Source organism: Cryptomeria japonica, chromosome 3 (assembly GCF_030272615.1).
Source record: "Cryptomeria japonica chromosome 3, Sugi_1.0, whole genome shotgun sequence".
Classification (NCBI taxonomy): Eukaryota; Viridiplantae; Streptophyta; class Pinopsida; order Cupressales; family Cupressaceae; genus Cryptomeria; species Cryptomeria japonica.
The window spans coordinates 865029269-865173447 of NC_081407.1; the positions used below are offsets into that span (position 1 = coordinate 865029269).

At 37.6% G+C, this 144179-nt stretch overlaps 1 protein-coding gene across 12 annotated transcripts; it reads right to left on the reverse strand.

Moving 5' to 3' along the window:
• Positions 1 to 36946: 36946 nt before the first annotated feature.
• Positions 36947 to 115111, reverse strand: LOC131029200 (uncharacterized). Of its 12 annotated transcripts, none has more exons than XR_009102725.2 (8): positions 114977 to 115111; positions 101688 to 102719; positions 93681 to 93732; positions 92718 to 92819; positions 38224 to 38297; positions 37997 to 38045; positions 37499 to 37625; positions 36947 to 37259 (listed from the first exon to the last, which is right to left on the reverse strand). XR_009102725.2 is itself a non-coding variant. In XM_057959650.2 (8 exons), the coding sequence occupies exons 2-7, from the start codon at positions 102666 to 102668 to the stop codon at positions 37558 to 37560; spliced, it is 1326 nt and encodes a 441-aa protein (XP_057815633.2). In that variant the 5' UTR covers positions 102669 to 102719; positions 114977 to 115111; the 3' UTR covers positions 36947 to 37259; positions 37520 to 37557. The 12 variants fall into 12 exon arrangements, 9 of the variants coding, with proteins under 9 accessions (XP_057815633.2, XP_057815614.2, XP_059072957.1 ...); XR_009102711.2 differs by having other exon boundaries at positions 37862 to 38045; XR_009371777.1 differs by having other exon boundaries at positions 36947 to 37412; positions 37862 to 38045.
• Between the last annotated feature and the right edge of the window lie 29068 nt (positions 115112 to 144179).

The following is a 144179-nucleotide window of genomic DNA, read 5'->3' on the forward strand; positions in this document are numbered from 1 at the left end:
ATCCCTCTTATCTCGGATCCTTGCCTCAAGAAGTGTTGCTCTAAATTCTGAAATAGATAACTTGATTTGAGCTGGATCCAATAAGGGGAAATACCAAACTAAGGATGGTTATAAACAATTGCTGAATAAAGATAATAACCCTTGTTCCAACCTTCCCCTAACCCTCTGCTGGGACAAAAGGTGTCTCCCGAAAGCAGGCCTGTTTGCATGGATGGCTATTCAAAACCGACTCCTCACTAATCAAACCTTTAGGAAACTAGGATATGAAGGTCCTAGCAGGTGTCCATTATGTGAAAAGGAAGAAGAAAATTCTAATCATCTCCTGGTAACCTGTGATTATGCTCACAATTGCTGGGGATGGTTAAAAAATCAGTTGATTTGGTATACCCCTAATCCTAATAATATCTCTGATCTATTCCATGCCTAGCCAATACGGAACATTGGATGCATGTTTGAAAATTTATGGATCATTGCCCCCTCCATTATGATCTGGGAAATCTGGAAGGAAAGAACCAGGAGGATTTTCAAAGATAGTAAAATGCAATGGTATCAATTGACCAATAAAATTGAAACCATCATAGTGGAATTGATAAATAACCAGACCTCCAATCACCAGAGAGATGTTAATATGAACTATTGGGATGAAAAAATGAATCTAAGATGGAAAGGTCTAAAGATACCCCCCTTCATTGGTAAAGGCCCACAATCCAACTTTACATTACGTAAGGAGTGTAAGTGGCTTCCCCCTATTGTTGGATGGTTTGAACTTAACTTTGATGGCGCTTCTAGGGGCAACTAGGGGAGTGCTGGTCTTGGATGCAACCTTCATAATTCAAATGGGGATGAGGTGGCCTATATGGCCCTCCCCTCTGGTAAATGCACAAACAATGTTGCAAAAATGTAAGCACTTGCTGCAGGAATAAACCTATGCATTATACTCAATATCAAGAGGATCGTCATTGAAGGGGATTCGACCATTATCATTAATGCCCTTAGGAAAGGGGCAATGCTTGATTGGAAGCTAAATGCCTCCCTGGCTAAGATAATGATAAACATCAAAACATTTGACGGGGTCATCTTCAATCATATCTATAGGGAAGGCAACAAAAGAGCTGATTCCCCCGCTAACATGGGGGCTGATGGCAAGACAATAATCCACGTAGCTCCTAACATTTATTCTTAAAACAACACCTCATATCTACACACAATAAATCTTTAATAGTCACATAAATAACAGTCACATAAATGGATCACAACCTGGTCCCTATCATATACATAAAATCAGACGGAACCCAGACCTATAGGTGAATCTGAGATAGCCTATCATCCAAATCCTCTGATTGATATCATTTGAGGCCTCACATTAATTTACCAACATACTTGGCAATTTGTTAAAACTCTCTTATACACAGAAATATACAAATATCTAACCCATAATCAGAGTAATACACACACACACACACACACACACACACACACACACACACACCCACACACACACACATATTTATATATAGATATATACAATTATATATATATATATATATATATTCATATATATATATATATATATATATATATATATATATATATATATATATATACATACATGCACATATACTAAAATATAACCCATAATTATATATATATATATTCACAAATATAGAAATTTATTTATATTTATAATCTGAAACTAATAATTAAAATATTCATTTAATGAACATATTATATATATGTATATATATATATCTATATATATATGTATATATATATATATATATACATAAATATATATACAGATATATATATACATATATATGTATATATACAGATATGTATTTATATGTATATATACAGATATATATACAGATATATATATATATATATATATATATATTCAAACATATATAAGATAATTCATATTTATAATCCGAAACTAATAATTATATATATATATATAACGAACTTAACATTTAATATACATTCTCATATTTATATTTACACAAACAAAATGAAAATATAGGTACAGATCATTTCATACGGATAAATCTGCAACTTCGATTTAGAAATATTCAATTTTTTTTTAGATTTTATGAATATATGCAAAGCAGAGGTCAATTATTAACTTAGTAGGTGGGTGCACTTATACCTATATATAATAATTATAAAATAATAAACCCCCAATTAAGAGTGTTGGCTCATGATAGCAAGTATGATCTCCAAGTAATCTTGGAATTAATGACAGGTCAGGGTTGTGGTGTAAGGCGTACTTGTTGGCCTTTTGCATGAACAACTCGTTTTGATCATTCGCCGAAATTAAATGTGGCTTCTCAAAACGGTTTTCCCACAAGCGGCTCATCTTTTACGGATATGGCATTATTACTCAACCAATAAGAAACAACCAATGTGGGCTTAAGGCTCGCATGATTTTAGAATGAATGAGAAATACTCAGACTTCATATAGTTACCCTACACGGCTATTAAACCAAACCTTCAGGTTAAAATTTAGAGGCTCTTTTATCCAACAAATCCCAGGCTTGAAGAATAGCAGATGATGGACACTCCGATCAAATTATGCAGTTCTAAGAGACAAATGGCATTTGAGGGCGCTATTACCAGGGACTACCTTAAGCGTATCATTCGCCTCCCCCACACCTTAGTTATTGATGCGGTTGAGACTATCCTTGGTCCGGACTTTCTCTCAAATTCAAATAGAACTAGAGCTAACACGGATGTGGCCGCCATGTTTCTTGTTGTGACGGTTTCCTCCACCAAAAATCGCGAGGACACAGGTGCTCTGTGTAGGGAGGTCTTCATTGCCTCAATCTTAGGTGATCTGGAGCGGGTGTTAGTCAACATTGACAACGAGTGGACAATCCCTAGGCTAAGAGACTATGACATCCTCATTCGGAACAATAGGCCGGTTCCCAGACTCCCTATTATCTCTACGAATGGTGTGACCTTCACCAAGGAGAGGAGTGATGTAATTAACAGGAATGTCAACTTTTTGCTGTATTTATTTCATGTGAAACATCCTCCAAAACCTACTTGGTTTGAGGACTTCCTCAAGGCAGAGGGCCTGGTTCTGGACGAGGAGCAAGCGTCAGCCACGTCTTCTAGGTCGGAGCAAGGGGACTTTGGCTCTTGATGAGTGCATGGGGCAATTTTGATAGTATAACTGAATTAATTTTGTATGGGATAATCTGATACTAACCGCTTGACCTATACTGGCGATTTAGCATAATAGTAGTTCTAGTAAAATAGTGTTAATTCTGTAGCTAACAGAGACCTTGGAGGAGATATTAACCTTGCCGAATTCTAAGAACAAAACTTAAGTGACCTACAAGACACTAATATAGTATGCTTTAACTATTAATTTTAAAGGTACTAAAGATAAAATAGGTATGATGGAATGAATGTTTATATAGACATACAAATGGGAAAATAGGACCATTATATTAGCATTCTGTTATGGACACTCGGCAATATGAATATATATTCTAGATATTTATAAACATCTGGATGCACTCATTCATTGGTATTTATTCACATTGGTGGAAATCCTATCAGGGTGGGGAATAATGGATTCAATTTTTTCATGTGTTTGTCCTATTTTGGAACATTAAACACTAGCTGTAGCACTCATGTGCCATATGTTGATGAATTCTCTATTTTAGGGCGACCTTCTAACAAAATCTTAGACTATGGCTTAGATGTGGCACACATGCAAAATATTCATGGTATGGATAGAGGTTACATCTTGCCTTGAACACATTATATATTCTGTTACCTTCTTTGTTATTAATTTACAGGGGAGGATGGGTATGCCGATTCCTGGCATGACAGATTCTCATTTACCTACTCTTATTTTTGTAGCCTGGATTTTATCCATTACTAGGGATAGCATCCAGGAGCACAAATAAGAGCTAGTAAATTGGAGACTCATAAAATGGAAGGGTCAAATCTTGTTTAAGAAAGATACATTTTATTTAAAACTCGGCTCATGAATGAAACATCGTCTTCAAATTGGGATAATGAGGATTATCCATCTACGTTTAAGGTTATGTTTATATCTCTTTGCATAAGATCTGGAAGGATAGGCCTTAAAGGATATTTGGTTATGGAAATTTTATAGCTCGATTGATATAATTTCATCTATAATAGTTGACTAAATGGTACTAACAATTTTGTCAAGTGTTTGAGAAACTAACCATGTAGGACAAACAGGAATATCTCTTGGCAATTATCGGATACTATTTGCTATCAGAGGTCAACTTCAAGGCCATGCCCCATGAAGTCTGGGATTATTGATAATTGAAATTTGTAATCAAGGGTTTGTAAGGGAGGGGAAAAAATATATAAATATACCCTCCCACTTGCCCACCCTAGCCCGAGGTGCTGTTGTGTTATTAAGATTAGAAACCACTGTATATTGATGTAATATTATTTGGACTACGGTCCCGGGCAAGGCCGGAGGTTTTCTCGCCTCCACTCTTTCCTACCGGCGCTTGCATGAGTGGAGTAATGTAAAATTTCAAAATGATTAATAAAATTCTTGGCTTCGGCCTCTTATCGATCAAATATATATATATATATATATATATATATATATATATATATAATTTACAATATTGTAAATAAAATTATTTTTTCTATATAAACATATACATTTTAATAATTATTTTTTATCTCAAAATATAGATAATAAAACCAATTATAAGAATTTCATTTAGTTTAAATGAAATTAAATGAAAAAAATACAAATATTTCTATTAAAAAAAAAAACCTAACTATTCTATTATTCTTTATAGTTATATTTTATATATATTTTGAAATCATTCTTTTTTTTAATACTTTTTGAAAATTATAAATTTTTAAATTATTTTGATATACACAATAATTTAATAACTTTTAATCATTAATTTAAATATTTTTCTTTAAGTTATTTAAAAAATGTATTTTCACTTTTATGGTTATTAATAGTTATTTTATTAAAACTAATTATAATTAATATTACACAAAAAATAATATAATATTATACTACAAATTAGTAATTATATTTGAGATTAATTTAATTATTATAATTATAATTATATATATTTTTTCAATTAAATTAAGATTATGCTCTTAAGAAAAATATATATTTTCACTATAAAATTTGTATTATATTATAATTATTATGTTGAAGCAGTCCTTGAAGCGAATCACCTACTTATAGAAATCAATGGTTTAAAATTGGGGAGAAGAATGAAGACTATAGATTTAATCGCTTAAATTTTATTAATTTTAAAAAAGAGAACTTTTATAATAAAAAATAAAATATAAAAACTTAAATATCATTTATTAGGAGTTAATTTTTCATTAAGTTAAAAATTCATTTTAATTATCTATGTCTTAATTAAAAATTCTTATAATTTTTTTTGATCGGTAATATTTGTAATTTTATTAAATAAAGCTAAAACATTACATCTGCATCAAGATTTTTAACTATCACACCACTTCCCCAAAAAACCACCCACAAAAAACATCCAAACCACCCATCAACAAAAATAAATTCACAAACCAGTAACCTGCTCAAACACCCCACACCCCACTACTACGAGTACGAAAAATTCCAATATACATCGTGCCATTAAAAAAATTGGCATATTATGTTCAAACAGTTTCTAACGAAAACAAAACATTTAAGTTTTTCAAATAAAATTTAACTAAATAAAGGAAATTGGCACCTAGAGGTACCTTGGCCCGTAGTATCTTCATCTCTCTTTCTTCACAAATCCTATAGCCGAGGCACTCAATTCTCCACCCATCCTATCCCCTCTTTCACTCGGTTTAATTGCCAGCGACATATTTTGCTTGGCCATTTTCACAGAAAGGCGTCTGGTTATCGACCTCTTCCTTTGTTCCTCATCCACCTCCCCTGATTCCTCTCGCGCTTGCCTGATAATCTCCTCCAATTCCATGATTTGAACATACATTTTCAAGCCCTCCCACCCCCTCCTCGCATCCTCACAAATTCTAGCTTTTACTTCTTCTCGGCGTCTCAGGAATGGAATCCGCATATGTCTGCCTCTAAGTTCTGCATTCTCCTCCAGAATGCCTTTCGAAACATCAAAGCCCCATCGCGGGACCACCCACTCCAACAAAGATTCCATGTTAAGCAGGTATTCTTTCGGCACTATTGCCATCATCACTCTTCTTACCTCCACACATGAATAACCAAATTCAAGCCCCCACAAAAGGAGTAGATATCTACCCCTGTTCTATACCTATGACCAATGACCGCCACCTCCTCGCCTAAAACCAGTTGAACAACCCTCAAGAACAGAGGATCCTTCGCAACAAACATATTTTGCAGTCGTTTTTCACGAACCGGACCCCAAAAAGCAGGCACGAGTTTAGTGGTTTTAAGTGTGAAATTGTCTTCCATTTCAAACTCCACACAAAACAGTTTATCTTTGCTAAGAAACTGCTTTCACCAACACCAAATTTACTCATTTGTCACAATGAATGTGCATACATCCTCATTCTAACTAATAATGCAGCTCTCCCAACTCCCGTCGCCGTTGCAAAGGAATTCAACATTAATTACTTGTATTAATCGAGCCAACCTAGGCACACGGTTTGAGGATAAAACACATTTCAAGCTTGTCATTGGTACTGTACTTTGTAGGTCGTCTTAACTATTCCATTGAATGGTTCCATCATTACCATCCCACCACCTCATCTCTCCCTTAGCTAAATTGCATGCCACATTGGATAACCCGTCAACAATGACATTTCCACTTCTTCTTACATGAGATATAGAAAAATCTTGAAAGGTATTTAATTTTGAGCAGATTAAGGTGATAAACTTGTTTAATCTCCAGCTCGGGGTTACTCCTTTCATGATTGCGTTAACCATAACTTGAGAATCTCCTTCCAAATGGACTTTCAAAACCTTCATATTAACTGCCAATTCAGTTCCTAATAGAGCAACTTGCACGTCTGTGTCATTATTAGTTCCATCTTGCAACCTCTTTGCACCTTTATAGAGAAACTTCCATCCTTCATCGCGAGCCACACATACTGCCCCAGAAATACTCGGGTTGCCCCTAGAGGCCTCGTCAAAGTTGATCTTAACCCATCCCTACTCCGGTTTTGATCAAATTTCCTCCTTTTGTCCACGATCCTTACAAAAAGGATTAACCCTTGGAAACCCATGAACGGGCTAAAAATTCTTATAATTTAATCTATAATTATTTGTCTTATTAAAATTTTAATAAGGATAGAATTATTATATTTTGAATTAAAATATTTATTTTCTTACTATTTCTTTTAATATTATCTTCTTTTATTAGATATTCTATTATTTATTTATTTCTTCTAGTTTTTCCACTTCTTCTTTTAAGGGTTGATTTTTTATTAAATTAAAATTTTATTCTAATTATTTGTGTTTTTTAATGGAATTACAAATAATAATTAAAAGATATTAGAATTTATACATTTTGTCTTATTTAAATTTATTTATTATAGAATAATTATATTTGAATTTTATTATAATTTATATAATAAAATAAATTTCAACTTAACACCTAAATTAAATGTTTAGAGCGAGAGAGAAAGAAAGAGTAATCAACTTTTGATTACTCATTTCATGCCAATAATTTAAGGATATCATATGTCCTTGGGGAGTTATGCTGATGATAGCATGTAACTTGATTATTATCTCCATCTCCATCTCTCTCCTTTATCTATATCTCCTTATCTCTTCCTATATCTCTCTCTATTCCCCTTTGTTAGGGGTAAATAACGTATGTTAGTAAGAATAATATTTATAAGTGTGTTATGTTTATGTTTGTCGCCGAGAGGTTCCTGTCGAGTAGTTGGGAGTTGGAGACGGTTGGCAACTTGACCAACCGTCAGGTCTTTATATTGTTTGGTTGGAACCTCGGCAGGGGGGATTATGTATGGACAATTCTGGACATTGGAATAAATATATAACTTTCTGGTCTAATTATTATCATTTGTCATTTATGTTATGATGTACAATTGTTCTGTTCCATGAATACTTGGTACGTGCAGGAGATAATGTGTTATCTGATTATTCACCAACTATACATTTAGGACTAAACATTTTGGCGACGTCGCCTGAACGAACCTGGAGTTAACTATGGCGCAAGGCAGAAGCAATTAATGGGCCAACCATTTAACCAACAATTAATTGTCGTGGACAACGACACACATGAAGAGAGTACTGCGGAAGAGGAATGAGAGGATCAGTTGACAACAGACTTGGTGGAGTTATGGGATGTGTCGGTCACGCAGTACGTGTAGCGAGAGGCTCAGGAGAGAGCCATCTCGGAAGGCACGGTATGTGGTGAACTCACTGTCAACACCCTCGTCTTTGACCTACTCGGGAGTATTCCAAGGTTACTCGCCAGAAATTCGGTTGCACTGCAAGACTAAAGGAAGGAAACGACAAAGGAACTTCGGTGGCAACAAGTTCTTCGACGGTACGAGGAATGGAGTCGTAGGGAGGAAGAGGAGAGGGAGGCAAGTCGGTGCCGTGCCTCTGGCACTTGATGCTCCTACGGCCGAATAAAGACAGACTTACCACTGCTACCGAAGGAGTAGAGGAGGGAATTGTACAAAGATCTCTCCGCATAAAAGAAGGGGTCAACAAGAAATGACAACTAAGGGAGGTTGCTGACTCGAGGAGTCCGGAGAAACACATCAGAAGTCGGACTGTGAGTCAGAGTTGTAGCCGGGAGAGGCAAAAATCATGTATGTGGAAGGAGTTGGCCGAAGTCGCCATAAACCTGCCACTTCCAGACGTAGCGGAAGAAGATCTTGCTGACCAGGCCCCACACTCGACATCAAGTGAAGAAGACTCCAGAGCCGAATCACAAAGCACCCAATCAGAATTTTCTGAACAAGGAGAGGAGGCGGTACGAGACCTGCACGAGGAAATCACCACTATTTTTGAAGCAACGTTGTCTAGCATTAAAAATTTGTCTTGTCAGAGGGCATCAAAATAGGAAGATCAGATCCAGAAACCCTGGGAAGGAGGGACTATAGAAGCAAAGGTGACCAAATCTTGGTTGGTAGGGGCCCGACCACACTAGGACGTATGGTACCTCCCGGGCACATAGTACCTTTCCGGCATATAGCCACTTCTAGGCACTGCATAAAATCGTATGGAATAGAACGATGGCACACACCCTGGAGAAGCAGAAAATCCCAAAATTCATGGGTGATGGGTTAGAGGACCCGGTACGGCATTGCAAGACATGCGTCACCATCTGGGAAGCAAATGGCCAGGACGACTGGGACTACTAGGTGAAGGCATTTCCGGCCACTCTGCAAGGAATAGCTATCGAATGGTACATAGACCTCGATGCCTAGCATAAAACATCCTGGAGCAATCTGAGGAAGGCCTTCGAGGAAGAATTCAAACTACTACGAGATGACAACGAAATTGAAGCAGAAATTTATAACACCAAACAAGGAAAAAAACGAAAGTGTGCACACATATAACAAAAGACTGAGGGAACTACTTAACAAAATGGAGAACCAGCTGACAGATGGCCTCAAGAAGTGGTGGTTCATGGAAGGATTGGTACCATCCCTGAGAAGGATGATGAAAGTGGTCCCTCCACCACCGTACGATGAAGCATACAACCGCGCCATGGATATTGAAAGTGAAAACAAGACATCCCAAGGGAAGCAACGGGCCAGTGATGGTGACAACACGAACGACAACAGCGACGGGGGATCCAAAACCGTGCAAGCACTCCAGAAGGATATGATGAGGATGATGAAGGAGTTAAAAGGTGACAAAGAAAGTGGTAGGGAAGGAAAAGAACTATGGTGTACTGACTGCAAGACTGAAGGACACACTAAAGAAATTTGTCCCCATAAAGTTTTCTGTGACATCTGCCAAGTAACTGAACATTCCACTAAGGAATGCTAGTACAACTTGAAAGAACAAAGCACACAAGTGCTCTACACGCCCAACCTGACCAAACCACATCGTTGGCGACACCGCCAAAGCCAACAACAAATTCGAATGCCTCACTTGGAGGGTACAAGAATAATCAGAGGGGTAGCAACAGATCCAATAATAACACACCAAGGAGCAGAATTCAATATGACGGGAAGGGGCGACCCATGATTTAGTGTAGGAAGTGCAAAGAATGGGGTCACTTTGCCCGAGAATGTTAAAACGGAGGTGATACATGAAGTTTGCTGTGCAGATGGTGTCGTCCAAGAAATCACGAGGACATAGATTGTCCAAAACAAAAAGGGGTGAACATGCTTGATGTGGAGGGATCAAGAGAAGACATACTGGCAATCACAAGGTTGCAGAACAAGAAAGCCATGTACCCGGACCCTTGCACAAAAAAAGAAAGGCTCCAGGAGGCAAGGGTGGATATCGAGCGGGTGATGGATGGAGAACGAAGGGCCTCACACTTGGCTATCGATACACTAGTCCGGTTGGAACCAGAGAAAACCATCATCAAGCAGATGTTACAAACCACAATACCCGTACGGGTGTCAAACCTTCTACAGACCATGCCACAGTTAAGGATGGCTCTGACAAATGTAACCGGGGACACTACCCTCGGTCAGGAACACCAAACGATGGCAAAATCTGGTACGGACCCAATGAAGGAATCTGGTATGGATGCCATGAACCCTATGCTACTCACATTGGGCATCGGACGGAAACCAGCAGTGGTAGAGATGGATATATTGGGGCAAAAGCTTACAAACACCATTGTTGATGGTGGGTCCAGAGTCAACGTACTGCTGGAGGGAACTTGGCGAAGCCTTGGTAAGCCGACACTCTAGCCACCAACCTTCCACCTGGTTGGTGCGGATCAACATGACATCAAACCCCTTGGTACCCTCATGGCACTAAAGGTGGTAATTGGGATGCAACAATTCCTTCTGGATTTTGTAGTTATTCCACTGGAAAGGAAAGCGTACAACACTCTTCTAGGAAGGGGGTGGCTGATCATGGCCAAAGCTAACCACAACTAGAAAAGGAATACACTCTCAATCGAGAATGACGACCATAAGTACGCAATTGATCTAAGGAACCAGTCCGTTAGCGAAGAGCTTGCGTCATCAGATTCCGACTCAGAAGATTCAAATTGATGGGAGTGGGGTTCTGACAGAGACAGAGGAGGGAAAGAGCCCGACGAGGAAGAAGTGTTGGAATTAGACGGGTGTTCTGAGGATGGAACCAGTTCACTGGTGGGACTTTTTCATTGGCAAATGGAGGACTATGAGGTCTTCCACCCAGAATGTCACATGCTGCAAATATCTGAGATACGAGAATCAAGCGGCGAGACGAAAGAATGATCCTTTCCCCCGAAGTACGGTAGATACCAAGAGGGAATGGCAAGAATGGACGACACGCCGACCCACCTGTTTGAATGAGATAAACCCATCAAGTACGAGGAACAAGGTGTGGAGAAGGTTAATCTGGGCAATGAGGCAGAACCATGGGTGATACTGGTAGGAGATGAGTGGAACCCCGTGCTAAAGGCAACAACCTTCAAGATATTTCTGGAATATAAAGACGTCTTTGCCTGGACCTACAAAGACTTGAAGGGGGTATCGCCAGAGCTATGTGTACATCACATAACCCTCGTACCAGGAGCCCAATCGCTACGAAGGAGGCTGTATAGGATGAACAAAAACTACACAGCCGAAGTAAATGAGGAGATCAATAAAATTTTAGAAGCGGGGATTATATTCAAAGTGGAAACAAGTGACTGGGTTTCTCCAATAGTCATCTCCCTTAAAAAAGAGGCTAATCAGATAAGGATATGTGTGGATTTCAGGTACCTAAATGTAGTAAACATCAAGGATCCATTTCCGATCCCATTCACTGACAGTATTCTGGAAGAAGTCTTCGGGCACGAAATATACACATTTTTGGATGGATTCTTCGGGTACAATCAGATAAGCATTGCGGAAGAAGATAAACTGAAGACCACATTCGTGGTGGAGGAAGGAGTGTATGCCTATAATCGCATGCCCTTCGGGCTATGCAATGCACCCGCGACCTTCTAGCGAATAATTTTGCCCATTTTTGACAAGATGTCAGTAGGGAATTTCAGAACATTTCTGGATGACTGGTCGATTTTTAACGATCAGGACACCCATTTGAAGGCTTTGGGGGAATGCATGGAAATATGTCAGAAGGCTAGGTTAGCCCTGAATCCAAAGAAGTTCAGGTTTATGGTACCACAAGGGAAACTCCTAGGCCACATCGTCTGTAAGGAAGGATTGAAGACAAACCTAGAGAAGATAGGAGTAATTGTCAACATGGAAATCCTAATGAACGTAACAGGGGTGAAATCATTCCTCGGCCATGTCGGCTACTACCGAAGATTCATCAAAGGCTTTGCGCAGGTGTCTTGGCCATTAGATAAGTTGACAAGGAAGGGAGAGCCGTTTGTGTGGGGTACGGAGCAAGAAGAAGCCTTCAAGGAATTGAAAGATCGGCTGGTGAGTGCACTGATATTGGTATACCCAGACTGAAACAAATAATTTCACGTGCACGTCGACGCCTCCAACTTTGCAATTGGTTCTACCCTCGCCCAGATAGGGGCGCAAGGACTAGACCATTTCGTCTTCTTTACAAGTCAACTTCTGTCAAAAGCCGAACGAAACTATAGCACAATGGAGCGAGAGGCACTAGGGATGGTGTACGCAATATAGAAGTTCCGACACTACTTGTTGGCTACACCGTTCACATTTTATGTGGACCACCAGGCACTAATGTACCTAGTGAATAAACCAATCATTCAAGGGAGGGTAAGCCGGTGGCTACTTCTCTTATAGGAATCCACCTTCACCATCGTCGTACGGCCAAGGAAGTCTCATGTAATAGTCGACCAACTATCAAGGATCAGATCAGGGGAACTAGCCGAGGGAGTAAACAAAGACTTTCCAGACGCACACTTGTTCCAAATTGTAATACTACCAACCTGGTATGAAAAGATAGGCCAGTACCTATCTACCTCCACATTTCCAGGCGAGTTGCCTTCAAGAGAATGGAGAAAGTTGGCACTAAAGAGAAAAACCTTCCAACTAATTAATGGGGCTTTTATATAAGATGGGTCCTGACCAAATTTGAGGTGTGTCATGGAGGAGGAAATTCACGGTGTACTAAAGGAGGCACACGACAGATTGGAAGGCGGACATATGGGACCAGATGCAACTGCCAGGAAAGTGCTTCTGGCATGTCTATGGTGGCCAAACCTACACACCGACACTTGTGAATGGGTGATCGGATGTGACACTTGCCAACAAGCGAGAAAATCTCTCAAAAGAGACTTCATGCCTGTCTTCCCTTCACAGCCACATGAACTATTCAAATGATGGGGTTTGGACTTTGTGGGACCTCTCAAGCCAAGTAACCTACACCCATGCAAATATATTGTAGTTGCCACAGAATATCTCACCAAGTGGGGAGAAGCTAGGGCCTTGCCGGATAACACGGCTCTGCGTACGACATGGTTCCTGTACGAACAGATTGTCACCAGGTACGTGATACCACTCCAGATCACTAGTGATAGAGGAGTGCACTTTGTCAATCAAGTAATCCGTACCATGACCATGGAATTAAAAATATTCCATAACCTATCCAGTCCGTACTATCCCTGCGCTAATGGTCAAGCATAATAAACCAACAAGGTGTTGGTATCAGTAATCTACAAATCGTGTGGGGTGGAACACAAAGACTGGGAGGAAAGACTACCAGTCATGCTATGGGCCTACCATACAACATACAAAGTCAATACCGGGCATACACCATTTCATCTCATGTACGGGCAGGAGGCAGTTGTACCAGCGGAGTACACTGTGCCGAGCCTTCGGGTGGCAGTGGAAAATCGACTTGGGGACACAGAAAGCATGAATGCAAGGTTTGATGGTTTGATAAAGCTGGATGAACGAAGGCTGATGACACAATGGGTAACTAAGGTGGCACAACGCCGACGGAAGCATTGGCACGACCAGCATTTGCTGAAGGCCAACTTCCGACTGAGACAGTTAGTTTTGAAGTATAATGGTTGGAACGAACTTCAACTAGGGAAGTTCAAGGTCCGTTGGATCGGACCCTATAAAATCAGAGAGGTCGATAGGAACAGAGCAATAAAGCTCGCGACTTTGGATAACAATCTGATCAAAGACCCGGTGAACGGTTCCAAGTTAAAAATATACAAGGAAAGAAATAAACCTGTGATTGGGATCAACATGCTAGGATACACCACGAAAGGGCATTGGATCATTGGCCAAAGCAAGGAGGTCAAAGAAGACTCAGTGGTAAAAGGAGAACCTTATCGGAGGGATGACGATTGGGCGAAGCCCTTGGCGGCCATGGAAGAACGATTTGTACCAAAAAGGGTGGAAGGTGTGGCGGTTCCCAAGATTCACAAACATCTCACGAATGCGTATTTTGGAGACCCAGCTCTGTGGGTACAAGTTTAAGGATATTGGAAAAAATGGGCCCCATACGAAGGAGCTCGGGAGGGATACATTGCACATGACATTGATGAAGAAGCGGAAGCCCGAAGGATATCTGAGAACATAATTAAAGAGGTGGAGCCAGTGGACCTGGAGGAAGAGCTCAACTTGGAAGAATATGGGGCAACCCTAGGCCCATGTTTAAAAATGGTACTGAAGATAGAAGACCTATTCGTCATCGCTTTCGAAGCAGGCAAGATAGAGGCCGAACCTAACTCATTGTACCGAGTGATCCCCAACCTGGCTGGGCCACTGGAGATCGACAGAGAGAGAGTAAAATGGTACCACCAATACGGGGATCGGTACATTGACAACTGCTAGAAGGGTGTGGGACCCGCCCCACTGGTGGACAAGATATGGGACCTGGAATACGTAGGGACGTGTTGTGCACAAGAATGCTACAGAAGGCTACCACATGTGTGTACGTGATTGTACGACTTAGAAATAAGAATGAGGACGCCTAACAATACCTCAGGGGGAAAAAGGAGGAACAGTGGGGATGGAGACCCCAAACAGGAATCAAGCAAGAAATGGAGGGAAGATAAGGCACGGAGCAAAGCACCATGGAAGAAATGGAGAAAAAAGCAAAGTGGGGGGCTAGCAAGAAGGAAACAAAGGAGACATGAAAGCTCTTTGGCCACAAAAACAAATACAATAAACTGGCCAGTGGTTTACAAAAGGCCAACTAGAGGGCACAATCAGGCCAAAAGGTACTAGGGCAAATTAAAGGCAAGGAAGCTAATATTGAAAAAGTCGTGCCAGACAAAAGAAGTAAGACGACTGGAAAAACAAGGGGTCTTAAAAGGCGAGGAGGAGAAATATTGGAAAAAAGCAAGTAAGTCCAAATCGACAGGTATTAAAAAATTAAAATATCAGGCAAGTACGAGTAAAAACAATAGAGAAAAAGTAAGACTGCTAAGGAAACAATTATTTTATGTTAAGTTAATAAAGCATTTTTACCTAACCCTAACCTTGGCAAAAGAAAAGGCTTATAAAAACCCCCACGAGACCCCATTAGACACAACACACAAGGATGAACCTAGCACCCAGACAAAACTGAGCGAAGGAAAGGAAGTCACATACCGTACAGATCAGTTGCATACTGTACGTACACAATATACAGTCTGGAACAATCGTATGGACACACAGAAGTGGATAATTCCGTACAGTGTGTGGATTGAACAAAGGAGAGAATATGATGGAGTTTTTCCGTATGACGTACGGATCGTAGGAAGGCATCAAAGGATCTCGTACGACATACGGATTGGCGACAAACCCCACCGTACGACATACGAATTGCTTGGCAATCACATCGTACAACATACATATTAGAGAAGACAAATTCCGTAAGGGTCACGTGCGAATTCCAGAAAGAGTTTCCGTATGGAACAAGGTGGAAGGAATTCGCCGTACGGTGTATGACATTACCGTACATAACAATGTAGGGGGAAGATAGCGTACAACATACGAAATAACTGTACGAGCACGTGCAGAGAAGTCCACACAAGGCAAAATTCATATGACGTACGGGATCAGACAGGCAGATAGAGATATCCGTACATGGTTCCAGGAAGGCAGTCAGAGATATCCGTACGATGGGTACAGGCGGCACACAAGTATAAAAGGAAAAGGGCTTGTCTGGCAGTACACGAGGAAGAAGCCATACAACAGGGAAACTGAGAGTAATACAATGGGACGTACAAACTAGCGAGATAATTTGTCAGATAGTTATAATAACGACCCAGGAAGGGGTATGGGCAAAAGAACAGAAAAAGGCAGTTGCAGTGCAGCCATGACTGCCATGGAGGCCACCAACAACAAGAAAACCAAGAGCAAATCGAAGGCAACAAAGGACTCAGAGGGACTCACGACATCAAATGTAGGATTCGAGAGTGTGACTGGCAGTGAATGTCGTACCTAGTGGGAGGCAAACCCGCTAGACCATGTGATGAAGGAATCTCTTAGGAGGGCACAGGTCGACCAGGCCGTGGAAATGCCCAAATTCAACATTAAAGAATTCTAGCCAGTCCTGCGAACCATGGTATCGGGCTATAATTCGCAAGAACGAGCTTCAGTTATCCAGTTCCAAGGGCGCACAAAGTGGGTTTCGTTCAAACCTGAGGATTTCAGGCGAGTATTTGGCATACTGGAAAAAGGAGCATCTGCTGCTAAGCCAACCAAAAAACCCACCAGAGAAAAAAAGAAATGGTTGATGGATTTGGTGTGCAGAGACAACCTCACAAAGGAGTAGTGGAAACCCGCCTGGGCGGACAGCAGAAGACTGAAGCGTACCTTTATCACACCGCGAATGGAGGATGTTAATGGACCTGGTCAAAAATCACCTTACGGGAGCCAGTTGCGCCTCTGACATAGCTATATGGATGATAGGATTAATGAATGGGATCAGATGCGGGAAGGTGTACAATTGGGGACAACTCCTGGCAGAATGCATCCATGACTTCCTGAGACTGGAATGATAGTTCTGATACTTATTGTTAAGTACAGATGCCAAGCTAACAAGATGAGAGGGGGGAGTGAATCATATAAACTTAATCTTCCATAAGATCAACAGATTCAACCTCGGTAACATATACTTCAACAATATAACCAAAACTGCTAAACATGCAAACTCATAAGCATATAAACATCATAACACGCATAACACCATATTTAACGTGGAAACCCAAATAGGGAAAAACCACTGCTAGATGTGACCCGGTTAAGGGATTTCCCTCAGATTTGTTAGGATCTTCACCTTGTTAGAAGTGACCTTGTTAAAGGATTTCAAACACTCAATCAAAATGTCACCTTGCTAGAGGATTTTACAAATAAGACTGTTAAGTCCACTCAGTTAAGAGATTTTCTGTCACTTCACAAAATAACAATAACAAAATAACACTTCACTTGGTAGACCTTCCGCCTTCATTAACCGATAGCGATAACCTTAGGGTTTACCGACTAGGTTCTTTGCTCGGTAACATAGTATAGTATTAACCTTACAATCAACAACATATGTAGGATATCAAAACAATCTAAACATCATGATCTCATCATTGTCTAACTCGGTAATAGTTGCCCATTGAATAACTTATTTCTCCCCTTATTCATCACAATCTTTCTATGTCTTTTACCGACATCTTTATGCTTATCAAATCATACTTCTTAAGATATGGCAACATCATATTGAATTAAAAAAATTAATTTCTTGACATCAATGACAAAATAATAATATTAAGATAGTAAACATCCTTAATCAGTTATATCCATAATCATCAACAACCTTCTCAATATCCTTATTGAAATGCCAACAATCTCCCCCTTTGGCATTGATGGCAAAACCAATTGATCTGACCTAATTGATTCGGATTGTTGTGAGATTCTGAAATGCTCTCCCCATGTCATCAGCCTTCTCCCCCATACAATAGTTTTCTCCCCCTTTGACAACAATGCCAAAAAGTAAAAGAGCTAAAACATGATTTCTTCTGCTGAGAAGTGAATTCCTTTCTGTTATGTGTCAACTCAGTCTCGGTCAGAGCATTATGTCTTCAATTCCTGTTCCCTATATTTGTTTTCTGCACACCTTTAGAGAATCTCCTAAAGTGTGTAAATAAGCATCAATCCACACATAATATTCTGTAGATCCATTGAATTGATGCTTTCACCGAACTCGGTCAGTGAGTAGAAGATAGGGGTAGGATCCCTAACTTGCTTCTGAGATACTCAAAAGTGTCCCTTGGTAGTGGCTTGGTGAAGATATCTGTTATTTGTTCCTTTGTGCTAACATACTCCAACACCACTTTTTTCTCTTGAACTTCTCTAAGATAATGATATTTGATAGAGATGTGCTTTGTCTTAGAGTGCATAACAGGATTCTTTGAAATGTTAATGGCACTAGTATTGTCATAGAATATAGTTAGTGGCTCAGTAACTTTCTCATTTATACCTTCCAACAGTTGTTTGATCCATGCTATATTAGTACACTTCAATGCTGCAGCAACATATTCGGCTTCTGTTGTTGACTGTGAAACACATCCTTGTTTCTTGCTAAGCCAACTTACTAGTCTTTCTCCTAAAAAGAAAGCTCCTCCACTTGTGTTTTTTCTGTCATCGATGTTGCCTACCCAATCAGCATCAGTATAAACTTTTAAATCAAAGTCATTCCCTTTTTGATATACTAAGCCATAATCCTCAGTACCTTTCAAGTATCTGAAAATTCTCTTGATTGTTGTCATGTGTGTTTCCTTGGGATCTGTAGAAAATCTTGCAACTATACCTACTGCATGTGCTATGTCTAGCTTGTGATGAACAACATATTGTAGCTTTCCAATCATGGATCGGTAAAGTGTCTCATCAACAGATGCAGATTCATCATTCTTTGATAGATTACAGTTGGTAGTCATAGGAGTACTTACTGGTTTAGAATCCTCCATTCCAAATTTCTTCAAGATTTCCTTTATGTACTTGGATTGAGTAATGAAAATCTCATCTTTCATTTGCAATATATGTAAACCTATAAAATACTTTATCTCACCGATCAATGACATCTCAAATTTTTTGCTCATTTCATCTCCAAAGTTCTTGCATAAAGGGTCATTTCCACAAAAGATAATATCATCAACAAATATGGTTGAGATTGGTATTCCATTTTCATCATTCTTCATGTATATATTGTTGTTTTCACTTGTCCTTATAAAACCAATCTTGATTAAATAAGAGTGCAATCTTTCATACCATGCTCTAGGTGCTTGTTTCAGACCATATAAAGCTTTGTTCAATTTACATACCTGATATTTATTCTTGTCTTCAACAAATCCTTCAGGTTGTTCAATATAAGCTTCTTCTTCTAATATACCATTCAGAAATGCAGATTTGACATCCATTTGATATACCTTGAAATTTTTGAAAGCAGCGTATGCCAACAATGTTCTTACTCCTTCAAGTCTTGCCACAGGTGCAAAAGTCTTGCCATAATCAATTCCCTCTTCTTGAGCATAACCTTTGCAAACTAGTCTTGCTTTATTTTGAATGACCTCACCTTTTTCATTCAGCTTGTTTATGAAAATCCACTTTGTTCCGATTACATTTTTGTCCTTCGGTCTTGGGACCAGTGTCCATGTGTCATTCTTCTTGATTTGATCAATCTCTTCTGTCATAGCATTTATCCAATCTTCACTATTAAATGCCTCTTTCACTATTCTCGGTTCAAATTCAGATATCAGACATGTGTTATGTCTCAGTTTGTTCCTTGTCATCACTGGATCATCCTTATCTCCTATAATTTGACTTTCTGCATGATGTCTTCTGACATATTTGGCTAATATAGGCTCGGTAGGTTCTGTATGATCTTCTTCATCACTCGGTAACTGGACATTCTCTTCATTCCCTTTAGCAATTTTCCCGGTAGGACTTCTCGGTTGAACATATACAAATCCTTCATAATCTTCTGGTTCTTTGGAGTTTCCTTCATCATTTCTTTTTGCAAATTCATCAATTTTCACATTTGCACTTTCTACTATTTCGTTAGATGATTTGATCAGACATTTAAATGCTCTACTTCTAGAAGAATAACCAAAAAAAGTTTCTTCTTCACTTTTCTGATGAAACTTTCCATTTCTATCATCTTTGTGTACATAGCATCTACTTCCAAAGATTTGAAGTAACTTACATTAGGTTTCTTGTCATACTAGATTTCATATGGTGTCTTCAAAGTTCCTTTTTGCAGTTGTACTTGGTTCAGGGTGTAAACTGCTGTGCTTATTGCTTCTCTCCAAAATATTTGTGGCACTTTCTTTTCAATCATCAGGGTTCTGGCGCAATCCACAACAGATCTGTTTCTTCTCTCAGCTATCCCATTTTGTCGTGGAGTTCTCAGTGCATAGACTTGTCTTTTTATACGATGATCATTGCAAAATAAGTTGAACTCATCAAAAGTGAACTCACCTCCTCTATCAGATCTAAGACATTTCAGTTGTCTTCCTGTTTCATTTTCAACTTTTGCCTTGTACCATTTAAACATTTGAAAAGATTCTGATTTTTCCTTTAAAAACATAACTGACATCATCCTTGAATAATCATCCACAAATAATATGAAGTACTTATCACCATAATAACTTTGAAATTTCATAGGACCACAAAGATCAGTGTGCACAAGATCTAAAATTCCCTTAGAAGTGTAGGACTTACTTGTAAAGCTTGATCTTGTCATCTTACCCATCTGGCATCCTCAGCACATAGCATTCTCAGGCTTTTCAAAACTCAGTAGACCTCTTACTCGGTTCTTCTTACTTATTTTGATCAAATTATCAAAATTTACATGACAAAACCTTTTATGCCATAACCAAGTATCATCTATCTTTGCATAAAGACAATTATTCCGAGTTGAGTCAAGGTGAAATGTGTTACCTTTTGTTTGAGTCCCGGTAGCAGCTAACTTTCCATGCTTGTCATGAACTTTGACAATTCCTTTCTGAAATTCTATTTGGTATCCTGTATTGTTTAGTTGTGCTACACTCAACAAATTATATTTCAAACCTTCAACCCAATAAACATCATTACATTTAGCATTGTCAAAAAGTGTTATGGATCCTTTACCTTTTACCGAACATGGTGCATCATTACCAAATCTTACATAACCTCCATCATAATCTTCTAACATAACAAACTTGAGTTTATCACCTGTCATGTGATGTGAGCATCCACTATCTATAATCCAAGAATCATTAGTATTTATGTGAGATATTAGGGCTTTTTATTCATACCTTTCTTCATCTGATCCATCTTTGATAGCCACATAAACTACTTCCTCTGTATCAGTTTCATCTGATTTATCATCATTTGATTCCTCATCGGCTATTAGGCATGACTTTCTATCTCTTCTTCTGAAGTCTCGGTATCCTCTGTAATGATTATTTTTCTGTCTGTCATCTCGGTAATCTCTCTTTTCAATAGAATCTTTGTCAGGATAGTTAGAAGCCATATGTCCTATCTTATCACAATTGAAACATTTCAAAGGTAGTTTTCCATTATACTTACCTTTGTCTTTCGGTAACCTTCTGGCTAATAGTGCTTCAAACTCTTCTTGCTTTCTGATTTCCTCATACAGTTTGTGTACTTGTTCCATGTTCTTACGAAATCTTTCACTTGCTCCACTGTGATTCCCTTCAGAATACTTGCTCATTCTATCATTGTAATCATTAGATTCATCAAGATGAAAAGAACTAAATGCAGACTCAATTTTATTTACCGAAGACCCACTGTTATCAAAGTTACTTAACTCAAATGCATGTAGCTTACCAATAGTAGCATCCAAAGAAAGTGACATATTGGGTACAGACCTCAGTTCATTGATTGCAGAGACTCGGATTGCATAAGTAGGTAGAAGGGTTCTCAATAACATACTTGTGACATCCTTTTCTTCAATGGTTCCTCCTGCTCCTTTGATTTGATTGACAATCTCCTTTAGTCTTATATTGTACTGGGTTATGTTCTCACCTTCATTCATCCTCATAGATTCAAGTTGTCCTCTTAGACTATCCACTTTTGCTCTTTGAACATGTTCATCACCGCCATACACAGATAAGAGCTTGTCCCACATTGCCTTGGCATCATTGCAACCTTCTAGATCATTAAACTCTGAGTCGGTCAATGCAGATGTTATTTCAATCATTGCTTGAATATGTTCTTGCTTTGCCTTTATCTCTTCCATTGTCAATGGATAGGTGCTAGGTGTAATGAAATCATTCTCCAGATAATATACAACATATTCTCCAACTCCTGATAGGTGCAGCTTCATCCCTTTTTGCCATGTAGAGAAAATAGACTTGTTCAGCTTCGATGCATCCCTCTTATACATCTTTGGATCTTTTCCTCAAGTACCTTTAAACTTTTTCTTCCAGAGTCCAAAGCTCTGATACCAATTGATAGTTTTGATACTTATTGTTAAGTACAGATGCCAAGCTAACAAGATGAGAGGGGGGGGGTGAATCATATAAACTTAATCTTCCATAAGATCAACAGATTCAACCTCGGTAACATATACTTCAGCAATATAACCAAAACTACTAAACATGCAAACTCATAAGCATATAAACATCATAACACTCATAACACCAGATTTAACGTGGAAACCCAAATAGGGAAAAACCACTATGGGATTTTGGACCCACTAAGAAATATACTCTTCTAGAGTATGCTCGGTTAAAAGCAAATCCTGTTAAATATTACAAACACATTGCTAGGTGTGACCCGGTTAAGGGATTTCCCTCAGATCTGTTATGATCTTCACCTTGTTAGAAGTGACCTTGTTAAAGGATTTCAAACACTCAATCAGAATGTCACCTTGGTAGAGGGTTTTACAAATAAGACTGTTAAGTCCACTCGGTTAAGAGATTTTCTGTCACTTCACAAAATAACAGTAATAAAATATATCTGCAACTTCACATCAAAAACGCTAAAGCAGATTCTTATTTGCTCAATACAATCTAGTCATAGGACTTATCTTGTCCCTCCGCTGGGCTCTATACTCTATTAATCAAACAGGTCTTCAAGCTTTTGTGCTTGGTAATCACTATGTAGCATCCCTATGCTTACACTTGCCCGCATGCATTGTTTATCAATAGTTCCTTATTTATAAACAATTTGCTAACCGTTGAATCTCCTTGATCACATATCCCATGATCAATCATAGCCATCAGATCTTCAAACTTGACCAAGTTCAATGTATCCTTCAATCTGAAAATGTTTTACCTCGCCTTGGAACTTGCATACATTTCTTGGAACTTGTGTTAAGGTATTGCGGTTCAATCTAAGCTGTAGATCTTTCTGTCGATCTTCCTTTACCATAGATCCTTAACAAACTTCATGCACGACATACCAATCATTTAATCTATTCCAGCTCATCAACTTCCTTCATTAAATAATGCTTTTAATCATTTAATGCATTATGTTACAGCTCAGTTGCAACTCGGTAAATACTACACTTCACTCGGTAGACCTTCCGCCTTCATTAACCGATAGCGATAACCTTAGGGTTTACCGACTAAGTTCTTTGCTCAGTAACATAGTATAGTATTAACCTTACAATCAACAACATATGTAGGATATCAAAACAATCTAAACATCATGATCTCATCATTGTCTAACTCGGTAATAGTTGCCCATTGAATAACTTATTTCTGCCCTTATTCATCACAATCTTTCTGTGTCTTTTACCGACATCTGTATATTCATCAAATCATACTTCTTAAGATATGGCAACATCATACTGAATTAGAAAATCAATTTCTTGACATCAATGACAAAATAATAATATTAAGATAGTAAACATCCTTAATCAATTATATCCATAATCATCAACAACCTTCTCAATATCCTTATTGAAATGCCAACAATCTCTTATTGTTTGTTATAATGCCAACATGGAACACAAAACGTTCTACATGTGCCATCATGCTATCAGTTTGTTCCTAGATGTCGTACGCTTGCAGGTACCACCAGAAGTGTGGGGGACGTTTGAACCTCGCGTAAGGGTAGAACCAAATAAACCCACCATGTACTACTATATCCACCTGGACACCCTTGGCGACACAACGCAACCCACACGAAAGAGGAGGAAACTGGACACATCCGTGGAGATTGAAGAGGTTAGCAGCACAGAGGACTCAGAGGAGGTGGAATAAACAAAAGAATAGGAAAGCGGTGATGAGGGGTTCCATCTGAAAGGACACACAGCTGTAGAGGAGGAAGAGGAAACAGAGTCATGGCAGCAGGAAGAAGAGGAAGAGGAGGAGCAACAGGGAGGATTGTGGGCTCAATGAAAAAGTACGAGGGTGATATTTACACCCTCAAAACTATCCTCGGCACACTTGGTACCTCAGGAGGCGCTTGCAATAGCTAGCTCAGTGGGAGATGTACGACCAGTGGGGGTACTATTCCAGAAGATTGGAGAGGGGGAACCACCGGCACAGCGACGGGTATCATTGCTACAGATCAACTTGGCCGTACTTGCAGCAGAAATAAGGACTGATATGGTGCCAGCAAAAACCGGTACGGTGCCATCAAAAACTGGTACGGTACCAATAGAAACTAGTACGGTGTCAGCAGGAACCGGTACGGTACCAACCAACTTAGAGGCAGCCTTGGATACTCTGACAGATGAGGATATAAACACCTCACTGGATGGATGGCTAGGACAGTTCACACTCGCCCCAAACCTTCCCCCCTCCCCTGCACCACATAACATGGTTGTTGGGCCATACATGACCACAGATAGAGAGATCAATGCCCCAGACCTGGACAGAGAGAGATCCACTGATCAATAACAAAAGCAAAGGGATAAGAAGAGCAGTGGACTGGAAGGAGCTCTCACAAGACTCTATATCACACCACCCGACCTGAATGATCTAGCGGGCTCACTCAGACGATTTTTAGAGGAGCTACAAGGGCTCTCTGATGTTGCATGCAGCATGGCTCAGCTTACTAGACAGATGGAGGCAGACAATTCAGCCAAAGCTACACAGTTGTGTCACTTCATGATCGAGGGGTGCAAGGATGAGTTCACACAACACTTTGAGTAGCAGGGGTGGCCGGACCATAGTACACTTGAGATGATTCAGAACTGGACCCACAGGCATCTGATAGGAGGCACAGGCACCTTGGGCACCACCTTCCGCAACATGGAGGGGGTTTTCCGAGAGGTGTACTTATAGATGCGGCAACACCAGGTGGAAAAAGAGGCTCAACGGATGTACATAACAACATTGGAAAAAGAAGGTGAGAAGCAGGCACAATTGGCCATAGTGGAGAGGAGCTTGAGGAAGGAGATGGAAATGAAGATGACTACCTATGAGGCTTGTTGCAGCTTGCAGGAGAAGGAGGCACAGGCATTGGCAACCCAAGTGGCAGAGCTCACTTTACAGCTGAAACAAAAAGATAAAAAGCTACTGGAAGTTGCTCACATGGTAAAGAAAGTACGGGAACGACAGTTGATGGCAGAAAAGAACCTGAAACTTCAGGCCGGATAGTAGCCTCTTACTGCGACCACTATAGGGACGCCTCCTCCCCCTTCTCGGTCTTAGCTATGTTTTTATAATTCAGTTTCTCTTGTCTAAGTCATCTGGAAGACGACTACGTTTTTGGGGGGGCTAATGTTAGGGGTAAATAACGTATGTTAGTAAGAATAATATTTATAAGTGTGTTATGTTTATATTTATGTTTGTCGCCGAGAGGTTCTCGTTGGGTAGTTGGGAGTTGGTGACGGTTGGCAACTTGACCAACCGTCAGGTCTTTATATTGTTTGGTTGGAACCTCGGTAGGGGGGATTATGTTATGATGTACAATTGTTTTGTTCCATGAATACTTGGTACATGCAGGAGATACTGTGTTATCTGATTATTCACCAACTATACATTTAGGACTAAACACCCTTTTATCTTTTCCACTCTCTCTCTCTCTCTCTCTCTCTCTCTCTCTCTCTCTCTCTCTCTCTCTCTCTCTCTCTCTCTCTCTCTCTCTCCCTCTTTTTATATCTCTCTACTTCTATATCATCTCTCTCTCTCTCCCCCCGTCTCTATTTTTTTTGTATATCTTTCTTCCTCTTTATATCTATCTCTATATATCTTTTACTCACACACATTTTGTCTTACTCCCTCCTTATCTTTATATCTATATCTCTCTCACTCACACAAACACACACTCCAACCTATTTCTCACTCCCTATCTCTATTATATCTCACTATCTCTAGATATTACACACTCCACTTCTTTCATCTCTCTCACTCTCTCCATATCCCTCTCTACCTCTCCATATATCACTTCCTATATCTTTATCTTTCTATCTCTCTATCTCCCCCTCTCTAATTCTCACCATTTTTCTATCTCTTTTCTTCCTCTCCCCCTTTTTCTCTCCTTCCATCTCTCCCTCTTGCTCATCCCCTCTATATATTACAAGTTATATTTACTCTCTAGATCCTTTCTATCCCTATATCTATCTCTTTATATCCTTATATATCGCTTCTCTCCCTCTTTATATCTTATCTCTCCCTATCTCCCCATCGCTCCCTCTTTTTACATTTCTCTACTTCTGCTCTCTAATGTATATACACACACTCCATGTTTCTCCCTCTCTTTTTGTATATCTCTATATCTCCATCTTTCCCCCTCTTTCTCTCTCCCTCTCTCTAAATTCTAAACCTTTCTCTCTCTATTACTTGTCTTTTCAACTCCTTTCTCTCACTCTTGCCCACCCTCTCTCACATTTTCTCCATATCTCTTGCACTAATATATCTTTTTCTATATTTCTCTCCATCTCTTTTCGACTTGTCCATCTATCTCTTTCTATACATATATATCTCTCTCTATGCCTCTTTATCTATCTATATTTTCCTCTATCTATATCAATTTCTCCCACTCTCTCTCATTGGGCCATCCTTCTCTTTATCTTTCCCTCCTCTCTATTTCTCCCCATCTCCCCCTCCCTCATTCCTTCCTTATCCCCCTATTTATCTCTTTAGATCTCTACCTGTCTCCCTTTTTCTTCTTGTATATCTCTATATCTCTCTCTTTCTCATCCAATATATATCTATGTCATGTATTTCTCTCACCCTCTCTCCAGTTGTATTTGTGCATTTATTTATCTCTCCCTCTTCTCCTCTCTATATATCTCTAACTCTCTAGTTCTATCTCACCATATATATATATATATATATATATATATATATATATATATATATATATATATATATATATATATATATATATATATATATATATATATTATCTCTCCCCTCCTCTCAAGGTTAGTGTAGGAAATTGTTCCGCTACTTCACTTCCTTACAAGATGGACTTTTGATGATTTAAGAAGTTTGTAATTTGATTTGCCTCTACCATACTTCTTGTACCAACAATAAAATAACGCTATTTTAGACCTACGATAATATAACCAATCTTTTTAGTCTAATATATATCCTTTCTCAATGTTTTTGGTTGGTTTTGGAGTGTATCTTGGTGTGTTTTAAGTCATATATAGTTTTTTTATTGTTTGCATCCATGTGTGTTTGTTATCTCAACCTATAAAAGTGGTTTCAAGGATTTGGCGGTGAGTTTTTGTTCAATTCTAGGTAGTGTTATCAACAATTCAATGAGCCATTAGACTTGCATCGACCTTAGATATCATCTCTTGAGGTATACTTTAGTTGGGAATATGAATAAGTGAATTACCTTGGCTTATTGAATTAATCCAATGTCTTGCAATAATCTAATTTGGAGATCAAAATTAATATATCATTGAGTTGCAATAGTTTGTGTCATTAATTTAATATAATGCGTTTCATATATATTTTGTAATTTCGGATGGTATTATCACTAAAGTATTGTCATTGTATGCATTTCTTATTGTAATATTGGATAATTTACTACCCAATACTGTAGAATATCATTTAGTTCGTTTGGTATTGAAAAGGCTAGCATTATCAACCAATTTGACAAGAGCTATGAAACAACTAAAAGATAATATCAACTAGCATGGAGTGTTCACGGGATGAAACTATAAAGCTTACAACCAAATCCTTACTTGAAGTTGTGGAGAGTAAAGAAAACAACATAGAGAATTGTTGTGATGACACAAGACAAGGGTTTGTGACACCTTGAGGAATCAGAAGTTGAGGCAATTCTGTTTGACAAAGCCGACTTTATTCAATGAAGGAATATCAACTTTATAAGCATCAAGGAAAGAAATGATTAAAGAAAAGAAACAAACAACAATTATAATCTACATTTGAATTCCTATTATATGAAGAAACAATCCCTTGTGAATGATTGAAAAGCCATTGAAGTTGCAATATTCAGAGTTGTTCGCACATGATCGGTATTGGTGGGATTTTGTTGCATATGAAGAGTCTTGTGAAGTTGACATGTCAGTTAGCAGCGACTCAAGTATGCAATCACAAGTATAAGCAACAATCAGATGTGGGGAAGACCAATTATGGATTACTGCGAAAAGCATGAGAAAGCAGTTAATGAAAACTTAGTTCCTCTGAATACAACCAAAGTACAAGTAGAAAGATTTATGTTTGTGATGAAGATTAGAAACACTGATTAATATTTGTCAAAGAAAATTATTAATACAGCATGCAACACTAGTCTGAAGGAAAACTAATAACAAAAGGAAATAAACAAATCAAGTCGAGTACAACAAAGTAAATAATCGATTAAGGATTATATGATGCAATGATTTCCTTTATGAGGCAATTCGATAATATGACTGCAATGAAGGAAAGGTAATATTTGTTTCGATGAAAAGACAACGTTTCTTCAGAACAACGATTAAGGTTAAGAAGACATCAATTACATAGAGCAAACAACTTATATATTAAAAGATTAATAAATATTATCCTTTGTGAGGAGGTGTGATTTGCAGTGATAATTAATTCTCAAAAGATATGACTTGTTTGAAGTATTGTGACTATTTGAAAAGAGATATCTCTAAGGGGATGAGAATATATATATAAAAGGGAAGCGAATTACATGAGGGATGTGTGTGGGGAGTGAAAGTAAAAGAAACATAGATCAAGGGCATACACTAAGAGTTAATGTTATATAAAGAAGATTATTTCAAAGGTATGTAAGGAGCTATGTAAGGAGCTCATAAGCAGATTGTGTAGCGGAGACTGATTTCTTTGTAGCAGAATTTTGACTAGACTTATAACAGTTCTAAAAGTGGTATAAAGAACTCTATTGTCAAGAGAATCTTGTGGTCATTTCACAACAGATTTGAAGAAGCAAATTGTGAGGAATAGGATCATCCATCATCTATTAAAAATTAGAAATGTGAATGAGGAGTTGGTGCTTCTAATAAAATGAGGGGTTGGTGCCTCTAGTGAGTTGGTGCTCACTAGAGTCTTGGGAGCCTAAACATCAATGCAAGAAAAAAGAAATGGAATTGTTAAGAGGAGGCTGAAAGAAAGTTGATGGAACAAGAGAAACAAAAGTACTTGAGTTGCACTGAAGAGGATTATTAAAGGTAGATGAAGGCATGAACTCATCCAATGATAAGGACAATGTTTTTGATTAAGAAAGTAGCAAAGCAAGGGTGTTGACCCTTAATACAACAGCCCATAGGCAGCAAAAAGAGAGATGTAACAAAACAGGGGTGCGAACCTTGAAGAAAAACAAGGTTGCATAGGCCAAAATAAACACCTGTTAAACCTGCAACGACCCAAAACCCAACTCAAGGAAGGGGAGAAATGCCCAAGCCTTGACAAAGAGGGGTTTGGGGGAGGGGAGAAGACTTCCCCTTCCACCTGCGACAAACCATAGTCTAGGAAATGTTGTCATTAGGACCATCAAAAGAAGGATCAAGCGACGGGGACCCCACAGAGCCTCTATTAGCAATGACATCAGGCAGCTGCAACAGAACCGCATCGGGGGCAGATTCAGTAGGAGTAGATCGGAGTCGTAGAATAGGAGCAAAAAGAATGGGAGCCTTAGGGACGAAGGAGGCCTCAACAATAGTAATGAAAGGATCAATTGAAGCTTCAGCCGAAGTAAGAGGCACAACAACAATCCGGGAGGAGTCATCATCCTCATGAGAGGAGCCAATAGAATCAGAATAAGAAGCTTTGACAATTAAGTGATCAACAATAGCATCCTTCTACCAAGTAGCAGCACCTTTGTGATGTGGAAGAGAACAATCCGAAGCTAAGTGACCTGTTGAGAAGCATTTCCGGTAGTGAAAGGGAGGTCCTCATAATCCAACGATTGAGTGCATGGCCTATCCTCAACCATAAGAACCACATCTCCAGGGAGAGGCGAAGAGATGTCAATATCGATTAAAATGCGGACAAAAGTAGAGCGACCCATAGAAGACGTGGCATCATCAACTTTCAAAAAATGACCAGTAGAGTTACCAATGGCCTTGTAACCAAAATGCTCCCAGAAATGAAGGGGAAGATTAGGAAGGCAAATACAAACCAAATGAACGTTAAACCATTCAATAAGAGGGTTAAAAGTAGTCCAAGGCTTGACAAAGAGAGAGTGAACTCCCCAAGCCCACAAATTTCCCAACACCAAGTCACGGTCAAAATAAGGAGCAAAGGAAGCAATGAAAAACCCTCTAGCACAAGGGAAAAGTTCAATGCTATGAGCAACCAAAGACTTCCAGGAATCACTCACCCAATGATGGAGGTTCGGGGATGAAGGTCAGAACCCCACAAATCAACACACTAGTGCATAACGTTAGTAGAAACCAATACTGTCCACAAACCACCATAGGGGATGACTTGGCACGAGGAAGAGGACGAATCCCCTTGGGGGGATGAGCAACAGATCTGGTCGCGCGAGCAAAGCTACATCGACCAACAAAGGGAGGAGGTTTGTGTTGGGTGAATATTTTGTCACAAGCGTACCAATGACAAAATATATAATTCACACAAAGCTATGCTGAGAAATTAATCTCTCCTCACATCAAGGGGAGGTTCCCTATGAAATTTCTCCTCTAATTAATAAGAAATTAAATTTGTGGGTTGGTGTTGGGCATATAACTCTCCTTTTTCAGAGTTTATGTATTCTCCCTTCACCTAGTTACAACTTCTCTATCTCTTCAGATACTTAAAGAAAAGAACTATTAATCTAACAAACTACACCAAGAGTTACTATTAAACAGCACAAAGTCTCCTTTAAGGTAACACTAATTCAAACTGAATGTTACAAATTAAACAATTAGAAACTTAGCTTATAGCTCAAAGTCTTCAAGTATAGATTTTAATCCATTAAACTACAAATAACCGCATCAATACAAAGCTTACCACAAGTTACTTAATTTATCAGCAGATTTCTCAAATATGCTAAGAGCACAAAGTCTACTTGCAAGATTTGGGAACTTCTTAACCACATAACATTATCTTAAAGCTCAAAGAAGTGAAGATAATATATATTCAATAGACATAGGAACATTAAATTATATAAACGATTTTCTTGATACAACACAAAGTTTGTGATCAACAAAATTGTTTTCTTTATTTGTTTGATAGAATTTTCACAACAAAAGCCCAAAGTCTTAGTTGAGATAAAAAAATTGCAGAGTTTTTTGCTAAGCATGAAAAAGATAAATATTTACAAATGAGGTCCTCCTTATATAGGAAAAGAAGTTGAGAAAAATGTGGGCACAATTGACTAATTCAACTGCACAGTCCCACTTGACTACAACTACTGCAAAAAATAAAAATGCAACTGCAAGAAAATTTGCACTAACTAAGAATGCAACTACATGGAAAGATAGTGTCAATGAGGGCACTTTATTCTTCATTTTCTTTCCTCTAGATTTACTTGGAGAAAGGTCGGTTATTTGCCAAAATATGCAACATTTTCATCATGAAAATCTACATTCACCATCAAATCGCCAGCTTCAAAGATCTAGAAAGATGCCTGAAAGATCAAAACTACCCTTAGACAAAAAGACAGAAAAATCGACAGATCAAGTTTTAAAACCCGATTTGCACTTGGGTAGGTCAAGGCTATAGGACAGGTTTTAAAACCCGATCTACAGTTGGGCAAAACCCAGGTTGCAGGTTGGGAAAAATTTCCCGACATGCACATAGGCAAACTTGCAGGTCGAGAAAAATTCCCCGACCTGCACTTAGACCAGCAGGTCGGGAAAAATTCCCTGACTTGCATATAGATCAGCAGGTCGAGAAAAATTTCCCGACCTGCACATAAAGGCAAACTTGCAGGTCGGGAAAAATTCCCCGACCTGCACTTGAACCGGTGGGTCGGGAAAATTTTCCCGACCTGCACATAAAGGCAGACCTGCAGGTCGGGAAAAATTCTTCGACCTGCACTTAAACCGGCAGGTCGGGAAAATTTTCCCGACCTGCACATAAAGGCAGACCTGCAAGTCGGGAAAAATTCCCCGACCTGCATTACTTGGCAGACCAAAATTGCACTTCGGGTTTTAAAACCCGACGTGCAGGAAAACACAAGAAACACTGCATTTCGGGTTTTAAAACCCGAAGTGTAGACAAAAGATAAAATAAAAGATGAAAGCAAAAACATGAAAATGACAAAAATGAAGATGCAAACCGACACAACTTACGAGGGAAGTAGACCGACCTTGGAGGATGTAGGCTACGAAATGGACACGTTTCGTAGGGGTTGTACCACGATTTTAGCCGCGCTGAAATCGAGGACAACAGTCTAGCAGGGACCTTAACACCTGCAACAAGGTCACCAACAACAGCAATGGAGGCAAGAGTAGCATGACCAACTAGAGTATCCACAAAATCACCCACGGGTGGGGCATCCATGGGGAGAGAACCCAACCCATCAACTACAGCGACAACAACCCCGAAGGTGACACCACCCACAACAACACCCACAAGAGGGAGAGGAGGGCCCAAACCAACAGACACAGAAGGAAGCATGGCATCAAGAGCGAGCTCCCTGTCATTCAAATTTTTTCGAGCGAGAAAGCCATTAGCGGGAGCCATTTGGGAAGATTATTATATGAGGAGAATGTTTCTAAACAAGAAAATTGGCAAATTTCCCTTTTAAAGAATTTTGTAGAAGAGTATGATGAATCTGAGAATGACAAATTCTCATAACATAAATTAGTGTGGAACAAGAAATTGAGTTTCTTGATAATATTATTGTCCTACCACCTATTCAAGAAGATTGCAAGGTAAATTTTAGACAGAGAGGTGATTTTGAAAATCATACTACAACTAAAACTAAAGACAAATAAAACAATTTGCTAAGTGGAGAGTGAAGTTTCTTTGTTGATTTAAAACAAAGGCTTGGAGAATTACAAGTAATGAAGAATCAATTACTAGGCTTAGAGGAGAAAGTGGTGCAAGCTTTAACAAGAACTAATAGGACACAGTTTCATTGAAGACCTCTTTTGGAAGGCTCAATTTGCAAATTATCAAAGATGCTTTATGAGTATACCTACTCTTGCAAAATTTGTAAATTGTCAAAGATGAATTAGAGAATGAAATCATTACTTGCATTTGCTTTCAAACTAGGATCATGCCATCAATTTTGTAGAAGTGACCTTTGATGCTAAAACAATAAGGAGAAAGAGGTTGATGAGCTTAATCTCGAATTAAGCCTAATTCACTTTTCACTCTAGCAAGCTGAAAGTCAATATCTATTTCAACTATACCTAGGGAACAAGAAGTTGATGTGAGAATTAGGGAGTTCAACCAAATAATTGAAAGAATTCGTACAAGAATTTAGCAACAAAGTTTGTTTAAGATTTGTTGTGACAAAAGGAATATACCATGGAGGATCAAGAGTTACAATTTTAGATTTGGTGTAGCTCTCATCACTTCAATCTGTCATCACCCAGTTTCAATTGCATACATTCAAGTGGGTTGGCGAGTAACATCAATCAATGGATGAAGCATTTTTTCAATTGGTGATTGTTTGAGAAGATTTTTCAACAACCTTTGTAGAAGGGATTTTAGTTAACAAATCGCACCCATTTCCTATTTTAGTAAGGAAGCTCCAAATTTGTAGTAATTGTTCTATTTCCAAGTTGTTGATTTTGATGAAACCAAATTACCAATTGTTATTTCCAAACTTGAACAATAGCAACATTGATCATATTGAGGTCACTAAATCATTGGAAGAAGTTGGAAAATGGTTTCAACTAAAAGAAGTGAATATTTCAGCCAACATAACTTCATTTTGGAGGAAAAACCAAGTGATTCATGGTTGTCTAGATTTATTTTTTGCTAGCACAAAAGCTGATTAGTGTCCTATCTTGGAAGGAAAGGTCTACATCATTAATGAAGATTATCTTGCAATGGTATTTGTTGTAGATTTTTAAAAATTATCTTTGAAAATAACATGGGACAATGAAATTACGCACAATTGAGATTATCATGCAAGAGTTATGATAGTGAAAACGAAGAATAATTGCATAAACTTCTCAAATTTTATCTAAGTCATGTAATGGGGCATGATAGATCAAAAGTGTTTTTTGGAGAGTACTAAATTCTTGAAAATATTTTTGTACTTATAGCAAGAAGAGTAAAGGAGGCTAATTTTGAAGGTGAAATGTAGCATAGACATCAAATAAAAGGACTCACAATTCTCCTAAATTGATTTGGGTTCCTAAAGTCACATTGATTATTCAGGGATAGAAAAGTAGATTGAGATTGAATCACTTGAGGAAAAGTGATTTTGGGGAGGGAGAACTTGTAATGTCCCTTTTATGATCCATTCTAATATTTTTGAAAAAGTTCCAAGATTCTTGGAGAATGCCAATTTGATCAAAACAATTTTTTGACATTAACAAAGTGTTGCCAGAGTGAAGATGAATACAATGTTTTTTCTTCCGGGTGTAGATTCAACTTTCAAGTAGAATCCCACACTTCTTGGGGAGTACCAACTTTCCTAAGACCTTTGGATGTGTGCATAAAAATAATTTAAAAGAAATTAAATTTTCTTAAGGTTGTCCTTATATTAGAAAGACAACTTATGTTTATTTATTTATTTATAAAGAAAGGTGGCCTACAACATGAAATGTTTAAAAGAGGGCCAAAAAGTGTCAACATTGAGCATGGGAGACAACTGTTCTCAAAAGTTATTATTTAAAAGTGACATTAGTTTTCAAAGAGTTAGGTTATTTTATTATTTCTAATTGCCCTCAGAGCTATGTATTTAAGGAGTTGTGTAGAGAAAGGTTAGACTATTATTTGCATTTGCTTTTTGCTCTAAGCAAGAACTTGGGTTCTCATATTTCTTGAAACCCCTCTTGGAATATCAATTTTGATGACAAAAACCCATCTAGTTGGATAGAGTGATTTCACTTGTGTGCTTAAGTTATTAAGTTTGGGATTGAAAACCCTCAACATTCAATGGAGAAATTTCATACAAAGATTATTATTATTCTACAAAGTAAGAATTTATTAAAGATGGATATTTTCTTGTATACTTTGACATGCTTAATATTTTGGTGTTTTTTCTAATAGATTTTGAAGTGATTGAAGGAGATTCTAGAGTACATCATACAAGTGTAGACAGGTAGTACCTTTTTGGCAAGTCATACCTCTTTAGATTGATATTAATTTGAGGGTTCTACATATCATCTTTGTTGTTCCTTGTCTTAGTTGTGTAGACCACCCAAGCTTTGAGAGGATTTTATGGCTCTTATGTGAGTCGTACCTTATGCTTTGAGAGATTGTTATCTTAGCTTATAGAAGTGGTTTCAAGGATTTGATAGTGAGTTTTTTATTAGTTTTGGAAAGTGTTGTCAACAATTCAATGATTTATTAGACCTACATCAACCTTGGATATCATTTCTTGAGGTATACTTCAATTGGGAACATGAATATGTGAGAATTATCTTTGCTTATTGAATTAATCCTGTGTGTTGCAACAATTTAATTTTGAGATCAAAATGAATATAAAACTGAGTTGCAACAATTTATACATCCTTAATTTACTATAATACATTTATTAACTATTTTGTAACTTTGGATGACATTACTGCCAAAGTAATATTATTGCATGCATTTCACATTGAAGATTGGACAGTTTACCACCAATCACTATAACATATCATTTAGCTTGTTTGGCATTGAAGAGCTAGCATTATCAACCATTTTGGTTTGAATCAAACTTGAAATTTTATCATGACTTGCATTGCATTGCATTCATGCACTTTGGCAATGAGGCGTTGATAAGATTGGCTCTACCACTTGTGTGTCATCTTATGGAGTCTATCAAGTAGGTGTTGATTAAGCTGGCTCTACCACTTAAGTCAGTTTGCCACCATATCATTTTGTAATTGCATTCATTTAGAATAGCTGTGTGATTAGAAGCACTGTAGCTCTCACCTTGCCCTCTTTGAGATCTAGGTGATCAAAAAGTGTTGAAGGCATTGCATATACATCTTTTACGTTGCAAAAATAAACAAAGAAAGAAAAAAAGATGGTTAGTTACAAAGTAAAATATCTTGTTTAGTTCTAATCCAAAATCGTCTTTTCTACCTTGTAATATCAAGTTTAGCTCTTGTAAACCAAAAACCTCATTTGTAACTTGGATATATCACATTTAGCTCTTCAAAATCCTAAATCGTCATTTCTAACCTAAAATGTTCATCTCTGTGTTGGTTACTTTGTTAAATATACTTTAGTCCAATATTGATCCAATAGTTATTTAGTTAAGTCAAGTCTTATCCTATTTCTTTCAAGTGTTGTTACTTGGTGGTTTTCGCAACTCTGGAGTCTGTAATACATAGATCTAGTTACAAGGACCATATAAATACGATCATGTACTGCCGTGTAATCAAAACTAGTAAAGAATGGAACTAAAAAAGCCCAATTGGGGACCCCAGATTTCTAACTTTACAACAATTCCACCCAGCAAACATACATGATCATGTACTTCCATGCAATAAAAGTTGACGAGGAAAACAAAATCAAATTGGGAACCTAAAATTTCTTTTAGTGATAGCCACCCTGTATACTGTTGTAGTTTACAGTGAAAGATCAGCTTGAGATCTTTATAAGCCAGACGCTACAGGCTTTAAACAACTTTTTAATGACAACCTCAAAGGCCATTGTTAGAAACATTAAAAGATCAGGCTTCAGATCTCTAAAAATCAAGCATTGCATATTTTAAGCATGCTTTCAAACATTAATTGTAATCCACACAATATTATGGATTTGAACTATAATTACACGCCCGGTGCTTTGTAAAGCTTGTCCCTTGTAATATGCTATCCAAATCTATCAGTCAATGGTCAAACATTCAAATATCAAAACCTGCATAAGCAAGCAAAATAATTGCGTAGTGGAAGCTCACAGACTAAGGAAGAATAGACTGGGACCAGCATTAGCAGAGTTTCAGCGAATGAAACAGCCATGCCAATCACTCCAAACCTTCATTGAAATTACCAAAAATATAATTACTTCCAAAACAGTTCAAACAAAAAAAAAATGTTTTGAGATGATAAAACACTTAGTACCAAGTGGTCGAAAGTCGAAACCTTTGTTTATTAAAACATCTTTCTTTTAAATCTTTGTATTATTTTCTTTTTGCTCCCTCAGCTTGCGTGCACGTTCCCTCCATGATCCCTGCTGCATTGAGTACACCTATAACAGAGAAAAGATGTTCTCATCAAGTTTTCATTTAAATCAATGCGTAAGTAAATTCCGATAATACCCAAAGCTTCAAAAGAAGCACCCTGGTATGGTCTATTTGCCCAAGGCTGGAGCAAGGAGGGAAGCAAAATTGTTCAATATTTCAATGCAAGTACCTTCTTAGTTCTTACCTGTTCACTAACAATTGCTCACCTGCTCACTTATGAGACTGTTTCCAAGGACATTACCTTTGGAACCTTTATCCTCCACAATATCACTCTCTATAATGCATGTTATCTTGACTTGATTTTGATCTTCTTGCAAAGTATTCTCAACAGTAGGATAAAGATTGGAAATGTCAGCTGAAGAATGGATATGAGTACCAAATATTGCTGCTTCATGTGCAGCTTGAACTTCTGACTCTCTTTTGGCCTAAAATACAAAGAGGACATAATGTTAAGTAAATATGACAATAACTTCAACAGACTTCTGAAAGATTAAATTCATCAATGAGTATGGATCTGGTAGATTTATTCCCACAATCTATGTAACTATTTAAAATGATGAAGAAACTACACAAGATATATAGGCAAAATTTGCAAAAACTTACCTGCCCTGCAGAAGAAAGAAAAGTTGTTCCAGTGTTCCGTAGAAATTCAGTATCATCCTTGGCTCCTGTATCATCTGAAAAAAAATTAAAAAAATTAATTGAAAATATCGTAAGAAAATCAGCAAATGTTATGTGCAATTTTGAGAAACAAAGAATTTGAACTTTCGTAGGTCAGAAGAAGGTAAGACATTAATCTCAAAATGTCTAATCCAATATTTGGCTTCCGTAATCTTTTTAGATAAGGTCAGCTCTACGATTTGCACCAAGTTATTTAAGATTGGAAAAAAATGTGAGTTTACAGCTGTATTTTTCAGAATTAGATTTTGTTACAGTTACGGAATTTTCCTTCACTGGAAAATTTGCAAATTTTAGGGGTTTCGACTTAAAAGCAGTTGATGGCATTGCTGTTGCTGTCAAAACAATCTCATCATATAAAATATGCTCCCTTAATTGAAAAGAGTTCAAATTTGAATATTGAATAGTCAAAATGGATTCCTTCACTGGAAAATTTGCAAATTTTAGGGGTTTCGACTTAAAAGCAGTTGATGGCATTGCTGTTGCTGTCAAAACAATCTCATCATATAAAATCTGCTCCCTTAATTGAAAAGAGTTCAAATTTGAATATTGAATAGTCAAAACAATCCATTTTGCTGTAAATCTATATAAAAGTGTGAAAACACCAGCTCTGAATTTCTCAGCATAAATTTTTCTTCTTTATTTTAGTGCTTTTTTTCTTGTTCTTAATGCATTTTCAAAACCGAGGACTGTGTGCATGCACCATAATGGAGCCTTAATTCAGAGTTTATGGCCTGCATGCACCTGTTTTCTGTGGTACATCCTGTATGCGCCAGATAGGCCTGGGTGTTTGCTAGAAGAAGAGTCTACATAGCAGAAATAGTGCTTTTCCGATTTCGGCCAATTTTAGCCAGGTGCAGATAGAGCCACTATATTTACTAAGTGAATATATGACTCAATAATAAAATTATCCCAACACAAGTTATAATATTATTAAATATTTTGAAAATTGAACTTAAGTAGAGATTATTAGCTAACAAATTGAGAATCAAAATATGTAACAAGAATTAGAAACGAGTCTGAACTACATCAAATACAATGTTACTGGCACATTATCATATCCTAACCATAATATGTCCTTAGGAAGAAGCTATCTAGGTACTCATAGCTCTTAGACTATAGCTTAACGACAAGAGATTTATCAAAAGATAACTCCTCGTTAAATTCCCCCATCCACAATGATGGCATCATCCATGAATGTCAAATTATTTAGGACCGTGTTTGTACCCCTAGTTTCTGAAAAACATAAATTACATGGTGCTCTGAACCAACAAAATTTAATTACTTGATTTCCAGTAGTTTCTCTTGGTTACATTAATATAACCATGTCTATACAATTTCTATGAGCTAAGCAATTAACATGTTGTGAGAAGTGAGAACTATCCAACGATATATCCCAGCATCTCAGTTCCATGTCTTGCAAACAAATCCCATCAACATACCGAATCTTTCCATTATGCCAAATATTCTTCTTTTCCATTTGGTAATTAGAAAAATCTTTACTCGTATAGTTCACACATGGGCTCCCATGAAATGTGCCACAAAATTTGCATAAAGCTAAAAATAAACCTCAATAACTCTGCACCTATTCCTAATTCCAAACTGTGATGAAGTTCATCTCCATGATGCCAACAAAGTCCCTTACACCTTCAATAGCTGTTCGGAAGATTGAAATAGGAGACAAAATGATACAAAAATTTAGCTCTGCTTTATGAAAAAGCAATAAGTGGCCTGCCCATGGTGGTGTCGGTTGCATGCCAGCATCCAAACTTTTCTTCCATTCTCTATCATGTCAGCAATCTAATTGAATTATTCCAATGTCTTCCAGTTCATTATTTAGTACATAAACTATATGGAATCTGAGAGGAAAACTCATCATTAGATGAAGTTGCTTTAGCAGGTTCCTCACACCAAAATCATCTCCAGAACTCAGTAGTATAAAACCACTACTTTTGATCAGTCAGGACATTCATAATCGACATGGCAAAAATGAAACCACAACAGCTTCTGAAAAGGGGTTGCTTTGTCCCAATGCAAGAAATAAAATGTGAAATCCCCAGTTGACCCTACCTTATCGAATCCCATACAAGAGGACTCTCTAACACACATTTGGAGTCTTCCAGCACTAAATGAGAAGACATTAGCAGCCCAAAACGAAAGGGAGGAGGAAAGCTGAAGTTGAAGTAGCGATAAGAAGGAATAGAATAAACTTGAAGTGGAGAATAGACTTGGCAAAACTGACATTTTGTATTTTAACTTTTTAACTTGCGCAATACTCTGCTAGCAAAGCACTTCCACTACATTGTAAGTTTTTCCCCTTCTTGGGTTTTCCCAGAATAAATATTGTGCTTGAGTAGCATCTTTTCTTTGTTTCTATTTACAACAGCACTTTAATTCCTCCACTCACAATGTCATTCGGTAACACCAAGTAGCATGGTGATTTTAATTGTTTGATTTATGATTTCTACTTGAAAATAGAGGAAATCACAAACCAATTGGTATCAGAGCCACAAGTTCTCTGAGGCTTGAACATAGTTTTTAGGTAACACAAAAAGGATTTTGTGTATAACCATTTTCCCAAATTCTTTCAAGGTGTTGCGAATGATGATTGCAAATTACAGCCATGACAAATCTTTAAGAAGCAGAATCAAAATCTCCAAGAAAGCCACATGCAAGGATTGGCAGAGAACAATGCTCTTACAGAGTAATACACAATTTGAGGGAAAAATTTGAAGAGTTGCAAACTGAACAGTACCAAAAATACAAGACGTAATACTTAAGGACAAATTACTGTCAAAACTATATCATGTAGAGAATGTGGAGTCCACGAGAAAGAGTGGACGAGCCCATACTCAAGAAGAGCAAACAGAAAATACGGTTTGGAAGAAAAGCACCCACGCACATGTTTCCTTCAACGGCTGTAAATCTGACAATTCCACTTGCAAGTTTGGAAGCCATACCAAGAGTATAGGCTTCACGTTGCTAGCAAAGATGCTTAAGGCATACTTCAACCAATCATTATCAAGGAAATACCACTAAATGTGGGCCTTGGTTATGCAAGCATGAAAATTGGAGATAGCTCAAAGAAGGGTTCACACCATGCAAAAAGCAAGGACCGTCTAAGGAGGTTAAATATTCCTCTATTATTATTATTTGTAAAGCCTCAAAATGCTTGTGGTTTTTCTCCGAAGCATGAGCAACAATCCGAGGTAATACAAGACAGAAAGGCTCCATCCCAACAGGACAAAAAGAGACTTAAAAGATGAGGACACCTTCAAAGAAGGGAGAAGTAAAGAACAAAACTCCAAAATATGAAAAGAGATGGTGAGATTTTACTCCACCTACTTCACCACCAACCAAACCTAAGGAGATAAAAGAGCATGTGGATATACGTAATGTCCCCTTCCTAAGCAATTCAACATAGTGACCGTTGGCCTATTTAGTGGGTATTTATAGACTAATGAGCTAGCATTAGGGGACTAGTGGTAATAGTTTTGATGTGATGTCCCCTTCTTGTTGACATCAGATATTCAGTGAGATTTGCCTATCATGCTGACCCTCGTAGGCTAATAGGATGGTTAGAGGGTCCCCTGAGGATTGTATCATCTCCAGTGTTCAGAATGCTTCAGTTTGGTCTTCGTTTGGCATCATTCGGACATCATGATTTTGTGTATAACCATTTTCCCAAATTCTTTTCAAGGTGTTGCGAATGATGATTGCAAGGTACAGCCATGACAAATCTTTAAGAAGCAGCTTCAAAATCTCCAAGAAAGCCACATGCAAGGATTGGCAGAGAACAATGCTCTTACGGAGTAAATACACAATTTGAGGGAAAAATTTGAAGAGTTGCAAACTGAACAGTACCAAAAATACAAGAGGTGATACTAAAGGACAAATTACTGTCAAAACTATATCATGTAAAGAATGTGGAGTCCACGAGAAAGAGTGGACGAGCCCATACTCAAGAAGAGCAAACAGAATACGGTTTGGAAGAAAAGCACCCACGCACATGTTTCCTTCAACGGCTGTAAATCTGACAATTCCACTTGCAAGTTTGGAAGCCATACCAAGAGTATAGGCTTCACGTTGCTAGCAAAGATGCTTAAGGCATACTTCAACCCATCATAATCAAGCAAATACCACTAAATGTGGGCCTTGGTTATGCAAGCATGAAAATTGGAGATAGCTCAAAGAAGGGTTCACACCATTCCAAAAGCAAGGACCGTCTGAGGAGGTTAAATATTCCTCTATTATTATTATTTATAAAGCCTCAAAATGCTTGTGTTTTTTCTCCGAAGCATGAGCAACAATCCGAGGTAATACAAGACAGAAAGGCTCCATCCCAACAGGACAAAAAGAGACTTAAAAGATGAGGACGCCTTCAAAGAAGGGAGAAGTAAAGAACAAAACTCCAAAATATGAAAAGAGATGGTGAGATTTTACTCCACCTACTTCACCACCAACCAAACCTAAGGAGATAAAAGAGCATGTGGATAAACGTAATGTCCCATTCCTAAGCAATTCAACATAGTGACCATTGGCCTATTTAGTGGGTTCTTATAGACTAATGAGCTAGCATTAGGGGACTAGTGGTAATAGTTTTGATGTGATGTCCCTTTCTTGTTGACATCAGATATTCAGTGAGATTAGCCTATCATGCTGACCCTCGTAGGCTAATAAGGATGGTTAGAGGGTCTCCTGAGGATTGTATCATCTCCAGTGTTCAGAATGCTTCAGTTTGGTCTTCGTTTGGCATTATTTGGACATCGTTTTCTCTACTTACTATTTTTAGTAAGTCTTGAGATGTTAGAGATGGGCCCCTGCTATTTTTAGTAAAGGGGGTATGGTCATATGCAGTCTCCTCATGTCAGCTGCCTGCTCAAACGGCGTGCAAAAATGTTGAGTAATTAAGGAGACATTAATGTTTATTTGGTTATGAGTTATAAAGTTATAATATAATTTTATATTATAACTTAAGTGACTTAAGTTGAGGGTCTAGGCATCATAAAAGGGGGCCACATTATTAATTAAATTGTGTACACATTATTAAAATTTTGATTCATTAATGATGCCAACTTAATATTATAACATTTAACATTATTAAAGTGCTTTATGGGAGAAAATTGAACTTCTTGAGGATTATATATGTTCAACAAGAAGAACTTTGATTCATTATTGTTTGGCATTTATTTTCATGACTTGGTGGAGAGCAGAGACCAAGGGTTTCAGTCTTCATCAGCCATTGGAGAACGGAAAAATCTTTAGTGTTGCAGCCATCTGAATTGGTGAAATATCCAGTGATTTTGGCTTTCAGTGGGGACTCCAAACAGGGGTTCCATTTGTGCTAAATCGGTGAAATTTGAGGGTTGAATCTAGCCAGCTTGAGGGATTAATAGTTGCAGATTGGAGACCTGAGATAGGTGGTTTTTTATCAGCAGACACCTGTCATTTTGAGCTGCAAATCACTTCCAAATACCTCATCAATACAGCTGCAAGTAGGGCGAATTAGCAGAGGCGATTTTGCAAAGGGAAGCTGTTGACGGGAATAATCATTATGTTATGTTGGTATATTATGTTTATGTTGTCGTCGGTAATAATGAGTTACAGCGGTCAGTTAGTTAGCCAACGGGTAGGTAGTTGGAGTCGCGACGGTTGTGTCGCACCCCTTCGGCTGTCATATATTGTACCACCTCCGGGTGTTGGAGGACATGGAATGTGGACGACAGATTATAATATGAACATCTTTTGACATTAATGGAAAGCTTATTCTGGTACTTCCTTTGTAATTGCATTGTGCATTGCTGTTCAGTTTCTGTATTCTTCCTGTTTACCCAGTAAGGTAAACATTTGGCGCCGTTGCTGAAATTATTTCGGGAGGGATGGGAATATACTACATGGCACAGGGATAATGGGACAACCATTGCCCGAGGGGACGAGCAGTAAACCTGACGAGGATCACCAAGAACTGTTCGAAGGAGAACGAGCACTCACAAAAGATTTCTCTTGCATCCTTCAAGCGGCCATCGAAACACACGTGCGGTGGGAGCCACCGAAGGCCGCAAAAAATATAAAGCGCCGCATGAAGACACCGCCGCGCAAGGTTAAAACGCCGCACACCGCACAACACCGAACACCGCCGCACAGCAAGGGATAGAGGAGGAGGAAGACGCACCGCACGGCCCGACCACGCACCGCACGGCCCGATCAACACGCACAGCAAGGGTTACGCACACCAACGCGCAACAGCCGCAAAAGGGAAAAGAAAAAAAAAAGAGACCAAGCCCGCACAATCCACACAGCCACGTAAGGGCAAAACGACCGCCACAGGTAGACCAAGCAGCCGCACGATTGGAGGTGCCAGTGCTGTTGACCGTACAGGGAGGTTGTAGTGCCATCAGGGACATTACAGTGCCTATAAATTTTTAAAAAAAAAAAAAACAACGACGGATTGAAAAATGATTCGATGACATCTGGAGCCTGGACACTGAAAATATTGGAGTGTAGAAGAAGGGTTTTGACATCATAAAATATCACAGAAATGATGCGCTGCCCCAGACCCCGCGGGGGCGCTGCCCCTCGACCCCGCTGGGGGCGTTGCCCCTAGACCCCCAGTTTATTTTGAGCTACAAAAGACCACGGGAAGTGTTGTGGTTGTTCGTATTGTGCGAAAGAAGCCCACAGCTAAGCATTGGCAGGGAAGCCATAAGCCGTAGAGGGAGACGGATTTGGAGGTTGCGAACAAATAGAGTTTGAGGGAAGGCATTGCAAGTCTGCGCAGTTGTATGACACCAGGGAGTTATTCAGTTTAGTTTTTAGCCTTTGGGGAGTGTGATGGAGGATTTGAGGTGGCTCCTAGCATTTGTGCCAACGGATTGTGGCCACCTCCGGGCATGACTGGTACACTTTGAGGTACTCGGAGTATGTCTCGGCTGGACGTGAGGTTGCCTTGGTGGATGCACAGAGGGCTCGGGAGGAGCTGACCACCAGGTTGGAGGCAATAGTCGCGTGAGACTTAGTTCAGCGTACCCAGGAGTTGGATGCCGAGAGAGCAGCACAGGTGGCTATCGAGGACAAATTGGCTAGGGAGACAGAATCATTTGAGTAGCAGTTGGTGGAAGCTGAGACTGAAAAACGTGTTTTGCACACAAGTTTGGGTTAGGCCCAGGAGGACTGTGATGGCAAAGGAAGCAATATTGGTGAAATCCGCACTTGAGCATCGGATGGTAGCAGAAAAGGGTTTTCAGGCGAGGACGCAGGAAGTGTATAAGATCCGGGCCCGACAGGCGTCAGTAGTTCCTGCCGTTCATCTCTATTTTGTATTAAGTCGTCGAAGTCGACTTCTTTTCTTGGGGGGGATGATGTTGACGGGAATAATCATTATGTTATGTTGGTATATTATGTTTATGTTGTCGTCGGTAATAATGAGTTATGGCGGTCAGTTAGTTAGCCGACGGGTAGGTAGTTGGAGTCGCGACGGTTGTGTCGCACCCCTTCGGCTGTCATATATTGTACCACCTCCGGGTGTTGGAGGACATGGAATGTGGACGACAGATTATAATATGAACATCTTTTGACATTAATGGAAAGCTTATTCTGGTACTTCCTTTGTAATTGCATTGTGCATTGCTGTTCAGTTTCTGTATTCTTCCTGTTTACCCAGTAAGGTAAACAGAAGCTTTAAAAATTCTTCAAAAATATTAAAAGGTGGCAGCTTAACATTAGGAACCCAGTGCAACAATTCTGGAGAAAAATGATAGATGATTTCAGCAGCCAGATCATTCATATCAGGTTCATTAATGCTGTAGTAGTTGCTTTTTTGTAAGGAATTCCAAATAAGTCTTCAAACTTTGCATTTCAAGGAAATAGTTTGCGATCATAGCATGATAGTTGAAACTTGAATGATTTTTCAGTTTTGAAAGCATTAGTTTCGTTTAAGTTTTGATGCAAATTCTTCATTTGTCAAACCCTATCAAAAAGCACAAAAAAAAATCAGAAAACCCAAACACAAAAAACTGCATTTGAAATTCAGTATTTGGGAATCTCCGGCATTGAGGACAAAGAGGTTCTCTACATTTGATCTAGCTTATTTGGCAGTGACAGGTTTTGTATTCGACACAGGCAGTTGAGATTTGCATAACATCCTTTTCTGGAGTGATTTTGTATAGTTTTCCCATACTTACTACAAGTGTTAGGTTGGAAACTGACTTGGTCCGTTGACAAAGTTTCTATTTTGGGAATGTTAGAGGATGCATTGGGTGTTGTTATTTCGAGTTTTAATGTGGTCTAATGTATTTAATTTAAATAATGTTAAATTATAATTTAACTTTATCGTTATTTAAATTAAAAGTGCATAGTGACAAATATTAAATAAACTACCTTTATTGGGGTAGGCTCCAACATTGCAGAGATGTAAGGTGTTTTTTTATTATATTAAAAAGTGAACCTCTTGGATGGGCATGGGGGCTTGTTGGTGTCTGTTTTATCATCTACCAAACATTAGAATAGGATACCCGAAGGTATTCTATCGTCTCCTGAAAAATCACTACTGATTCCAAGGTCTATATGTGCAAACAAGCGACTTAAGTGGAATAGCTTCTTGGGTAGCGTATGCTGAAATTTCAAGGGGGACTTACGTTTGACAAGTATCTTGAACTGTTGGACTTAGATGGATTTAGCAATTTTAGGCTCTTCCTTTTTTGGGGGGATTTTCTGGGATTTAGACTTTCAAAAGAAAGGAGAAAAGAGATAGGGTTTAGGAAGGCTAATCTAATCCTACGAATTCTGGAGACAGTATCAAGTGGGTGTTCTCGAAAAACCAAACCTTGCTTCGCCACACTAGGGACAACTACACAAAGCCGGTGCAATCTTCAATGGGTTGCGCTTATGATCGAGATGTTGGGATGCACAGGGGATGGGCTCAGACTAACTTTGCACGGTAGAATGGAAATCATCCATTTACCAAAAGTGTGAGCGGAGATACACCATCAATTGACACTTATCAAATCCTTCATTCAAATTAACAACAATGAAAGCAAATCTAAATTAATTCTAACTAAGTGTTGAGGCAATTGAAACCATGCAAATCATTCAAATAATAGAGATTACAAAGCAACGCACATGCAATATATTATCTGGAAATGACCTTAAGCAACAATACATCAAAAACCTCACACCCTCCAAATGAGAGGAGGTAGGCTTATATACTTTTCAAGAATAAATGAATGGCCGAGATCAAACAACGATCAAAGGCCAAGATTGAAAGTTATAAACCCTAATTAGGGTTTCCCAAAACTAACTACCCTTGACCAATTACATTTGGGACACTTGTCCTTCTTGCTAAATATGAACCATCAATGAAAATAGAAGGTTGTTGCATTGTGAAGTGTGCCCTTCTAGAAGCTTCTGGATAAATCAGGTTCATCGAACCTGGACATGCTAACTTGGAGCGATCTGATTGGTTGGAAGGTGACGAGGTGCCACCTCAACATGTTGAATGTCTTCCTTGAATTTTCCAATTTGGGTCAAGAAATCTCTTCACGAAGTATTTCTCATACTTAGCCAAATTTTGTCCCTCTCTATGCTCGGACGAACCTTGCTCATGGTCCTTGTCTTCAATTCTGAATTTGGCTTGAAACTCCATTTGTGTTTTCTGTGACGATCTTGCCTTCAGCTGCCAATTTATGTTGCGTGGGAGGAGGGTTAAAAAGCTCTGGGTAACCCCTTGCAAGTATGAAATGACGGGATCAAGTTGTTCAGGCATTCGTTGTGATCATGTCCTTCTCGATACCCTGACATGCCTTCATCATGATTGAGGAAATTGGAATTTTCTTTGTGAAACATTTCCCATACTTAGCCAAATTTTGGCTATCTTCACGCCTGGATGAACCTTGCCTGTGAACTTGTCCTCAATCTTTCGTTTGGCTTGAAACTCCAACTGCGATCTCTATGATGATCCCGCTTCTATTTCCTCCCGCGACCTGTAAAACCAAAGGAAAATAAGTTAGAAATCTATCTTGGATTAAAGAAAATCAAGGTTGAGAACGGCTAAGTGTTTGGAAAATTTCACTTCATTTTCATACTTAGCCACGAGAATGGGATTTTCACATGTAAATTCTCCAACCTTCAAGATAACTTCAAAAATACTCAAAAATTCAGGAGAGATTCAATAATTTGTCCTTATACTGGTTGTCTTTCTCCAAAAATCTGTGAAACTTTTGTCAAAAAAGTTTATCCAACTTCTAGCAATATCCAAAACTTTCTCCAGATGAACTCCAAACTGAAAGTATTTTACTATGCTCTCCTTAATATTTTCGAACTTGGTGTAGAAATGAAGTTTACAACGAAGTATTTGTAAATAAAGTTAAATCCTCAATCAGAAACCCTTAAAATCTTCCAAATCATGTTTCCAATTTTAACTTCATTCTTTTGGAAAGTGTTGTCATGTTTCCAAATTCGAAGAAAATATCTTCCAAAAGTTTCCAATTTGGCTATAAGTTCGAAATATTTATTAATCTTCCAATATTCTCTTTAAAAAAAACTTTCCATTTTGGATTTAAGTTCGAAATCCTTATCAATCTTCCAATATTCTCCTTTTGAAAACTTTCTATTTTGGATTTATTTCGAGGATTTTTAATAATCCTTAGATATTTTCTTCATTTTGGATTTAATTTTGAAATCTCAGTGGATTTTGTGACATCACTGGCATCTTGTTGATTTTGTTTGACTTTTCAATGCGTAGGTGGACTTTTGAAATTTATCTCCATCTTCTCCAAGGTATGGCGGACTTTGGAGACCTTTCCTCATGGCTCTCTTCAAGGCGAAATTTTTGGCTAAGGCATGGGGTGGACTTTAGCCTTTGCTCCTACATGGTGAAATTTTGGCTAAGGTATGGGGCGGACTTTGAAGGTCTCTCCTCATGGCTCTCCATCAAGGCGAAATTTTGGCTAAGGCATGGGGCGGACTTTGAAGGTCCCTCCTCATAGCTCTCTTTACCCTTGGTGGACTTTAAACTTGGCACCTCCTCCCTTGCTCTCTTACTTTGGCGGACTTGGGAGAGGGCTCCTACATGACCTCCATCTTGGGCGGACTTTGGTGGTGTCCCCAACTTGGGCGGACTTCTATCACTCCTCCTCCTTAGCCTCCCAACCTTGGGCGGACTTTGGAGGGCTCTCCACCTTGGGCGGACTTTGGTGTTAGCTCCCCCATGACCTCTCTAGCCTTGGCAGACTTTGGTGAGTGCTCCCACATGACCTCTCTAGCCTTGGGCGGACTTTAGAAGGCTCTCCACCTTGGGCGGACTTTAAGCATAGCTCCTACATAACCCTTCTAGCCTATGGCGGACTTTAGAATGTTGGCCACCTTGGCCTCTTTAGGCTAGGCGGACTTTGGATACCTCTCCAAGGTATGGCGGACTTTGGGGAGTGCTCCCACCTTGAGCGGACTTTAAGGCGCTCTCCACATGCTTGGGCGGACTTTGAAGAGTGCTCCCACCTTGGGCGGACTTTGAGGCGCTCTCCACCTTGGGCAGACTTTGAGGTGCTCTCCACATGCTTGGGCGGACTTTGAAGAGTGCTCTCCACATGCTTGGGCGGAATTTGAGGCGCTCTCCACCTTGGGCGAACTTTGAGGCGCTCTCCACATGCTTGGGCGGACTTTGAAGAGTGCTCCCACATGACCTCCCAACCCATGGCGGACTTTGGAGGTCTCTCAAGAGGGCGGACTATATATGAAATATAACATTTAAGTATAACTTTAAGTTATATTTCATATATATTGTTAGGATGTTTGAGAGTGGTTTCGGGCCTCTAGGACTAGTAATGCAAAATCTAGTTTTTGGAGGATTCTCCAATTTTCCAGACTTAGTCAAATTTCAGGATCAGGATGACATTCCAGACTTAGCCAAATTTCAGGACATTTGAGGATCAGGATGATTTTTCAAGCTAATTATCCTTTGAAGGTGCCATGACCCCCTAAAATATAGGAACTTAGCTTTTTGGGTCAAAATTTGAAAATTTTGGATCGCGGTCAAAGCAGGTCAGTGGTACAAGTGTAAACCCTAGGTTTGCATCCCGAAAAAGCAAAAAAGCCTAAAATCTAGGGATTTAGCTTTTTTAGGTCAAAACTTGGAATTTTCGAGTTTCGGTCGAAGCTGGTCAGTGGTGCAAGTGTAAACCCTAGGTTTGCATCCCGAAAAAGCAAAAAGCCTAAAATCTAGGGATTTAGCTTTTTTAGATCAAAACTTGGAATTTTCGAGTTTCAGTCGAAGCAGGTCAGTGGTGCAAGTGTAAACCCTAGGTTTGCATCCCAAAAAAGCAAAAAGCCTAAAATCTAGGGATTTAGCTTTTTTAGATCAAAACTTGGAATTTTCGAGTTCCGGTCGAAGTAGGTCAGTGGTGCAAGTGTAAACCCCAGGTTTGCATCCCGAAAAAGCAAAAAGCCTAAAATCTAGGGATTTAGCTTTTTTTGATCAAAACTTGGAATTTTCGAGTTTCGGTTGAAGCAGGTCAGTGGTGCAAGTGTAAACTCTAGGTTTGCATCTCGAAAAAGCAAAAAGCAGACATCCCTAGGAAAAACTTTCTAAAAATAGCCATACCGGGGATCAGGCTGAAAATGCCAAAAACAAAACTTCCTAAAAAATAGGAAAAAGCAAAAAAGCAAACTTTCTAAAAATAGAAAGTTGTCCAAATTCGTCCAAATCGATTGCAATCTTCATCCTTTGGCCTTTCTAGGCACTCTGGTGGTGTTCACACTTCGGAATCAAATAACTTGCAAAAACTTTCAATCGTCAGGGCCTGTAATGCTCTGAACCGGACAAGGCTTGGTGAAACTGCAGCAAAAGGTCACAAGACACTAACAAAACCCTAGAAAGCAGGAAAAGAGAGGGTCCCCATTTGCAATGGGGCGATGTGTGAAAAAGGTCACAACAGGGCTTTGGGAATGTATAAAAGATAGTTTTTGAGCTCATTTGCATATGGTTGGATTTGATATTTTGCAAACAGATTTTACAGGTTGAACTTATTCATCCTATGGCTTTGTGAGGAGGAAAACCCTTGCAAGGAACATCCTCTATATAAGTGAAAGACCTAATCTAAATGATTCATTGGTGATTTCACTCAGAGATCACAGCTGAGCTTATTTGTTGAAGATTTCAAACTTATTTCTCCATTTGCATAGCATAGAAGGATAGAGATTTGTTGTGAAGACATTACCAGAGAATACCATTGGTTTTATTTTCTGTTTATTCATCTATCTGGCCAAACATGTTCATTTGTTGGCCGTACAGCTAGGAACAAGGGCGTAATAATTATGGAAGCGACAGCTAGGGTTTTGAAGGAGTTTAGTTGCTGATTTGACACACCCAGGTCTGCATTCTTCAAAAACAAAATCAAACTTGGCTATTGGAGGCACTTCTAGAGCGTGGCATCCAAATCTGGGGCTCCTAGTTTGCAATTCATTTGTGCAAAATCGGTGTTTTCTGACTCAGATTTTCTGGGTATGTTTTATATCTCATTTTAATGTGATTTCATCATCTGGGTATTTGAATAATTGAGGAAATATTGTACTTTCAGTTCTGAAATAAATCTGGAAATCATTTTTGGTTGTGGGTATTTCTGCAATATCGTATTTGAAAATATATTTCTGTTATTCATTGCTGCAAATGAGTTTACTGTGAGAACAACTTCTGCATCTCCGTCTATCTCTCTTAAACACACTCAAACAGTAGAAAAACAAACAAACAAAAAAACAGGGTACATATCACAATAAACAAGGTAAAAAGTCCATCTTTTGTTTCAATTGTAAGAGGAAAGAGCATTTTGCAAAAGAATGCAGGTGTCTTGGGCACAAGTTCCATAGCAAGGATTGAAAAAGAGGAAGCCACTTTCCAAGACAAAGGGAGGAGAAAGGTCAAGACACTCAAAAAAGGTAATAAGTAAGTTGATTTGAGTATGTGCAAAGCTAATAACTGTTGCTCACAGTGCAAGATTGAAGGGCGTTGAGATGGTAAGTGTTAGAGACTACGACTGGATCGTCACCAAAAGCATTGCAAAAGAAAGAGCAAGCAGCATGTAGGGGAAGATAAGCAAACCAAACAGCAAGTTCAAAAAGAGAACTACTTGTTAGCATTTTTATTTGTGTTTATCAAGACAACACAAAATGGAACAGTGTGAGGAAACACCATTCTTCAAGTTTGGAGGGGAAACTCCTTGATCTCTAGCTAAACCCGAACCTAAGTTAAACTTACCCTAGGCTGATAACTATATATAAGATATACAAATATGCACAGTATATAAGATTCACTAAGGGGAATAAGGAAACGAATATCTTCTATGTATTTTGCTTCGAATAAAAGCACAAGACTGTTAGTAATCTTGTGTAATATCCCAGTTATTTTGTTTTTGTTTTTAGGCCAATAACAATCATCCACAACAAATAACCCGTTAAGGTTAGAAAGCATAAACTGAAAACTTGCTGAAGATTGCAACCCTTCCACTTTCTGATCACCAAGTGCCCAATGTGGGAAGGTGAAAGCATACGGTGAATAGGGGATCGTTAGATCTCAAACTGCTGAAAGATGAAATGAAATACAATACTGGGCGGCAAGCCAGCCCCTTCCGCTTATCCAACAGGAATGCAAGAAACTTGGCGGTGAACCAGCCAAGAGAAACACACAAGGCACAAATCACTCGATCGCAATATTTCAGCGAGAGGGCTAAAATTACAAAACAAACTCAACTCAACCGCTTATGAAGCGGGAGGACCATTACAATCAGACATCACTCGACCACTTATGCAGTGGGAGGACTGAATTACAATTTACTTGAAAATAGGCGGCAAGCCAGCCTCTTCCACTTTTCAGTGGGGTGAGATTTACAAGGCAGAATTGGTTAGTAGTACTACTACTTAACCTTACAATAATCAAGATAATGTGAGAAGAGAGTAATGCTGAACATCCAATTAAGAACATGAAATTTCTGCTAACCTCAAAAATCTGCAGGCTGGAATTGCAAAACCAGCAGCCTGTGGATTCACTAAAATGCTCATAACTCTCTCATTACTCACCCAATTCACCCAAAATCTGTTCTAAACAATTGCTATACTCGCCACAATGAGAACAAACCCAAGGAAAGCCATCGAAACACCCATATTTATTTTGCACGCTTCCCAATGCATTAACTAAACCCCACGCCCAACCTACGAAGTTTGATTTTCAATATAAAAATCCACACTCAAAATAAGATGCTAAAAACTTGCAATATGCATCACCAGTGGTAGGAAGGATGAGCCGATACCCAGAATGATGGAATCACCTGGCCAAGAGGTGCGAGCAAAATACACTTTCAGCAGTCCCGTGACTAGCAACCAAAAAACACTCCCATCTCAATCAAAACACTCCACAATCTACAACTCACTCACCAATAGCACTGGGAATACATGAACACAGCTAGGTACTATCTTGCAAGTACGAAACTGAGACTTAGCTAGGAAGCCACACTTCGAAGCTTAGATTTTTCAATCGCCAATTCGGCAGCATAACGATGCAAATTCATTTCATACCAAATGAGAAGCCCAACACTCTCATTTATAGATTTTGAGGGCTCAAATTCAAATTCACAATCCCTCCAAATGAACGCCAAATCCAAATGCACATTCACTTCACATTATTTTGAAATTACATTTCATTTCTCCTTTCTCCAAATCGACCTTCTCATAGGAGAAAATATTCTTTATAAAAATGACAATAAAATCATAATGTGGCATCCAATGTAGATAAGTGAAATATATTATAAAATTAACTTATTTCTCCCTAAGGCGTCCATCTTGCCGTATTAATATTTCACTTTATAAAGTATTTTTCCTCAACAATAAATCACCCAATATATAATTAAGGAAATGACTTATATATCAATATAACTTAAGCAACCCCTTTTAAATAAATCGTCCAACCTTTGCCTTAAGTTATAATTTAATTTAAAACACCATTTTTCATCAAATACTGAACCTGCCAAAACAACCTCCAAGGATATGGGGAAACAAGCTGAGAGAATTGCCCTACCAGAAATAGTCACTGAATTGAGCTGAGGAACCCTTGCCAAGAATAGCACCAAAAAATGAGGGAAGACCAACTGCTCAAACTAACCTATCGGAAATAGCCATCTGAACAAGCCTGATGACATCCTGCAAAAATAGAACTGCTAAAAATAGTACTTACTAAAAATAGCATACTGCTAAAAATAGTAAGTGTTTCCAAAGTGATTTTAACAACATTCTGAGCGTACTTACTAAAAATAGTAAGTCTGGAAAAAGTCACCTGATGCAGATGCATGTCGAACTATCCTGAAGCTCTTTGAAAACCCAGAAGGAATCCAGAATCCAAACTATCAAACTCCCACATATAGCCCCTGAAATCATCAAAGAATCCTCCTAGAAAATAGGAAACCCTAATTTTTGCCCCCGACTAGCCTACGGGCCTCCGAACTAGGCTAACGGCCAACAGAACTAATCACTGTGGAGAAGGAGACATTACAACTTGTTAGGCATATGTTTTGACTGTCTAAGACCTTTTCTGATCTGGGCAGAACTTTCATGTATCTTCACCAACCTAGTAGTTTGGTGGAAATTTTATATAGTGTTGCTATTTTGGCTACTTGGCAAAAAAGTTGAGTGGCTTCCCATGATAGAAGTACCTCTTTGCCAGATTGGATATCAAGCAGAAAACTTGTGCAACCAAGCCACTTGGCAGAAATTTTTCTTGTTTGTGCCATCATGTTCACTTTCCCAAGTGCACCTTCTAATGATCTTTGTTGTTTGCAGACACCAAATGAAAATCTATCTTGTGTGAGCCATCAACGTGTACCGAGGCTCCATAAGTGGAACTTTCAATGTATCATACCGATCATCAAAATGTTGGGTGGAACATTTCAGTGACCGAAGCATGTCTAATGAGCCCATGTTAACTTAGGGGGAATTTTGAGATAAGTTCGCCACTTTTTTAAACCTTAGGAAAGAATTTATGATGGTTGAACCACTTACGATGCATTGGGTGGAGTTATGATTCACTTGAACCACTTTTACAAGCCCAGACAAAAAAGTTGGATGGTCAAACCATTATAAATCCAGGTAGAGCTTTCATGTGCTTGAGCCAAGGCTGAATAATTAATCACTCAGGCCAGAGCAAAGAAACCATGTGGCAAATCCACTCCAAATGTGTGCCTAGATATTAAGGTGGAACTATTTAGTGTCTAAGCCATGTGCAGCACATGCCTTGGGCACTTTTGCTGGGTAAACAATAGCAAAAAATGCACCTTCTAGGACGGTCATTTTTCTACTTCTCCATTGATCTCATCAACAAACTTTGAATTTTGTCATTATTTTATATTGAATCTTGCAAAAGTTGTTGGTCAAAGAACAAAATCTTCATGACAACCTTGCCAAATGATGGGTAAGACCACAAATTGAATTGGGTTAACACACAATGACAATTAATCTTGACAACAATCAAGAAAAAGGCATGTATGAACATTGAGTTTCATAGGGGTGCAACAAGTTGCTCATTTTGGAGATTGTGCAACATACTTGGGTCATGTGAGAACTTCAAAATCTCTAGTAAAACATTTTGATCTGTATCTTATCTATTGTGGTCCAAACCCTTGAGATTCGAAACTTCATCACCTATTGGTTATCTTCAAAGTGAACATGTTGAAAAAAATCAAATCTTGGGCAACAAGCACTGGGTCATCCCCAAAGTGAACATGTTGGATCAAAATGTCAATCTCAGGCAACAAGCTCTGCAGATCCTCCTCAGACAATGGTTGTGGGCCTTGGGTAAATTGAATTTCTTTAGCCTCCTTGTAACAATCCTCTTCAAAGAAATCGTCTAACAAAAGAAGAAAATAGTTCAATCTATCATCTCTTCAACTGTAGTTGTTGTCTTCTAACTGACAAGTCAAAGTATGAACATAAGCTTGTTATATCATTTCAACTTTTTTCATGAGCAACTTTTTCGATATCCACTTTTGTCACACTCGGTAACCACCAAAAAGTTCAATACTCAATTCTTCATCGTTATTAAGGAAACCTATCAAGGACAAGGGCAAAGACGATTCAAGCTTCAAAAAGAAATTCATCGTATCCTTAAACAATCTCCTCAAATCAACAAGCAATCAATCTTCCACATGCAAATTTGACCCACTAAGTGAATATGAAACTACACTGTCCTCGAGAAATGAATGCATAACTAAGCTCCCTTAGTAAATTCTCGGAGAGAACAATTTATTAACCTCTAGCAATGAACTTCCCATCTCCAACCAGGATATCAACTTAAATTGAGCTCCCTCATCTTGAATACTAACAAAATTGTTGAGCTTGAAGTTGCAATGCTTTCTTCAGTTTTATCTAGTGCAGGCTCTTCAAATAATGCATTTAATATAGAGAAGAATTCATCCAATGTTTCTTTCTCTATAGGAACGATCGAATCATAATTTTTCTCTGTAGATATTTGTCAGATATTGTCTTCTTTAGATAACATGAAATGCAATTCCTTCTAGATCCAACATGGAAGGTTCTTCCTCTTCATCATAAAAATTGAGCAAGATTTGTGATGTACGTAGGAAATCTCACTCATCAAACTAATTTGCTGATAATGCGGTAAAGATAGGCTCTTGAGAATAAGACACAATTGATGGATTCTTCTATGGATTCTCTTCATGAGCTCTCCTCTAAGCTATATACACTTTTCCAATTCTTTGTCTCCAAAAGCATGTGAGGTCTTTTAACATATATGTTTTTTAGCACAAACAGGTCCATATTGAAAACATGCTATCATAGAGTCATCATTGATCTCATCTTGAAGATGTTGACAGTTACCCAAAACTCTATGATAAATTATTGAGAAGAAGCTACGTAATGTGATTCCTCTTTAGACAATGACTAGCTTCATAGCTTCTTGTCTCGTGGAAAGAGCAAAAAACATTCAAGTTGTCCTCAAGAGGTACCTCCAAAGCAAGTCTTGCAAGTGGGCGAGAAAATTTGAATCTATCATTCCTAATGGAAGGACCAAAGATTCTTTGTGAAAGTCCATGGCACTATGAATATTTTGGTGAAGTTGCCTTTCCATATTTGTCATGTCACTCCCCACTCCAAACAAGAGAAGATCAACAGAACTCAGAATCTTGGGTCTAATGTAGTCTTTTCTAAGTTCACTGGTAGAAATCATATCATCCTTGTGCTTAAGAACTTTCTTTTGAGCTTCTCCTAGCTCATCAATATCACTAAATTTGATCACGAGGGCAATTTTTGATTGAAAAAAAAAAATCAAGATCTCTGAAGAAGGCTTCAAAGTACCACTATTTTTTCTAACCACACATTTAAATCATGCAAGGAACTCTCTCATGGGTTCATTAGCATCCTTTTCTGCATTTGACATTTAAGCAAAAAGAATATGACCATTTTCAACATGTTTAAAATGTGACCAGAACTTGTCATTCAACCTATTACAGATGGTGAAACCAATCAGTTGCACCTCCCACCAATGTCTTAAGAAAAAGTTGCAATATGAAGGTTACAATGTGTTCAATGGGATGTCGTGTGCTATCACCATGGAACTTTAGAAAATAATTCTTCAAGCCATGTGGAAAGTCATCATACTCTAAAAGTGCCAAAGAACCAATGTTGGCTACCCACAACAATATAAGTAGAGATAGACCATTATTGTTATGAGCATCGTCACCCATTATTTGAAGAGGTTCTTTGTCCAAAGCTACAAGTACTTTTTGGTACAAGCTCAGCTTGTTGAATCTCATTTCCCAACAGAATTGCTAAAAACTGCTAGCATTTTTCTATTTGTAATTTCCAAGACAGCACAAAACAAAATAGCGTGCAAGGTAAGACCTCCCTTTTCAAGTTTAGGGAGGAATCTCCTTAAAATCTAAACTAAACATAAACCTAACCTAACCTAACCCTACATTAAAAACTATAAACAAGATATATAGATACGCACATTATACAAGGTTCATTGAGAAAGATTTGTAAAAAGGAAATGACTACCTGCCTTTTTTTTTGTCTCAATACATGCACTAACCTATTTAACACTCATGTCTTGTAAACGAGATTTTTGGATTTTTTTTAAAGAAACTGCTAATCCAAACACAAAAATGACACCTTGCAGCTGGCTAAGACAGAGAACATCTACTCAATACAGTCAAGATATTAGGAATTAATAGCTAAGTTGCATGCAAATCTACTACTTAGATGAAAGATGACATCAATACAAAGATTGACAAAGTTGCTAAGAGTTTAATTTAATCGATGGAATTACAAACACCGATGAACCAAATTGAACAATGCTATTTGTAGTATAAGCATGGCAACCACTATCCTCTTAAGAGTTTATGTGCTCAATGCACTTATTTATAGGTTACAAATGCTTAATCCTTGAGACTTTAAAATAATCTTACTTTATCCCAAAAAGCAAGCTTTAAAGAAAAATTCTTTAAGGCTGTTGAAAAGTTGGAAATTAAAAAAAAAACTTTAAAGAAAATCTATTCTAAAAAACTAATTAAAGTAGCCTAAAAATAGTCCATCATCATTACTCAAAAATTGTTACATCCCTCTTTTCAATAAAGGTTGCTAAATGATAACGCAATTGTGTTCAGTATATCATTACTTGCATATGAGGATGCGTAATCTTAAATTGAGTTGTACTATGGATTTGAAATGAGTGATTTTGACAATGTTATTTATTTATTTGTGAATATTCTGAAGGTAAGAATGGTCTAACCATTTTTATGCTACCAAGTGGATGCAAAATTAACACCACCTTCGAAGGGAAGGAGAGTATCATCAAGGAGAGCTGTGTAGACAACGGATTGATTGAACTTGCCATCAAACCATGAAACTGTTGTCGGGTCGTTAAGAAATAAGTTGTCACCTTGGCCTAAAGGGTGGTTGTTCTGTCTAGTCAGTTAGTAGGTAGTTGGTCTTTCCTTAGACGTCTTTTGGAAGTTAAGTGTTTGATGTTGCTCTTAGTTTAATAATTTTAATAACGATATTAATTGGATCATAATTATTCTTCCAGTAATAATTTCTTTATTTAATAAAAAAATATAAACGCACATAAGAATGTAAGTAACTGATTAATATCCATACATATGCGTATATGTATATGTACATCCAATTTAGAATGATGAACATACATATATATGTATACATATAAAATATGTGCATGTTACATGATAACTAAATGAGAATATGTATATATATTAGTATGAAAAGAATTGAATATTTCTAAAAAGTAAAATCATTTTCAACTAGTAAGCCGAAGCCTTTTCTTAATGATATTAGTGATGGGAAAACATTACTTCTCTCACCGTTGAAACTCCCATCAAGCAAGACGTTACTTCTTTGGTAGTTTTCCTTTGATCTTGCGATCTTTGAAGGAATTCTTTTGTAGGGAAAGGCTCTCGCTCTCTCATGATTGCTGACTCAAGCATACCTTTGCATTGGGAAAACTGAAGCTAGAATCATCCGGTTTTTTTCTCTGAATCACATATGCATCCTGACTCTACTCATGAAGGGGGGTGGGGGGGTAGGGGCATTCATCGCATTGTAACATCCTTGTTTATCCGTTCTTTGGCACAGGTTTATTAATATCACAGCATAAACTTGCAAAGCTCTGCACTATTACTGTGGGACTCGGAGATTTAAGGTGGTCTGCCCAAATAAGGAGGCGATTCAATTATAGCAGCTCTGCAGCATCCAAGCATGTTTTCCTTTTAGATTTAATGGATATTATTTAGTCAATACTAAGAGTTCATTGAAATGATTTACTCTATAATCCTAGCACCCTTGAGCAAATATATAGATCGCATTACAATAAGAAAATTTGTTATTTCTTATTAAGATTTGTGAACGAAAACCAAGATCGCCTGGATACTCTGCTCATGGTATACCAGCATGGTACATCGAAGTCTCATTCTTACTTATGAACATAATCAAAGAGAGAGAAAATAAAAGCCGCTTGTGGTTCAATTGATTGCGTTAAAGATTAAACGATTATTTACTGTTATAAGTCAGAGTAGATCATTATGTCAAATCCAGCTGTTGTGGTAGTGGTACCAACTCAGAATAAGGACAGAGGACCAAAAAGAAAACTCTTCTCTATATTGTATCAGGCTGTTATGTATAAATGAAAGATGTAAATCTGAAAGAAGAATCTTTTAAATATTATATATAGAGAATGAAATAAGTTAAAGAAACTGTAATACATCCAAGCATTTTATCTTACCATCTGCATACCTCAGCTATGGTAGGGCAGAGCGGTATGCATGGAGTTATGACACAATAAATGATGAATAGAAAGTATGCGATCCGCAGGGAAGATAAGCTATGAATTAATCAATATCGATCCCTTATTAATATATAGATAGGTTCACCATGAAGAAGTAAAACAGAGTTAATTGGGTATCAATAGAAGTTAAGAACGTAAGGCTTGATTACAAAAATATTAAATGCAAACCTGAAAGGTGCATAGAAAGTATGCGATCTGCAGGGAAGATAAGCTCTGAATTAATCAATATCAATCCGTTATTAATACATAGATAGGTTCACCATGAAGAAGTAAAACAGAGTTAATTAGGTATCAATAGAAGTTAAGAACGTAAGGCTTGATTACAAAAATATTAAATGCAAACCTGAAAGGTGCATGCTTAAATCCTTAAATCAGAATAATAACAGAACTGAATTTTACCTGTTGGGTCTTAATTGGATGTACATGTTCAGCAGAACACGGTAATTGCTTTCTCTGTTGATAGAATACCTTGTAGACAGTTGAGTCGGTGATTTCAACCGTGGATTCGGCCTTATATGTCACTTTCCCTTTCAGGTCAATAAGAGACCATTAATGTTGGGGAGGAGGGGGGGAGGTAGTTATTGCTAGTAATACCAGCATTTTGTTCAGTGAGTCACTTGGTTCGAGTGTAAGTTTTTATCCTATGAAGGTTGTTAATGACCATATTTGTCATTAGACATTAAGCAGATGACTTGTTTAGAAGGTTAGCATCCAACAAGTCAGTTGGACTCAAGAATTGAATGTACAAGTCGAACAAGGGTGGTCAATACTGACAGCACGTGAACATGCTTACAATATTAAAACCTTGGCCAAGGTGGTGCTGCTTAACGCAAGTGACCGTTAGTTCACATGAACCAGATACACCTACTAGTCAAATGGTCATACTAGTTAGGGACTACCTATAGTGTTTGACCAACTAGATGTGTGTATGTTCTAAACACCAAGCTCAGATGACAAGATTGCAACTAGATTCAATCCTTAATTTGCAGCCTCGTGAATGGTTGGGTCACTTCCAATTGGAAGGGGCACGAGAGACTGCCAAGTCTGTGGTTGGGTGGAAAAGCCCTTGATGATGCTCTTCCTCTTCCAAACTATGCTGAGGCCTGTTACAGAAAGTTCCAGTTGGAAAGCTAAATGCTTTGTAATCTCTAAATTTTTTTCTTTTCCTATGAAAATTTAAGTTATCATATTGATTTCTTTTTCATATCAAGTAGCCTAATGATATATGTTTCTAATTATTGTTCAATAAGAGATTAACTTCCTTTCAGATGAATCAGTTAGATTCTTATTATGTTAAAGAGCAGTTAGTTTCAATTTCAGCCGAAGCAGTTATGTTTTATTTTGAAATACTCAAGTTTTATTTTTGATACAAATAGTAATCTGTTTTCTTTTAAGTATAGAATAAGTGGTATGTTACAAAAATATAACACCGAAAATAGCCAAAGCCAAATATAGCTCTTAAAATAACAATTTGCAGATGAGCATCATCTATGATTTTAAAACCATTTTACTCTGAAACCAATTAGATTCTTCAAAGAAATCTAAAATTATAACCAATAGGGCAACTGTCAAATGGTTGTGCATGCTAAATTGTCTCTGCCAAACCCCTAAATAAGCTGCAAATCTGCCTTTTTAACACCAACAAAAAACCTAATCACCATGTTTTACTTCCACATTGTTTATTGTTCGAAGGGCATGACATTTCTGAGGGCAAAACCTGAATGTTTTACCGCTGATGCATATTGAAATCAGATATGTTGCCAAGTTGCCTAAGCTACCACAATAATTACATAAATATCTGCACCCATGGATAGTTGAAACACTATCTTTTTTGCTGATGTAGAATGTTAAGGACCTGCTGAACATGTCCTACTATAATATTTATCAATGAAAACTCTGCTCATGGCTGCTGGACCCCTCCAAGTCATCATACATCACTCAAAGGGCTCCTGACATCAAGAGACTGAAACATGGTCATGCTGCCATAAAAGGCTTGGAAACTTGCCTGGCATACTTTTAGACTGTCTCAGACCTTTCCTTATCTCAGCAGAACTTTCATGTATCTTACCCAGCCTAGTAGTTTGGTGGAATTTTTATAGAGTGTTGTCACCTTGGCTATTTGGAGGAAAAGTTGAGTGGCTTCGCAACGATAAAAGCATGTCTCTTTGCCAAATTGGATATCAGGCAGAAAACTTATGCAGCCCAGCCACGTGAATACTTGACATAAATTTTACTTGGCTGCACCATCATAAAAAGCTCACCACTTTGCCAAGTGGAACTTCTAATGACATTTGCCATTCGCAAACAATAAAAACCTGTCTTAGCTGACCCATCAATAACGTGCACCCAAGCTCCATAAGCAAAACTTTTGATGTGATGTGCCACTCTTGTCAAAATGTTGGGTGAAACATTTCAGTAGCGAACCCATGTCTAATGAGCCCATGTTAGTTTTGAGCTGAGATTGCCACTTTTTTTAACTTTAGACCGAGTGTTATAATGTTTAAACCACTAAAGACATGCATTGTAGACATTTAACCCACATTTATTACTCAGTGGACATTTTAATTGGCCGAATGTTATAAAGTTGGATGGCCAATCATTATAAAAGTGCACTCAAGTCATCCTACCACCCTTATAAACCTAAATAGAACATTCATGTACTTGAGCCAAGGTGGAGTAATTAGTCACTTATGGTAAGGCAAAGAAATCATGTTCCAAAGCCACAACAAATGTGTGCCTAGACTTTAAGATAAAATTCTTTAGTGACTGAGACATATGATCCGCAGGCCTCAGGCACTTTTTATGGGCAAATGATAACAAAAGGTGTACTTTCCATGTTTCAACTTCTCCTTCCTCATTGATGCCATCAACATCCTTCAAACTTCAACATTTTTTCATATTGAACAGATACAGCCTTCATCTAGTGAAAGTAATTAGAAGAAGAACAAAGCCTATCAATCTTGAATTGGCTTAACACACAATGACAATCAATCTTGACAACAAACAAGTAAAAGGCAAGTACAAACATTGAGTTTTGTAGAGGTGCAACACAACTCTCACATGATTATACACCATCATTCAATGGTACAAGGTTGTTAGTTGATTCTTAAATAGAACACTTAAGAGATTCATAAACAAGAGAAGGGTTGGTTGCTTTCATTTGTAAGGGTGTATGAATAGCACTCCCAAGTTTTTCCAATGAATCTTGTTGTGTTCAATTTTAAACTCCACTTGTGGAGCAAGGAATATGTTTCACCATAATTGGTGAATATGTAGAAAATGTCTACATGGAAAACAAGGAAAGACGAGCACAAAGCATTATTCAGTCGCTATTGGTGAGCATGAGTAGCATGTCCAGTTGAAGGTCAAGGAATTAAACATTGAGAACAAGGGTCAGAAATATATACAATCTCCATTGGGAACTAAGGGTTGGAAGTATATGATCGATTTGAAGAACCAAGCAGACACAAACTCCCTCAAATTTATTAGATTCGGATTTCCAAGAAGAATGGACAAAGAAGTGGGATCAAGGTCCAATGGAACCAAATGATGAAGGGATTTTAGAATTACAATCATGTTCAAAAGATGAAATAAATTCTCTCCATGGCCTATTTCACTAGCAAATGGAGGACTATGAGGTATTTTCGTCGAACTATAATTTTATTGAAGCTACAAATATCAACAAAAAGTTGGAATAGTTTATGTATGTTGGATGCAGTACAAGTTTCACTTAAGATAACACTTCTAGTTTCAGCAAAGGAGCCCGACTTTATTGAAGATACTAAATTAATGATAGTATATCTCAAAATACTAATAGTAAAATATTTAATCTAGAGCATAAGAATACCTGTTGTCAAGTTAGATCAACTTCACAACAAAATTATGACAAAGGGAAAAATATTAGGGAGAACTGTTTTACAATCAAAGTGCAAAACATTAGGTGGGCCACACATGAGAACAAAAAAAATAATATAAGTTCAAGTTATATATATAAAATATCTTATTTTACCATTGTACAATTCTCTTCCAACATTGTTGTACACTTTCATAGTAAGACAATTTGATTTCCTTGTCGATTTGCCATACCACTCCCTCTTGTATGACTTCCTTTCCAACGTCCTATGACCTCTATCAACCGTACGACTACCCTCTATGTAGAAAGTAAAAATCTCATTACCCTTTCCATTGTACAGTAAAACCTCATTCCTATCATAAAACCCTATCACCTAATCCTTGCATCCATATGGCTTAAAATTGTTAATAATTGGAGCCATTGTACTTTGTACAACCCCTACCCACGTGTCATACAACTCAACTTCATACATTGTCGTACTGCCTTCCTCACATGCTCACCATATAACTCCTAATACAACCTATTGAATGTTGTACCATACAATCCTCCTCAAATTTGCTCTGTGGTACCCTCACACTTAGAAAATGTTTTCCTTCATATGGAAGGCATCAACATTCTTCACTATAGGACTTGAATTAACTTTCTCTATTGTACGGTTTGTACCTCCATCATTTGTCATACAACCTATTGGAATGTGGTTTTGCCTCAACAAAATTGGGGTTATTCTTAGAGTTTGATTATAGACATTATAGTTGGTTCTTCCTTCGACTATAACTTTGGCAAAAACAAGTTCTTCTTCACACAGGTTGCTAAAATGGAAGAAAGTACATTCCTAGAAAATGGTCAATATTTTAATGATCAAAATGCTTTTAAAGTGCCTGCAATACTATCTAGGCTCAGTGATCGATTAGGTACAACATTCTCAGCTTTTAATGTGCAAACAAAGAAGGTCCATTGGTTGTTTGGTCATAAATCTTATTCACATAGTATCAGACATTGTTTAAACGCTCCAAAAGCTTCTTTTTTTGCATTACAAGATTTGCTTTTTACCTCTTTAAAAATCATGAAAATGATGTGCCCCATGAAAGTTTGTGGGGTTTTTAAGGTCTCAATTGGGCTTGGTGGTAGGGGCCATTACCCCCAAACCCCCATCAAACTCATTTGATTTGCCCAATAGTCTCCAAGACCGAATTTGTGACAAATGCTTCCAAATTTTCCTATAGGTCTCTATCTACAATATCATAATCAGTTTGCAAAATCTTTTGTAATGTTACTTGATGCTTTTCTTCTTTGTTGTCTAGACGACCAATTTTTCTTTTGGGGGGATAATGTAACTGGTGTACAATGCCTATAGCTATGTCTCGATAATATGGTTTATTCGACTATGTATTAATTGTTTGTCAACTTCTAGTGGTTATAGGAGTTAGTTGACAATTGTGTTCCTCTTAGCAACTGTTGAGTCCTTTAAATAGATTTTGTATCGTCAAGGAAAGCAATATGATCTAATTAGACTATTTTTGATCTTTGTCTAACCATCTCAAGTCTACTTCTATAATAAATTCATGTGTGAATAGAGATATACTTTTACTCCTTTATCTGGTAGGTATTATTAACTGTTCATTATTTCAAGTATTCATTTATTAGATAGGAAAGTAAACAAAGATCTTACTAAACTAAACCTAAGCTAAACTGATCCTACACGAAAAACTATTGAAAAGATAAATTGATATGTAAACTATACAAGATTCATTATTTCAAGTATTAATTTATTAGCTAGGAGAGCGAACAAAGATCTTGCTAAGTGTTGTGACCAATTAGAATGGGGACCCCCTCTTTTTTCTTAGGGTTTTGTTTTCCCTTAGTTAGGTTTTCTCTTTGCTTGCTAGGTTTGGAGTGAGTGAGTGGTCGCCTGGGCTGGGTAGATTAGGGTTTCTCTCTGAGAGCTCGTCTTAGGGTTTCTTTCAAGCTGAGTCCAGCCTGGTTTTGGGAGGTCATTAGTTGTCTGCCTAGAACCCTAGGTTTGCCTTAGTGGAGCTTTTCCTTTCAGGGGAGTGAAGATGAATAGATTAAGAAAAAAGGATGATAGGTCTCAGGTTAAAGTAATTCTGGAATGATGGTTTTCATGTCAGGATCTTGTTTTCCCCCAAGTCTGGGTCGATTAAGCGGAGTTAGTGGTCAGGGAGAGATGGAAGTGGCGGTTTCAAAAGTAGATGAGCAAATGCACTTGATAATGATTGAAGGAGTTTTGAAAGGATATCTGAGGTTGAAGTATCAGAATAATGGAAGTTAGCCTGGAAGAAGATTTTCGCTCCTGACCCTTCCAAAGGGTCCAGAGCAAAATCTACCTTTTTTCCACTTTGCTCAAGGATTTGATCAGGATTGTAGACTTTTCGGGCATAGATGAGAGAGTTGGATGCACGTTTGCCTTAGGAAGGAGGTTTTAGACCTTGGGAGGATGAAGATTTTAACCCAAATGAAGATTTTCGCTCCTGACCCTTCCAAAGGGTCCAAAGCGAAATCTTCCATTTTTACCTTCCTTTGACTTTGAAACCAAGTTTGGCCTCGCCTAGACCCAGTTAGATGGAGATTTGTCTTGATTGAGTTGAAAGGAAGTTGATTTGACCAGGTTTGTATGAGAATGAGTTGAAAGGAAAATGAAGATCAACCTGGGAAGTGATTTTCGCTCCTGAACCTTCCAAAGGGTCCAGAGCGAAAATCCTTGAAGACCTCAATTTCTTCGTTGCTCAGGCCAAGCTTTTAGTTTCTAAGGCATGCTTGGAGGTGTTTTTGAATGTTCTAGCCTTGTGAGGATTGAAAGATGAGGAATTCTAGCCTAAAACATGAATTTCGCTCCTGACCCTTCCAAAGGGTCCAGAGCAAAATTCTTGAAAACACTCATTTTCCCTCTAGCCAAAGTCAGGACCAGGATGGAAATGAAAGGAGAATGATTTGTGTATTCCTCCCAAGGAGGATTGGAGTTGGAAAGGTCAAGAATCAAGCTCAAAACATGATTTTCGCTCCTGACCCTTCCAAAGGGTCCAGAGCGAAAATCCTTATAGCTCCTGTTTTCTTCCTTGTTTTGGCTAGGTGTTGGCATGATGGAGGGTAAATTGTTGTGTTCTTGCCTTGAGAGGAAGTGGGATGCTTTGGAAGATCAAGGTTTTAGCCCAAAAGAGAATTTCGCTCCTGACCCTTCCAGAGGGTCCAGAGCGAAATTCCCTATAAACCTCATTTGCTACCTTGTTTGGGCTTGAAACCTTGTTCCTTAGGTGGAATATGATCTATGCTTGCCTCCAAGGAAGATTGAAGTTTGAAAAATGAGCAATCAAAGCCTAAATCAAGATTTTCGCTCTTGACCCTTCCAAAGGGTCCAGAGCGAAAATCAACCTAAGACTCATTTCTTTCCTTATTTGGCCAAATTTTGGTGTCCAAGGCATGTTGAAAAAGTGAATTTCCCTCTCGTCCCTTCCAAAGGGTCCAGGGCGAAATTCCTTGCAAACCTATTCTTTTGACCTTGTTTAGGTCTAAGACCTTGTCCTTTGGGTGAAGAATGATGTTTAGTTGCCTTCTGGAGTGGATTGGAGCTGAAGAGATGAAATATCAAGTCAAGAATGAGATTTTCGCTCCTGACCCTTCCAAAGGGTCCAGAGCGAATTTTCTCAAAACCTCTCTTTGCTCTCAACTTTGTGCTAGATCAAGTATGGGCTAAGGTAAAATCAAGAAGGAGATGTCCCTAAGAATGACTTCAAGTTGCTAGAAATCATTGAAATTGAACGAATTGAGCCAAATCAAGAATTTCGCTCCTGACCCTTCCGAAGGGTCCAGAGCGAAAATTCTACAATCACTTGTTTTCCTTACAAATCAAGTCAACTTTGAGTCTTTATTAGCTTGGATGAGTGTGAGGAGAGGTGTTCTTGCCCTTTTGAAGTTGATTGAGGTCGAATGATGGAGGAGTAAGCTCAAACCAAGGATTTTGCTCCTGACCCTTCCAAAGGGTCCAGAGCGAAAATCCTAGGATCACCTACTTTCTTCGCAAGACAAGTTCAAATTTTGATTTTTATGGCCTAGATGGGAGTGAGGCGATATGTCCTTAGTCTTGGAGGTGAATTGAAGTTAAATGATGGAGAGGAACATGCTAGAAAACTTGAAAATCGTTCCTGACCCTTCCAAAGGGCCTTGGGCGAAATTGTGCAAAACCTACCTTTTCCCTTAAATATATGCCAAGTCTAGTGAGGATTGAGATCAAAGAAAGCCTTAAGGATGGCTTCAAATTGCCAAAAAATTATCAAGTTTGAAGGAATTGAGTCAAAATTGGAATTTCGCCCCTGACCCTTTCAAAGGGTCCAGGGCGAAAATTCTAAAATCACCTATTTTTCCTTGCAAAATCAAGTCAAACTTGGGTTGGATGAGAGAAGAGAAGTGTTTCCTTGCCTTGTGAAGTGAATTCAAGACGTAATGATGAAGGAATGAGCTCAAAACAAGATTTTCGCTCCTGACCCTTCCAAAGGGTCCAGAGTAAAAATCCTCAAACACATCCTATCTTCAAAGAGTTTGTGCCAAGTCAGGCCTAGATCAAGTGAGGGATGCTCCTAGGATTGCCCTTGAATAGTTTGTTGCCTTCAAAAATGCTAGTTTCAAGCTAAAAAGTGAATTTCGCTCCTGACCCTTCCAAAGGGTCCAAAGCGAAATTCTTCCAACCACCTTTTTTCCCAAGATTTGAGTGAAGTCAGGCCTAGGCTGGAGTGAAAGAAGCTATTTGGAATACCTTGGAAAGATTTTTGACCACAAAGATGCATATTTTGAGCTAAAATTGGAATTTTGCTCCTGACCCTTCCAAAGGGTCCAGAGCGAAATTCTGGATAGGTCCTGTCCCTGGCTAGGTTTTTGAGTGAATTTGACCTTTTAGGCCTTGTGAACATCAAACCAATGTTACCAAGTTGGGAAATGGATTCAATATGAGGGAGTCCAGATGAAATGAAGTGAAGAAAGTGAAATTGGGTGTGAATAGGCAAGCAAAAAGTGAAATTCGCTCCTGACCCTTCCAAAGGGTCCAGAGCGAAATTCATCAAAATCACTATTTCCCCATTGTGTCAAAACAAGATTTTGATTCCCAAGGCATGAAAAGACTGGAGGGAGGTTATTCAAGCCTTGTAAGGTGAGTTGAAGTGAAGGAAGACAAGCAAAGAGAGAAATTCGCTCCTGACCCTTCCAAAGTGTCCAGGGCGAAATTCTCTAAATCAACCATTTTCCCCTTGTGAGAAGCTAAAAGGTTGAAATCCTAGGCTTTGTTGGACTAAAACAAGCATATGCTCACCTTCTGGAGAATTTTGGAGTAAAAAATGGAGTAATTGAGGCCTAATCAAGAAAATCGCTCCTGACCCTTCCAAAGGGTCCATGGCGAAATCCTTAGGGAAACCTATCCTTCGCCTTGTTTGGGCTAGACAAAGAACATGAAGATATGACAAATCTAGATTGTGAGGAGTGAATAAGCCTAGATGAAAAGTTCAAATAAGCCTCCTTGAAGTAATTTAAGCCTTCCTCATATCTTAAGTATTTTAGTGCCTATGGGGAATGAGCCTTCATCAAACCGTGATCAAACTTTAGCATCCACTGAGCTTACTTATATCTTTTCACCAAATTTGCTAATTAAATCTCATTTGGGGGACTAAGACAAATTTGCATGAGTTAAGGCACTTATAAATTGATTAATTAATTTTTCTAAGCCTTAAAATAAATAAATAAAATCAACCTTAGGCTTTGAAATTAATTTGAAAAATCAAAAATTCACATTTTAGCGCCCAAAATTCATTATTTTCACCAATTTGTCAAGTCGGCCAGCTTGTGGAGTTTATTTTTATTTATTTATTTAAAACCTTTGCCAAGTCAGCCTAGGGGTAAAGTGAGGTGAGCGCCCTATAAAGGAAAGGTTTGTTTTGAAATCATTTGTCATTCATTCACTTTCTCTCATGCGAATTTGAGGAGCAGATTTAGGAGTGCGAAATTGAGCAGATTGAAGGCAAATTTCCAGATCTTGAAGGCTAGTTAAAAGCGAATTTCTGATTAAGAGCTGATAGAAGGCGAATTTCCAGATTTTGAAGGAGGCTTGAAGGCTGATTGAAGGTTGAAGCCATCAAAGGAAGGACCTGAAAGTAAAATTAAGGATCTTTGTCCAGCAAATCTCCATTTTTCTTATCCTTTTTTCCAAAGTTGATAGTTAAAATCAAGGAAAGGGTATGTATAATCAGATTTTTGAAAGCTTATTCAAGATTTAATTTGATTTTCAATAGCAATCCTTTGTAAGGTTAGGTCTTGCACAATCTGATTTAATTCACAATAAATATCAATTTGAAAATTCGTAATTCTAAGGACTTATCACATTATTTTTAAATTAATATTTATTTATTTCCTTGAAAAGACTTAAATCCGGATCTTAAGGTATTATGCTCAAGCCTAACTTTAAACCTTTTGTGTAGGTACCAAATGACGACCCCCAAGGCCAATGGATCCACTACCCGGCAGGCCCCCATCAAGGAGGATCAGAAGAACGATGAATTGGAGACCAGGATCGTGTCCAAGTGGAGCAATATCGGAGACACCAATCTAGGAAACTTCAATGTGAAGAAGTTTTGGGAAGCGCCCTACATCGGCAAGTCATCACCTGTTGCAAAGAGGATAATTGAGAGTGGCATCATCAAGGCCCTGGGTTTCCCTCCTGTAGTCAAGTGTCACGAGTTGATGATCGAATGTGCCCAACACTATGATTCACATTCGAGGACAATCGTAGCTGAGGATGGAACTGTCTTAGCCTACCTTTCAGAGGAAGCTATAAGCGAAGCTTTTCATCTCCTGGAGCAGAGAGACATAATCTACAAAAGTCTAGAAGGAGCTAGGTCTATTTACGAGGATGATCCTGATTCCTGTCTAAACTTCATCAACAATAATTGGTTGCTCAAAAGTCGACCTCGCCTGAACAAGATTCCTAATACACCGCACAGAATTGATTTCCAGGAAGAGTTCAAGGACTTGATAACCATGCTCAATCGGGTCACTGGTGCCTCTCAAGCCTTCTTCTTCGACAAATGGATGTTCTTCTTCATACAAGTGATTATGCAAGGACAAGGAAAGTTCAATTGGGCTAGGATCATTAGTAATAACCTAGACGTGCAGTTGAGGAGGCTAGCCACTACCAAGTCTTTTCACATGAGTTCATATGTCATATATTCCTTAGTCAAAAGTTTTGAGTACGCAAGGCTACCACATAGAGGAGTTGTTGGGAGAGGACTCGAAGAAATAAGGGTTTGTGATTCTTATATTCAATTACATCATCCACAAAAGAATGATTACAAGCTAATCAATGATACCTTCACGATGTATATCACCAGGACATTGCAAGGAAGGATTCACAATCAATTGTCTCTCGAGGCACAAAAACTCGTGAAGAAGCATGGTGCATGGTTCATTCAGTTTCCTAAATTCACCTACATCAGGGTCCATGGATGTCCTTCACCTCCCTACATGTTGCCAAGATATCCTACAGACCGAATAATATTACTTGAAGTAACTAGACAATTGGCAGCTTATGCTAGAGCATCACGACACAAGCATGGAAATGGAATTCTCGTGCCTATCCTGCTGGGAAATTCAATTGAAGTGTGTGTCCTAATACTCAAGCCGTGGAAGATGCGGAGAAGGAGTTATCTCTATATTCATTCACATCCTTTGCCTCAAGGGAGAATTTCGATCCTCATGGTCATATAGAGGAGACAGTCGAGAAGAAGTACAAGCATGAGTTTCAAGTAGAAGACTTCTGGGTGAATATTTAGGATGATTTAGAAGTGAAAAAAAAGATGCATTCCAGATTACCTTTGGATCTCATCAGGAAATGCGAAATTTACAGAGTAGCCGATCAAGCCCAGAACAGTGGTAGATACCTCCAATCATCCTATGTGAAAGAAGATAAAGAAGTGAAGGTAGATTGGAATGAGCCAGAGGTTTCGGACCTAAGAGCATTGATGGATCCTGTTTTAACTTGCACTCGCAGATGGGTGGACATACAGCATCAAAAGTTGAAAGAGCAGAATGTATCTATGACATTCACCCTGGAAACAAGAACAGAAGAAGGAGAGGCAAGTGTGAGTGAGAATACTTCTCATTCCAAGGGATCAAAGAGAAAAGGACCTGAGAAGAGAGAACCTTCCAAGAAGAAACAAAGGGTGAATCCTGATCGCCCACCAAGTACATCTTCTAGGCATGAAAAGGAAGCAAGTCAAAGAGAAGATCAAAGGCAGATAGTGTATGAAATTGATAAGTCTATGGAATCCATGGTGCAGAATGATAATCGAGGTAAAGGACAGGCACCTCAGCATTCCTCTAGTCAATCTCCCTAGGTTGGTGCTAATGAACAACAAGAAGGAAAGAATGATGATGAAGCAACATCTCCTTTCAGGGAAGATAGACCTCTGCCTAAAGAAATACAAGTTAGAGAAAGAAAGTCTTCTATTCCAGATTGGCTAAAAGAGAGGCTAGCAAGGGTAGTTGTGGTCGAAGAGGAGGAACAAGTGTTCAACTTGGAAAGTCTCATAGGAAGTTCTCATGAAGAGGTCAAAAAGAAGAAGGCCATCAAGATGTCAAAAGTAATTAGAGATGAAGCAGGATCCAGAAAGGTGCAGATAGCTACACCATTGGTAGACAAGTATAAGGATGAGATCCTAGCAGAAGAATATGATCTAGATACAATTGATCTTGGCCCACTTACCTCCGAGCAGGCTATGGAAGAAGCAACTGATTCAGTGAGAGCACTTAACGACAAACTCAAAGAAGAAATGGAAAAGAATAAGAAGCTAGAAAGAGAGGTCAGTGCTTGGAGGAATTATTTTAGCCATCTTAATCAACCTTTGAGACGACTGGATCCAGCAATATCTCCTTTGCACGCACTTCCTCTTGAGTTAGTAAATGAAGCAGAAAGAATGAAGAGCTTAGCTCAGATCATGAGTTCTTGGATTGATGAATCTTACAAGGTTGCCATTGAATTTGCAACAAGGATGATGAAGACGGTCCACTGGGCTATCCAAGTTCTTGAGATCATCCATAATTTATTGGTAACTGTGGATGCATTTGCTCACACTAGAGATGTTGTCATCCCGGTCTTGCAAGTGATAAGGACACCAAGACATATTCTAGCACAAGAGAAGATAATGAATGGAGAAGCCCATAGTCTTCTGCAGTGGTAAACTTTGCTCCAGATAAAGGAAGTTCTTTTTGAAGATATCAGTTCCAGGTGCAGCCAAGTTGAGGGAACCATCCACCCTATTCAAGACAACGTATTTGAGGTATTGTGTACGATCCTTGGCAGAAGAATTGAGATCGAGACGGATGTAGACATCCAGAAATTGGAAGACAAGATCAAGATCATCTTTTGCAAAGAGGAGAACACAGTCACCGAAGAGCAGCAAAATTCCAACTTCTTAGAGGGAGGATAAAACAATAGAACTTTCTAATTTTTTAGAATCTTCCAAGCTTCCTTCTAGAAGAAGGCAAGGAGTTTAAATTTCCTAAAGATAGAATAAAACAATAAAGCTTCTAGAAGCAATTCAAGAAGCTATAAAGACAAGGTTTTACCATCACTTCTCTTTGCAAAATTTAAGAAAATTGCTAAGAGTGATCAGAGTAAGCAGCTTAAAAACTTAAAGATTATCAGATTCATGCCAAAATCTAATCATATTATCAAATTAGTCTTACAGAGATAAGTAAGAGATAAAGTAAATTCAAGGGTTTGAAGAAAAAAATTTGAATTCTTCAAAGGAAGCAGCTCCAAAATCCAATTAGATTATCAAATTTTCAGAAGAATTTGGATGAGAAATAAAGCAAAATCAAGGGTTTGAAGGAAATAAGTTCAATATTTTCCTCAAATTCGCCATTGATAACAGTTTGAAGGTGAAAATTCTACCTTGAACATCTCCAAAAGAAGGAATAAAGCAGATTCAAGAAAGACGTTTGAATTCTTCTTGAAAATCACTCCAAAGTCTGATTAGATTTTAGGAGGATTGGCCATATAAAGCAAATCTAAGGATTTGAAGGAGACAGTCAAGAGGTTTAACAAATTCGCCATTTACAGCAGACTAAAGGTTTGCTAATAATATTCTGATTTCACCATTAATCATCCTTGAATATACCTCGGGAGAAGAATCTAAATCTGCACATAGACTCCTTGGAAATCTTTCAAATTGGAGGAAGATACATATCAAAAGCTCATCTAAGATCATTCAAGACAGCAAATTGAAAGAGGACTTACCTAAGGAAGAATAAACTCTGCCCTGTCAAGAAGGAAGTAATCTGAATTCACATTGTCCAACTGCTGCTATCATGATCAGCAAGGAAATTTTTAATCATCTCCAAACCCACCTTGGAAGAGGAAGATTGTTTATATCTGATATACATGTGATAACCTTCCAAGTTTGAAATGAAGCATGAACCAAAATCTGTCCAAAGATGTGGAAAGTCCGCCCTTTCATATCCAAGGAAGAAAGTCATCCAAAATTTGCTAAGGAATAAGATATGTCCAAAGATTTTGTCCACAGAATCTAAGCACAAAATTTGTCCAATAAATTGAGAACTTCGCCATGTCAAGAGGAAGACATATAAGCATGAAAACTTTTCCATAAAAATTTGACACCATCCAAATCTGCCTAGGATTGGACAAATAAAGCATCACATAACGATGGAATAAACTTTGCCAAAAAGATGTGACAGAAAGACAAACAATCTGATTCATCCTGAAATTTACCATGGACAGCAAACACAACAACTCCCAAAATTCACCAAGTATAAGAAAAATAGTCCAAGACAAAAGAGATGCATGATTGTCCAAGTTCACCAAGACATGAAGATTCACCTAAAGATGATTGATCAAAAGTTCTTCCAAAATCAGATCCAAGACATCAAGATTGAGACAAAATTGTCTGAATTTTTCAAACCCTAAGACATGAAGAAATTGTACAACCCTTGCAAGTTTGTCAAACACAAGTTCAAATCCATTCCAATTATTCAAACATAAATGGAATATGTGAAGATACCTAACTAGAGACCTGAAATTTGAGGACAAATTTGCCATGCCAGGAGGATACGATTCTGATCACAATTCACATGAAATCAGACCAGCAAGTTGGAAGATAATTTTATTTTCCAAGATTTTCAAATTATTATTTTCAACACTCAGAGAAATTTCTAGAAAATTCTAGAAGATTCATGGATAAAATCGAATTTTTTGAAAGAGGAAATAAAACATTCCATTTTGGAAAGATTAAAAAAATATATTAATAATAAAAAATTATTTAAAATTTTTTTTAAAAAAAATTTTAAAAATTAAAATAAAACTTCTAAGTTTAGGAATCCAAAATTATATTAATTCTCAATCTATTCACTCCATAATTCATTATTCAGGTTGAGAATTTTGGAGAGCTCTTATCTCAAATTTCATGAATTTTGGATTTTTGAAGAAGAATTGTCCAGAAGTGGAAATTTCTAAGTGTTAGGACAGATTTTCAGAATCAGAGGTAAATTTCAGTCATAAAGAGGATTCAAAACCTCAATTTGACTGAATTTCCACACCCTTTTGTCTTAATTTTATCAATTTCTTAGCCAAACCCTTCACTTTCAATCTGGTTTTTTTTCTAAATTTTAACCCTTTTTCAGGCTGAAAGTGAATTTTAGGAAGGAGAATTAAAAATCAGAATTAAATTCTGGAAATGATGTTAAGTTTCATGTCTTTTGCAAATAGCAATGAAGTTCGCCAACAAGGGAGTGCAACAAGAATCTAAAATCAAGTCAAAATGGAAGAATATCATCGACACAAATCTTGGGCATGTTGATATGGAAGGGTTCAAGAAAAGGATGTACGGATATGATGGACACATTCCTACACCGATTGCTCGCAAGATGATACAGAATGGAATTGTCCAAGCAGCTGAATTTCCACCAGCCAAGGAATGTACTGAATCGATAGTCAAATGTGCTTTGCACTATAAAGCACAGTCAACAGAAATTATTGCACCAGATGGAAGAGTCCTAATTAAAAATCAAAATTAAATTCTGCAAATATTGTTAAGTTTCATGTCTTTTGCAGATAGCAATGAAGTTCGCCAACAAGGGAGTGCAGCAGGAATCTAAAATCAAGTCAAAATGGAAGACTATCACCGACACGAATCTTGGGCATGTTGATATGGAAGGGTTCAAGAAAAGGATGTACGAATATGATGGACACATTCCTACACCGATTGCTCGCAAGATGATATAGAATTGAATTGTCCAAGCAGCTGGATTTCCACCAACCAAGGAAAGTACTAAATTGATAGTCGAATGTGCTTTGCACTATAAAGCACAGTTGAGAGAAATTATTGCACCAGATGGAAGATACCTGGCTAATCTCTCATAGCTGTCCATCCAAGAGACCTTTGGCATACCAAAACACAGTAAAACCACCTATAAGACTAAGGAGCAAGCCCAGAAGGTTTATGATAGTCAATCCGAACTCTGTGCAGCGAATGTGAATAATTTTTTGCTGGAGAGAAGGGACCTCATGGAAAAGTACCTAAGTATTTGCTATGTCCATTCTTCAAGGAAGAATATGGAGATCTCGTCCTACTGCTAAATCGAATAATGGGCAGCTCTAAAGGTCAGTTGTTCCAAACATGGATGTATTATTTCATGGACGAGATCACTGCAGGAACCAAGTTGTTCAACTGGTCATGGATAATCAATGACAATCTTCATGAGCAATTGATCAACTTGGAAAGGACAAAGACATTCCACATGAATTCCTACATAATTTATTTGCTAGCAGCCACCTACAGATATTCAGGACTGATTTTAAGAGCATAGTAGGGTGTGGGGAGAATGAGTTCAAGCCATATGATTGTTATCCTCAGCTGCAGCTTAAGGATAAAAGTTTCTGAGCCCGTGATGCATTCCTGATGTACATCACCAGAACGCTGCAAGGAGGTACTCACAACAGACTTTCTCATGAATCAAAAAGTTTAATCAGCAAGTACGGATCCTAGTTTATCCAATTTCTAAAATTCACCTATATCAGAATACAAGGTTTCACCGGCCGTCCTTACCGATTGCCAATCTACCCAACCAACAGGATGGTCCTGCTAGAAATTCTCAGACAATTGAAGACATATCAAAGTTTTAAAAGAACAAGGCAAAAGGCAGTTGTATCATTTCCATTCTTTATTGGAAATATGGAAAAATCTTGTTCAGCACAGGCAGTTGAAAGTGCCAGGCTAGAGATGCAGTGGTACCCTTTTGCCTTCTACCAATCCAGAGCTAATTTTGATCCTCACCATAACATCAGATTAACAAAGGAAGAAGGATTCAAACATATAGTAGATATAGAAGACTATTGGGCAAATGCGGAAAATGAATTTGATATCAAAAAAAGAATGTGTTCCAGGCTGTCAGTAAATTTCATCAGGATAACCGGACCTTTCCTTGTGCCTGATCAGCTGGAAGATGACGAAGAACATATTCAGCCTAGCTTTGATGAGCATGCGCCCCTTTCTCATATCAGGTGGTCAGAGCCAGATCATGCAAACTCAACCATCCTAATGAAACCAGTCATGAAATATACCGAGTGGTGGGTTGGTCAGCAATGTCAAAGGTTGAATGGGAAAAATGTAACTTTGACTTATAATTTGATGGGAGTAGCAAAAGAATATTCTTCAAATGAAAAAGCAACACAAAATGCCAGACCAAGCGAGAATGCTAAAAGGAAAGGAAAGGCAATTGAAATTGAAGAACCTGTTCAGAAAAGGCAGAGAATAGAACCATCTCATTCCGCCACATCAAGGAATGAGAAATACATATTCAATATTGATGAATTGTTGGTTGAAATAGAAATTCCTTCTCCAGTCCATAGAGAAAATGCAGAACCAGCTCATCAGGAGGATGATCAACCACCATCTCCTACTAACACGAAAAATCCTAGAATCTGAGCATGATACAGATATTGAAGCAGAAGAAGGAGGGTTTCAAGAAGGAATGATTTCTGCTCTCTAGGGAATTGCACGTGACTAAGAAACAAAAGATGATCAAGAAGTAGAAGGCGTTGAGCAGCCTATTGTTCCTGCATGGTTGAGGGAAAGATTAAAAATGAACACACAAGCAGTGGAAGAGCCAAAAGAGGATGGCGTGGCTGATTTCTTAGCCAGATTAGAACAAACTGCTGTGAAGAAGCCGGCTAAAAGATTTTCTACCATCCAAAGAGATGAGACAGGCAATTGTACAGTACAGATTGCAATGCTTAAAGTAGCCAAGGCAAAAGGGGACATTGGTCCACATGAGTATGAAATTACCACCTTTGACCTGGGACCAACTACAAAGGCCCAAGCAAATGAAGATCTGGACAATTCAGTCACATCCATAAAGGCACAGCTAGATGAAGAAACAAAAAAGAAAGAATACAAGAAAGAAGTGGAACGTCTATGAGATTATATTCGGCACTTGACTACCAAGCCACTCAATCAAGCAAATCCAGAGACTCTCCTACTTTAGGATTCACAACAGGTGATCAAAGGTTTTGAGGAAGATGCTGTAACAGCCAAAGAAACTAGAGATTGGATAGAGAATATAAAAGAAGAAGAAGCCAAGTTCATAGAAGGGATCACACCAGCATATGATCAAACTTCTTCTTTGCTTTCCAGTATTGAGACTTTGGCAAAAATATGGGCTGATTTCCAGGATGTCCGAGATAGAATCATTCCATCCCTTGGAGAGCTGAGAGGAATCTCATCTCAAGAGTTGGTCAATCAAGACATAATTGAAGCAAGGGCTGCTTAAGATTTCTACAGTTGGCTCTAGACACTAGTTGCACAGAATGAGGTCTTGGAAAATGTGAAAGTTGATGCTGATATAATAGAGAAGCAGATAAGGACCATTCGGGATAAGACTTGCCTTATAATTGCTGAAGTACTTGAGAAAGAAACAATCCGAGAGAGGGATGTATAGTTGGAGAATCTGAAGATCAAAATACAAGACATTTGCTTTGCCATCTCAGGACTAGTCTTGAAGAGCCACCTGGTTAAAATATCAAACCTCCTTTCCATCATGGATGCCTTTTAGAAGCAGCAAGTAGACTAGGAATTCACCTTTGCTCTTTGTGCAGATGACTTAGAAGGATTGGAATTCAAGGTCAACCTATTGCCACTTGTCACAATGGAGGAAGTAGACCGAATTGTGTCCAAGTTCAATGAATATCAAAAGAAAGGGATACAATCCTAAAAAATAGCATCTTGTGACACTTGTCTTATGTGCAATTAATCTAGATTTTATTTTGGGAAACCCTAATTAGGGTTGTGTTGTTTAGATCTTGATCGTTGATCTTAAATCGATCTCGGCCATTTATTTCTCTTTCAAAACTCTATATAAACCCTTCTCATTCTCTCATTTCATTGTTGTGGAGAGTTTTATGAGATTGTTGCACAGAGCTATTTGAGTAATAAAATATTCATTATCAGTATTGTTTTGAAATCTTTTTATTGCTAAATGGTTGCATGGTTACATACTCTCTTCAACAAATAGATTAGATTTGCTTAAGTAATTTTTTTCAAGTTGTTAGATGAATGATAGATTTGATAGTTTAGATAGGTGAAATCTCGCTCATACTTTTGTTGAATGAATGATTTTCGTTTAACGTGCAAAGTTAGTCTGAGCTTTTATGTGGATGTTTAACTTCTACTTAGAATAATATTGTTCAATTGTTGGTATTATTCGAAAGTGTGAAAATTATAAGCACAACCTTAGAAGATTGCACCCGCTCTACATAGTTGTCCAAGCATGGCGAAATAGAGTGTCGTTACTAGGTTTCACCTAATCTATACCGTCTCTTGAGTTCATAGGAATAGCTTAGAAATAGTATAGAATCCCTTAACCTTCATCCATTTTTATCTTTTTTTGAAGTCTTAAATCGAAAATCCAAAAACATAGAGCATAAATTGTTAAATCTGCCTAAGTTCAACCTATGAGTGATACTAGTTAACAAACGTAATTCCCCCTTGAGATTTTCAGCACACACTACCCAAGCAGCTATCCCACTAAAGTCGCTCGTTCGCACATATAGACCTTGGAGTTGCCTTGTGGTCTTTCTCGCAATCTTGGCACAAGTAGTGATTTTGTTCAAGAGAGGATAGAGTATCCTTGTGGTATTTTATTCAAGTGTTTGGTATATGATAAAACGTACACCAACAATGCCTTCAATTTTTCTCTAACATTGTCATTTGATTCAATTTAGAAAAACCAAAACCTTGATCAACTGGTAAAATTTTTAGTTAAAAATTAAGACCATGACACAACCAATTTGCAACCTAGCTATGAAGACCACGACTTGCATTGGATTTCCACTTACTGATGATCAATTATGACAAACATTTAGTTTTGTAGGGGTATAATAGGCCCAAAGGTGAAAGTTGCACAAGCCAAAATTTCATCAGTTTTTATAACTTTATTCTTCTCTATTTTCATTTCAGCTAACTTCCAGAGATATAATAACGACGATTCAAAAACTCAAAATATAAAAGATAAAACATTCCGGTAGCAGAACCCTTCATCCATCCATATATTGATCCTATTTTGTGGGGCAAGGTCCTGATGTGGAGTGATGGCCCGCAAGGGTGGACTGCCTGGGTTCAATCTATAGGAGATTCCAGCTCTCCTGATTGGGAATCTCTTTGAGTAACATAACTCCTGACTATCGTGATCTTTTTGTATATCATTGACATTTTATATTCTTTACTATATACTGTTAACAGATGATGTATATTTTGACTAGTGGAGCATACTGATTCAGCTATGATGTATATTTTGGTTAGTGGGGCATACTGATACAGTTAGGATGTACACTTGAATGGTGGGACATTCCGATACAGCAATATTTTGTTATGTAATCTCATTATATTTAATAGAAAATATATATATATATATAAAAGAAAACTTACAAAGCTTTAACAATGATTTAAAAGATAGATAAAAAATTTATAAAGCTTAACTGCAAGTTACAAACAAGGTCTCTTGCAATTTTTTTAAATGGGTTGTTTTATGGGCAAGGTCCCCTGACTGTCCGAAGGGTGGCAAAGCATCCCCAAACATCTCCTACAGAGAGGAATATCTATTGTAGGGCCATCCTCAAAGGATGGCCACCCCTACAAGTGGCACCTATAGGACAGCTAGGGGAAATTCCATTGATGAAACTATTGAATTTTGTTGAGAACACATCCTCATGGATCACTAAAGCCTTCTTATTTGAAGATAAATTTCAGGGTTGATTTAGACTAGAAATTTTCACAAGACCTATTCTTGGATTTCTGTAATGGATATTATAGACGTAGATCTTTAAAAATATTCCTTTCTTTGTTAGCGTTTCTCAATTTTATTTTTTCTTCATTTATAAATTGATATTTAACCATAGGAATAATTTTTTAACTGACTTTTTATCAGCCACCAACTTGTTTGTTTATTTCCCTTCATATAGTATATAGACAAAAGCCAACAATAAGCTGCATATATGAGGGTATGTACCAAGCCAAGGAATCTATTAGGCTCTTCTATGGCAACCAACACAACAAGTATAAGCCCACTTGGGACATCATTAACCACTAATCATTATTTTTCAATGATTATTTAAGTTTGCCAAATTTTATTAAGGTTTCTACACCGAATCTTGATCTGAGTCAAAATCCTGCATAGATTCATCTGAGTCTTAGTCTCAACACTATGATCAAACCAATAAGACCATGCTTCCAAGCATTGTAAAGACAGAGAAGAATGAAAGTTCTTTAATCATAAAGGAACCACAATTAAGGAACTTACAAGCTTCTAGCATAAATCATTTTGCATGATTCAGCAATAAAGATCATATTAACACTTTAGTTATGCAACTTAAACGGACAGAGCATTCAAACACGCTATTTTGGCAATTTCCAAAAAAAATTAATTTCAACATTCTTTTATTGTGATGAATTTACTAGACACCACATTTTGTATCGATAGATCGTGCTAATAACAAGCATTGAAAAAAGAAATGCCCCATCAGAACTGCTGAAAAGATAATGGGCATTAGTTAATAACATAATAACCATAACATAGAGAATAGAGCATTTAAAATCCACAATGCAATGTCCAGATGTGAAAAACCAATGTAAAGGAGTAATGAACCTACTATTACAAAAAGTAATTGGTAAAATATTTGAATGATTATTTACAAAGATCGAAAAGATCTTATAGAGTTACATGGACGATGTTTCTAAATAAGAAACAATCGTAAATAGAAAGAATCTAATTATTTACAATACAATACATAATTGATCATTAATTAATAATAAACAATATTATTCTAATAACCTCCCTTAATGATCAATCTATCAACAACACCAAGCTGCCCCCTGAATTTAGCAAACTTATCTAGGCTGAGAGACTTGGTGAGAAAGTCTGCAGTCTGATCCGCAATTGGAACATACTACAACTGAACTGAGTTGTCTTCAACAAGCTTCCGAATAAAATGACAATGAGTTTCCACATGCTTGGTTCTTTCATGGAAGACGGGATTCTTGGCAAGTTTGAGAACTCCCTAATTATCAAAGAACAAGGGAGTCAGACTTGCTTGAAATATTTGCATATCCGCAAGCATCCGACGAAGCCAAACTGCCTCACAACCTGCCTTAACTACTCCTCGATACTCTGCTTATGTGGAGGAGAGAGCCATTGCCTGCTACTTTTTACTAGTCCATGTGACTGCACCATATCCCAAACTAAACACATACCCAGATGTTGATTCCCTGTCATCAACCGAACTTGCCCAATCTGAATCTATGTAACCACTGAGTCTAAATCGTGACTCCTAGTGTAAAGAAGTCCATAATCAAAAGTGCCCTTCAAATAACGCAGCACACGCTTTGCTACACCTAATGATCAGCCTTGGGGGCTATCATGAAGCGTGAAATGTAGCTCACTGCAAAACTGAGATCAAGTCTAGTGGTAGTGAGATAGATAAGACTGCCCACTAGTTGCCTGAATGTTGTTTCATCTACAAGAGGAGAATCAAACTTGGCTGACAACTTCAGTCATGTCTCCATAGGCATGGAACCAGGTTTACAATCTTGCATTCGAAACCCGTCAAGCAAGTTCTTGGCATACTTAGACTGAGAAAGAAAAATGCTACCATCAGTCTGCCAAACCTCAACACCTAAACAATAATGGAGAAGCCCCAAATCTATCATGTCAAAAGCCTTGCACAGGTCTTGTTTGATTTCTGCAATCAAATGCATTGAACTGCCAATAATGATCAAATCATCCACATAGACAACAAGAAAAAGAACATCATCACCAGAGTGTTTGATATACAGATTTTGGTCAGAAGGACTACGCTGAACACCATGAGCAACCAAGTACTGATCAATCTTGATGTACCACACTCGAGGAGCCTGTTTGAGTCCATAGAGTGCTTTCATGAGTCTACATACTTGATGTTCTTTGTCGGCAACCTTGAAACCAGGAGGTTGCGTCATGTAGACTTCTTCCTGCAACTCACCATTGAGGAAGGCACTCTTAACATCCATCTAATGGACTTTCCATCCAAACTGAGTTGCAATAGTGAGAAGAAGACGAATTGTACTCATCTTGGCAGTAAGAGCAAAAGTCTCCTCATAATCAATGCCCTCTCGTTGTGTGAATCCTCGAGTAACCAATCTAGCCTTGTATTTATCCAAGGTACCATTTGCATGATACTGGACCTTATACACCCATTTGCAGCTAATGGGCTTCTTCCCTAGAGGAAGATCGGAGAGAACCCCAATGTTGTTCTTCAAAAGGCTCTGGTATTTTGCGTCCGTTGCCTGTTCCTACTCTGGAATCCCTTTTGCCTTTGCATATGTCTGAGGCTCATAAAAACTACAAATGTTAGCCATGAGAGAAAAATTGACTATATACTGTTGTTTGCTCTTGTTTCTAGAAGATCTACCCTCAATGAGCTCATCAAGAGGAAGATCATTGATGGTCTTAGTCCACTGTTTAGGCCAGAGAGTACAAGAACCAACATCAGATGCAAGAGGAATAACTGGAACTGGAGGTGGAACAGGTGAAAGATTAGCATCATCCGGAGGAAGTTCAAGTAGTGCATCATCAAATTCAGAATCTACATCATCCCTCCCATCAGGTGAACCAAATGGAAGACAGACACCTAAATTAGAAGCCTTCAAAGGTTGATCCTCAAAATTCTGCTCAGGCAAGGAAAGCTGAAATGGTCCTTGTTCTTCATCAAAGACAACATCACGATTGAAGATAAGACGATTAGTGTCTACATCAATCAGCCAGTAAGCCTTGTGGTTGTCACTATACCCTATAAACATAAGCTTCTGACTCTTGGAATCCAACTTAGAACGCTTTTGATCTGGAATCCATACATAGGCTAAAGAGCCAAAAACTTTCAAATGACTGATCCTAGGTTTGCGACCAATCCAAGATCCTTCAGGAGTCTTCCCACTAACAGCATGAGTGGGAGACCTATTAAGGAGATAGACTACAGCGTATACTACTTCTGCCCAATACTTCTTAGGAACATTCTTGTGTTCCAACATTGACCTAGCCATTTCTGTAATGGTGCGGTTGCGACGTTCTACAACGTCGTTTTGTTGAGGGGTGTATGGTGTGGTTAACTGATGTTTTATACCATGTGTATCACAGAAAGTGGAGAAAGCAGTAGAACAAAACTCCCCCCATTATCAGATCTAAGAGTAATAATAGAACAACCAGACTCTTTTTCTACTAAGGCCTTAAATTTTTTAAATACACGAAACACATCTGATTTCTGTCTAAAAAAGTACACCCACATTTTACGATTGAAATTATCAACAAAAAGCAAGAAATACCTGCACACGGTAACAAAAGAAGTATTCATTGGACCACATACATCAGCGTGGACCAACTGTAGTACCTTAGAGGCTTGCCATGAGTCACCATCCTTGAACGGTGTCCTGTGTTGCTTCCCAGACTAACAAGCTTCACAAACTCGTTGATTCTGAGTTTGAATTTCAAGTAGGTCATGTACTAAATCTTCCCGAACATGCTAAGCAAGGTAGTGAATGTTCAAGTGACCATATCGCTGATGCCACAGACTGGTGATAGAAGAGGCTTTAGCTGGAAAAGCATGCTCAAGAGAATCACCTGTATCCACAAGTCTGTATAGAACATGATCCTCAATGCCAACAACTATAGTAGTGCGAGATGCACGATCAACAATCGAACACTTGTGTGAACTAAAAATCACATCAAGCTGAGGAGAATGCTGCATAATCTGACTCGTTGAGAGTAGGTTTAGTTATATACCAGGAACGTAGTATACATTGAGGAATATGAGATTCCTCCCTCCAGACTGTATCTGAACATTGCCCTTGCTGACAACGGTATACTCCTCACCTCCTCCAAAAATGACTGAATCAGTATAGGGAGAGAATTTTGTAAACCAATCACCCCTGTGAGTAAAATGTAGAGAAGCACCAAAATCTATATACCAGGTAGAAGACTTCACATGGTCTGCAGGTCTTTTAGCCATGAAGGCGTAAAAGGCAGACTCTTTCTGCTCTGTGTACTCAGCGACATTGGCTTTAGGCTGAGACCCTCCCTGCTTCTGTTGTTCAAAAGCTATCCAATTGCGACAATCCTTGATCATATGGCCATATTTGTAATAGTAGTTGCATTGAACCTTCTTCTTCGAACCATCCTAAGACTGACTAAAGCCCTTCTACTGAGATGACTGAGAGGATTGAGCTTTGCCTTTATCCTTGTGAAAGGATTTGGCTGCAAAGGCTTGCTCTGAGGAGGACAAAGTGGCACTGCTACCAAACTTTTGTTTCCAACAGTCCTGTTGTAGAAGTTTGGTGCATAACTTTGGAAACTTTAGATCAACATTTGTTGAAGTATTGTTGAGAGTTTCTACAAAGTGCTCATAGGATTTTGGCAGACTCTTCAAGGTAATGACTACCATATCCTCTTCCTCCATTTTCCGATCAATAGCTTCGAGTTGATCTCGAATGTCCTTAATCTTCATGAGATGTTCCTGCAAGGACATACGTTCATCCATCATGATGGAGAACAATTGGTTCTCCAGAAAGAATGCTCGATTCTTGTCGGATGTCTCATGCAATTCCTTCAGATGCTTCCAGATTTTTGATGCTGACTTGCTAAAGGGAATCTGAGGCAACTAGTCATCTGTGACAAATAGCTTAAGGAGCATGACGGCTTCTCGATTTTGGTCTTCAAACCTATCCTGATCTGATCCGGCTTGGTAGGACGGGACTCTTCCCAAAACAAGATCATCAAGGTGGCAATATTCAAAGATTGTCATCATTTGCTGCTTCCATGTGTTGTAATTCTTGTCATTGAATCTCTGACTGCCTTTCAACATTAAGTTGGTTAATGACACCATCTTGCACGCTTCCCAATGCACAAAAAAATGAAAAAACAAAAAAGAGGCAATAGCACATAATCGGAGGCACGAATCCCATTGCAGAAAACATAGGCAGATGCAAGTACAGACTTTGAAAAAGATGAAGTACAGTTGGTACAAAACCCAAGGTAAAATATCCGACAAACCCAAAAAATTCAGACAGACACCCAAAAAGAATTTGTGGTTGAAAATTAATTTTGACAAAAATACGAGGGTTTTCTGCAAAACCATAGCCAACTGAAAAACCCTTGGTTGAAACTGAAAAACCCAGATCTGAAAAAGATTTTTTACGGGTTGTAGAAGAAAATCTACCAGTTGCAGAAAGTCCGTCGTTGGAAATAGAAGAGACCCAAAGACAGGTCGCGGAAAAACACGAACTAGGCGGAAATTGCAGAGGCTCGAAGACAAATTCGCGCAAAGAATGAACCGTCACAAGAGACTGTCACGAAAAAAGATCCACAAAAAAAAGGGAACCCAGTCACGAAAAAACGCAGGAGGTAGCAAGAGATCGTCGTAGCTATGAAATCGCGTTGCAGGGAATGGCGTCAAACAGAAAACACGAAAACCCGTCGCCAATGAAGATCGCAGGTGGATGCGAGTTGCAAAGGTAAAGCTTTACGCATAGAAAAACACAAAATCTTGGGCAAACAGATCGAAAAATCGCACGATCACAGGTCGGAAGAATCACGTCCTTTGCTCCCTAGTTGGAGCGAAATGGACTTCCTTTGCTCCTTCTCAGGAGCGAAATCCTCTGCTACTGCTCACACATTGGAGCGACTAGATCTTTTTAGGCATATTTGAGGATGTTGAGCTAGTCTAGTGCCTCTACAATCATTTTGATCATGCAAATCCATCAAGTGTATCAAGAATTTGACTAAGGAATGGAAGGGAGATCACAAATTAGCGTCACTTCCATTGCTCCTTCACAGGAGCGAAATTTACTTCCATTGCTATCCTTTGAGAGCGAAATTGCCTTCCATTGCCTTGGGGTGAGGGCGAAATCCTATCCAAAGCAAGCATTGAGCTCCTTTGATAAGTGAAAGTTAAACCTAAGGCGTGAGTTGATAAGACTAAGCTAGAGGATGAATTTGAAGAACATTTCCTTTGCTCCTTCTCAGGAGCAAAATCCTCTTCCATTGCCTTGAGTTGAGAGTGAAAATCCTCCTAAGACCCCACATTGAGCATTGTTTGGCGTCTTTGAGTTGAGAAAATGAGTGTAAGTGAGCGAAAGTGAGTCAAGTGTTAACCTGGAGGTTACTTCCTTTGCTCCTCTTTCGGAGCGATTTTTACTTCCATTGCTCCTTTACAAGAGAAAAACTTGCTTCCTTTGCTCTCCCATGAGAGCAAATTCACCTCCAGAGCCTCACTTGAGCATGATTCAATGTATTTAAGTTGATAGATTGGAGAAAAAGGAGCTAAGTTACAAAGTGAAATTCATTTCCTTTGCTCCTTAGTGAGAGCGAAATTTTGTTCCATTGCTCCTTGTTAGGAGCGAATTTGTGTTCCTTTGCTCCTCAGTGAGAACGAAATTGCTTATAGGGCCTTCTCTAAGGTCGAATTGACTCCTCCACATGCATAGATGATAAATTACTCAAGCATAAAGTGAAGAAAGGCAAAATTTGGTTAAGTGTGAGATTATTTCCTTTGCTCCATGATTGGAGCGAAATCTACTTCCTTTGCTCCTCAGTGGAAGTGAAAAACACTTCCATTGCCATGGTTTTGGAGCGAAATTCCTCCTAAGGACTTCTTTGGGGTCAATTCAACATGTTTTCATGCATGGATGGCTAAAAGACTAAGGTTTTTGAGTCAGTGGAATGGAAGACATTGAATAAGATTGAGCTTAGAATTCAAGTTGCAACCACTTCCTTTACTCCCTGATTGGAGCGAAATCTACTTCCATTGCTCCTCATTGGGAGCGAAATTCACTTTTATTGCCTCTACCTTGGAGCGAAATCATCTACAAGAAGTTTGGTGAAGAGAATTTGAAGACTTAAATTGAAGAAATGAATTGATGAATGGAAATCAAAAATTTGGCTAAGTACCCAAAATTTTCCTTTGTTCCCCATTGAGAGCGAAAATACCTTCCTTTGCTCATAAATAGGAGCAAAATTGATCTCAAAGCATTCAATGAAGGAGGTTTGATAAATTTTGCACAAGGAGACTAAAAGACTTAAGGATTGAAGGAGGTAAAAAAGATCAATTGGTACAAAAGTGATGAAATGATGCTAAACTTCCTTTGCTCCTTGTTATGAGCAAACTTGATTTCCATTTGCTCCAACTTCCATTGCTTATCCTTAGAAGTGACCTTCTCTCTAAATGCACTCATCACACTTGCAAATCACATAAAATCGGAAATCGTGTAAAATTAAGAGATTATAAAGGTATATATCATGTGTGTTTGATAATTATTTGTTTGTTTTGCAGGAGGTGAAGAATGAAATCAAAAGGACCAGGTTGGAGGAAGATTGGAACAAGTGTCCTAAGGAGGAAATTTCAACATCAAGGTTAAGACATAAGGAAGATGTCTTCAAGAGGACTTCATAGGCAAACACAATGGTATCAAAGAAGGTGATTACACAAGAAGCATTCACTTACACAAGGACATGATCCACAACACTAACAGCATGAAGAGAATCACAAAGAAAGAGTTTCCAAAAGAGTGAAGAAGCAGCTACGATATCAAGGGTTCATTCCAAGGCAGTCACAAGATCCAAAACTGAGAGGAAGTCAACATCTATACCTTCTACCAAAATATGACACCGAGACATTCAAGAGGATAGTTTCAGAAGTGTTAATCAAAGTTAGAAGATCATCATCACTACTAATGAAGCTGGATAATGTTGAGTATCAAGAAATATTATTCAATATTCCTTCATGATGATCTATCAAGTCTACAAGTGCAAGTGGAGGTGTCATCTCAGTCATCATTCACCAATCAGAGGAGTTCCACATCAACACGTCAAGATTCAATGAACCAAGCTCACCATATGGAGATACAAACTTCGAGGCACCTACCCCTACTATCTATTGGTCGAATATTCAAGAGATGACATGTGTCTAGATATTGTAATTATTTCATTGGCCAAAATAAAGTTTGTTGTAACAAACCCTAATTAGGGTGTCATTGTAAAATCCTAGCCATTGATGGGGTTTAATTATGGCCATTCATTGTAATGAGCTCTCTATATAATTATAAAGCTCAAACTCTTCATTTAATAGAATAGTTAGTAGTTCAAGAATAGTTCAGTAGCAGATAGTGTTGGATTTTAGGTCTCAGATTAACAGTAAGAACAAAAATCAGAATTGTATCTTTGACAACTTATATTAACATGAAGGTTAGCTGAACAATTAAACAAACATAGTCTAAATGAAATGCATAAACAATATAACACAAAACACGAGTTACCCTGGGAAATCTCCCTCTTGGAGGAAAAACCCCGCAAAGAATGATCCTCAGATCTGATTGTCACCAATTGGATAGATTACAATACTTATCCCTTTAATGCTAATGATGATGAACAAACAGCAATCTGTTTGTTCTAATCTGATTACTAGGTCAGCACACAAGCTTGACCAAGACTGCACCAAAACAGCCATCTTCTTTAGATCTGCTCCAGGTCTGATATGATGTCTCAGAGCTTTGATAACCTGTCTTCAATATCAATATGAAGTACACAGGTCTGCACCTTTTGATGATGAAGTCTGCACTCTTTAATGGAGGTATTTGCATCTAGGATTATGCCCATGAATGGGATTCGCCTTTAGTCTATATAGCATCAGTTCTTCACATACAACGGATCAGATTCTTCAGGCACGGATTGCTCCTAACAGCAAGGATAGTTCACACCAAGTTGGCTCAGATTCTTCATATACTGATTGCACATAATACTTGAGAAGGTTCGCACTGTACGACTGGAGAATTTCGCACCATAGGGCAAAGGTAGAGTTCGCATCAATCTTTTGGAGCTGAATTGCTTGCTTGAGAAACTCATGTTATGCACTCCAAATGACACCATATATATATGGTGCTTGCTGACTTATTGGATCGGCCCAATAAGTAATTGGCGCCAACTTCAAATTTGATTTCCACGCTAATGTATATATATTTGAATGCTTCCACCTTATATTATATAGGGTCGGCCCTATATTGAATTTGGCGCCAGTGTTAGTTTGAATGCCCACGCTACCTTTGGGTGTGGATACAAGTAAGGGCGGGCCCAACCCTATTTAGCAAAAATCAAATGTTGCCTTGGGCAATTTGATTTTTGCTTTATAATTAATTTTCGAACTAGTTACAAACAACAGATAGTAGCTAGAGTAGAGAAGGAGAAGGCAGAAATGGTTGCCAAAAGTTGTGAATAAACTTCCTTTTCATTGAAGTTATGGTGGAATGTGTTGTTTCTTTACAAAGTGCATGGTTTCTTGTTGGATCTTCATGTTAGATGATGATAATTAGAGTGAATGGAAGAATTGTTGAATGCATTTATGTGGAATCTGTCTCATCCATACCACTAGCCTCTTGTTGATTGTATGCGTGCCTTGTGTGGTCAACTAGAATGATATGAGTTTAACTTCAAGTTGTTATACATCCATTGTTTATGCATTAACTTGAATGGTAATCAATACTAGATGATAATGATTTGAACATCTTTGAATTATCCCTTGGAAGATTGCATTGAACTTGTGTCAAATTGTTCATTTTGATGGTAAGACCTCGTCCAGTAGGATTCCATCGAATCATTTCTTCTTCTCTTGCATTCTTAAGGATTAGAATAGACTCGCTAAAACCCTATGCCTTTTGTTCTTTCTTTATTATCCAAGCAAATAGTTAGAATCTAAGTTCCAACGATTCAAGCATTAAACAATTCAACGTAAGTCCCCTTGTGATTCCAGCATTATCACATCAAACCATTGTGCTAATCCACAAGTCATGACCCGACATACAAGAACCTTGGAGTTATCTCAAGTGATCCTTAAGCTAATCTTCAACATTTGAGTAACTTTGTTCAAGAGAGGATAAGATACTTTTGGGTATTTTATTTTGTGCTCGCATGTGCATGAAAAACACATCAACATTGCCAACCTCAGGAATTCTGTAATCCATCAGGAAAGAAACGAATGAATGATATTATGTTAACATCCACGAGGGATTAAAGTAAGTCAAACAAAGTGTAAAAATAGAAATAATTGAAATAAGTATCCAAAGCTAAAACTAAAACTAGGAACAGTGACAGCATAAATTATCAGCAAAGCAGCAAAACATGAACAAATAGTGATTCTACAGATGCTTAAAAAGAATTTCCTAAGGTTCAGCTGTTCCTTCACTTACATCAATACATAAGATTTTTATTTTATGAGACATTCATCAATATCATGGCCAATCTTTTATTGTCAGCAGTCCCAGCTTACAAAATCAAAAAATTGGCCCATTATAACTTAAGTTTTCTTGGCTCTTTTGAACATTTTTATCACCCTGCTCTAAACTTTTTGTATATGGCATGTAAGTACATGTTCAATTCATTGCTAGAAAAATGCTGCAACCAGTGAGAATGATAAAAAGATCAAGAAATAGCCCAACAATACGGACGAAACTTGGAACCACTGTTGTCCGTTTTCCAGTACATCAACTGAGAAGAAACTCAAGGAATGGCATGTAAGAAAAAATGTATTGCAGCAGGATTTCACTACAAGCTGAAAATATATATACAAGCAAAGTAAGAGGAACTGACCTCCAAAATAATCAAGCTTGGCATCATCATCAAGAGGTGCCTCCTTGTTGAAGTCAAATCGTTCCCAGTCTTCACTCATGCCTTTTTTTGTATCCTTTCCAGCTAGGAGAACCAAAATTTTGTCAGCTATATCATTCTCCTCTATAGGCATAGAATATGCATAAAACTCGGTGCCCCTATAAGATGGCAGAAGGCAGCACCACCTTCTCTTCTATGCGCTAATCTAACTTTGCATTCTTACTTCAAGTACATGCATCATGCTCCAGTAAAAACAATTAAGCAAAACTGCATGCTATAAATAGTAAGAACTCTATCTCCAATCTACCATAATCTTGGTAGGAAATGTAAATAGTAAAAATAAACTGTTGATGGTAATGACTCATTAATTCTAGTAGTAAGTTGAATATTGAAGACCAAGATTAGAGGCTAAGTGACTTTGAAAAGACATGTCACTCCTATCTAATACTGATTTTTCCAAGCAACAGACAAACAGTAAACAGTGAATGATAAAATATAACTGCTGAATGAAATCCACCAGAATATTGGTAGATTGACCTCTAGATTAGACTGCAAAACAAGAGCCTAAAATTTGTCAAACATATAATAAAGAAGAAACTTCCAAAAATGAAATACTCAGGAACTTTTAACATGCAATTTTGAGAAGGAAAACAACATTAAAATACTATACACTATCCATTTCATAATTATCTCCACAATTCAATCACAAGACCTCAATGCCATCAGCAAAATACCAACAAAATAAGACTAAATACATTATAAAACTAACCTATGCCTCAAGAGAACATAACTAGCTTATGTTTTTCTGTGAAATACCATTAGCTGGATAAATTGCCAATGGTTTGATATTTTTTTCAATCTATTTAGCATGAAATCAACTCAAACATCTTAAACTTTAAGAGAATTCTACTAAACAACACTTCTGGCTTAGCAGAAGAACCTTACCAGTTTCTGATAGCTGCAGCCTCATTTTTGCTTTAACCTTTTCTGCTGGAGTCTGCAAAATGTCATGAACCACTCTCAGAACACCAAAGGATATCTTCTGTGGGCTGTGCCCAGATAAACGAAGTGGGAAAGACAGTATTTACTTTTAGACTTCCTAAGCTACAGTTATCAACTGCCAGACTTAGTTATCAACAAGAATGCTCCTACTAGAAAAATGATCAGTGGACCAAATTATCCTATGACCTTCAGTGTTCCCTGTACAAGAACTATAAAAAACAAAGTATCAGAGGGAAAAAAAATTACAGCTCACAAAACATTTTACATTTCATGTTCAATGTCAAGAGTTCCATGGCTTTAACAAGTATTAAGAACTTTAGTTGGTATGTTTAATTAAACATGGGTGACTTCTATTAATTAGTGAGTTTGAAATATGCATGGCTTTCATAAAGACTTGCCGGGCTTTATTAATAAGAGATTAGCACTCTCTTTCTTTTTCTTATCCTTTCTCAAATTAATTAACAATCTTCTGAAAATAGTCTTTCATATCTTAATCCTACTTAGTTATGGAAAGATAGGAATATATTCAATTTGTTTTCTCTTCTATTTGACAAAATTAATACTTGAATTAAAAACAAAAATAATAATGCATAATATACAGTGGAGTACACATATATCTTTATTTGCACATGAATTATTATAGAAGTACACCAAAGATGGTCAGTCAAGGATCCGACTCCTTTCCTTGGTGATGATGCTAAGGCCGTTTAAAGGACTCAATGATTGCCACAAGAACAAAACCATCCATCAACTGACTCCTATAAATTCTCAAAAGCCAACAAACAATTAATACATAGTCAGATGCAACCATTAACAAAACTGAAAACACAAAAAAAGCATTGTATGCTAACAACATCATCACATGGATTGCTGCAACAAATCTGAAAACAGATTGTAATGCTTCCTATTGAGGCATTTGAAGTATATGGTTGTTAGATTCATCACCAGAAATATTTCCTTCTGTTATGCCTTGTTTGTATCGACAACTTTCATGAAAAAATGTAAACATTCTGAATTGAATATTGAATGGATTCAAAACTGAAAAATGCATGTCAGCAAAAGGTTCTATTTGGCAATGTTACGTTGACCTTGAAATTGGATTACCTTTCTACTTTATGAGCAGCAAATGTATTGAGCAATTATATTTAGTTTCAGACCTTTATGACAGCAGGTGTTTTCCATGCATTTATTGTTATTGCTATGCTTGTTCAACACCCAAATTTATACATGAGCATTGTAACACGTAAACGAAAATTGGGACAAACTTCAAATCAGAAATTTGCATCAGCGGGGAACTTTCATTATCAGTTTGGAATTATGCAACAGTTGCTACAGCAGTGATGTTTTAATATCTCATGTTGATTTTGGTCAGTTGTTTGGCAAAACATACAAAAAAAATTAGGGGTTATATTTATTATCCGACAATTCTGAAAATTTTATGCTACTTTAGAGTCTAAAAAGCTAAAATGATACTATGGAATTAAAATTCTGAAAACTGCAAAGATGAACAATAAAACAGCTAAAAGACTGATTTTTTGTTGAAACTGGAAAAGAGCATAATTCAGATGTTACTGAAAATACATAGGATAGTATATAACAGGAAAATAACCTCCCTGAGAGGGCATGGTTGCCAACAAACAATTATAATCCCCAATAGCGGTGTGAATACTGCCCTTGGTAAAAAAAAAAGAGTCATTAAAAGACTAATGGTAGCACCGATTCTCAAAAAGAAATTCTCCAACCTGTACATGCATTGATTGTCTAGTCAGAATACAATGCCTTTATTATGTTTGTTAATATGGTTGTATCCTACTATGTATTAATTGTTTGTTGGCTTTCAAGTAGTTATAAGAATCAGTTGATAGATGGCCTATTCAGGGGCCTTCTCGAGCTAATCCTGAGGAGCAATCAGATCTGAAAGAGCATTGGGAATGTCCTGAACCGGGATGGACGAAATTGAATTTTGATGGAGCATCCAAGGGCAACCCTGGCCCATCAGGTGCAGGGTTTGTGGCGCGAGACTCTCAGGGGACCAATAATGAGGCAGAAGCACACGCTGCTTGGGAAGCCATTTGAATGGCAAAAAAGTTGAAGGTAAATTGCCTTCATTTGGAGGGGGATTCGATATTGGTGATTAATGCCATAGCAAAAGGGGAAACTAATGCTTGGCATTTGAATAAATAATTAAATTAATCTCATTTGCTCTTTCCTCTTTTGAGAATTTCAAAATCACACATGTGAGAAGGAGTGGCAACCAAGTGGCAGAAAAGCTGTCAAATACTGTCGTATCATCATTAGAATTAAGTGGGCTGGATTTATTTGAGGATTTTGGGGAGATTTACTATCAAGAATCGGAAAGCTTTGTGACAGCGGATCACACCATCATTTAATGTAATGGGCGGACAGAGGTGGTGAATGCTTTCCTTAAAGCCCCAATGAACATATGCCATTTTCATTATGTGAGTTGATGCCTTGAAGAGTGGGCGGGTGCCAGGTGCCATGGAGACGAATTTTACACTAGTTACAGTGAGACGGCAACAGTGTTTTCATGGCAAAATTACAGAGAAGCAGCTCTGTAGCGTGTTCAAAATAGATGACCCAATTTTCTGGCAGATAGTTGAATGGATTTTGGGAGAGGAGTTTCTAAAATCGAAGCATCATTACCGCTCCAACATCAACATCGCTTCAACTTTCAATGCTTGGGGTTTGGAACTAGAGTCCAAAGAGGAAGTTTTGAGGGCAATGAAAGAGTGTGTGAAGCTGGAGTGGTGTGGTGGTATGACGGTAATCCTGGCAATGTCGGAACCTGGTGTAGTCTTGTGGGCTCACCATGGAGATTGGTGCCAATTTGGTTACATGAAACTCCGGTGCAGCCTTGCCTTATTTGGAGTGTGTTTGGCAACTAAGATGAGCGTCAAGTAGAAGCCTAAATGGGTTGGGCGTCATTGAAAGAATATCTAAACACTCGAAAGTTGGAACGGAAGACTTTGCAATTGCAACGAGACAATGTGCAAGGACGAAAGTATAGAGATGGGTCGAAGACCCAGGAGCCTCGCGAAAAGCTGCAGTGTTTTCTGTTTCAAATTTTGATTATTAATAGTCTAGGATTCATTGAGGAAACCACTGAAATTTAATCATGGGATTTTTTAGTATGTATGTAAGTGTTGGGGTTTACTAGACTTATGGGTAGTGTGGAGCATGTTCTCCTTTTTTGGTTATGCATACTCTATGTTTGCCGTTGTGTTAATGGTGGGTGAAATGTGCCGGGATGGTAGGGTTTGGTGTAGAAATCTCTGATGATATTAGACTTGGAATGTATCTTTTTACAGGTATATTAATATAAAACAAATATTACCGATCAAAATAAAAAGAATTGGTTGATGAATGGTTGCTCTCATGGCAACCATCAAGTCCTTTAAATGGCTTTAGCATCATCAAGGAGAGTAGTCTGATCCTTGGCTGACCATCTTTGTTCTACTTCTGTAATAACTTCATGTGCAAATGAAAATATACTTTTACTCCACTGTCTGGTATGCGTTGCTATTTTTGTTATTAATCCAAGTATTAATTTTATCAAATAGAAGAGCAACATTTTGCATCACTGCCCTTAAAAGAAATCAAGTCAGATTCAAGAGATTCATGCTCTGAGACCCTAATAAAGGCAAGAATGTGGTCATGTTCAAGAGTTCAAATAGTCCTTAAGGATTGTAAAACAAAGAGAAAGAAGGAGATGAATATTGGAAGAAACTCAAGAAACCCCAGCCATACAAATACAAAGTTGGATTCCATCTCAAGAGGAGAGTCGAACTCGAAGCCGTATTTGAGAAAACACAAAGATTTCTAATACAAAGAAGCATATAAGGGCATAGTGGGAGGAGATAGCAAGACACTTACCACTACCCAATGAAGTGTGGTCAATCTTTTCAACCAACTAGAAAAGTTAGTACAACCATAAGTAGATGAAGAAGAATGGGAGATAGCATCTAAAGATTTGTTCATAAAAGGATACAAGAGTAATCGTCTATGTATCAAAGAATTGTTGATTGAATAAGAATTGATGATTGAAGGAACCAAGCCAAAAACTCTTAGGCCAAAGGTGTACAAGAAAGAACCTAAAGACAATTCAAGTGTGAAACATTGAAGTAGGACGAGTTGAGGATTCCTACGTGGCCAAGAGCGGGGATAAGCACCAAAGTCCCTTTACCAAAATTAACTGGTGAGCAAGTTCCAAGCAATGAGGTTGCATCAAAAGAAAAATATGGTGGCTCCACCATTAAGTCCCAACATTGAGAGTCATAAGTTGCCCAAATTAATAGGCAATGGATCAAAGGATCTTGAAAGGCATTGTAAAATTTGCAAGACAATCTAGACAACAAATGGTTACGATGATAGATCCTATTGGCAACAATCCCTTCCCAACAACTCTAGGGGGCATAGCTATTAAATTGGTACATAGAGGTCAACCCAGCTTCTGAAACTTCTTAGAAAAGATTGAAAAAATCTTTCGAAGAGTAGTTCAAGCTACAAGGGAATGATAATGAAAGCGTGGTGGAGATTTATAACACAAAGCACGGCAAACAAAAGAATGTCAGAGTCTACAATCATAGGCTTTGAACCAGCTTCCAAAAACTTCTCTAGAAAGATTGAAAAAATCTTTTGAAGAGGAGTTCAAGCAGCAAGGAAACAATAATGAAATCATTGTGGAGATTTATAACACAAAGCAAGGCAAACAAAAGAATGACAAAGCCTATAATCATAGGCTCAAGGGACTCCAAGTAAAGTTATGAAAGAAACCGACTAACGATCTCAAGAAAAGATGGTCCATCGAAGGTTTCATTATTTTATTGCAAAAAAGGATGAAGGTAGTACCACCCTCATCCTATAGAGAAGCCTATTATTGGACATTGGAGATAGAGAGTGAGGACAAAGTGTCCTATGACAAAATAACATAGAGGAAGATGAAAGTTTGGATGACAGTAGTGAGAATGAATCTAAAACTATGCACGCCTTCAAAAGAGATATGATACGGATGATGAAGGAACTAAAGATAGAAAAAGAAACTAGTAAAGAAAGCAAAGATCTTTGGTGCACAGAATTAAAGATGAAGATCGCATAAAATATAATTGTGGAAAGAAACTACTTTAGAAAAAAAAAAAAAAAAAGGCACAACAATATTACCATGCAAATGGTGTAGACTAGGGGACTATGGAGATGTTGGTTGGCTAAAGAAAAAGGTCAATATCAACATGATTGATTTAGCAAGGTATAACAAAGTATTGGTCATTACTCAAGCCCACGCAAAGAAGGCGATGTACTTGGACCCACATATGAAAAAGGAATGACTTTTTGAAGAAAAGCCAAAGTGAAGAATGCTATGGCTAACAAACAACACCACTCAAACGCAAATCCAAGTACAATATCAAATCAATTACAATTTGATACAGATATTATATGTCCTTCAAAATATCATACCAATTAATGTAGTGGATTATTACAAAAGTATTCCTAAAGTCCAAAATGTTATGACCACTACTCTATTTGAGAAGAATGAGATGGCCCATTTAAAATCAAGAGAAAATGAAGACCTAATAACAATAACCTCCATTGTCAAGAGACAAAACGATCAATCCTATGTTATTGACAGCTAACATGGCAAAGAAACCAACAATGGTGCACATGGTCATGGATTTGAGCAACTCAAGGATAAAAGTCCCCTAGGTTGTGGATTTGAGCAACTCGACAATAAAAGTCTCCTAGGTCATGGATTTGAGCAACTCAAGGATAAAAGTCTCCTAGGCCATGGATTTGAGCAACTCAAGGATAAAAGTCTCTAGGTCGTGGATCTAAGCAACTCAAGGATAAAAGTTTTCACTTCCACTTTAAGTTGATTTTGTCATTCCTTGCTTCATCATTTGTCTAAGTTGATCATTTCAATGCCTCCGCATGCAAACTTGGAGGATTCAAGTGGTAAACTTACTCGTTGCCACTTCCACATGACATCATCATCAAGACCTTCAAGGTTGTGGATTTTGATGAGTCAAGGATAACTCACTTCAACCTCGTCACTTATTGATTTCACCAAGTGTAGAGTGACTTGTTCATAGGGAAGACTTGGTGTTTTCTTTCCTTTCATCATCACTTAGACCTTGAATCATCTTCATCAATCGCCTCATCTCAGATTGATGATTTCTTGATTGATCCTCGCTTCTATGTTCTAACCTAAGGGCATCCACCTGCTCGCTTGACTGCTCATCACACCTAAGACTCATACATTGACCTGACTTGAAGGTTGCATTGTGAAGCATCACCCAATGACTACCTTCACTCTCACCTATCATTTGACTCTCACTTATCACTTGAGCACTTAGAGCTGCAAAGACTCCAAACCAGCCTAGAGGGGGACCTGACTGCTGCCAAACTGCCCGACTTGATCACATCTTGATAACAAGGCATTGCATCCCCTCACAAGCAAAAGATTAAAGACTTGAACTATGGCCAAGCTAGACAACTAAGCTACGACAAATACACTATCAAGCAAAAAAGTGGGGGGTCCCCATTTGCAATGGGGCGATGTGTGAAAACGTCACAACAACCATGTTGAACTTTTCATGGACTCGCTAGGACTCGAACCTAGGACCTTCCATTTGCTGTTGGAGTGCTTGCTCTACCACTAAGTTACTGGCCCCTATAAGACCAGCCCATCTTTTGTTCCGATGTGGCTTATTTCCAACACTTTGGTTTACTTCTATATTAACTTCATGTGTGAATACAGATATACTTTTACTCCTCTATCTGGTATACATTGTTATTTCTGTTATTAATTCCAAGTATTAATTTTATCAAAATAGAAAAGCAAACACTGCATACATTTAGTGTTATCTTTTCTCTTCATACAGTTTTAAAGTAAACACCTTCCTTCACTTCCAATAAGGAGATATTTCCTGTTTCAGTTAATTCATATTGACCAGAGTTCTATAGATATAGTTAAAAGTTTAGCAGTCTGCAAGCAAGGCACACTGGTCTTCGACTATTGAATTCATGGAACTTTTTAAACACTTTTCCCATTTTGCAATACCATACACAGCTTGAATTTCCTGGTCTACCAATGCCATTATGATCGCTTGTGAAAATATATTTTGATTCATACTCCAGAGAATATTTTATTCTAACAAACAAATAAAACTAGGGACAGACCATCATAAAATGTAGAAATTTGTAAGAACTTAAAAACTACAGAAAATATATTTTGCTTCATACTCCAGAGAATATTCTATTATAACAAACAAATAAGACCAGGGACAGACCATCATAAAATGTAGATATTTGTAAGAACTTAAAAACTACAAGTAGGGATTAAATGCAATTAGAATGACAAAATGAACAATCAGTAACACCAAGGCGGAGATATGCATGAATAAAATTAGATTATACAGGAATTATTAAGAATCCCTTGTATGTGCAGTAACCATTTACTCTCAAGTACAATATCATGTTCCATTATCATATAAAATTTTGTCAAATGAGCATCAATATCAACATCAACAAACCAGTACTTAGACTCCCTTATTGTATTAGATAAACAAATCTGGAATTAAAGTTGCAAGTATTTTTATTGCAGTAGCTGCTCGTCAGGATCAGCTATAGCCATGGAGTGAAGTGGCACATACTCCACACGGCCATAAAACATCTATTTAACATAAGCAAGTCATTACGAATATATATAGTCATCAAGTTATGTTACAACTGCACACAATAATTGTCACACTCTTCTGGACCACCTGTAGCAAGAAGTTATACGCAACTAAATGCTTTCACTTGTTAAACACCATCAAAAAGTAACATTTTCTGCCACTGATTAAAAAATTTAACACTTGATAACTTTTATCCTTACATAAAATAAAAGAAAAAACTACAAATAGTAAACAAACTTGTAATCTGAAAGACGTTTACCATGGCATCAAAACCATCAATTAGCTTCGAATAATCAACAATCTGAGCTTTTTCTTTAAGACTACTAGCATTACTCTTCAATGATGTTTCCTTCCCATTCTGCCTGCCTGTAAGCTTAGCCTCTTCTATCTTTCTGTTTCTATGAGGAAGACATTCCTCTGTTGTTCTTTGTTGCCTAGGAGATAAGCTTTTATCTAATTTCCGTGTTCTCTCCTTAGAGTAGTCCCTTCGAGAAGCAGGTGACCTACTCCTGCCTCTGCCCCTCTTTCGTGAATAGTATGGTGGACTTCGACCCTCATCCTCAGAACAACTGAAGGAGATACTTCGTTCTCTTCTCTTTTTTCTCCGGTAATTGTTATTGTGTGACTGACTGCTACTACTCGTACTAGATGATTGATGACTAGCTCTTCTATGACGGTGATGATTCCTACTTCTATCAGAGGAGGTGCTTCTGTTTCTGTTGCTGCGCGAATAGCTTCTTCGACAACTTCTTTTACTGCTGTGTTTAGAAGACCTCCCTCCAGACCTTGACCTGTGTCTTCTATGCTTGTCATATGGGCTCCTTGAACGATAGTCTCTGTGTCTTGAATGTTTTCCATCTCTTTCATGTGATTTTTCATTTATCCTTTTTGGTGACAAACTCCTTGATCTATCTCTTTCTCTACTTTCAAATGATCTGCCTTCTTGCCTTGAATGCTGACTCTTGGCACCATCCCTTCCCTTGTGTTGTTCCAGGACATTTTCACCTCTTCTCTTGAGCTTTTCTCTAATATTTTCAATCTGGATTTCTTTACCTATTGCTTCTGCCCTGCTAGGGCTTGCTGCCTTTACAAAATTACTCAAAGCAGATGGAGTGTTGCCTTTACTAGGGGGTTCTTGAGAAGAATGGCTTGAAAACCCAAGACCTTGTTTAAATCTGGCTGCACCCCCACCTTTACGTGCTAATTCATCATAATAAGCAACTGCTTTATCCTCCTCCATGCTAAAATCGAAACTTATGTAGCTTTATAGTGAAACAGATTTTAAACAAACCTGCAACTATGAAAAAGTATTAATAAACAGAAGAATGTTACAATCCCCAAGAACTGAAATGTGTGCTTAATAGCAACACGAAAGAGTTAAGATGTCTTAATCCAAACTCAAACCATATGATAAAGAAATCCTTTTCATCCAGAAATAAATATAGAAGAGAAACTAATGAGTTCAACATCCAAACAAAGCAGGATGTCCTTTGACATAAGCTAACAAATTGTAACAGTGAACTGATCCAAGAAGGGGAAAGATGAGAACATAAATGCTTTTTAACTGCAGATAGAAGACAGAAATTTTTTTCTCAAGTCAAATAGATCTGATGACAACTAAAAGCCTAAAACTCAATCAGTGTTACACAAGCACCAAAGGCTTTTAACTAGAAAATAAACTCATAATCTAGTTGCTGCCCTACATTAACACCCATTATTTCAGAAAAAAAAACTCTTAAATCCTAAACGGGAGTTGCAACTGATCTTGCATTTATTACTACACTTAATATTTACAAGGCCTGCTGAGCACAAATGATCTAATCCTAAATTGTTAACCATTTTCTCCCACTTTAGGAGGAATTTGTCTCCAATTTCTCATACAAATGGTAAATTTTTGCTCAAACTGCAATGAGATGAATTTAGTTTATGAAGGGAAGCTTAAACTAGGAAACACACTATCCTCCATGAGAAGATCATAAACTCTTAAACTCCTAAATAGTAATACAATAAGTAGAAGGATGGTTGAAAAACTCCCTGCCTTATCCATGTGGCAATATTCCAGGTTAAGAAGGTCAGAAATCGCTCTTTTCTATGCTTGATAGTTTCCCTTCCAAAGATGAAATGGTGCTTGTGTTTCAGTATTTATCTATTTGCTTCAAAAATCATCATTGTGTATATCCCCTGCCTTGGAACAATTATCAATACAATCTGAAATTTTCAGAAAAAATCAAGTGCCAGTATACATAAAGTATTGCTTTTGCAGACAGGGCAACTAGGAGGTTCACAAGATGAATGTTGCACTCAATGTGACCTTCATTTTTTTATCATTGATTAGTTTAGTTCTTCCATGTTTAATCTGACCTATGGATGTGTGGTGGTCTGTTTAGTGTACCAAAGATGATCCTATAAATAGATTAACGGCTCAGAAAGGTTTAAGTTCGTTAGAAGACATCACTGTTAGATAAGCATACACCTTGTATCTCTTCAAAACTACATTACCAGGTCCCTCTTTGAGACCCCCCAGGTCCCGGTCCAGTTTGATCTCCCTGTGGCTTCATACAGGATGAAACACAAAAATTTTTGGATAAATTTCTCTACTACCACAATAAATTTCTGCAAATATCTCTGTACCACAACAACAAATTTCACCGTTTTCCTGTTCAAGGGGGTTTCGTCAAAGAAATGTTTCACTCCCGGAAATGCTCAATCCACCAGAACATTTTATCCTTTATGAACATTGTCATAAATTAATAACACATTTCTATTCTATTATAATATCATGGTGATTATCTGAAACACTTTATATTAATGTCATAAATATAAATTCTATTTTATATTTGTAGTTTATATTATGGTGCATTATGGTGATTAGGCAGAACATTATATTCTATTTTATATTATATTAATTCATGATGATTAGCAAGAACATTTTATATTATGCTATAAATGTTATTAATTATATTAATTTTTACATTATATTATAACATAAACACTGTAAGTTATATTATAAACAAACCCAACCCCAAAAAAAATTTTGCCCAAACCCTCGAACCCAAACCTGAGCCCGAACTAGGACCGGCAACTTAGCTTCAAAAGATGTCACTTAAGGATTATGCTTTGTTTAAAACTTTAACCACATAGATTGTAAGTAATTTGATTAATGGCAGGCCAATCACCCTGATAGTGTCTACCCAACAGGAGATCAAAGAAAAACATTGGAATCACAATAGAGTGATCTGAAATGAATCATGAAAATTTTCTATGTTTAACTTACCAAATCATTATATTCTATCTTTTGTCAAAATGATTATATAGCTTAAAACATTCAAAAGACACTCCTGATCCAATGATTCTCAACAAGAAAAGAGTACACAAGATTGTGCTTGCAGACCTGCAGAGGATTGCAAAAGATCCTGAGATGATCCAAAAACTATTGAGTCATCACAGTTCAAAAGGTGGAGTTCATCAAATATGTCCACTGAGCTCAAAAAGTGAAAAATAGTCACCTCAATCCTCCATAGAAGATTCGATTCCATTCAATCCGTTTGGTGACTAAAGTCGGTCATACTTTGACAATGTCATCTTTGATAACATCTTTTGGAAACCAATCCCATTAATGTGGATAATATTCAGTTCGGACTCCTAGATTACAGCAATGAAATACTTTAAAAACCAAGTTTTATCTAGTCAAAAGCTTGAGCCATTTCAAGTTCTAATTCTCCAACTAATTTGTCTTGTTCTCAAAAATATACCTAGAGGCATATATGTTGCTAACAAAACCTAATGCTGAAACTTTCGAAAGAGCTCTTCCGAGATGGGGTGCCCACTAGAAATATGCAAGTTGACATATAAATCAGAACTCCAAGCATTTCCTAATCTTAATGATACTAGAGCATCATATAAGCCAAATTCTTTGAAAAGGACTTCATCATATGAAATATACCCACTAGTTTGCTACAAAAGATTTACTCCAAATTAAAAAAAAATTGCTAACACAAATATTAGATATAAACAAAGAACTTGCTGATGTAAAATCTCTAGTTTTATAGACTTGATTTAGATCAAATCAATATTTGTGTCTCTCATAATATAATCTCTTAAAACCTAAGTTACCAGTTCGGGTTTGGGCATGGATTTGGGTACGCAACCCTGGTGCATGGGTACGGGCAAAAAAAAATCCCCTCTAGTATGTGGGTTTGGGTTTGTCTATATATATATAGACACACGTATGTACATATGTACACGTATGTACATATGTACACATATGTGTATACATAATATACATATATGTGTACATATAATGTACACATATATACATATAATTTACACATATGTACATATATGTATATAGAATATAGATACACACACACACACACACACACATATTATATACAAAAATTTAAAGAAATATACAGAATTATAAAACTAAATACCACTTGGATATCTTAAGCACATTTGGTTTTTCAGGGATTCACAAAGACAAGTTCAAAGATATAACTTTCTATTTTTAGCAGCTGTTATTTTTTAAAAGTTGTTTTTTCAGAGATAGTTGTTTCTTCAAGTTTCAGAGCAAAAAGTTACTTCAAAATCACAACGGGTGCGGATGAGAGGGCATGTATTTAGGCCACTTTAATTAGTTTTATTTAATTATTTGTTTAGGATTAAAGTCATTTAAGTTCCTTTCTTTCTTACTTTTCAGTAGCCTTTAAGCATATCACTTTAAAGCTCACTTTTGGGATAAAATTAATTTAAACTTAAAGTCCCAAAGATTGGGCATTTATTGTTAGCAGCAATCTAGAAGGAAGACTGGGTGAGGGGGGGTGAATCAGTCTTCACCGGATCTACAAACTTAATCACAAAAACAGATCTGATAAAAGACAGATAAGCAAATTGAAAGCACAACACACAACACCAAGATTTTGACGTGGTAAACCTGATTAAGGGAAAAACCACGGTGGGAACCTACCCACAGTAAGATAATACTCTGCAATAGTATGTGAAAATATTACAATGGGAAATGCAGAGGCATTCAGGCACACTGCCTAGAGCTCACTACTCAAATATAATGGCCCAGAAGGCTACAACTCTCAGGGAAGTCTCATCGACTTACAATAAGATTCAGACTGCAATCCGGAAGAAGTGAACTGAAAGAATAACATCTCCAAATGCCTGATTACAGTTTCGGTTAAGCACAGATGTCTACTCTGCAACACCAATCTCTCCTCAATCTCAACACCAAAGGATAAATCTCTTGTTCGCACATACACCACACTCTGATAATGCAAACACAACATCGACACCTAAATTACATGAATATATCACCTATATATACAATTCATCAACCTTGATAACAAGGCCGGCTAAAGCCTCAACCCTCAATTACAAAATTACATCACACAATACAAAGATCGACCACTGAACCAATATAATAATTTACATGACATAACATGGACTTAAATCAAATTCCCAAACGCACAACTTCACCGAAAATCATGCCAAAATCAACTGCAACATGCTACACCACCAAGAAAACCGCATAACATGAAAATCATAACTAGTTCATGAAAACCATCCAAAGTTCGCACAACGATCAATGCGGATTGACAAAACAAATAGGACACGACTAGGAAACACCAACAAACACATTAGAATCATTAGGAACAGTTGCACCAACACCACTTATCAAATCTTCATCTATCAACGTCTGAAAGCTCAAGAACGCAACCAATCAGCAACTATCACAAAGAAAGATAACTTATGGAGCACCAAATCAAGACCCATCTAAAGTGAAGATACACAAGACCATCCCAAACAATATCCCAAAATCTCAGCACAAGATCTGATTACACCGGAATATACTGGAGGATATACCGAACTTTGCAAAACAGTGATCAGCAAAAGAACACTGCAAACCGGATCATAAGATCTTCCCAATCTGCAATCATCAAAGCAATACACAGGAATATGTTGACATCAATGACAACAACATATCCTAGCAGCAGCAATGACCAACAATATCCAACATTTATAATCTATAAATAAGTGCTTTGAGCACATAAATTCAAGAGAATTGGAAGCTACACTTATGCAAGGGAAATCATTGTTCAAGTTGGTTTGTGTGTGTTTGTATTCCCATGAAATTAATTGAAACTAACTTGGTCAAGCTTTGTATTGATGTCATTTAATCATAAAGTACTCGCTTTGTGTGTAGCTTAATAAATTATTCATTCGAACCAACCAAAAAAAATAATTTATTTATTAGAATTGTGTGTTTTTCTTTGTTCAAGTTGTTATTCCTTAAAATATCATTTTTATCAAATACCTGGTCTCTGTTTTAGCTAGCTGGAAGGTGTCATTTGTGTGTTTAGATTAATTGTTTCATCCTTCAACATCTAGAAATCTCATTTCATTTACAAGGGATGGCTGTTAACAAACAGATGCATGTATCAAAGGCAAAAACATAGGCATGTAATTATTTATTCATGTAAACCCCCCTTCGGAGAACATTGTTAAGTGTGCATATATGTATATCTGGTCTATAGTTTTTAGCCTAGGGTTAGGTTAGTCTAGATATCAAGAAATCCTCGCACTATGATCCATTTTTTGTTATCATGCATGAGACAAATTAAAAAAATAACAATACCTTGAGAGATGATGTTGTGCCTCTTCTCTCTTAAGAAGTGAAACTAACAAAAGTAAGAAAATTATTGATAAAACCCTATAGTAGAGGATCAAGGAAAAAGCCCACTTGTAAACTTCTCAAGAAGGTGCATATGTGATCCATAATTTTCTACAACATTATGTTTGTGTAATTTAGCACTCAAAAAAAGTTTAATTTCATGCTATGCTACTTGAGTTTCCATTCAAATGATAGTGGAATTACTTTAAGTTAGAGTTAAAGTATGCTTTCAAAGCAGAAAGATGATTTAATAAGCATGAACATAAATAAATCACATCATATAGCCACCGATTTACCCTAGAAACCTCAAGATGGGGAAGCCCAATTGGAAGTGGCAATTGTGCGTCTTTCAAGCTTCCTCGGAATATTGAATTAATTACAAGTGTGAAAGACTCACCCCATGCATTTCCTTCCATCCTAGTCCTCCAACTACAGAAGTGTAATTTTCCAGGAACTTCTTCCTTCACTAAAATGCAATCTCACTCTTTCTTCTTCCATTGAAATGCATTCACTATGGCATGCCTTAATCCTCCAATTCAATCTTCTTGTGCCTATAAATTGATGTTAGCAGGTTCTCAAAATGCATGGCAAGACTCTAGAATTGGAATTGGAATAGCAAGCATCAAAATATTCACTTTGTATTCTTATCTTTGTTGTTGGGGTGAAACCATCCCTTCCAACAAACCAGCAATTTCAAAACTGCCAATTGACAGTAACAAAATTGTCCTTCAATGTTCATTTTGTCCTCCATTTTCCAAAAACTATAGCTTTTGCATACAAACTCAAAATAAGGTGTTTTGTTTCAAGCGCAAAAATTTTCAAGGGGACCTTTGAAAATGTAAAAACATTCAAATTTGAGTTTCTATAGTTTTTTCTTAATTTTCCTTAAATATAATAAACACAAAATATGCTCAAATTGACATTAAACGTTTGTTGTTGTAGAATTCTTGATTTTCTTGAAATCTGTGGCAATTCACTGCAATAGGATGCCTTTGGTAAATAACTTCAAATCTACATGAGTCGGGAGTTTTTGTCCACCAACTTAGCAAGGAAAAGAAAAAGGGTTTTCATCCTTCAAATTTTAGGCCTAGAGGGATTTCATCCATAGGCTATTAAGACACAATATACAATCCACAAGAGATAAAACCAGATATATATAATTGTGTTTGATTTTATTCCTCAATTCTCCTTGCTTAACTCTGTTTTACCCTTACTATCCAAGGGATGTAAATCCTCTCATGTCTTTTATTAACGACTAAATGTAATTAGTATTAAATATTCCTTAAACAGGCATTGCTTCCTAAATAATCACACGAACCTGCTATGAAACTGTCTTCTTTTATGAAATGTAGTGAATGTTGATTGGCTTATGTTTTCCCTTCGTGGACAAGATGGTGGCCTCTGTAGAGCGACTTGTTGGGAGCAAATAGGTCATTCCTAATACAAAATTAAGAAGGAAGCATTATGGTCCACCCTTCCCAAGATTGCTTGTTCTCGAGCAATCATAAATTTAAATGCTGAAGGATTTCCTTACTCTCCCATGTAGCATCCTCTTCAAGAATATTTTTTCCATCGAACCTGCTATTCTGTCATTGTTTTATTTATCAGCTTCCTTTCTCTAAAATTTATAATGGCCTCGAGAACTAACATCAATTTTCCTTCATCATCCAATGGGGATAGTTCTAACAAAGGAAAAATTTGACTTCCGAAGGCTCTCTTTCTTGCAATAGTTGTAGACATTACTAAATATTGTGCTGCCCATGCTACTTGTCCATTCCTAAAACATATTTCCATTCTTCTTGCTGTTATAGCTCTAAGAGCTCCACCAATAATGCCTTGTAACACTACATCTTTACCCTCTAATTTGAGCTTAACTCCATAGTCTGATAATTTTGAGTAAAGTCTCCCAAAGAGTGTAGCCATTGCAATCCTAAGGCCACATTAGTTTATCCTTTGCACACCACGTAGAAATCATCTTGCATATTGTGTCTACTAATGGTGACCTCCCATTCTTGAAGTTTTTGTTTGCATGGAATGGTAAAACCATCAACCATATAACATTGAATCCATTGAAATCTTTTGTTTGTTACACTCTTCTAGAAACTAATTCTTCATCAATGAAATTGTGTTACTCCACTATCAATTAGGAGTGTAACTTTATGCCCTTGCGAAACCCCCCCATACTCGAAAAGGATGATATTTAGGAGCAACTAACAAGGTTGCAAGTGCACCCTTTGAATGTTCACCTTCTTTTAATTTTGATTTAAATTCACATTCGCCTACTTCGGGTTCTAATTCTTCCTTTTCACCAAACATTACTTCTCTATAATGCACTTGGTCTTTTCCCAAACAACGGTATCCAAGTTGCCATAGTTTTCTACAAGAAAACCATAATTTGTTTCGACACAACTCATTTTTGCTTACTTCATCAATTTTTTTTCTCCTTGGTTAATTTCATTTTCAGTCTGTTTAGCATGCACACAAATGGTAACACCTTTTGTTGAGAAAACCCCTTTTGTAAAGGTTCCATATTTGGCCCTAGGGGAGAGTTTTCCTAAAAGAACTTATTCTTGGCTACGAAAGTATCTAAATTAAAAGCTCTTTTGGTAACTTCTTGAAGCGTTAATGGATCAAATGCCATAATTAGACCCCCAAGAAGTTCAGTTAGCTCTTCAATAAAAAGGAAAATTTAGTTTCTTTTTGTAACATCAGGCACCATTACAAATGAAGTTTATAACTCTTCAATGTATTTTTCCATTATTCCTTCTTGTTTTAGCTACACCAACTCTCTAAAATGGACTTCACATTTTTTTCTATCAAACCTGTTGATCAACCTTTTGCAAAAGTCATCATATGTGTCTATTAGACCATGACCTTGGATAACCAACCCATGGTACTACCATTACTGAGCTGATCCCTACAAGTGTAAGGTGGCAAATTTGGTGAGGTCTTCCTTGGTCATAGATTTCAGTGATACATATTTGTCCAACTTCTACACCCATGCACAAGCAGTACACTTATTAGAACCATCAAACGTAGATAATGTTATGTTAACTTACCCAAAGCTTGATGATCAATTTGTCTTGGTTGGGGTCTAGGTTCAATTCTTGACCCATTTCTGCCTTCTTCATATTCATGTAGTTTGTGAGAGACACTGCTTCTCGAATCTTTGCAAGGAGTTTCCGGTATTCTTCATAATAGGTAGTGATCATCTTATATTGAACTTTGTGCTTCTTCCAAGAAAACTTCTTCTCTCCTTTGAATGAAACTATTATGACAGTAGGAGAAAGAGGCCTATTAACAGACCCACCCTCAGTTTCTACCATGTGACCCTTCTACTTATTAGTATTACTACTGGTAGCTCCTGCAAAACTTGCCTCACTATTTTAATTGTCAAAATTATTATATGTTTTTCCGTGTGTTATGCATCATGTATAACATTTGCCCCATCATATCTAACATATGTGAAGAGCACACGCTAATACTGAGAGGAGGAAGGTGAATCAGTATTAGGACGAATTTTAACACTTATTTGAAATCTGCAAATATAACTTCAAAACCATCAAGCAAACAACACATGCAAGAACACATAAATTACATGGAAAACCCCTAAGGGAAAAAACCATGAAAAGATATTACTTTTATTCACTTCTTACAAATTGTAGGCAACAGCCCACATAAGACACCAATCTTACAAACGAGAGCTCCAACTCACTAGAAGAAACAACTCCCTTTGAGCACCAACTCAGTATGAGGCACCAACCTCCAATAAACTCAGCTTGAAAAACTTCTCTATACTCTGCTCAATCTTCATAAATTTGTACTTTTTCCTCTACTCATCACCCTCTATCTCTTAGTCAAAATCAAAATCTACATGCAGCTGCACATTCTATCTTTTTTCTGTTTTTAGAAAACGCTTCACTCAACAACCAAAAAACATTTCATTCATTAGGCGCCAATACTTCATAATGTATTTTTGTTTAATTAATATCCATAAAACTCTTCAAGAATAAAGCCTACTAAAAATGGCATTGTTGTTTGGATTCTCAAAATGGAAGATTTCTAAAATATCTTGGGCGTCCAAATTTAATCATGAAACCCTATCAAATCTGCACTAAATCTTTCCTTTTACGTCACATTAAATCTTTCTTTTTATGTCATATTAAATCTTTCTTTTTATGACATATCAAATCTTTCTTTTTATTTATTAATAATATCAGATTTCCACAATCCATAGCTTAATATATCTGAAACTTTCTTTTTATGTCACATTAAATCTTTCTTGTTATGACAAACATTCTTTTCTTGTTTCCTTCTAAAAGTGGTGACCAGCTTTCTGTGATTTGCTTTCTTTTCTTGACAGCTGTAAAAACTAATTTTATTCATCTAAACCTTCTCCACTTGGCACCCAACATGAAACTTATCTGTGTATAATGCAGCAGCATCAAACACTAGGCGAATTCTTTCTAACACAGCCACATATTCTTTCTAACAGCAGGTTCTTGTATCTTTTTGCATTCATCAAGCTTTGACATAAATGACAATTATCTAACAATAAGGTCACATTTTCTATCAATCTTATTTGCATAATCGCAGTTTTCAATCTCGCTAACCATGTTTGTTTCTGCTGCCTCAACATCCAAAAAAGTTTCTACCTCTTTATCTTTAGAAAATTGATGTTGAGTTTTTCTAAGTTCTCATTAATAATATATGTTGGTTCTATTATCAAATTGCATAGGAAGGAAATTTCATAGGCTGGTAGGATCCAGGTCTGATACCACTTGTAATGTCCCTTTTATATTTTTTCTTAATTTTCCTTAAGTATTATAAAATCCAAAATTCTGCTCATATTGATATTAGATATTTGTTCTTGTAGAATTGTTGGTTTTTTTAAAATTTGCAACACCTTAATGCAATTGGTGTTAGGAATTAAGGTATCTCAACCTTAGCAATTCCTAAATTTATTTATTTATTAATATTTTAAATTTTCCCATAGATATTTAGCATTTATAATATTAAATATTTGTGCTCCATCAAAAAGGTGTGTGATATTTCAAGCTGGCACTTTTATGTCAACGCCTCAAAGAATAAGTTGTTAGTTGTCAAAAGATACCCAATTTGTAGCATAATATGGGAAACCTATTTTTAAGATTGTTATGACAGGTTCTACGACAACTATAAGAGCTAAAGTAAGCGTGATCATTTGGATGTGAGAATCATGTTGATGGAATTTTTATGACAAATTATAATAAGATGGAAGTTACATATTATTTCTAGAGATTCCACATATGTGAGTAACGTAAAATTTGTATCTCCATTTTTTGGTGCTATATTCAGGTCTATTTGACCATTTTTGGCATCTACTTTGGCCACATGGTTTTAGCACTTAGTTTACAATACCATTTGTGGTATCTTGTTTTGTATCTGCCTTTATATTGAGGTTGTGCGATAGCAGTTTGTATGAGAAGTTTTATAGGTACACAGATACTGTCAGATTGGATGCAAGATTCAAGGAAGTTGAATGTATTATAATCTCTTTGTCGATGATACAAACTGTGCTCTTCTCTGGTGGAGTTCTTTTACCTAAAAGGGTTTTCTCCACATAAATCTCTATGTTATGTGCATAGTTATTGAGTACTGTTGATTTTCTCCATTGTCGGTTGATATTATTTTAATCTTTGTTGATATTCTGCTATAAATTTCAGTTGCTTCAGATTTTCATATTATAGTAGTTTCCTTCATTTCGAACAATTGGATGCCTTTGGTAAATAACTTCAAATCTGCCTGAGTCGGGGGTTTTTGTCCACCAATTTAACAAGGAAAAGAAAAGGGTTTTCGTTCTTTAATTTTCAGGCCTAGAGGGATTTCGTCCGCAGGTTGTTAAGACACAATCTACGCTCCACAAGAGATAAAATGGATATATAAATTTGTATTTAATATTATTCGTCAATTCTCCTTGCTTGAGCTCTCTTTATAGCCTTCACCTCCATGGAAGGCAAATCCTCTCATGTCTTTTATTACAAACTATATGTAATTAATATTAAATATTCCTTCAACAGGCCACTGCTGCTCCTCGAGTAATCGCACGAACCTACTAGGAAACTCTTTTCTTTAATGAAATGTAGCGAATATTGATTGGCTCTGTTTTCCCTTTAGAGACAAGGTACCTGTAAAGAGAAATTTGCTGGGAGCATAGGCTGTTCCTGATATAAAATTAAAGGAGGAGCATTAAAGGGGCATTACTGTGCCACCAAACTACTGTTTTTTTCCTGTGAAACAAATGCATCTACGAGTCCAAAACCGTGTCCATCAACTCCTAATAGTCGCTAAAATAGAACAACTAGTCGTGGTGATGAACTAGATCCATTTTTGAATCATTACGTAACTTTTAAGTCCTATTGACTATTTTGGTCTCACAAAAATGAATAGAATTGTTACATTTCATTGCAGCAGGTGATGTTGGTGACAGTAAGGAGGTGCGGCTCAGAGTTTAAACTAGACAAATGAACTAATTGTCATCTACACCCACATAAACTGGACTTCCAAGAGAGTCACTCACTCCTTACAAAACCTTCCGCGAAGCTTAAAATGAGATAAATTCAACTTGACGATTCTTCACAATAAGTAGGGTTTCAAACACGTGAATGAAAGAGTGAGAGGATGTTTAATATTCTTTATTTTTACATCGCATAATAACAAATATATGTGTGTGCTTGACATGTAATAGAAGCGCACCATTACTCATAGTGCTTGAAACCTTAGGCGAGTAAAAAGATAGGGTTTAGAGACGTATAGAAAATTCTACTGAAGAAAAAATAAATGGCGAACAACAGCTTATCATACAAAGTACAAGGAAAGCCCATACATACCTCGTCTGTGAAGCAATTTGATTTTGTTGTTTTGTACGCATTCCCGTCGCCACCATCCCCGATAAATTTGGTAACGCAGAAACACTCCAGGTAACACTTATTTTCCATTTACAATTCGATATAGGGAACAATTTCTATCAAAATCCAATTTTATTTTTATTTTATTTTTTTAAGGATTTTTCAAATCCAAATTTTAAACTTGTGAGGGAACAAATCACACTCTAGCATTAAACAGTTATATAAATAAGGGACGCAATGTGTCATGTTCTTGTCAATAGTGTGGTTAGTTTGGTAGGGAGAGAAAGGGAGAGAGATAGGTAGAGCAGCAAGAAAGAGAAGAGAAGTGAGAGGAGACATAGGTAAAGAGATAACTAGAGGGTGATATAGAGAGATAGAAAGGGATAGGGAAATAGATAGGGAGATAGGGAGCTAGAAGTGGAGAAAGATATGAAGAGAGAGAGTGAATAGGAGAAAGAGAGTTATAAATAAAAAGAGATAATGAGACGAGCAACAGGGAGTTAGGAAAAGAGAGAAATCAAGAGTCATTGGTCTAATCAAAATATCTTTGGTCATATTTTATCCTTGAGGTCACAATTGAATTTCTACTTGAAGCTCGAGTTTAGGTTTAAATGTTTTGTTTTTTTTCTAAATCTAACTATTTTATATGATATATCTTTAGTGAGCAATCCAAAAGAATATTATTAGAGATAAATTGTTCATCCTTTAAGTTTTATATGTACTGATTTGAGATCCTAGATCTACATGTTTGGTAAGCTATAATGTAAGACAATTAGTGGTAAAATATTGGGTTATTCTCACACACATGATGTAGCTAGGTCATGTGACTCATTCCTTCATAATTGTCTCATATTGTCCCAAGGAAGAGCCCTTTGTTTTGTAGACAGGTGCATGGAGTGTTACTTTCTTCAAGGATCTGCATGCACTTGCAAGTTGATCGTGGAACTCCCCCATGGACATGTGATATCCTCAAAAAGTTGACACAGATTGAATAATCAAAAGTTTCTCTCATACTTGCTCTATAACTTTTAATTCTTTAAGTTATAAGTTTGTAATTTATTTTATTATGTAAATTAAAGTAAAAATTTAGAATATAATTATTCAATAATAACTAAAAATTTAGTAAGATAAATAACTATAATAGCTTAAATTAATTCTAATAAAAAATTTAATTATTATTAGTAATTTCATAAAAAACATAAATAATTATAATAAAATTTAAAATTTAAACTTAAATAAAAAATCAAAATAGAATAAACTAAATGCAAAGTTGAAAAATATAAAAAATCAAACATTAATAAAAATAATTTTTTTTTATATTAAATATAAGGAAACCAACCAAATTTAGACTAACCATGAAAGTTCAAACTGCTAAAAGCAGTACTCAATAGTTGTCGCCAATCCTAGGAGAAACTACAACCTATGTCGACTAACATCATAAATCAAAGTTATAGAGTATATGTCAAATATACAAAATGAGTCAGTCTAGCTCTCTATGGCAGCTTTACAAAAGAGGGGACCATCTATACAAATATATACATCACAAAAATAGCACCTAGAGTAGCCAAACATTTCCCAAAGAAGAAGTAGATCCAGCTAAAATGAAACCGGGAGAGGCTAGTGATCCATCCACGCTATCCAACCCAAAGGCCCCACCATCCACACAACCATCTTGTCATCTTCCATCTGAGCCAACTAAGCCACCTGTTGTTGCACCATATCTCTATTTCCTTTAATCTCATCCATGAGTGCATCGAGGGCATTGACAAAGGGAGTCTTCTCCATATTGGATCTGCCCCAAGTATAGCCATGAGAGAGTTCAAATATAAATACCATGGTATGGCCATCTTTAAGGAACCTCTCGAACTTCTTTTTTGCAAGTCGCATCACAATGGTGACCAGCGAAATAATGATATAGTATGTGAGTCTTCAAAAGGACTCAATAAGAACCCTATCTCTACCTTGAAACTTGTCGTCATTTCTATTTTTCATATATAACAAAGAATGTCACAAGATAGAACAAATCAGAAAAGGTTGGTCTCCTTTTTAGCACCATAAATATAACCAGAAATAATGACAAGAATATTAATAAAGAGAGGAATAGAGATACCAAACATAAGCTAGATCTCTCTAGCAATAATACAATCAAAGAATAGGTGTCTGGTTGTTTTAGCCATTTTGCAAACACTACAAATATCTTCATTATGTTGCTCAAGTCTAATAGGCAGTCTATTCAGCATTAACAACCACCTGAAACATTTCTTCTTAGGAGCTATGGGGCTACTCCAAACCCTACTAAACATATTATGCCATTGAGAATTAGATATATTAGAATGCCAGACAAAGTTAACATGCAATAAAATGTTGTCATTATGAATAATAGAGTTATAAACAAGTTTTGCCTTAACATTTTTTAATAGAGTACCATCCATCCAAGTATAAGTAAGAAACCTGTCATTACATATCATACATCTTTTGGGGAGCTGCAAAGATTGACGAGCTTCATGAATCATGTTATAGATCCTTCGATTGGAGGCAGGTAAATCAAACTTAATAGAAAGATCAGCCCAAGAAATAATATTGTCATTAATAATGATATCTTTAAAATAGAAAATACCTTTACTAGTCCACCTTTTGGCCGAATAGCCTTGAGTAAGCGCAAGGGGCTTAGATTTATGATAGAGGTTTCATCAAAGAGATCTCTCTCCACTAATGAGATCATTATTGTTCACCCTACAGTTGGAAATCTGGCTCCTGACAGATTCTCGATCTTTCCAAATGGACTTGAAGACAAGCGAGTCCGCTATGGAGATGGGAAAACTACCACCAACGAGGTCACAGAAGGGGATAGATTACCAAGACTTGGATTCCTTAGGAACTAACAAACTAATATTGTTTCTGACAAGCACTTTCCAAGGCTTGTTACCTTCTAAGGTATGAAATGTCCATTTAGAAGCAAGAGAAATGCCCTGAATTCTAAGATCCTTCAACCCCAGCCTACCAATCTTCTTCTCCATACAGCACCATTCCTAATTGGCAGCGTGCATCTTCCTATTGCCTTTCCCATTAGACCACAGGAATTTCCTTATGATTTTCTAAATATCATTAACTTGAGAGTTGCTAAACATCCATACTGAGGCATAGTAATTGTTGTAGGAGGACAAAATCTTCTGGCATACCTGAATCCTCCTAGCTAGGAAGAGATACTGCTTATCCCATTTATTCAGCTTGACATCAATTTTGTTTCTAACTCACAACCACATATCTTTCAAACAAGGGGAAATAGAGAAGGGGATCCCCGGGTATCTTACATCTCTACTAGGTCCTCCCTATTGATACACATAATTGCACAACCAATCAGGTGAGTACTCTTCCCACCCTAGTAGAGTGGATTTATCCTGCGAAATCCTAGCTCTGAAGGCCTCACCAAACACTTTGAGTTTAGTAACCAAATAATCCATATTATTTTTAGACAACTCCAAGAATAAAGCAACATCATCAGCAAATTGAATGTTTAGCAAGTCGGACTTGTCAGGAAGGGTAATCCCTCTAACTCTGGGTGAGAGATTTCCCTCCCTCAACAAATAGAATAAAGCATTAGAAGCAATAACAAATAAGGCTAGAGCCAAAGGACAACCTTGTATAATGGACCTGCCTAGCTTGAAGGCTTGAGAGGTGAATCCATTAACTTCAATCTGGGTAGGAGCATCCTTGAGGAGGACCTAAACAAACTGGCAAAATTCTTTGGGGAAACCAAATGCTTCAAGCATCATAATGATGAAGCCTCGTTCCACTCTGTCATAAGCTTTCTCAAAGTCCAACAAAAGCATGGCAACCTTTTGATTTGACACAGATGCATACAAGGTAGGGAGGTCCAATGAAGTACAGCCCCGCCTTGCAGCCTATAACACAATCACCATGAAAGATACTGGTAACCAGTTGACACAACACAAGATATAATCGAGGAAAATAGAAAAGAGCAATCCTTATAATAATTTAATGAATTACATATGCCCTCAGGCTTTACACATGTTGGACCACAGCCCAGGATTACAAAATAATTCTTAGAACTCAAATCTATGGTCCACAAATCATCTACTCAACAATTCGGCCTTTGATAACAGTCTGCACTAATCTGGACCTCAGTACCTCCGAACTTCAATCCCCCTAGACCAGAATCTCTCAAAAAACTACATCTGCTATGAAAAATCTATGATCCATGGATTATTTTCTTAACAATTTGTCCTTCGGTAATAGTTTGCACTGTCTGCATTGATCTGGACCTTAGTCCATCCGGACTTCAATCCCCCCGGACCAAAATATCTCTGGAAACTACATCTTCTCTGAAAAATCTATGATCTGTAGATCATCTTCTCAATAATTCGGCCTCCAGTAATAGTCTGCACTGTTTGCACTAATCTGAACCTCAGTCCCTCTGGACTTCAATCCCCTCAGACCAAAATCTCTCCGGAAACTACATTTTGTTTTGAATCTTTTCTTCTTCAGACCTATGTCGTCTCAAATCAATCTCCTATCTTCCTCTTTATACCATCCACATGCCTCAACAACTAAATCAAGTCGGCCAAAGATCCACCGGTTCATAGTGAAAGGTACAAACAATAATATTTTGGCCCAAATCACCAAGAACATCTCCAACGATGCTTAGAACTTCGCGTAGACCTCCAAGAACATCTGTCAGGTCCAAAACAACATCTCCCAATGATCCGCAAGTTACGAAAACCATCCGCAACCCAATTCTCCTTCACTCCATACACTGCAAGATCAACTGGTAAGAACACACCAACACCAAACCAATACCAAAATCGATATCTCACCAGAATCAAATCCAAATGCCATGAATCTCGAATATGTTTAAGACAACGATCTCTAGATGCTAAATCCAAATCCGCAACTCTAAATTCTCAAACATGAAGAAACACAACTATCTCCAAGTAACTCCACTGCTAACTACTCCAATCGGATGAACTACTCAGATGTTCCTGCATCAAACTCTCAGGGTTAATTGAAAAGTGAGTCCCATCACTTGATCTGCAACATGCCACAACCAATGCTACATCAAATCTGTTTCAGTGATCTGTTTACAGGTACTTGCATTTGCCTCAACTTCGACGGTCTGATTACAAGTTCTCGTTGCCTCTCCTCAGTGATCTACCAAACAACCTTGCAGCCTGCCTCAATCGGCAATCTATTCAAGTCCACCTGTCAACTGCCTCAAGTTATTTTCATCCAACCAATTCACAACCATCTCTTCCTCCATCAACGGGTTCATAACCATCTCTCGTGCCATCTTCACGCTAGTCCTCTTCAGCCGCAAGTCGGATCCATAGTCCGCCACCCCACAACTAAATATTTGAAACGAAATCTCGTTCTGATACCACCTGATGCAGATAAGGTAGGAAGGTCCAATGAAGGACAACCCCACCTTGCAACCTATAACACAATCACCATAAAAGATATTGGTAATTGATTGACACAACACAAGATATAACCGACAAAAACATAAAAGTGAAATCTTTATAATAATTTAATGAATTATATATGCCCTCAGGATGTACACATGCTGGACTATAGCCCAGGATTACAAAATAATTCTTAGAACTCAAATCTATGATTTGCAAATCATCTACTCAATAATTTAGCCTTTGGTAACAATCTACACTGTCTGCACTGATCCGGACCTCGGTCCTCCTGAACAAGAAACTCTCTGGAAACTACATATGCTCTGAAAAATCTATGATCCACAGATCATCTACTCAACAATTCGGCCTCCGGTAACAATTTGCACTATCTGCACTGGTCCGGACCTCAGTCCCTCTGGACTTCAGTCCCCTCGAATCAGAATCTCTTCAGAAACTACATCGACTCTGAAAAATCTATGATCCATAGATCATCTGCTCAATAATTCAACCTTCGGTAATAGTCTGCATTGATCGGACCTTAATCCCTGCGGACATCAATCCCCCAAACCAAAATCTCTCTGAAAACTACATATGTCCTGAATATTTTCTTATTCGAACCTCTGTCGTCTCAAATCAATCTCCTATCTTCCTCTTTATACCATTTGCAAGCCCCAACAACTAAATCAAGTCAGTCAAAGATCCATTGGTTCATAATGAAACGTGCAAACAATAATATGTCAGCCCAAATCAGCAAAAAACATCTCCAACAATACTTAGAACTTCGCGCGGACCTCCATGAACATCGATCAGGTCCGAAATAACATCTCTCAATGATCTGCAAGTTACGAAAACCATTTGTAACCCAAGTCAACTTCGCTCCATACACTGCAAGAACAACCAGAAAGAACACACCAACACCGGACCAATACCGGAATCGATCTCACCGGAATCAAATCCAAATGCCATGAATCTCAAATATGTTTAATACAATGATCTTTAGATACTAAATCCAAATCAGCAACTCTAAATTCTCAAACATAAAGAAACGCAACAATCTCCAAGCAACTCCATTGCTAACTTCTCCAACCGGATGAACTACTCAGATGCTCCTACATCAGGCTCTTGGGGTTAATTGAAAAGTGAGTCCCATCACTTGATCTGCAACATGCCACAACCAATTCTACATCAAATCTATTTCGGTGCTATGTTTATAGGTACTTGCAACTGCCTCAGCTTCGGCGGTCTGATTACAAGTTCCAATTGCCTCTCCTCGGTGATCTACTAGACAAACTTACAGCCTGCCTCAATCGACAATCTATTCAAGTCCACCTGTCAACTGCCTCATGTTCTTTTCATCCAATTGGTTCACAACCAGTTCTTCCTCCATCAACAGGTTCATAACAAGCTCTCGCACCATCTTCACACTAGTCCTCTGCAGCTGCAGGTCGGATCCATAGTCCATCACCCCACAACAAAATCTCAGGACAACACAATCTCTAGAATGAAATATCACTCTGATACCACCTGATGCAAACAAGGTAGGGAGGTCCAATGAAGGGCAACCCCACCTTGAAGCCTATAACACAATCACCATGAAAGATACCGATAACCAGTTGACACAACACAAGATATAATCGAGTAAAATAGAAAAGAGCAACCCTTATAATAATTTAATGAATTACATATTCCCTCAAGCTTTACACATGCTAGACCACAACCCAAAATTAAAAAACAATTCTTAGAACTCAAATCTATGATCTACAAATCATCTACTCAACAATTCGGCCTTCGGTAATAGTCTGCATTGATTTGGACCTCAGTCCCTCTAAACTAGAATCTCTATGGAAATGACATCTAGTCTAAAAAATCTATGATTTGCATATCATCTGCTCAACAATTCAGCCTCCGGTAACAGTCTGCACTAATTTGAACCTCAGTCCCTCTGGACTTCAATCCCCCCGAACCATAATCTCTCTGGAAACTACATCTGCTCTGAAAAATCTATGATCCGCAGATAATTTGCTCAACAATTCGGCCTTCGGTAACAATCTGCACTGTCTGCATTGATCTGGACCTCAGTCCCTCTGGACTTCAGTTCCCTCAGACCATAATCTCTCTGGAAACTGCATCTGTTATGAATCTTTTCTTTCTTGGACCTCTATCATCTCAAATCAATCTCCTATCTTCCTCTTTATACCATCTGCAAGCCTCAACAACTAGATCAAGTTGTCCAAAGATCCACTGGTTCATAATGAAACGTGCAAACAATAATATGTCAGCCCAAATCACCAAGAACATCTCCAACAATGCTTAGAACTTCGTACAAACCTCTAAAAACATCAGTCAGGTCCAAAACAACATCTCCCAATGATCTACAAGTTACGGAAACCATCTACAACCCAATTCTCCTTCGCTCCATACACTGCAAGACCAATCGATAAGAACACGCCAACACAGGACCAATACGGGAATCGATATCTCACCGAAATCAAATCCAAATGCCATGAATCTCGAATATGTTTGAGACAATAATCTCTAGATGCTAAATCCAAATCCACAACTCTAAATTCTCAAACATGAAGAAACACAACAATCTCCAAGAAACTCCACTTTTAACTGCTCCAACCAAATGAACTACTTAGATGCTCCTGCATCAGACACCTTATCCCATTCCTTGGCCTCCCAACTTGTAATAAGATTCTCTGAAATATATATGCCTTTAATGAAACCAGTCTGAGTGGAGCAAATGAATTTAGGCAATACATCTTCAAGTCTAAGGGCTAGAATTTTTGCTAGAATCTTGTAGGAAACATTCAAAAGGGTAATTGGAAACGAGTTCTTAATCAGAGCTTTGTCCCCATCTTTGGGGAGCAGTTTAATGATACCCTTGTTGATGTCAGGGCCTAGAGAACCTTTCTCAAAGGCTTCGTCATAAATTTCCAGTAGGTCATCACTAATCCAATTAATATTAGCCTTATAAAACTCAATGGAGAGCCCATCAGGACCTGGGGCCTTATCATCCTTAAGGGTCCCAATGGCCTTCTTGATCTCATCCACTGTGATGAGCCTTTTAAGCTTATGTCCATCCTCATTGGATATAAGATTCAGAATAAGACTTTTGCATAGCTTCTTGGCTTGAGTAGAGGATGGGGAATCCTCAGAAGAGAATAGATTTTGATAGAATAGGAATTCATTCTTAATATCCTCCACATTACTAATCTCCTTACCATCAACCCAAAGTCTGTCAACTTTCTCTTTGCACTGTTTTTGTCTCAGAATGTTGAAAAAGAACTTGGAACCTCTATCACCATGTTGTAACCACTGAATCCTAGCCTTGGTCATTTCCCCTACCACCTTAGTGTGTTGAAGTCTCCTAAAGTTATCTTTGGTTTGGGCCACATAGTGAGAAAGTCTTAGGTTACTAGGATCCTTTTGGACCAGATCTTCAATATTATGCAAGTTATCTGATAGGATCCTCTTTGGATATTTGTAGTCCTTCACTCTTTTTTTGCCAATAGTCTTTATCAAACATTGCCAACTATTAACATTTTTATTCCATCTCTTAATATTATAATGGGGGCCAATGTTCCACTTGTTGATTTGTCTAATCATGAAAACAACAATAAGGACATCTTGATCTTCCAACAATTTAGTATTTAAAATAAATTTCTCATTACTAGTAGTCCTAGAAGGTGTGTTATCCCTTAAGAAAATGCGAGCAACAATTGGATGGTGGTCTGAGAGAGAATATGACCACATTGCAACAGAGTTTCCTTTGTCATCTAGCATAAATGAGAAAAAATCCTTATTGGCATAAAACTTGTCTAATCTGCAATAGATTCTTTTGTGGCCTTTTTTAAAGTTGCACCAAGTGAACCAAATCCCCTTATACACTTATCTCATACCTTCGAGGGGGTCAAAGGGTCTTCTCTATTCAACCTATCTCAGTGAAGACTTTCACCTCCTTTCCACTCCAATCCAATTCCTCCCATCTTGTCCTCCTGACTCTCAATCATGTTGAAAGCCCCCCCAAAAATCCATGGAATATCGAGAAGAGTGCACAAGCACCTCCATAGATTTGACCTCTCTCTATAGTCATTAGGAGCATAGACCAAGCAAATTCCAATTGAAGAGTTGCCAACCTTGAGGGTGACCCAAGATGATCTATTGTGGGAAGAAGAACCTGAGCTTAGTTCGGAGTCCCTCCATTTGGCATTAATTAACAACATAGTCCCCCCCTTCCCTTTTTCATGCTTAGCGATAATTTTAATTGTATCCCTCCATATGAAGTTGAGGTTCACTTCTAAGGTGAATTTGGCAACTTTGACCTCTTGAAACATCACAAAGTCAACATCCCTATGTTGGTTGAAGAATCTCCTGATGATGTGCTTCCTGTCTGGGGATTCTATTCCTCGAATGTTCCAAGATATGCACTTCATCATAAGTAGAGGACCTACTTAGAATCCTTGGCAGTCTTGAAACTACTAAAACATTTGGGGAAGTCAGTCTTCCCATCAAGCTTTTTAGGAAGAGGAGAAATCTTGTTTTTGGAACCTTTAGGTCTTCCTCTTTTTTGCCTAGGATAGGTATTGGGGTCATTACCATCCAACTCCTCAGCATCCCTTCCCTTAGTCTCAACATCATACGAGTCCTCACCATGATCGAACTCTCCACTCGTGGCCGAGGTGTTGGAGGTCATTTCAGTCTCCACCTCAGACTCGCGAATCTCTTATATAGAAACTTCCTCATAGGTATCAACATTAGAGATGCCAAGTGATGTAGAGAGGTTGCTCACTCCTTCAGGGTTTGCCTAGTCTTGATGTCTCTCTAGGCTGTCTCATGAACCTTCCAATGGTTCCCACTAACCCAACCTTCCAAAGGTTGTAGGTCTCACCTTTACTGACCTTCCCAAGGTCCTATGACTAAGGTGATCACCCCTAGACTTGTGAGTGTCCAACACTCCTCAATTGAGACTCTCCAACCCAACACCTTCTCACACCTTCCCCATGCGCCAACCCCCTCTACCTTAGGATATTCATACACTCATTCCCAACTCACCTAGGGTTTATTTTATTTTTATTTCTAACCCTATCCCTTCAAATAGGTTTGTGGAGATTACCGGTTTCAAGCTTAAGGACCATTTTTCTCTTTTGGGTCTCTAATTAGCTCTACCGGTGAGGTATTTTGCACTTATCCGCCAAAATTCCTTCACACTAGTATGAAATCTTTAGCTTTTCGGATACCCTTTTGGAAACTTCATACAATATCTCAGAATTGGTTCTGGGTTTGGTCTCTAACCCACCTAACCCTTTTTAGCCCTACTTTCCACCTTTTAAGCCTACAAACTAGGGTTTTTCTCAAATGTCCTCACCAGTTCGAATGACCAAGAAATGTAATGATTATTTTACATATGTACACCCATGAGGATGTCCAATACAACTTGTTATCAATTCCATTCTTCAGATTTACCCATCTAGGGTCAACTGTCCATGTTTCCCATTACTTGCCAACTTAACGTGCCAAGCCTAGGATATGGTGGCAAAACTAGAGATCAGCCTTCCTTGCCTCAAAAACAAAATGAAAACATAATGTAAAAATCCTCCTAGAATTCCAAAAGGTTTCAGTATGTGGTTCCACCATGGAATGCTAGGTTTGAGCCATGAAGTCTTCAAAACCCTTGTTTCAAGGTCTTTACGACCCACCTGCAACAAGAATGCCAAAACTTGCAAACAATAATACTACAAAACCTCAAATCACCATGAAATGGAAGACAAGTCATTTTTATAATAATTCATGTCTTGTTCTGGGCTTGGAAGTCTGTACAAACCGTACAATACCAATGAAACTCAATGCAAACGCTGAAAACACAAGAATTGAAGGCTAAATCTTGCTCTCCTTATTCCAATTCTTTAACAAGCCTTCTCATTGGTTTTCCCAAGCCTTATATTGTACTTGGGTTGGTTACAAGTGTCTTTTAACTGAAAAATACAACCAACTAGCCGTTGGTGTTTGGAAAATGCAAAAGTTGCAAAGTTGCTATGAGCAACTTTTGCAACTTTTTACAACTTTTACATAATTGAGCAACTTTGGCCCAAATCAAACCTAGATCACTTCTAAAGGTTGAAATTACCTTAAAAACCATTAAACAACATCAAGCAACCTATTCTAACATAAAACCAACTTATTCCACCAAGTACTCTACCTGGCACCCTTAAGAGCCCATAGGCCAACATTGGCCAATCAGTGACTCCTAGGGTCCTTACAAACATCTGAGTACTTGTTCACTAACCTATTGGCCTTATAACAAACCAAAATCTCATGATTCCTAACTCCTATAACCTACACAATAAAATTTGTTCAAGTGCTCCTTCACCATGCTCCGGGGGTAAGAAGAACTCAAGTCTCTTAAGTGGATAAAGCTTGGAAAATGGTACCATGTTGTATGATATCTCTTTCTCACATCCATGTAGCCTCTGACTTAGGTAACCCTATCCATTTGATCAGATAGTCTCTATAGACTCCTTTCCTAGTCTTTTTCACAATTTTAGAATCCAAAATGCATTCCAATGTGACTGGTTGGCTTGAAGGTAAATCTTGTAACCAATTTACTTCTTCCATATCAGTAGGCTCTTCTTGATTTGTTGTTGTCAGAGACCCTTTGTATGGATACAAATCACATACATTGAATATTGGGGATATGTCCAAGTTTGGTGGTAACTCTAACTCATAGGCATTTTTGCCAAATTTATGCAACACCTTAAGAGGTCCAATCTTATTCATGCATAGCTTACTAGGTTGTCCCTTGGGTAGTCTCTCCTTCCTCAAGTATGCCAACACTAGATCGCCAATCCGAAAGTGTACTTCTCTTCTTTTATTATCTGTCAATGCCTTGTACTTCTCATTATGTTGTTGTAATGTCTTCTTGACCTGCTTGTGTATCTCTTTAATATTCTTTGCAAAGTTTTCCCCTTGTGCACTTCTATGGTCCATGGGATTGAGGTCTCTAAGCTCCAAGATACCCCTAGGATGACATCCATAAACAATCTCAAAGGGACTCTGACCTATGCTTCTATTAACAGAGTCATTGTAAGCATACTCTGCTTGACCTAATACTAGATCCCAAGCTTGTCCATGTTGTTTGGTGAGACATCTCAACAAGTTACCTAAGGATCTATTAACCACTTTAGTTTGACCATCTAATTGTGGATGGTATGCTGATGAAAATGAGATTTTTGTGCCTAGTTTCTTCCATAAGGTTCGCCAGAAGTGGCTTACAAATTTAGTGTCTCTATCACTCACAATGCTAATCGGTAGGCCATGAATCCTCACAACTTCCTTGAAGAATAGCCCTGTTATGTTAGAGGCATCATTAGTGTATTTGCAAGGCACAAAGTGTGCCATCTTGCTAAATCTGTCCACTATGACAAAAACACTCTCATACCCTCTAGGAGTCCTAGGCAATCCAAGAACAAAGTCCATGCTCAAACATTCCCAAGGTCTGGTTGGTATGGCTAATGGCTAATATAAACCTGCATTGTTGGAGGTTCCCTTAGCTCTCTAACATATGGGACATTGCTCCACAAACCTCCTAACATTTGACTAAAGTTTAGGCCAATGATAAAACCTTCCAACCTGCTCTAAGGTCTTGTCAAGACCAAAATGTCCTCCTAAGTTGCCTTGATGCTTCTCCTTAATGATATTGTTTCTCATAGAGCACTGAGGTATGCAAAGTAAGTGTCCTTTAAACAAAAGACCTTCCTGCAACATGAAATCAGAATATGCAACATGACAAACATTAGTAAACTTGGTGCAAACATCATATGCTTCACCAAAATCCTTGTCACCTTGGTATAGGTCTTTGAGTTCATTTAACCCCACACTTTGGAGTTGCACTTCTTGGATGCTAAGAACTCTTCTACTTAAGGCATATGTTACCTTATTGGTAACTCCTTTCTTGTGTTTGATGGAAAAGGTGTAGGCCTACAAGTGCTCAACCCATTTGATGTGTCTTTGTTGCAACTTTTCTTGTCCATTCAAGAATCTAAGTGCATGGTTGTTAGTATAAACTATGAATTCTTTAGGAAGTAGATAACGCCACCATTTCTTAAGTGCTTGTACCATGGCATACAACTCTAGGTCATAGGTAGAATACTTTTATTTTGCCTCATTGAGTTTCTCAGAGAAAAATGCTACCAGATGACCTTCTTGGCTCAAAAATGCCCCTATTGCCAACTTGCTAGCATCACACTCCATAGTAAAAAACTGATTGAAATCAAGGAGCGCTAAGATAAGGTAATTCTATCAGTTTTTGTTTCAACAATTCAAACCCCTTGTCTATTGCACTAGTCCACTTAAACTGATATTTCATTCCTCTTTTGATGGTATTCAATATGGGTGCACATACATAACTAAACCCTCTAATAAACTTCCTATAGAATGAAGCTAACCCATGAAAACTTCTCACATCTCCTATTGATTTAGGAGTAGGCCAATTAACTATTGCATCTACCTTTGTTGGGTCCATTTTCAAACAACCTCGAGAAACTACAAAACCAAGATATATTAGTTCAGTTTTAAAGAACTCACACTTGTCTAAGTTGATCATCAACTTTGCTTGATGTAGCTTCCTTGAGACCTGATCCAAATGTCTGATATGCTCCTCCCTTAACCTGCTAAAAATCAGAATATCGTCAAGATAAACAATCACAAATTTACCAATAAATTTTGCAAGCACTTCATTCATGACTCTCATGAAGGTGCTTGGTGCATTTGTGAGCCCAAAGGGCATCACCAACCATTCATAGAGCCCCTCATTGGTCTTAAAGGTTGTTTTCCACTCATCTCCAGGTCTGATCCTTATTTGATGATAACCTGATCTCAAATCCACCTTTGAAAAGTAACAAGCTCCTCCTAGGTAATCCATTAGGTCCTCAATTCTTGGCATTGGAAACCAGTATCTGATGGTGAAAGGAAATACAAGAGCAAGTAAAGAAAAACAAAATCCAAGTAAGTTTATTGATGAAGTAAAAGTTACCAAGATAAATGCGGAAATCTTTGGAGCAATCACCCAAATGTGAAGAAGGAGGCACAAGAACTTTTGAAAGGGGAAAAGCAAAGAAAAACCCCTTGTAATATCATGAATGAGGCAATGCCTAAAATGAGAGAGAGAGAGAGAGAGAGAGAGAGAGAGAGAGAGAGAGAGAGAGGCTCTTTACAATAATGTCATCAAGAAGAAATGAGAGAGGAGACATCTCTTAAATAGAGACGAGGAGAGGAGTTACAAAGTAACTCCCAAATCTATGAATGCCACCATTCATAAAATGTGTGTGCCATGTTAGGGTTTCAAGCAGATCCGAAGCAAATATGAACTAACAATTATATGCAGATTTAAATACAAAAGATAAAGAAATAAAACAGGACACGGATAACACAGAGATTTAACGTGGTTCACCCAGAATGGGTTACGTCCACCATACACAGCCGTCCAATCTTTCTTATTATCCAGCAAAAACAGTACATCAACCTTACAATGCCTTAAGCATCCCAACTGCTTATAACATGCGTTTTTAGGGCAACAAACAAAGTCGGCCTTTTTTAGGGTTTTATTACAATGTCGGTTTTCACCTTAAGCATCCCAGCCGCTTATAACATGTGTTTTCAGGGCAACAAACAAAGTCGGCCTTTTTTAGGGTTTTATTACAATGTCGGTTTTCATCAACAAAAAACGGCTGAGTGTACAGTACTTTGCTGATCATTCGCCACATTTCAACAATCTCCCACTTGGAGACTAATCAGGCTCCACACCGAACAATCTCCCACTTGGAGACTGATACTACACGACACCACTGTACATGCAACATCTGTTGGATAAAACACTAGGACTTGACTGGTATAAATTCCACAATTATTAATCAAGAAGACCAACAGAAACTGATGAAGAAATCAGCTTCTCCTGTGGAACTTCCTTTGTGAACATATTGGCAGGATTCTCACTTGTGTGAATCTTCTCAAGCCGTAACTGACCCTCCTCCAAAATAGTTCGGATGAAGTGGTACCTGAGCTGAATGTGCTTTGTCCTTGAATGAAAAGCAGAGTTCTTCGCAAGATGAATGGCACTCTGGCTATCAGTATACAATGGGCTATCCTCTTGTGTCTGACCCAATTCCTTCAGAAAACATTGCAACCGAATCATCTCTTTGCTGGCTTCTGTAGCAACAACATACTCAGCTTTAGTGGTTGAAAGTGCAACAACCTTTTATAGCCTAGAAATCCAACTGACTGCAGTTCCCCCTATAGTAAAAACATACCCTGTAGTACTCCTCCGTGAATCAATATCACCCGCCAAATCAAAGTCAACAAATCCACTTAGAGCAGCATTAGATCCTTTGAAACATAATGCCTTCGTAGTAGTTCCTTTCAAATACCGAAGAATCCATTTCACAGCATTCCAATGTTCCATACCCGGATTACTCATAAACCTGCTCACAACTCCCACTGCATGTGCAATATCTGGCCTTGTGCATACCATTGCATACATCAGACTGCCAACAGCTGATGAATACGGGATGTTAGACATTTTATTAACCTCTTCCTGTGCCTTTGGACACATCTCCTTAGTCAATTTGAAATGACTAGCCAAAGGTGTACTAACTGCTTTTGCATCCTGCATGTTAAATCTTTTCAACACCTTCTTTATATACTCACTTTGGGACAAATTCAAGGTTCTATTTTTCCTGTCCCGTGTAATCCTCATACCGAGAATTTGCTTAGCTGCACCCAAATCCTTCATAGCAAATGACCTGGCTAATTTCTGTTTAAGATCATTTATATGTTGCATGTTAGACCCAGCAACAAGCATGTCATCAACATAAAGCAACAGGATAATATAACTGCCATTATCAAATCTCTTAAAATATACACAATGATCAGAATGACATCTATGATAATCGTGTTCAGCCATGAAACTATCAAATTTTAAATACCATTGTCGGGGTGCTTGCTTTAGGCCATACAGACTTTTCTTCAACCTGCACACCAAGTTCTCCTTACCTTTGACCTCATATCCCTGTGGTTGTAACATGTAAATTTCCTCCTCCAAATCTCCATGGAGAAAAGCTGTTTTGACATCTAATTGTTCAAGATGTAAATCATCTGCAGCCACAAGACTAAGTACAGTTCTAATTGAAGTCATTTTTACAACTGGAGAAAATATTTCATCATAATCTATACCCTTTTTCTGTGCAAAACCTTTTACCACAAGTCTGGCCTTATATCTTTTCTGACCTCCTTCCTCCTCCTTCAGCCGATAAACCCATTTGTTAGGCAAGGCTCTTTTTTCTGCAGGTAAAGGGACTAAGTCCCAAGTCTTATTTTTCATCAAGGAGTCCATCTCCTCTTTCATGCCTAGTTGCCACTGTTGTTTGGCATCCACCTGCATTGCTTCTTCATATTCTTCTGGTTCACCAGAATCTGTTAATAAAATAGAATACAAAGAAGGAGAAAATCTTTCAGGGGGTCTACTTGTCCTCGTAGAACGTCTAACACTTGCAGGAGTTTGTGGGACAATCTGTTGTTGCTGAGCATCAGGTACCTGTGGCATTTCATTTTCAGGAATCTCATCCAACACCACATATTCTTGTTTGTCCTGTTCATGCTTCTTTTCCTGCATTTGTTCTTTATACATAACCTTCTCATTGAATATAACATCTCTACTTCTAATTATTTTCTTATTTTCAAGATCCCATAACCGATAGCCATATTCATCTATCCCATATCCAATGAAGGTACATTTCTGAGATTTAGCATCAAGCTTGGTTCTGTTTTCTTTATCAACATGGACAAAAGCTTCGCAACCAAAAGTTTTTAGAAAAGAATAATTTACCTTTTTACCAGTCCATGCCTCCTCTGGAATACCACCATCCAAAGGGGTTGAAGGTCCTCTATTTATCAAATAGACAGCAGTATGTACAACATCTGCCCAAAAATGTAAGGGCAATCCAGCATGCAATCTCATGCTCCTCGCACGTTCCATGATGGTCCTATTCATTCTCTCTGACACACCATTTTCCTGTAGAGTTCTTGGAACTGTCTTCTGCTTTCGAATCCCATTTAAGGAACAGTAATCTTCAAATGCTTTGCTGCAATACTCACCTCCATTATCCGATCTGAGACACTTCAACCTTTTTCCTGTCTCATTCTCAACCAAAGCTTTCCATTTCTTAAAAGTTTCAAAAACATCTGATTTTTGTTTTAGGAAATATACCCATGTTTTTCTGGTTGAGTCATCAATAAAAATAACATAATAACAAGAGCCACCAAGAGATGATACCTGAGCCGGTCCCCATACATCTGAATGTACAAGCTCTAACTTCTCACTCTTCTTCTCTTTCCCAACCTTGAGAAATCTGACTCTTTTCTGTTTACCATAAACACAGTTCTCACAGAACTCTAAATCAATCTTCTTTAGTCCTGGCAATAGATTTTTGGAGTGAAGGATTTTCATCCCTTTCTCACTCATGTGCCCAAGCCTATGGTGCCACATTATCAAATCTGTTCTTGCAACATTTATTGTTGTTGTCCCTGCAGTAACTTTATCTGTAGCAACTAAGGTAGAGTAAGTGTTACCAGTACACAGATATAATATGCCTACCTTCGCACCTTTAGCTACTACTAATGATCCTTTAGTGACCTTCCACATACTGTCTGAGAAGGTAACTATGCAACCTTCACTACCTAGTTGCCCTGCAGAAATTAAATTTCTTCTTAAATTAGGAACATGTCTTACCTCCTGCAGAAACCAGTCATTACCATTCTGCAACTTGATCTTTATCTTTCCTTTTCCAACAATTTGACAAGGCTCATCATCACCCAAATATACCTGTCCAAAATCACCTTGAACATAATCTAGAAAATATTTTCTATGGGGTGTAGCATGAAATGAAGCCCCAGAATCTATTACCCAGGAATCATTAACATTATCCAAACATAAGATTAAAGCATCTTGTAAAGTATTACTTGCAATATTAGCTTCCTTACTGTCATTTTCATTTTTGTCTCCTTCTTTGTTTTTCCGAGACCAACAATCTTTCTTTAGATGACCAGGCTTTCTGCAGTACCAACAATCTTTCTTTCCTCTAGATTGAGAACGTCCTTTCTTTGACTTCCCTCGTGACTTCTCATTCCCAGGGCCTTTTCCTCTTTTCTTTGATCTTCCTCTGTTCTCCACATTCAAAACACTACCCGATGATGTTGGAGTCTTACCTATGCTTTTCCTTCGCATTTCCTCGCTTAGGATAACACCAACAATATCATCAAATACCAAAGTATTTTTACCAGAGACAAAGTTACTTACAGCCATAACCAAGCTATTCCAGCTTTCTGGCAAAGAACATAAAATCAAGAGAGCCCTAACCTCTTCTGCAAAGGTAATTTTTACCGAAGACAATTGACTGGTAATTGTATTAAATTCATTTAAGTGCTCTGCTACAGATCCTCCCTCACTCATTTTCAAATTAAACAAACGCTTCATAAGAAATACCTTATTCGAAGCCGAGGGTTTCTCATACAGCTTAGCCAATGTTGCCATCAAATCTACAATCATTTTTGCTTCTGTTATATTGAATGCTACAGACGCCGCAAGGCACAATCGAATGGATCCCAGTGCCTTTCTATCTAAAATGTCCCACTCTTCATCTGATATTGTGGTCGGTTTCTTTGCCTTTCCTTCCAATGGCCACCACAAATCCTTTTGATACAGGTAATCCTCCATCTGCATTTTCCATAACTGATAATTCTGGCCGTTAAACTTTTCGACCTTGAATTTGGAATCCTCCATTGCTCCCACTCAAATCTAAAAGTCCTGCCAATTTACAGAAAACCTCGCTCTGATACCAATTGTTAGGGTTTCAAGCAGATCCGAAGCAAATATGAACTAACAATTATATGCAGATTTAAATACAAAAGATAAAGAAATAAAACAGGACACAGATAACACAGAGATTTAACGTGGTTCACCCAGAATGGGTTACGTCCACCATACACAGTCGTCCAATCTTTCTTATTATCCAGCCAAAATGGTACATCAACCTTACAATGCCTTAAGCATCCCAACCGCTTATAACATGCGTTTTTAGGGCAACAAACAAAGTCGGCCTTTTTTAGGGTTTTACTACAATGTCAGTTTTCACCTTAAGCATCCCAGCCGCTTATAACATGTGTTTTTAGGGCAACAAACAAAGTCGGCCTTTTTTAGGGTTTTATTACAATGTCGGTTTTCATCAACAAAAAACGGCTGTGTACAGTACTTTGCTGATCAGTCACCACATTTCAACAATCTCCCACTTGGAGACTAATCAGGCTCCACACCGAACAATGTGTCCACAACCTCTTATGGAGGAAATTTAACATTCCTTAATAAAGGAAAATAAAAAAAATGACTTGTCCTCACACATGTACTAGAGGACAAATTACATGTAGTAAATCCAAAGGAATATCCTAAACTAAATACAAATAAACCTAAGCCAAGTAAAGATTAAATATTCTAACACCCCCACTTAAGCTTTACTTGGGGAGTTTACATCAAACCCTTCAATGGGTTGCAATCCAAGATTTTTACAATGAAATTGGAACTTTTCTTTACAAAGTGGCTTGGTCAAAATATCTGCAACTTGGTCTTCCCCCTTGCAATAGAGGAGTGAAACTTGCTTGTCTTCAATTTGTTCTCTAATAAAGTGGTGTTGGAGAGAAATGTGTTTCGTCCTTGCATGGAAAACTGGATTTTTAGCCAAGGCAATGGCACATTGGTTGTCACAATACAATTGAGTTGGTTCATGTTGAGGTAGACCCAAATCTTCAAGTAATCTTCTAAGCCACAAGACTTCTTTGGAAGCATTAGTGCATCCTTTGTACTCAACTCCAATGGATCCAAGAGAGGTAGATTGTTGCTTTTTACTATTCCAAGAAATTGCTCCTGAACCAACAAAAAAATAATAACCACAAGTAGATTTCCCATCATTGGGATCTCCACCTAGATCGGAATCAGTAAAACCTTTTAAAGTAAAATCAAAATTTGCATCATAAAACAAACCTACATTAATAGTTCCTTTAATATATCTTAAAATTCTTTTAGCAACTTTAAAGTGTGTTTGTTGAGGTTTAGGCATGAATCTTGAAACCAAACCAGCACTATAAGCAATATTCGGCCTAGTAAGAGTTAAATAATTCAAACTTCCAACTAATTATCTATACAAAGTAGGATCAACAAGAGGAGTTTGCATATCAAGCATTAACTTAGTGTCTAATTCAATAGGAATTGAAACATGGTGAGCATCATTCATGTTAAACTTATCTATGAGATCTTGAGCATATTTACTTTGTGATAAGAAAATTCCTTAGAGGTTTGCCAAATTTGGATTCCTAAGAAATAATGTAAAAGACCTAAATCAGTCATTTGAAATTTTTGATTAAGTTGAAACTTAATATCAGAAATCAATTGACCTATGCTTTCATTCTGCCACACCATTTTGTTGTGGTGTATAAGGAATGGTAAGATCATGGTTAATTCCAAAAGATTTCAAATAAGCATTAAATGCATTATTGACATATTCTCTTCCATTGTCAGTACGAAGAACCTTAATTTTAGAACCAAACTGCCTTTCTACAAACATATGAAATTCAGTAAACACATCAAGCACTTGATCCTTACTACGAAGGAAATACATCCATTTTCTCCTTGAAAAAACATCAACAAAGGTAAGAGCATACCTTGATCCTTGGATGGAGGGATTCTCTATGGGACCCAAGAGATCAATATGAACTAGATAAAATTTAGTATATGCCCTCCAAGCTTGACCATGAGGAAAGGGTTCCCTATGCATCTTACCACTCATGCAACCATTGCAAACAATTCGAGAAGGAACAATAGTAGGCAATCCATCAACCATATTTGCTTTTTGCATCAATGAAATATAATCAGAATTGGGATGGCCAAGTCTTTCATGCCATATAGTAAAATCAACAATAGTAAGCAAAGAATACTTTGGAGGAGCAAATTCATAGAACTTGAATAAGTTATCACTATCCATTTTAGCAGTAACAATAACATGATTAGTTTTTGAATCAATGATATAACATATGCCCCTATAAAAGTTAATCTCATAATCTTGACATAGTTCAGGAACTGAAATCAAATTTGATTTTAATTCAGGAACATAAAGAACATCATGTAATTTCCCATTAGGAACATTCACATCACCAATAGCTTCAACTTTGCAACTATGATTATTAGCTAATTGAACAGGAATATTGGAAGTATCAGGATGCAAAGATTCAAAATATTCTTTATGAGAAGTAACATGCTGAGATGCACCAGAATCAATAATCCACTCAAGTGGTTGAGAAACATTATAAGTACATGTAAATGCATGACGAGATGAATTACCATTATTATTACCTTTCTTATAATGAGGTTTATGTTGTTGATTATTTTGATTATTTTGGTTCATGGGCTTTTTACCATTTTGCTTCTTAAAACAAATTTTAGTAATATGTCCATCTTTCCCACAATATGTGCAATGGGGTCTTGTTTGAGAATTATTCCTTTGATTATTGTACATATTATTATGATTATTATTATGAGAATTGTTATGATAGGATTTATAATGAGTTTGATAATTAGAAGATTTGTGATTATTATTATGATTATGATTATGATTATTATTATTGGATCTAAAATTATTATTATGATTTTGATTTTTAGACATAAAAGCATGTTCACTACTTTTAAGAGTACCAAATTGAATTAATTTAGCTTGGTCTTGACGCAATAGATTACGAAAAATATCATAAGTTAATTGAGTAGCTAAGCTAGGAATAGCAAGTTGAGCATGAATATTCGTAATAAATTGTTGAAATTGACGAGGAAGATATTTTTTAAGAATAAGATGAATTGAACGTAAATCAGCTAGTGTAACTCCTAAACTAGTTAATGGACTATTAATAGAATCAAACTTTAATAAGAATTCATCCATGGTTTTAAAATTTGTATACCTGAGATCTTCGAGTTGATCTTGAAGCTGAATTTTTCGGGATTCATTTGAGCTATCATAAGTTGTTTTTAAAATTTCCCAAGCTTCATACGCTTTTGTACAATTTCCAATTAGAACATACAAATCAGGAACCATTGAAATACCAATTAAACCAAGTGCTTCCTCATTCTGAGCCTTCCATCTATCTTGGTCGGCTTGAGGAGTAGTTGAAGCGAGCTCGAAACTTTTATCAGTTGCAACATCCAAAGGTGTTTGAAACGAAATATAAAAGAAATACATGTTTTCCGGGAATGATAATTAATGCTATTTAATTTAATTTCGGGAATTAAAGTAGACATGATATAAAAAAATTTAAAAATAATTACCTCCTTTAATAAAAACAAAAATTAACTTCCTGAATTAAAAATGAATCAAATTTCAAAAAATAATTTTAAATTTTTTTATCATAAAATTTTATTTTCAAAAAAATTGAGAACAAATTTTAATTTTAAAAAACTTAAATTTAAATCTTTATTAATAATAAACAAATTATATGAAAAATCAATAAAGAAACTTCATATATTAAAATTCTTCATAAAAGAAAAAATAGACAAAATTAAAAAACATAATATAAACTTTTAAAAACTCTTTATATATATATATATAATCTTGTAACTTTTTTTTCACAAACTTGTGAATATAAACTAATGTAGTAAAATGATTATGAGATTTTAAAACTTAGTAGTACTTGGAGAATGATTAAGCATTTTTAAATTAAATGCATGAAATGTAAAAAGTTTATGAGATTTTTAAAGTGAGTAATACGTGGAAAAAGGTTTAAGCCTTTTTTTAAATTAGATGCATGAAATGTAAGAAGGAATATTAAGGATGCATTATATAAAAAACGAATGCTCAATAATAACGGATGCAAAAATAATAATGGATGTTGAAGAATAACAAATGCAAGAATAATAATGGATGCTGAAAAATGAGAGGTTTAACATGAGTAGAATGCAGCCGAAGCAGGTGTAACAAAGACAAAAATAAATGCAATGAAGTTAACCAACTCGAAGGCAATTAGATCTACAATCAAAATATTAGCAGAGAACAAATACTAGAAAATAAAATGTAAGCACACCCAACAAGAAAAGGTGAGATAAGATTTAAATCTAAATAATAGATCTAGAGGCATTTCCTGCAAATAAACAGAGATAAATCAAATCTATTGATATTTAATAATATATATACCATGAAAGGAAATACAAAACAATATTAAACATCTGGTAACAAAAATCTGCAATATAGAATACTGGAATAAAAACCGCCAATACACAAAACTGGAGAAAATAATATGAAAAACAAAGATAGTTATTATACAGAGATCAATATGATTTTTTTTTTAAACAGAATCCTGCAAACACAATAAATGTTAAAACCTGCAAACAAATGAGAGATGCAACTCAATATTAAAACCGTTTTGGCGGCAAGTCGACCAAACAGATTAAGGAGACTAAGTTTGGCGGTAAACCTTCCAAATTAGTCACAATAAAAAAAACCAGAAAGAAGAAACTTTGGTGGCAAGCCTTCCAAAGTTTTTTTTTATAAAAAAAACTAGAATAGAAGATTAAACCTACAGGCAAACTTGTTAACAAGTTTGAAAAAAAAAAAAAAAACTGAAACCAAAACCTGCACAATAGAAAATATTAGAGAAAGAACTTCTTCTCCTCTCAAGAATGCCTCCAATAAGGTGAACTCCACATAATGGTAACCTTCATCAATCTCAACTTGAAACAAGGATTAGAACCTACTCTGATACCATGAAAGGAAATACAAGAGCAAGGAAAGAAAAACAAAATCCAAGTAAGTTTATTGATGAAGTAAATGTTACCAAGAGAAATGCAGAAATCTTTGGAGCAATCACTCAAATGTGAAGGAGGAGGCACAAGAACTTTGGAAAGGGGAAAAGTAAAGAAAAACCCCTTGTGATATTATGAACGAGGCAATGCCTAGAGAGAGAGAGAGAGAGAGAGCAATAAACTCTTTACAATAATGTCATTAAGAAGAAATGAGCGAGGAGACATCTCTTAAATAGAGATGAGGAGAGGAGTTACAAAGTAAATCCCAAATCTATGAATGCCACCATTCATAAAATGTGTGTGCCATGTGTCCACATCCTCTTATGGAGGAAATCTAATATTCCTTAATAAAGGAAAATAAAAGAAATGGCCTGTCCTCACACATGTACTAGAGGACAAATTACATGTAGGAAATCCAACGGAATATCCTAAACTAAATACAAATAAACCTAAGCCAAGTAAATATTAAATATTCTAACAGATGGTAATCTTGTTGATGGCTCTTGAGTCGGTGCACATTCTCCATTTGCCATCTTTCTTAGGTACCAAGACAGTAGGTACTGCACATGGGCTTAGACTCTTCTTTATCATCCCCTTATCTAGCAATTCTTGCACTTGTCTTGCTATTTCTTCATTTTGAGTTGGTGTCATTTTATAACAAGCTTTGTTTGGCAAGGTAGCTCTGGGTATGAGGTCTATTTGATGATTCACATCTCTGTATGGGGGTAAATAATCTAGTATTTCATTGACAACAATGTCCTTGTACCTGTCCAATAAGGTCTTCACTTCTTGAGGTACTACCGGTTTAGGTTCAGACTTTGCCTCTTCTTTTGGTTTCATTATGATGGTATATCCTTGGTCCCCATCATGCTTCAACTCCTTTAGGAACTCCTTCCCACTAAGCAACATAACACTTGATCCTACATGTCTTTCTTCTCCCTGAACAACCAAAGGATCCATTTGGAACTTGCTTCCTTCCTTGGTGATAACATAAGAATTCTTCTCCCCGTCATGTATGGCTTTGACATCATATTGCCAAGGGCATCCAAGAAACAAATGGCATGCATCCATTGGTAGTATATTACATAATGCTCTGTCCTTATACTCTCCAATTTCAAAATCTATCCAAGCTTGCTCATCAACTAGCACATGTTGTCCTTTACTCAACCATGATACCTTATAAGGATTGGTATGTGGCAACCTTTTCAACTTGAGTTTATCTACCATCTCAATTGCTACAATGTTCTCAGTAGACCCTGAATCCTCTATGACCCTACAAATCTTACCATATGATCTGCAAGTGGTTTTGAAGAGTGTCTTTCTTTGAGTAGGTTCTTTGGCCTGCGGTACCTTCAACAAGATCCTCCTTAACATCAGGTTCTCTTCATCTAAAATTGGTTTAGCTTTGTTGATTGGTGAGGTAACACTTTGATTGTCTTCCTCCTACACCAATTATGTTCTTCTTTCACCTACATAAGAACTTGAAGTCTTTTCAGGACATCAATTCATTGTGTGGCCCACTTGATGACAATGAAAGCATTTACCGGTGAAAACAGTGGATCCTCTTCCTTGAGTACCAAATATGCCCCTAAAGTTGTTTCTTCCTCTAGAGTTGCCTCTAAACAGACCATTCTTGCTAAAGTTATCCCCACTATGTTTAGTTTGATGGCTTTCTTCAATTTTTTCAGAGTTATGACCCCTTCTAAAGGTGCCTCTTCCTCTAAATCCTTTACCACATCTACCTCTTTGATTGAACTCACTTTTCCTCTTGATCTTGTCCTCTTCTCTCAAGGCCAACTGAAAACTCTTATCATCTATCTCAGGTGCCATCATGCTAATTTCATCTTGAATGTTTTGTCTTAGACCATTTAGGTATCTGGCTACCTTCTCCACTTCTTCCTCTTGTTTCCTTACTCTTAGAGTTAGTTTGTTAAACTCCTCTGTATACGCACTCACATCCATTTCCCTTTTCCTTAAACTCATCAATTTCTTGTGTATCTGCACCTCATGATCTAGTGGAAGGAATTGAGTTTTGATTCTGGTCTTCATTCTCTCCCAAGAGTTGATCTTCTTTCTTCTAGTTTGTTCCCTCTCTTCTTGCATCATGTTCCACCATACTAATGTTGATCCTTTCAACTTTGTCTTAGCCAGATTGACCCTCTTTTCTTCTGCAACCTCATTGTATTCAAAATTATTGTTCAAAGCTTCTATCCAATCCAATAGCTCTTCTCCATTTAGGCTACCGCTATAGACCGATAAACCATCTAGACTATCTTTGTTGAGTGATTTAAGCGCATCCAAGAAGATTTGTTAATCTTTCTCCTCCTTCTTCTCTACTACCATTCCTATCACATCTGCATCTTCATCATCAGTTTCATCACCCCACTTTGTGATCTAGCCCTTACCTTTCTTGGAATCTTGCTCCCGGGCTTCACTAAGCATGTCTTGGACCAACTTCCTAATGGCCTCTTGACTCATTGCCTTAGGTGGCATATTGCCAGCTTCTGATTCTACTTCTTGGTCTGACATACACCACTTTGTTCAATCAAGTGGCTCTGATACCAATCTGATGTAGAGAGATTGCTCACTCCTTCAGGGTTTGGCTATTCTTGATGTCTCTCTAGGCTACCTCATGAACCTTCCAATGGTTCCCACTAACCCAACCTTCCAAACGTTATAGGGATCACCTTTACTGATATTCCCAAGGTCCTATGACTAAGGTGATCACCCCTAGACTTGTGAGTGTCCAACACTCCTCAATTGAGACTCTCCAACCCAACACCTTCTCACACCTTCCCCATGAGCCAACCCCCTCTACCTTAGGATCTTCATACACTCATTCCCAGCTCACCTAGGGTTGATTTCTTTTGATTTCCAACCCTATCCCTTCAACTAGGTCTGTGGAGATTATCGGTTTCAAGCTTAAGGACCATTTTTCTCTTTTGGGCCTACTAGGAGACCTAGTCCAATTAGCTCTACCGGTGAGGTATTTTGCACTTATCTGCCAAAATTCCTTCACACTAGTATGAAATCTTTAGCTTTTTGGATACCCTTTTGGAAACTTCATACAATATCTCAGAATTGGTTCTAGGTTTGGTCTTTAACCCAGCTAACCCTTTTTAGGCCCACTTTCCACCTTTTAAGCCTTCAAACTAGGTTTTTTCTCAAATGTCCTCACCAGTCCGAATGACCAAGAAATCTAATGATTTTCTCAGGTCTATACACCCATGAGGATGTCCAATACAACTTGGTATCAATTTCATTCTTCGGATTTACCCATCTAGGGCCAGCTGTCCATGTTCCCCATTGCTTGCCAACTCAACGTGCCAAGCCTAGGGTATGGTGGCAAAACTGGAGATCAGCCTTCCTTGCCTTAAAAACAAAATGAAAACATAATGTACAAATCCTCCTATTATTCCACAAGGTTTCAGTATGTGGTTCCAACATGGAATGCTAGGTTTGAGCCATGAAGTCTTCAAAACCCTTGTTTCAAGGTCTTTAGGACCCGCCTCCAACAAGAATGCCAAAACTTGCAAACAATAATACTACAAAACCTCAAATAACCATGAAATGGAATACAAGTCACAGTTCTAATAATTCATGTCTTGGTCTGGGCTTGGAAGTCCGTACAAACCGTACAATACCAATGAAACTCAATGCAAATGCTGAAAACACAAGAATTGAAGGCTAAATCTTGCTCTCCTTATTCCAATTATTCAACCAACCTTTTCATCGGTTGTCCCAAGCCTTATATTGGCCTTGGGTTGGTTACAAGTGTCTTTTAACTGAAAAAGAAAACCAACTAGCCGTTGGTGTTTGGAAAATGCAAAAGTTGCAAAGTTGCTATGAGCAACTTTTGCAACTTTTTACATCTTTTACATAATTGAGCAACTTTGGCCCAAATCAAACCTAGATCACTTCTAAAGGTTGAAATGACCTTAAAAACCATTAAACAACATCAAGAAACCTATTCTAACTTAAAACCAACTTATTCCACCAAGTACTCTACCTGGGGCCCTTAAGAGCCCATAGGCCAACATTGGCCAATCAGTGACTCCTAGGGTCCCTACAAACATCTGAGTACTTGTTCATTAACCTATTTACCTTACAACAAACCAAAATCTCATGATTCCTAACTCCTGGAACCTACACAATAAAATTTGTTCAAGTGCTCCTCCACCACCAAGGCTGGAAAGAGTGGGAATATTGTTTGGATTGGCTTTGTCAATAGAAGGGTCAACAGTAATGATCTCAAAAAAATCACCATCTGCATCAGAACCATTAATTGTCATAAAGGAGGTAAGTGTCGTATCATCAATGGGTTGGGGGGGGGGGGGAGGATCTACCTCTTCCCCTCGGGGATCCATCAGCGCTCGACATTCAACCGAGTCCGCTTTCCTAGGCGGTGTTTTAGACACAATGTCAAACGTGTTAGAAACCTTAATGGACTTTGGATCACTAGGGGGGTAGATTTCCCTCCCCCACCTAGCTCACTGGTGGCATGGTATAACCCTTCAAATTCATGAACCATAGATTTAACTAAAGAATTCTTATCATCTTTACCAACAAATTTAATCTTGGGCGGAGTATCAAAAACATCATCATCCATGGGCTCAGAGGTGGAGCCCTTATAAGAGGGATTCACTTGAGGGTTGTCACCCATGCTTCTCATAGACTCCCTAATCTTCTCAAGGGCCAACTGTTGGGCATTCTTCCCTCTATTTTTCTTGGTTTTAGGGACAAAAAGTTTAAAACCATCTTTCTGGGGCTCCTTGAGTTGCAAAATGGCTTCAAAGATCGCAGAGTGAGGAGGGGGGTTGGCATTGAAAGCTCCAAACTCAATTATTTGGTGGAGCATAGGAGGTTCCTTGGGAGGCTTAGATAC

Coding starts and splice junctions, on each gene's coding strand:
- LOC131029200 (XM_057959610.2), bottom strand. CDS start 102,668: ATGGAGGAGGATAAAGCAGTTGCTTATTATGATGAATTAGCACGTAAA. Junction 38,298..92,717: donor CAAGCTTGATTATTTTGGAG/GTCAGTTCCTCT, acceptor ATTTTTTTTCAG/ATGATACAGGAGCCAAGGAT. Junction 38,046..38,223: donor TTCTTTCTTCTGCAGGGCAG/GTAAGTTTTTGC, acceptor TTTGTATTTTAG/GCCAAAAGAGAGTCAGAAGT.